Genomic DNA, 144,179 nt, shown 5'->3' with positions numbered 1-144,179 from the left:
CAGTCTGCACACATTTGTTTACAATGAACAGTTAGCCATCGTAGGATTACTTTCAAAAAGGCAGAGGGTACGTCTCCGTGTGCAAATTGCATTGCAGCTTGCATCAGTTCACCAAGGGACTAGGACACGACGAGATAAAGATGAAGTGTGAGGAATGGGACATTTTGCAGCAGTAAGGTTAATGTTTGTATGTCCTTATGGTCATCACACCTGGGAATTCCTGTTCTTCATAGGTTGGCAGGTAGGAGTGAAGACTCCAGTTGGCCTTAGTAAGCTGCAATTTGGGCTTCCGCGCAAGTGGGGTAGGATTCAGCAAATTGATAGCACATGGGAAATTGGGCTTGAGTAGGTGTCAGAAAGAATGTACCACTCAAGATGATGGGCAAACTGGGCAGTGCAGAAGAATAGGTCCAAATGGGAATAGATGTGTGAAGAGTCAGAAAGGAATATGGGTGCTCCAGTTCTAAGGCAGAGGAGGTTGACTTTATTAAGATGATCAGCCAAGAGGGCACCCCTCTGACGGGTTCCGTGAGAACCTCAAAGATGATGATGCACATTTATGTCACCAAGTAGCAGAAATGGGTGAGGTACCTGCCCAACAAGTTGAAGGAAGCCTGCCCTGATGACATTAAATGACGGAGGGACATAAATGCTAGAATGGAAAAAGTCAGGTGAGGAAGGAAAAGGTGAACTGCAACAGCTTGAAGATGGGTAATCAGTTAAATAGGTTGACTATGAACATCATCCAGCATGACCAGCATGACACCCAGGGAAACGTCAAAAGGAACTGGGAAGAAATGTGAAAGCTCAAAGCAGTCATGAGGACACAATTGTGTTTCCTGAAGGGAGAGTACAAGGGGATGCTGTGTTGCTAAGAGTAGCCACAAGTCCTCTTTGTGGGACAAAAGGTCACAAACTTTTCATTGGATGAGAGTCATGATAAAGGAGAGATGAAAGGGCATAACCTCAGCGACTACCGAGTGACAGCCTGCAAATAGTCGCTGCCACAGGGCACAAAAGCAGGAGGATCCTGCTCCATGGGGTCAGTATGCTTGTGATGTCGGTATGTAGAGTGCAACACAGGAAAGCATTTGGCAGTGCGCACCAGCAACACAAAGACCATCTGGACAAAGACATCATGTGGCAACACTGTCAAAGAGGATCTTTGAGTCTGGGAAGGATAAGGCCATTTGCCTTTGGTAGACTTCAAGCCTTTCCAATTAGCAGAAGAAGAACAGTTGTCTGGCTGGAGGGACGGAGGAAGTCTTCACGGGAGAGTACTCATCCCGTCCCTCAGAGCCTACTGGTTGTGTAGAAGGTGAGTTTGATGGCTTGATGCACAGCTGGACAGCAGATGTGGATGCTACCTTTGACCTGCGCGATTTCACAACCCGATAGGTGAACTTGACATCTCATGTCTGCATGGCCATGTCCTTCATGGATCGAGGGGTAAAAAGAAAAAACTGTAGGTACCAGATGGGAGACTGTACAGTTTCCGATTAGCCAAGAACTTACAAGCAACTGAGTAAGACACTTTTTCCTTTACCCAGATCTCCCAGATAGCCCACTCTTCAAGATACATGGGACAATCTAGAGAGAAAGTGGCATGGCCACCATTGCAGTTTATACAGTGGGGAGAAGGTGGCAGACAATTGCCCTCATGCACGTCCCTGCCACAGGTTACACATTTTGCTGGGTGATGGACAGCTATGATACCATGATCAGAGAGGTAAGATTGGATTTCAGCCTCAAGCAGGCCACAGAGCAGCCTAGTGTAAATAGCACCAATGGAAGTATTCAGTTCTATGGGACTGGACATGAACAGGATAGGTGTGGAGAAGTGAGGCAGAAGCAATTGTTGTGCTTCAAAATCAGAATTAGTCTCTAAAAGCAAAGAGCCATTCCATAAATGAGAGCAGGATTCACAGGGTTAACAACTGCATAAATACCCTTATGAATAATGAACAGATCTACCATGGCAAAGGGCTGATTGTCTTCAGTATGCGAGACCACGAGGTACCATGGTGCAGCTGGCAAGGTCATTGAATCATTAGCCTCATTCTGTCTAGGCTTTTGTTTACACTTATTGTGAAGATGACTGGCTCATTGTGACAAAATCCTGAATGACTGATAGCGTCTCCAATGGCACGCTCCTTCGTACTGGGGGGGCCACCTTCACAAGGTAGCACACCCGCCTTAGGTGATTGGTTGCACCTCAGGTCACACCTCCTGAACACCTTACAAATGGCCCAATCAGCAATTTGGGAAGGTTGCAGCGCAGGCAATCACCCCTCCCTGGGCCTGGCATGTACCAGGGTTTATGTGCGAACCCTTCCTGTCGACCTGGGAATTATGCAGTACCCAGTCACATGTCGGATGCACGTGCTAGCGATCAGGAGCACACAGAGGAGGAGGAGGAGGAGGAGAGGAAGATTAACCTCAAAAGCCAAATCAGAGGAACAAGACGGGGGAGGGAAATGAAGAAATGGAAAGGAAATGAAAAACAGTGGTGAGACGGTTCTTATGTCAGCGACAAGCAATGAGGAACATTCCCAGTAACACGAAATAAATGTTCCCCAAGGGAGAGTGTAAAGAATAACAAGACAACAGACATGCAGAACAGAAGGGAAAAAGACATTGATAATGCTGGGGCCCCGTGGTAGCGAAGCACAAACCCGCCAAAGAGTGGCGAGCCCCCTGGGCGGAAGACATGGTTATGGCAAGGGAAGTAATATTAGAGGATCGTATGAAGTTGCTCTGACATTTTCTTCAGTGAAATCCTCTTGTGAAATTTTCTTTATGTGCTTTTCTTAACCATATGTGACTGAGTGTTGCCATTACCGTATACTTCATTTGGAGAGATCTGACATTTAAAACAAGTTCAGTAGCAGTTCACATTATTAGGGAATTCTGAAACACTATATGGGACATCTGATACCCACTGGAATGCTCAGTTTGACACTGCAATACCAATTGATGCTCACTTTGGTACACTTGCCATTGCTGTTTAAACTCTCAGTAAGCTAAATTTGTCAGCTGAAACATCTTGTGGTATGGGGAGTTCTATGTGAGATCTTTCAGGTGTTTGATCATGCCATCTGTTTAGCTAAAGTTTTTGGCATCAACTGAGTGGAGAAGCTAATTACTAGAAGCTCAAAACATTACCACTGATGTTGAGGTGAGACACTCAGCTCTTATTAATTGAATTTCAGTATCTTTGTGGAAACTTGGGCACCATTCCCCCTGATCTAAAGTCGTTGCAAGTGCAATTCCTATCAATCTTGAATTACATTAGGTGTGCATTAAAGAAAGGAAATTATTTCTTGATAAAACCAGAAACTTATTTATTCAAGTTAAATATATTTTATGTCACTATTGACAATCTTCCCTGAACCCAATATGAGAGTGTAAACTTTAGATTAAACATTTCCTGAAAACTTATCACCACTACTTTTCACATACATGTATTATTATTCTTTCTGACTCCTGCTACATGAAGGTATCATGGTGCTAGTATTCTTTGTCACCATATTTAACCTTTGCACATTCCACAATTTATCCAGTGTGTGTTTTTGTCTCTCTCTCTCTCTCTCTCTCTCTCTCTCTCTCTCTCTCTCTCTCTCTCTCTGTCTGTCTGTCTGTCTGTCTGTCTGTGTGTGTGTGTGTGTGTGTGTGTGTGCTTTCCAAACCACTGGGGGAAGCTGGAGATATGGTTTATGATTTTTTTTTGTTTTACTAAATTCCAAATATTTTTGATTGTAGTAACACATTAGACAAGACATATCACAATAGCTCTTACTAGTTTTCTCAAATGATGGGGGCATAAAATTAAACATTTTGTTTAATAACACAATGTTAAATAGTAGCAACAATTTGTTCACAACTGATACGAAAGAGTTGCGTGTTTGCACCTGACCTAAGTAGTCACCAGCATCGTGTATCACCTGTTGCCAGCTATGCGGAAGCCATAGTATACTGTTGGAAGAGCCTGTTCTGTTGATGGCATGAATGGAGTGGTCTACTGCCTGTCTAATCGCTGTAACAGTTCTGAAGTGAAAGCCACAAAGTGGTTCCTTCATCTTCAGAATCAAATCAAAGTCACAAGGACTTGTGACTGGGGAGTATGGTGGATGGCACAGTAGGTCCGAGTTCCACCCACTGAACAGAGCAGCCACAACTTGCACCCTATGTGCCTGTGCAAAATTGTGGTTGGGTTCTGTGGAAAGTGTCGCTCCTTTAGCAATGCTGGTTGCAGGCTATGCTCCAAAAATGAACAGTAATACTGTTCATTGATGGTCTGCTTTGGATGAATGTAATGCATTAGTGTCTCCACAATAGTGTTGCCACTGTAAGTTCCAACCCTTGCACTTACACTGGGATGTGATGAAAGGGCCTTAAGTACTTCACTGCAAAACAAATGTGAAATTTAGAGTGTGTCCTTAGCAAGAGCTCATCACAGATATGCTAGTTTTTTGTTGTTTTTTTTCAGTGAATTAATTATAATTAAATACAAGGAAAATTGCAAATGTACTTATAAATGTTATTTAAATTTATAGATAGCACAGTGTACTCAAATTCTGACTGAAAATGTGTGTGGAGTACCACATTAACAGTTCAAAAATTCTGGGGCATCCAAGTTATTTTTCCTCTTAAGCACCAGTGTGTGAAGTTTCAGCCGAAAATATGCTCTCCGACAACAGTGTGTTCAAGCCCCCTGATCATAGAGGGTCCCGAATCTGCCCCTCCATCATCCACACAGCCTGTATATTGTGTCCACACACATCTTTTGTTTTGTCTACACTGTCTCGTATCTCTCTTTCTCCCACTGACTGTCTTCATTTACCTCTCCTCCGTGTTTACTGCCACTGTCACACTGACCACTAATATCTACTTTTCCACTTCTCTAAAGAAATTTCCATCACTTGAATGTTAATTGTTCATTTGTTTTACACAGTCATGATTTCAGCTTCATAACCTTTTTCAAGATCATGTTGAAATGTTAAAATATCTGTGACATGTCTGTGACTTATCGAAAAATATTTTTTGTCTTAAAAGATGAGTTTTATTGCAGGATGTGAGTACTGGTCTAAGATATGAGATCTGGGTGACATTGTGCACAGTTGAAAGCCACAACTGGCCTATGGAGCTAGAAATATGTTTTTTCAGTGATGACATGTCACAGCAGGACAGACATTTTTTAACATTTCAACACACACACAAGAATGGCTATAAACCCAACATCATTATTGTGCAAAATAAAAGCACACTCAGGAGTCACATGAAGGCCATTTGTTACAAAACATTTTATTATGTTTTACTTTTTCCGATATTTTGCTCATCAATTGCGATTCATTGAAAATATCTGGCTTGTGATTTGTACCATAAAAGAGTAAAACTGTTAGAAATATTTTATGGAATTTCCAGTCTTTCCAGTTTTACAAGATTTTTGCCATCTTTTTCTTTCCAGATATATTAAGATCCTAGTTACCCTACTTTTTACTGCAATACCACTTTGACCATATCTGTATAGGTATCAAGTGACCATTGTTTAGAGCGAGTGATCGTAAAGCTTCATGGTGAAAAAAGTCTGACTGAAATCATAATTTTGTGACCTGAGAAATCATTAATTGGCCCTAGAACCCTTGCCACATGCAATGGCATCAGAAAAAACTACATTTATGCATAAGACCAGTAATTACATGCATATTTTGCAGCAAAAGTAAGACAACTTTGAACCAGTGGTTCTTAGTAACAGGTCATGTTATAAATAAATGTTTTGATGTTCCCGGCTGGCAAACATTTACTTTTTTACCCTGTACTGTAGGATAGTTGCAGTATCACAATTTTTCCTACAGGTATAGGAAATGTCACTAGAGTGATGTCTGTCCAAAACACAGGACCATTAGTTCATTGATCAACATAACCTGAGATATGACCCACAAAAATTGCATTTTTTCACACAGCTTTTTTGAACATACGGGTGCAGCACACAGTCATGCATTAACCAACTACAATTTTAAAGATGTGGTTAGTGTTTAATAAGAAACTACATTTACTCTGTATTTTATCCCAATGAGCACATTTTTTTTATCTCCAATATTCTAGTTGGGGTTGTTTAGGGGAAGGAGACCAGACAGCGAGGTCATCGGTCTCATCGGATTAGGGAAGGACGGGGAAGTAATCGGCCGTGCCCTTTGAAAGGCATCATCCCAGCATTTGCCTGGAGCGATTTAGGGAAATCACGGAAAACCTAAATCAGGATGGCCGGACGTGGGGTTGAACCGTCGTCCTCCCGAATTCGAGTCCAGTGTCTAACCACTGCGCCACCTCGCTTGGTAATATTCTAGTGTTTTGGAGTGAAGTGACAAATTATTCTCTCCTCCATGGCAATCTGATGGCTGGATTCAGTTTGCGAAACCCTATGTTTACTTTACCTGCCATCATCTTAGTGCCATCAATGACATGCACAGGAGGCATGTCATACAATATGCCAGTCCTCCTTGTTAACTTGTTCCCCCCTTATTGCACTTTCAAAAATGCTAATTGCAGAAGGATAAGCATATATTTGACAGTATTGTGTACTGTCTACAGCAGAGGAAGATTGCAGGGAGAATGACCATTTGAATCAGTTCAACAATGCCACCTGTCATGAAGCGGAATTGCGAGGAAATTATTTATGGACAGAGACATTCCTGAAGTGTGCCTGTCTGCTCAAGTTCCAGCCTGAAAGCAATGGTTGATCTTAGGGATGAGATATAAAGGTGGCTCCACTCCAAATCCAATGTCCACTATTTCCATCTTCTCCAGTATCAACTATCGAGGAAGAATGGATGAAAGTTTCCCCACATGAGTTCAATCATTTAAAGGAGAAGTGTGGACACACCCCATCTTGAAGTCCATTAATAGGTGCCCATATACATTAGATTCCAGAGTAAGAGTAGTAGAGTAGAGTAGAGTAGAGTAGAGTAGAGTAGAGTAGAGTAGGAACACCAACCTCCAACTGTGGGCTCTTACTCACCTGGTGAGTCTGCAGCTGGAGACCTGGTACTGGGGCCGGCCTCCTGTTCCCGATCACGATGACTGGCCTTACCCCCAGTACCTCCAGCTGTAAATACACAGAGAGGAAAACTTCTTTTAAAAATCTTTATCTACTGCTTTAATGCTGTGTTCCTATTATAACTGCAATGACTGGCATATAAGGGTATTTTAACATACACAGAGCTGTACTGAACCCACAACAGATTTCAGCAGCCATTATTAAGAAACAGAAACTCATGTTCATTACATGTTTGTACAACAGAAAGAAAGGAAGAAAGAAAGAAAGAAAAAAAGAAAGCTTCCGGGATTGTCCTTCCGACAGAAATTTTATGAACTGTGCTTATACATGACACTCCAGAGGAGTGATGCACAGACCTATGCCCTCTTAATAATAAATTAATTTTTTTTAATATTATGAATACAGTATGAAAATAGTGACATTAAACAATATATCATACATAAATGTACATATATTGGTCATTAGATTTATTTCTATTTTGTATGTGGTGATGTATGTCAGGGAATAATGTGCACATTCTGCACTGGACAGCTATCGCAGCATTTTTGTGAGAGAAAGAGTGAGTGTGTGAGTGTGTGTGTGTGTGTGTGTGTGTGTGTGTGTGTGTGTGTGTTTTTGAGGGAAAGTATAATTTGTTAAATCAACAGTAATATAGTAAGTTATTTATAAAAATGTGGTGTAGCAAAGACATTAATTATGAATTTTAAAGTAATTATAAAAGAGTTTCAGAAAAGTATAGAAGATAAGGTATAGAAGATAATTTGTCATTTGATTAAATAGCTACACTGCAACATCTGGCTGTAGTGTTAGGAGAAAGAAAGACATGAAACAGAAGCTGTGGTTGACAGGTGTTGAAGTCTTCCACAACCCAACAAGGAAGCACAAAATGTGAGATTAAGTGACCAGAGGCTAAATTTATAGTCTCCCCACACCACTTGTCATAGCCAAGCACAGAAAATGTGACGAACCTAGAAAATTTATAGATATAGTGCCTGTTCTTTTGGTCCAACATCCACAACAACAGACACCATACCTTTATAAATACAGATGCCTAATGGCATATTTGCCTTTCAGTCCCGATGCATTATGTTGAGTGCTATTCCGCAGAAATACAGTAGTCCTGCAAGCAAAGAAGAAAACATACTGGGTACGTAATATGGAGATTTGGGCTACATAGGAAACATGCTCCCACACCAACAGCGATTAAGGTGACCACTCATGTAAAGTGAGAAATCTATATCCAAATCCCGGTACAGAAGAAATTTTCATTGCCACTATTGAATAGTATCAATGCCATATTCACATAGACGTCAAATTTCTTTTGTCAGTCCTGGATAATGGTTCATTCCGAACATGTTGAATGTATCTACAGTCCATAACCATCACCATCCCTATCTTCACATTTGTGTGCAAATAATCCTGCAGCATGAGAAAAAAATGCTGTGAAAAGGCTGGTATCAATACATACACACTGATGAATTATATTGGGAGGATCTGAACAGTGAAGTTTGGAATCCATTATGATTGGTTGTGGATGAAAGCAAAAAGTCAACTATGTGCATATACTGTTTTGCATTATTCTGTTTCCAGTCAGGACCTACTCACTCAAAGCAATGCATTTGTAAGAAAACCCAAACTGACACAGCTATTTCAGTGATACTGAACATATTAAACAACAGTATAACAACAAAGTTTGTAGCCATGTGTGCTGAAGGTACTGGCCCTTCTAATGCTGTTTCTGGTGAAGGTTTCAAAGAACTAGGCCAATGATTAATAGATCTAGGTGCATATTCAGCACTTCATATGTACTGAATACATCAGCACAACACGACAAATATCAATGGTGTCTACCATGTCTTGTGTTTGGAAACAAATCTGTTCCATTCATTAACAGTAGTATCTGTTAGCAACATAATGCATGTCTTACTCTTCATCTTTGAGCTTGCATTCAGTACTGCTCAATTCTGTCTCAGGATTGTTCTTCCACCCCTATTAGTTCTACATGAACAGTGACACACACAACTATGGATAACATAGCTCACTTAGAATTGGCCAATATGTAGTTTTGGTATGGGTTCATTGAATGCTGTGGAATGATTACACTGTGCTGAACTATTCCTGCAGCAAAGGCTGCCACACCACAGTTTCATCAATGTGTAGTGGCATTAATCTGTGTTTTGTGTTTTGATGTTTAAATATGCAAACTCTGCCATTTTTGCAAAAGTTTTTCATAGAAACCATTGTAATATGGGTAACAGACTAAATCAATTAAACTTACTGTGTGACAAGCTGCTGTAGACAGTGTGTTCCTTATACCAAAATACTTAGGGACCCCTGAACAATGTCTAGACATTTGTCTGTGGAGTTCTGGTTCACTATTTATACTTTCTTCAACCCTGCATATTTTGTGACATTGTTTTCCAGTTTTGTTAATTAGTTCATCCCAGATGTTGTTGTTGTAGTCTTCAGTCCTGAGACTGATTTGATGCAGCTCTCCATGCTACCCTATCCTGTGCCAGCTTCCTCATCTCCCAGTACTTACTGCAACCTACATCCTTCTGAATCTGCTTAGTGTATTCATCTCTTGGTCTCCCTTTACGATTTTTGCCTTCCATGCTGTCCTCCAATGCTAAATTTGTTATCCCTTGATACCTCAGAACATGCCCTACCAACCGGTCCCTTCTTATAGTCAAGTTGTGCCACAAACTCCTCTTCTCCCCAATTCTATTCGATACTTCATTAGTTATGTGACCTACCCATCTAATCTTCAGCATTCTTCTGTAGCACCACATTTCAAGAGCTTCTATTCTCTTCTGGTCCAAACTATTTATCGGCCATGTTTCACTTCCATACATGGCTACACTCCATACATATACTTTCAGAAATGACTTCCTGACGCTTAATTCTATATTTGATGTTAACAAATTACTCTTCTTCAGAAATGCTTTCCTTGCCATTGCCAGTCTACATTTTATATCCTCTCTACTTTGACCATCATCGGTTATTTTGCTCCCCAAACAGCAAAACTCCTTTACTACTTTAAGTGTTTCATTACCTAATCTAATTCCCTCAGAATCACCCCGACTTAATTCAACTACATTCCATTATCCTCATTTTCCTTTTGTTGATGTTCATCTTATATCCTCCTTTCAAGACACTGTCCATTCCATTCAACTGCTCATCCAAGTCCTTTTCTGTCTCTGACCGAATTACAGTGTCATCGGCAAACCTTGAAGTTTTTATTTCTTGTCCATGGATTTCAATACCAACTCAGAATTTTTCTTTTGTTTCCTTTACTGCTTGCTCAATATACAGATTGAATAACATCGGGGACGGGCTACAACCCTGTCTCACTCCCTTCTCAACCACTGCTTCCCTTTCATGTCCATCGACTCTTATTACTGCCATCTGGTTTCTATACAAATTGTAAATAGACTGTTGCTCCCTGGATTTTAGCCCTGCCACCTTTAGAATTTGAAAGAGAATATTCCAGTCAACATTGTCAAAAGCTTTCTCTAAGTCTACAAATGCTAGAAACGAAGGTTTGCCTTTCCTTAATCTTTCTTCTACGATAAGTCGTAAGGTCATTATTGCCTCATGTGTTCCAACATTTCTACGGAATCAAAACTGATCTTCCCCGAGGTCGATTTCTACCAATTAGTATTTTGTAGCCATGACTTACTAAACTGATAGTTTGGTTATTTTCACATCTGTCAACACCTGCTTTCTTTGGGATTAGAATTATTATACTATTCTTGAAGTCTGGGGGTATTACGCCTGTCTCATACATCTTGCTCACCAGATGGTACAGTTTTGTCAGGACTGATTCTCCCAAGGCCGCCAGTAGTTCTAATGGAATGTTGTCTACTCCTGGGGCCTTGTTTTGACTCAAGTCTTTCAGTGCTCTGTCAAACTCTTCACGCAGTATTACATCCCCCATTTCGTTTTCATCTACATCCTCTTCCATTTTCATAATATTGTCCTCAAGAACATCGCCCTGTATAGACCCTCTATATACTCCTTCCATCTTTCTGCTTCCCCTTCTTTGCTTAGAACTGCGCTCTTGATATTCATACAAGTGGCTCTCTTTTCTACAAAGGTCTCTTTAATTTTCCTGTAGGCAGTATCTATCTTACCCCTACTGAGATAACCCTCTACATCCTCACATTTGTTCTCTAGCCATCCCTGCTTAGCACTATTGCATTTCCTGTCGATCTCATTTTTGAGACATTTGTATTCCTCTTTGCCTGCTTCATTTACTGCATTTTTATATTTTCTCCTTATATCAATTAAATTCAATGTATCTTCTGATACCCAAGGATTTCTACCAGCCCTCGTCCTTTTACCTACTTGATCCTCTGCTACCTTCACTACTTCATCCCTCAAAGCTACCCATTCTTCTTCTACCGTATTTCTTTCCCCCATTCCTGTCAATTGTTCCCTTATGCTCTCCCTGAAACTCTCTACAACCTCTGGTTTAGTCCATTTATCCAGTTCCCATCTCGTTAAATTCCCACCTTTTTGCAGTTTCATCATCTAAGATACAATTTCAGTATACTGTACATTCATTAATAAGAAAAAAAAATGCACATGTCGCAATTTAAACTTATGGAACAAAAAGCTAGTCTGCTTTGTAGACCAGTTGTTCCAGACACTGAATAAGTAATTATTTATACATTATTTATGTAGTTCAAAATCATTAATTACTTAAGATAATATTTCGTGACACCACTTATTCCTGTACACTGTCAGTTTTATAAAATTCTCATAACTGACAGTCTGAAATTTTTGTACATGGTGCCATTCTTAAGTTCCCTAAATAATTTAGCTCAAAGGAATTATTGAAGATTAAAATTTTTTAGTTACTTGAAAACAGTGACTGTCGGAAAGCAGGGATATTTTGTTGAAAATCGACAAAGAAGCGCCTCGTGGTGTAAACCAAGAATACAAACCATTTGGTACATGAAAGAGTTAGTTCTCAAACTCTTCTGTTTGCCACTATAATCATCATCATCATCATCATCATCATCATCATCAACAACAACAAAGATAGCAGGAAGAATGTGTCAGAGCAACCTTCTTAGTCTTCCAAATTCAAGTTCAAAAGGAAACTCTTCACAGACACCTTGAATGTGAACTCATTATTAAAATTTGGTAAACAAGGAGAACTTTAAATTCTCTTAGACAAGTATGACATACAAATTTTAGCAGTACGAGAAAATTTTTGGAAAAAAATGATACAGAATCGAAAACAAACACTAAATTTTTTGAGGAGAAACCAGCTATAAAAATTATAAAAGGAATGCCAATACTTGCTACTGCCCTCTAAATTCATAAAATGTTTGAATATAATGTGACAATTTCAATCTCATTCCGAAGGACACACTTCTGACAGTGAAATTGCAAAAATAAACAGTATACCCTTTAATTGCCACATTCCTTTTAATGATGACGATAAGAAAAATACGAGTGCAGTAGCAGTATCTGATAACTTTTGGAAGACAAAATATCAAAAGCTACAAAAGCCAATTTTGTGATGCTACTAGAGTATTTTAAGAGAATATCCATCGCATAAAAGAATGAACAAAAATGGCTCAGGACTTACTCATCTTCATAAAACAATTCAGTTGAAGTTTATGTCAACTTCTTCCATAAAATGCCAAGGAAAGCAAAATGGTGGATATCTCCAAATGTAATACTAGATGCACTGCAATGAGATCAAGTGGCTATTTCTCAAAACAATACTAAAGATATCACGAATGTGGAAGTAACAATGAGGGAATTTGTCTCTGATCATTACATGACAAATTAAACTGTAACTTCTCCCTAATAAAAACTACAAGAGACAGCAAAAATTGATTAAATATAACACAGAGAGACTCAACATCAAAAGAGAGACAACACAACATTTTCAAGAAGAAATTAAAATAGAAAAATGAGGAAAATGGGAAGAATTATCCAATGCAATCAAGAGGGAAGTGAAGAATGTATTGGAACAACACAAATGAAGATAGTCTGATGGAATGAAGCGTGTGAAAAAGCAGTTGCAGAAAGAACAAAAGAAAGGAAAAAAGTTATTGTTCTCTGAAGACTAAGCACTTTGATGAATTTGAAGTGCAAAGGAAAGAAACTGAAAGAATAATAAAGGGTGCTAAATGGTCTTTTGGGAAATGTAAACTTCTTGACATACAAAACAACTTTGTTAGAAATCACACACAGAATTTCTGTAGGATTTTTAAAAATCACCTAAAGGGCTACCAAGCTTCAAGTATTTACACTACTGGCCATTAAAATTGCTACATCACAAAGAGGACATCTTACAGACGTGAAATTTAACCGACAGGAAACTGATGCTGTGATATGGAAATTATTAGCTTCTCAGAGCATTCACACAATGTTAGCACCGGTGGCGACACCTATAACGTGCTGACATGAGTAAAGTTTCCAACTGATTTCTCATACACAAACAGCAGTTGACCGGCATTGCCTGGTGAAATGCTGTTGTGATGCCTTGTGTAAGGAGGAGAAATGCGTACCATCATGTTTCTGACTTTGATAAAGGTCGGTTTGTTGCCTATCGTGATTGCGGTTTATCGCATTGCGACATTGCTGCTCGCGTTGGTCGAGATCAAGTGACTGTTAGGAGAATATGGAATCATTGGGTTCAGGAGGGTAATATGGAATGCCGTGCTGAATCCCAACAGACTCGTATCACTAGCAGTCGAGATGACAGGCATCTTATCCACATGGCTGTAACGGATCTTGCAGCAATGTCTCGAACCCTGAGTCAGCAAGACAACAACCATCTGCACAAACAGTTTCACAACATTTGCAGCAACATGTACTATCAGCCCGGAGACCATGGCTGAAATTACCCTTGATGCTGCATAACAGACAGGTGCACCACTGATGGAGTACTCAATGATGAACCTGGGTACACGAATGGTAAAAGTCATTTATCGGATGAGTTCAGGTTCTGTTTATAGCATCATGATGATCACATCCATGTTTGGCGACACTGCAGTGAATGCACATTGGAAGCATGTATTTATTAGCACCATACTGGCTTATCATCCGTCATGTTGGCATGGGGTGCCATTGGTTACACATCTCTGTCACCTCTTGTTCGCATTGACAGCACTTTGAACAGTGGACGTTACATTTCAGATGCGTTACGACCCACGGCTCTAACCTTCATTCGATCCCTGCAAAACCCTACATTTCAGCAGGATAATGCACGACCACATGTTGCAGGTCCTGTACGGGCCTTTCTGGATACAGAAAATGTTCGACTGCTTCCCTGGCCAGCAAATTCTCCAGATCTCTCACCAATTGAGAACATCTGGTCAATGGTGGCCGAGCAACTGGCTCATCACAATGCACCAGTCACTACTCTTGATTAACTGTGATATCGTGTTGAAGCTGCATGGACAGCTGTACCTGTACATGCCATCCAAGCTCTGTATGATTCAATGCCCAGGCATAGTTATAACGGCCACAGGTGATTGTTCTGGGTACTGATTTCTCAGGATTTATGCACCCAAATTGCGTGAAAATGTAATCACATGTCAGTTCTAGTATAATATAGTTATCCAACGAATACCCATTTATCATCTGCATTTCTTCTTGGTGTAGCAATTTTAATGGCCAGTAGTGTACTTCAGAGATGAAAATGGTAAAATAAGCAAATAACCAGACCTGTAAATTAATAAGAAAGTTTGGTACTTTCAACAACTCTGCAACTGTGGACAAATGAACTATTAGCTAGGATTTCCAGATCTTCATGGAAACACAGAAGCAAATCTATCTCCCACAGCTAAGGAAATTTTAAAAAACTTAATAAATACTGTGGAAAACAACAAAGCCAGTGGACAAAGTTATAAAATGTCCCAACCAAAAATAACAACTTCAGACTATATTTTAAGAAATATGGGAAACTGGAAAGTGACTCTTACCCATCCTGTGCACAAAAATGGCGATGAACATGATATAAACAGTTGCAGAGATATATCTCTACTGTCAGTGAGCAGGTAGAAGCAACACTTGATAGCTACTTGTGAGAATATCAGATTGGATTTAGAAAGGGCAGAACTTGCTCAGATCGGAATTTCAACATCAAGTCCATAATCTGCCACATACCTACAAACTCGGAAGACATAGTTTTAACATTTATATATTTTAAAAATGCAATCGATTCGATTGACAGGGAATCACTAGACAAAGTGACTCAAGAATTTGGCATTAAAGCTAAACTACCTTATTCATGAAACACTCACAGACAGTGAAGCAAAAGTACAGTTTTCGTGTGAAGTATTGAAGGCACTCTAAATAAAAACAGGTGTAATGCAAGGTGCAGCCTGTCTCCACTCCTCTTTAACTTCATCCTAGAGAAAATAGTAAGATAATGCAAACAAAAACTGACAGAACACAACTTATTACCAGTAAGACTAGATGCTAAGAAAACAAATAGTGAAATTCACTGTCGAACATTTGTAAATGATTATGCCATTGTACATAAAAATCCAACAAATGTAGAAATACAAATCAGACTCTCAAGAGAAACAGGCAACAAACAGGCAACATTTTGTCTTTATGCTTAATGTATGTGGAAGAATGGAAAGGACTGCTTGAGTCTGAGCAAAGGAGAAACTCCCCACACAAAAACGGGTGTGCATCCACAAAAGATAATGTTATGCATCTGGTGGAAAAGAGATAATGTTCTTTTCTACAAATTCCTTCCCTGAGGTGTAATCTTCACTGCTGATATTTATTGTTTACAACAGACCTCCTGCAGATGCAATCAAGAACAACAACAAGGAAGACTATTTGCTAGTCCACAATAACACCCACCAGCATTCCACTAGACTGACAAGAAACACTATACCAGAGTTGGGTTCAGAAGTCATTCTGTACCCACCTTTTTCACCTGATTTTTTCACCTTTTCTGCTCCATCAAATGACCTTCACCAAACTTCCTTTTTAAGTGTAAATACATAGTGAACATCATTGTATGAGTTCTCCACTACAAAACCACATTACTTCTGGAGTTGCTAATTCAGAATGTTACCCCAGTATTTATAGACTGTAGTAAACAGTGAAGCAGATTATGTTACTGATGATGACAGAAGCCTCCATTATGCATAACCTTCATGTTTATTGAACTTTAAGACAACACTATATTCTTGTGCATCAACTTAGTATGTTCCATTGGTCATGAAAGGGTTAATCTGGAAACAAGCAGTAAAAGGCTAAGCCTGGAATAACATTTGCCACTGTGTGTCCATATGCAAATCAGATATATTGTCTTAGATCTTCAGGCCAACTGGGTGAGGAGCTGTGTTGGGCAGATCAGGTGAGAAGATCAGGATGGAGCTATGTACAGGAAAGGTCAGGATAGGTGCTAGTGAGTACTGAGGCAGGGAGGATTGTGTAACTTAAGGATGAGTTAAGGGGAATTCCCATATGTTTAAATAAGGAAAGCTGGTATGGGAGTGGAGTCTCCAGGCCACAGGTTGTGAAGCTGCCAACAAGTCAGGCATCTTGTGCACAACAGCATGTTGTCACGGCGTAGTCAATTGCACGCTTGCGGTATGCAGATTGAGAGCAATTGTGGTTCCCAAATGGACTAGGCTATTTCAGACATCAGTCATGTGGAAAAATACTGGTTTGGGGGAGAGGAGAAGGATTAAAGGGACACTATTCATCATTTCAAGACATGACAATGAGGTTTCAAATCACTGGCTATGAATGTGGTTGACTTTTTCCAGTCCCCAATAATACTGGAAATTTTACTCTTCAAGAATCTCAGCTATGTTGAGTGACAGTTGTATGCTTAAATATATTTATCTCAAGATGATGAGCTGAATATGTGCCATGACTACAGAATAAAGTGTGTGGGGTCTAAACATTGCTGCTTATCGTAGTGTGCCAATTGGCAATCATTACTTACCTTCATTGTGAGCTACTTTTAAATGTCAGTTTGATACTTAACAATTTGTATTCTTTATCTTTGATCACATTTCCCTCACAGCCTACCACAGTAAACATTTTGAACACAACTATCTGTTGTAGTTATGATGACACTGCCAATTATACACTATGAATTATGCACTAGAAAATTAATATCCAGTGTCAAGTTTAAGTATAAAATTTTGAACAACTGTTTCACTCAACTAACTTAGCATACCACAAATAAAGGATTAAAGTCAAAGAAGAAGAATAAAAAGAAAGTACCACAGAAGAAAACATTTACATTCAATCATTACTGTATAATTAAGCTACTGAAGAAAGCAAAAATCTCACCTGCCAACAGCTCCTCGAGCCGTATCTTTTTAGGGAGCTGAAAAAAAAAAATAATAATAACAATAACAATAATATATATGAACTGAATTTAAGTGTAAATCAAAGGTCTTTGAACATGGCAGTAGTATGTCATGTCACTGCAATGCTCATCTCTGTATTAGTAAGATGGTAAATTAAAATAGTATTGGAGATAACAAATCAGGTGCAGATACAAGTAGATAGATGTGAAAGTTTATTGAAGTGACATTTATGAAAACTGCATAATGATCCAAGTGAATAATCACAAAATATTTGAGTTTCAAGTGAGCTCAATTATGTGAATTCACTAGAGCTGCCAGCTGCCACGTACAGCCACTGTCACAGAGCAGACAATGGTGGCCAGGAAATGCAAGTTAGCATGGTGGGAATGCAGACCTCAGCTGCCAGATGTTTGAAGGTTGGTGTAAGCATACTCCCAGTGACAAATACATATAGTTTGCAAAAATGAACACAACCTCAGCTATGACCTGGTGAAATAGTCCGAGAGATCATGAAAAGGGAAAGGAGTAACAGACAATTATCAAATTACAGGTTCTCAGTCAGGAGGTAGGAAGTAGGAGATGATATGACACATAATTGTCTCCATTGTATTCCAGGTTACTGATCACCAACAGATCCCTAACTTTTGAGGCTTGGTGGTTCTAGGCCCATTTAGCAGACATCACATGACATACACCACACAGTGTAGTAGAGTTGTGGTAGCTTAGAACTGTAACTTCATATATGAATCCCTTTCTTTTTTATTGGCAGTGTGATGCTGAGAAGAAGCACTAAAGGTCACATGATCACTGTGAATCCCAATCACAGTAATGTTATCTTTTTGCAAATAATGTAATCACTGCATACCTATGCAACTGGAGGACACTGACCTCAACTGTACATAATTATTTTATAAGATTTGTCTATTTATGGACAGACTGACCTGTCCCAGAGAATTGCATCTTAGAATAATTCATCATCACGGTTCATATGTTTGAATCTAACATGTTATTACCTGTCCAGGAGCATGTTGATGATGTCACGGATACTTAAGATAGAGGGCGATGCAACCCTTTCAGGTTGCTTCTTACTGATGCACATAGACAGTTCAAGGTACAGTGTTGGTTCGGAACCAGAAAGTTATTTTCCCGCTATGTGAAAATATGTATTTTGTGTGTGTGTGTGTGTGTGTGTGTGTGTGTGTGTGTGTGTGTGTGTGTGTGTGTGTGTGTGTGTGTGTGTGTGTGAGCACACAGTCTGTTAGTCACCATACTACAGTCCTGAATTACTGCAGTTCAAGTGGCTACAGCAGACTGCAAATGTGACAAACATAGCGCTGTGGGCATCCAAATAGCTGTTGATGGCATTCATCTGTGGCCACTGGCATCAGTGAACCAGCCTCACTGCATTGTAGCTGTACACACAGAGAAGTGAGACTTATGTGTTTCATAGCGAACACTTAATACTGTGGATGGCGTTAAGGTGCTATGCAGAAATGTATGTCTAATTTACAAAGAAGATAGTGTACATGTCTTTGAGTTGACTATGTGACAGTGGGATCGATGATATCACAATGCAAAAGTATTGTGACAGGTTAACATGTATTCATATTGACACTGCAGAGAGGAACAGTGGGAGTGAGGAAACAGCACACCAGTATGGGAGTCCCAACATCTCCAAAATTTTATATCCTGCAACGAAATGAACCACATGTCCATGTGGATACGCAGCTTATCCAGCAAATTACCATGAACAAGTGTGGTACTCAGTAGTCATGATTTAACATTAGGCAGTCCTTATATGTAGTTAGAACTATTACAAGTAGCTAATTAAACATTTATACAAAATCCAACTGCAATGTAATTTTGGATTCTGTGATGTGCAAAAGGGAAATCTTACATCACCTGGAGGAGATACAAAGTGTCAAACTGGAAGACTTTAAAATAGTCTGTAAAATCACTGTTCGATAGAGCTACAGACAATGCATCCATACTCCATTTTTGATACACTGTAGCATTTGATCAGGAAGATGCTAGAGCTGTTGATGTGGGCAATTTCGAAGCTTCTTTGTATTTTAGCCTGGTGTATCCTCTGTGATCATGACTAATACAGCTGGAAGGTGATGTGACAGCAGCAGCACAATGTGACCAATGTGAACACGTCCAATAAACACAAAACTGCAAGTAAGAAACGCTTGTTGAGTAGTGGCATGAGCAGGGGCATAATTTGACTGGGGCAGGCAAAGGGCTAGGGGTCTGAATGACATGCACAATAAATAAAATAAGAAAAATTAAAATGGGAACAAAAAGTCTAGAAATAGCAACATATCTTAATCAGGTCCATGAATGTCCACAGTTTGCCGTGGGGTTGCAGCAGTGGTAAGTTATTAATCCTCTGAATGGGAAGCATATCCATTTTGGTTGTAACAGCCTGTTTTGTTATGGTTTTAGTATGCAAAACTGCTACGGTCGTTAGTGCCCAATCTGTGGCTTAGGAAAAGGTAAAGAACCAAACTGGAAATCAGGAGCAATGAGAGTGGAAACTCAAAAAAATGGGTAAACTAAGAAACAGAAGGGAAGCTTAGGAAACCACTATACAAGGTGGGTTGTTTGTTCCCAAAAAGAGCTTCAAATGGCTGATGTCATCTCACTGATACTAATAAACTCGAGATCGCTATCAGCTGAGCTCGTGTCATCTGCTAAAATGGGAGACATATCAGGTGACAGCTGTAGACGGGTGTATAACAGAGTAAAATAGGGGCACTCAAGTAAAAGGTGTCTCACCGCCCATGGTTGAGAGCAGTGGGGACAAAGCATGGGAGAACCACCACTTAACAGATGTCGATGGCTAAAAAGACAGTGCCCTATCCAGAGTCTAGTTAAAATTACCTTCTCCTGATGATGAGGTCTGGGGGCAGAGGTCCAAGCACAAGGAAGAGCTTTCATGTACCACAATTTATTATTGGGAACTGCAGACCAATGTGAGTGCCATAAAAGAGCAACACGATGACATAAAACCTTCTGTAGATTGATTAAGAGAACCGTGCAAACAGCAGGCTGAAGAAGAGAGACTGCAGCCTTGGCTGCTATATGAGCCACCTCATTTCCATGGATACCAACGTGTCCTGTCATTCAGAGGAACACCACAGAGATGGCCCTCAAGTGGAACAAGTGAAGACAGTCCTGAAACTGGTGGACCAGAGGGTGGACAGGGTAGAGGGCTTGGAGACGGTGGAGAGAGCCAAGGGAATCTGAGCATATAATATACTGTATCTGCTGATGGCGACAGATGTATTGGACAGCCTGGAGGACAGTGTAAAATTCCGCAGTTAAAACTGAACACTGGTCAGGAAGCCGAAATTTATTAGGGGTGTCACCAACAATATTAGCACTCCCTACACCAAATGATGTTTTGGAGCTGTCAGTGTAAATAAACGTGGCATCCTTCATTTGTACACATAGAGCAGCAGATGCCTAATGATAAACAAGAGAGGGGGGGGGGGGGGGGGTACCTTCCTTGGGAAACTGACAAAGGTCACTGAGCAGGCAGGTCTGGGACGAAGCCAAGGTGGTTCCCTACCCCTAATTGTCAACAAAGTTTTAGGAAAGTGAAAAGGAAGAGAACATGGCAATTGACAGAAGCGGACTCCTGGTGGTAGTAGAGAGTAAGGGCGGCCTGCATACCCTAAATCCAAGAAGCTGCCAAAAACAAATGTCATGGACCAGATTAGCAGTCATGGAAGGCAGATGGCTAGCATAATGACTCATTGTCAGAAGGACAGCTCACCGATTGGACAGCAGAGGTTCAGCAGTCTCAGCATAAAGGCTTTCCACAGGGCTGGAGTAAAAGGCTCCAGATGCTAAACGCAATCCACAGTGGTGGACAGAGTAGAGATGCCGAAGAATAGATGTCCAAGCAGAGGAGTAAACTAAGCTTCCACAGACCAATTTCAAGTGTACTAGAGTGTACCAAGGTGCGATAGGGGCAGAGAAGGACCACTCAGTCCGCTCCCCAGGAGGTACCATTCAGGACACAGTGGATGTTGAGAGATCACAGACTGCGAGCCGTAAGATAGGATATGTGGGAGGCCCAGCTCAGTTTCCTGTCAAACGTAAGACTCAAGAATTAGCGACCTCCAAAAATGGATTTTTGACAGGACCTAGATGTAGGGAAGGCCGGAGAACCTCTGTACAACGGCAGAAATTGACAAACGGTCATACTGGGAGTAAAGCGGAAGCCAGTTTCGATGATCAAAGAGTGGAGGCGATTGAGACATCCTTGAAGACTTCGTTCAAGAAGGCTGGTCCATTGAAAGCTGTAGTAGATCGCAAAATGGTCCACAAAGAAGGAGCCTACGACATCGGGAAGTAGACAATCCATAATTGGATTTATGGCAATGGCAAACAGTACAACACTTAGCATGGAGCCCTGGGGTATCCCATTTTCTTGGGAGAAAGTACGGGAGAGCGTAGTGTTCAATCGCACTTTAAATATGCGCTCTGTCATAAATACACAAATAAAAAGGGGCAGTTGACCTCGAAAGCCCCAAGAGAACAGTGTGCGGAGGATGCCTGTCCTCAAACAGGTATCTTATGCTCTCTCCAGATCAAAAAATATTGCTAATGTTTGGATTTTCCTGAGAAAATTTTTCATGATGAAGTGGAGAGAGCAACGAGGTGGTCAACTGCATAACGATACTTTTTCAAACTGCACTTGGCAGGTGATAAAAGACTTCAGGACTACAGCCACCAGGCTGAACGGCAATCCTCTATACGCTCAGAAACCTTATTTACACTACTCGTGAGAGGAATGGGGGATAGCTAGAGGGGAGATGTTTGTCCTTTCCAGGTTTCAGAACAATAACGACAATAGCTTCCTGCCATCTTCTGGGAAAAGTACTCTCCGTCCAAATTCGATTGTAAAGGCGAAGGAGGTAGCACAGACTGTGGTATGGTAAATGCAGCAACATTAGGATGTCGATACCATTTGGTGCCGGGGTGGAAGAGAGAGAGGAAGAGAGTGCGTGCTAGAGTTACCGCATGGAGAAAACAGTATTCTAGCTTTCGCCATTTTGAGAGGAGATAGCAAGGGGTCGAACTTCTGCTGTACATTTCTTCAGGGGAAAGGCTGGCAGGTAATGTGAAGAGTTTGAAATCTCAGCAAAGTGTTGACCCAATGAGTTAGAAATAGCGACTGGGTCCACTAAGGTATCATGCATGACAGTGAGCCCAGAGATCGGGGAGAAACTAGGTTCACCAGATAACTGTCGAATTTGACTCCAAACTTCAGAGGAGGGAGTGATGGTGTCAAAAGAGCTAGTAAAGAAGTCCTAGCTTGCCTTCTTGCTATTGCGGATGATGCGACAGAATCACACACATGACTGCTTATAGTGGATACAGTTGGCCAAAGTAGGATGGTGGCGGAAAACCCAAAGGGCATGTTGCCACTCACGCCTCGTTCAACCAAGGAATTGCCAAGGGGGGGCAGATAAATCAGATGTCTGACGTCTGAGGTATTGAACATTCCATGGCTGTAAGAATAACTTCTTTAATATGAGTGACCTGATCGTCGACGCTATGAAAGTGACGGACATCGAATGTCACTAGAGTGAGCAGGTGATAATGGGGAGGTTGAACGGACGATATTTGCACTGGCCGATCTGATGACTGTGGCATCAAAGGTGAGATCACAAGTCTGCGGGGCTGCCTCCTTAGTAGGCTGAGGAGATGCAAGGACAGTGCTATATTTACCTGTGGGAGGCACAGTGGGCTTGTGACTTGTGAATAACTTACTAGCAGCAAGTGTCAACACCTTTTCCTTCCCTCTGATTTCTTGAATAAGATGTTCATCTTTGAAAATAGGGCAATCTCGAGAGGAAGCAGCATGGGCATCCTTGCCTCATGAAAAGCATTTGCCCGGATTTGAACACGACTGGCTAGTATGATTAAACCACTGACACTGTTAGCAATGCCTAGGTTTGGGATGTAAGGGTGAAATGAAATTATCTTGTAGCCCACTTTAATGTTTGATTGAAGTTTAACTCTGTCAAATATCAACAAGATAGTAGAGGTTGGTACCAAGTCCTTGTCAACGCTTTTCATGAATATGTACTGTTGCTACAAAACTACTAGTCTGACAAGGTCGTATTTCCTCATTGGACAATCCATTGAGTGAGTGTGTATAAACCACAATTCATGATGAATTAAAAGTGCATTGCACTTCCACCCAGAGAGGGAAGGTGCGTAGCAGTGAAGTTCACAGCAATTTTTGTGCCTGGATGGCACTGACTGCTTTTAACAACAAGGTGCCATTTCGTCATCGGGAACAAGACTTTACAGGAACTGCAATCATGTCGACACCTTTCTGAATAATGAAAGGGTTGACTTTCGAGGAGTCTTGAGCTTCGTCCAAATGAGAAACAACAAGGAACTGTGGCACTGATGGAAGAATTGTCTGTGGCTGTAACTCATTCAATGTTCGCTTGTGAGCAGACATAGTAGATGATGATGAAACCCTTGCAGAAGTATGTCCCATAGTTACTAGCATCTCCAATGGTGTGCTCCTTCCTTGTGGGAGCCATCTCTGTGTGCTGTGATGTGATCATACTGTGCCTCCTGCCAGATTTACATATATGATAATCAATTTAACAGTGTTTGTGGAGAGATGAGGGTATGAAGTGTCAGAGACAAGTGGCATTATGGTTACTCCCCACTCCTCATATCATTTGCGCCTATTGAAAGGTTCAGGAATGTAAGACAGATTGCCACTTAGCAAGGAAATTTAGTGCATGCTCTTGCTGTTGTTATGTAGCACTAACTAGGCAAAATGGTCAATTGTTGAGATCAGATGGCCTCTTAACAATGCTGTGCCTTGTCTGGCTATGGAGCAAGCACAATGGAAATTACATGATGCAGTGTCAATAGTTTCATTTGTTCTCCATTTACAGGAAGAACAATTTCAATGCTGTAGTCCACCCTTCAGAAAAAATTTGTCCAATGCAAACAAATATGACGTTCTTTACTATCCTATGCCCACCATAGGAAGAAGAGCACACTCCATCAACTAACTACAGCACACAGGCCAGTTTCAATATTTGAACACTATTTAGAAACTACAAGCCATTCTCATAACCAGGTTCCTGAGAGAGAGAGAGAGAGAGAGAGAGAGAGAGAGAGAGAGAGACAGAGAGAGAGAGAGAGAGAGAGAGAGAGAGAGAGAGACAGGGAGATAAAGTTAGAAGGAATGTTTTGATTATTTTTGGGCAAGTCCAGAGGATAGCAATAGAGTGGAAGGCGGGCAAATCAAAAATAACAAAAAATAGCTTTAAAACAATGCTCTCTTGATTTATATCTATTCATGTATGTCGGCACAGATTAAGTAAACAGAATGTAATAATCAAAACATAACGAAGTAGTTTATTTCAGTTACAAGAATGAAGTGAATTAGAACTAGCTCAAATTTTCTCATCTCATGTTTGATGTTTTCCCGTCACCAAGGGATTTTCCACTGGCCCTCAGACAGAAAAGTAAGCAGCAGAAGATGAAAAATCATTAGATACCTTATGTGCGAAAAATACATCTTCCCATGCTGCATTCAGACAGAAATCTGCAACTGCCAGCCAATGTAGCACATTTTCCTCACTGAGTTCTTGTTTTACAGTTGATCTTTGGGCAAGCAGTACAGCTTTCCTTAGCCTTCAGTTAACTGTGTCATTCGAACTGAAGTTGGTCACTCACTTCAACTGCTTCATATTTAGGAAACGAGAGGACAGCTCTTACACACAAGCTCCATATGGCCCTGCTTTGCACTCAGTCTCTTCCTGCTCGAGCAAGGAATTCTGCTGGTAGTGCCTGTTTCAACATAATTCTTTCAATATCTCTACAGTAGTCAGTGGCGTGCCATATCTCCCACATGCATCTGAAACCAATAACTTGTATTCTTGGATCAGAGCGTCAACTGTTTCCAACTGAATGCTACCTGTGAGCCATTGCAACTACTTGCTCACAATGTTATTTCTTCTTGTCACTTTCATGCTGATGCCTGGGGAAGAAGTAAATATGCTGCCATGAAAAGGTGTGACTGTGGTGACAGGCTGATCCCTGTCTGGGCATAACCGCTGTGGTGCCTGCCTGTGGAGGCTGTGTAGGGCAAGATAGATGCTTTCCCAGGGGTTGTAGGTCTTGATCCCACCTCTGACAGATGTGAAGCTTCCTTGAGTTTTTGCACATCTATTCGTATCTCTGTCCCTAAATAAAAATTTATGAACCAGTCCTTAAGAAACTTATCTTACCTTGAACAATTACTTGATAACTGTACTGATGAGTCTCTGAATGCCAGTGACTATAGCAGATGTGTCAGAGTCTGATGCTTCAGAAGATATATAGATAAAGGGAAAAAGTTTGTCTGGTTGACTTCTTGCAAATGGAACTAAGTTGAGAAGACATAGGCAGCTAGTTTGAATTTGATCCAAGGATGAACCATTTTAATATACATGTGTCCAATTTTGAATTCTTAAGCAAAAGGAAGAACAGAAGCAGCTACAGCAGATACACATGTAATGTAACCCATGTAATGTATGTTAGTTGCTGATGGCTTGTCCTTAATACCATCCATTTATTGGGACATGAGTCTGACATTCCAAAGATTCATCCATCACACAAGTTGATATTAATCTACAGTTCCCAATACTCCAGCAACTTCCATTCCTATTGTCATCCTTGAGATGATTGGTTGGTTTGTGGGATTGAAGGGACCAGACTACTAGGGCCATATGTCCCTTTTTCCATGAACTTGAAACCACCACAAGGAATAAAACAAAGAATGGAGATGACAAGAGACAACAAACAGGACAAGAAAGACACAGACAGATACCTGACAAAAGGAATTAGAATCACATGGAGTGTGACAGTGGTTGGCCGACCATAAAAACAAATAAAACAAAAAACAAAAAAAAAGGAAAAGGAAAGGGCAACCACCACGAAACCCACTAAAAACCCAGTCTAAAATCGTAGACCAAATGCCAGACTACACAAAAAAAAAAAAAAAAAAAAAATGACACACACTTAGATTAAGCGATAAAAACCTCCTGCATCAACTAAACTCAAAACTAAATCTGCCATCGCAACATCATCTGATAAAAGTTTAGGAAGTGTATCAGGAAGTGCAAACATCTGCCTGAGCAGCGTTAAAAGCGAGCAGTCCAACAAGATGAGGACCACAGTCAAAGGTGACCCACAGCGACAAAGGTGGGTCCTCATGCTGCAATAAATAGCTGAGAGTTATCCAGGTGTGACCAATGCTCCACCAGCAGAGGACAACAGAGTCCATGTGAGAGACCAACAAGGAGGAGTGCCACGCACCGGTAGCCTCCTTGATGGCCCGAAGTTTGTTGGGTGAAGGAAGGGCGCGCCATTCTTCACCCCACGTGTGAAGTACCTTCTGCCGCAAAACTGACCAGAGGTCACACTCCAAAAGGCCATGGTTTGTGCACCGACAGCCTCTTTGGTCACTGTGTCAACAAACTAATTTCCCAGCATGCATACAGGACCCAGGGGCCACACAATGACCACAGAGCGGCCACTACTGGCAAGAGTATGGAGGGACCCCTGGATAGCCATCACCAGACGAGAGTGAGGGAAACACTGGTCGATACCTCGTAAACCGCTCAGGGAGTCACTACAGATAATGCAGTACTCACCTGAGCAGAAGCATAAATACTCTAGAGCGTGAGAGATGGCGACCATCTTGGCAGTGAAAACACTGCAGCCAGCTGCCAGTGAGTGTTGTTCATAATGTTCCTGTAGAATAAGAGCATGACCGACATGACCAGCAACCGTTGAACCATCAGTATAGACAATGTCACAGCCTTGAACTGTGACAAGAATTGAGAGAAAGCTGCAACAGAGGGCCTCAGGAAGGACTGAGTCCTTCAGGCCCAGTGCCAAATCGAGCCAACACCATGGGCGGCACACACATCCTGGGGGTATACACTGAGGGGCCCAGAAAAGAATGGAAGACGGAAAACCTCAAGCCCAGAGAGAAGAGCTCTGACGGAAACTGTGAGCGTACAGCCTGACCTATGCTACCATTCCGGAAGGTGGACGATTGAATGAGGGAACAGAAGACGATAAGTGGGATGCCCGGGCAAGCTACAGATATCTGTAGCATAAGCGGCCAGTAATTGTTGGCGTCAGAACCACAATGGAGGGACAACTGCCTCCACAAGTACACTGTTGACAGGGCTTGTCAGGGAAGCACCAGTGGTGAGTCAGACCCCGCCGTGAAATATTGGACCCAGCAACCACTATGCGCAAGGTGTTACCGAACCATAAGCCAGGCTTCTATAATCTAGGCAGGACTGAATTAACGCCTGGTACAGCCGTAGAAGGGTAGACCGATCGGCACTTCAGTTGGTGTGACTCAAGCAATGAAGAGCATTAAGATGCCAACAGCACATTTGTTTAAGCGCCCAAATATGAGGCAGCCAAGTCAACCAGGTGTCGAAAACCGATCCCAAAAACTGATGGGTCTCTACAACACAGGAGGTTTGGTGTCAAGATAAAGCCATGGCTCATGTTGAACAGCGTGTCACTGACAAATGCATAATGCAGGTCTTGGCAGCCGAAAACTGGAAGACATGTGCTACAGCCCAAGACTGCACATTTTGGGTAGCACCCTGCAGTTGCTGTTCAGCAGCTGCAATGCCAGTGGAGCTATAGTACAGGCAGAAGTCGTCAGCCTACAAGGAAGATGAGAAAGGCATTCCACCGCCACAGCAAGCCCATTAATTGCTATCAAAAAGAGACAGCCTCATAATACAGATCCTTGTGGGACCCCATTCACCTGAACTCCGGAGGAACTAAAGGACGCCACAACTTGCACACGGAAGGAACCAAGCGACAGAAAATTTTGTATTAAAATTGGGAGGGGACCACAAAGATCGTAACCATGAAGCGTAGAGAGGATGTGATGTTGCAATGTCATATCATATGCCTTCCACATGTCAAAAGAGATGGCGACCAGGTGCTGATGGTGGGCAAAGGTTGTACAGATTGCAGACAACAGGCATACCAGATTATTGGTGGCAGAGCGGCCTTTATGGAACCCACCCTGAGATGGAGCCAGAAGCCCCTGAGACTCAACTAGCCAACTCAACCTCTGGCTCATCATGGGTTCGAGCAACTTGCAAAGAAAGTAGGTGAGGTTAATGCGGCGGTAGCTGTCCAACTCCAGTGGGTTCTTGCCAGGTTTCAACATGGGGATTACGATGCTTTCTCACCATTGTGACAGGAACTAGCCCTCAATGCAGATATGATTGAAAAGGTCTAGGAGGAATCGCTGGCAGTCCACTGAGAGGTGTTTGAGCATCTGACAGTGGATGCCATTTGGCCCGGGAGCCATATCAGGGCAAGTGGCTAAGGCACTTTGGAATTTCCTTTCACTTAACGGAGCATTGTACGATTCAGGGTGGTGTGTGTGAAATGAAAGGCTCCGACGTTCCAACGACTCCTTCAGGGAGTAAAAGGACAGTGGGTAATTCACAGAAGTGGAACTCTGAGCAAAATGCCCTGCTAAATGGTTTCCAATTGTGTCTGAGTCTGTGCAGACTGTTCCAATCAGTGGAAGTGCAGGTACACTGACGAGGGTATGATAGCCACAGAGTCTCCTAATCTTGGCCCAAACCCACAATGGAGAGGTACAGAGGCCAATGGTGGAAACATACCTTTCCCAGGACTCCTGCTTGCATCGGCGAATCAGGCAGTGAGCTTGCACACAAAGCCGTTTAAAGGCGATGAGGTGTTCCAATGAGGGATGCCACTTGTGATGCTGGAGTGCCCGCCTGAGATCTTTAATCCCCTCAGCCATCTCAGGCGACCACCAAGGCACAGTCCTCCACCAAGGGGCCCCAGAAGAACACATAATGCCACATTCTGTGGCAGTAATGATGCCGGTGGTGACCGAGTGAACCACGGCGTCAATGGCATCATTGGAATGAGTCTCAATAGTGGCAATGGAGGTGAACAGGTCCCGGTCAGCCTTATTCATAGTCCATCTGCAGGGGCGCCCAGAAGAGTGATGCTGTGGCTGTGACAGAAATATTGGAAAGTGGTCACTACTACACAAGTTGTCAAGCGCACTCCATGGGACAGATGGCAATAGGCTAGGGCTGCAGCTGGTAAGGTCGTTTGCTGACTATGTGCCATGTGCCACACTGAAATGTGTGAAGGTACCACTATTTAAAAGAGAAAGGTCGAGCTGTACCAATACTTGCTCAACGATGGTGCCTCAGCCTGTTGCCACTGATCCACCCCACAGAGGTTTATGGGCATTGAAGTCGCCGAGTAACAGAAAGATGGCAGCAATTGGACTATCAGCGCAGCCAGGACGTGCTGCAGGTCATCACCATCTGGTGGAAGAGAGGGACTGCAGATAGTAACAGCCAGAGGCATCCACACCCAAACAGTGACGACATCTAAAGGCATTTGTAGAGGGACAGACCCACTGTAAAGGGAGTGATGGAAATAGATGCAGACACCACCAGGTTCCCTCTCATAAGCTACCCTGTTCCTATAATAATCCCTGTAGCTATGGAGGGCAGGGGTACGCGCCACCAGAAATCAAGATTCCTGAAGAACAATGTAGAGGAAAGGGTCAAGGCTGAGAAGTTGACTGAGCTCAGCAAGATGGCGGAAAAAACCACTGCAGTTCCAATGGAGGCTGACATTGCCCCTGGCTGAGAAGGGTGTGAAGGGACCGAAGAGGCAGATTACGCCACTGCGTCACCTGCTGCCACCGATTGAGCACCTGTGTGAGTGACATCCATTGTGTCAGAGTCAGGCCAGATCTTGGTCCGCAGCGTACGCCGGTCTCTCTACCTCGCCCTCAGAAGCAGAGCTTGTAGGTTATGGTGGGCTAGATGCCATCACAAGTTCCTTCATCTTAGAGGTCTTCTTCTTGGATTTTTCTCTCTGCCCCTTGGGTTTCACTGGCTGGGAGGGCTTCACCAATTCAGTCTCTGGCATGGAGTAGGATCACAAAGCCCTACAACTAGCTGCTTGTGGGCACTTATGCCATTGCCGGGTGTCATCTTTCCCACTTGTGGAAACCTGCGAAGGGAGGGACCCAAGGGACCCCTTGCAAGAGAGAGCAGCTGAACAAGTTGGACATTTCTCTAGCTTAGAAGTGGGGACAGACATCCCCAATACCCAATAGGTGTGTGGGGAGGGGATGGTTGCTCCCAAAGTAGGTGGAGCAGGAGCAGCAAGGTGGGTAGTGCCCCCATGCTCATGGGGGTGTTTGGACTTGATCGACTTTGTGAGCCGACTGAAATTCTCTGAGCTGATAGGGCCATCATGGTGGTGGTTGTGGTGGCATATGAGGATGTCATTCACACAGGATGGAGTCATTCATATTTCCTCTTAGCCCCAGTATAAGTCAGTCGGTCCAGTGTCTTATGTCCATGATTTCCTGCTCCTTCTGTAAGATCCGGCAGTTAGGCGAGCAAGGTGAATCAGGCTCTCTGCAGTTGACACAGATGGGAGGTGGGGCACATGGAGTATTGGGATATGATGGGTATCCACAATCTCGACATGTGAGGCTGGAAGCACAGCAGGAAGACATATGGCCAACATTGCAGCACGTAAAGCACTTTGCCAGGGGAGGGATATAGGGCTTGATGTCACCGTGGTAGACTATCACCTTGACCTTCTCCAGTCATGTATCACCCTTGAAGGCTAAGATGAAGGCACCAGTAGCAATCTGATTATCCTTCAGACCCCAAAGTATGTGCCAGATGAAATGAACACCTTGATGTTCTTAACTGGCGCGCAGCTAGTCATTAGACTAAAAAGGTGGTCCCTACGGAAATTAATATCCTGGACCATATTTAAACTCTTATGGTGTTTTATGGTAACTGAAACATCCCCCAACTTGTCACAAGCAAGTAATCTCCAGGACTGGGCGTAGAATGCTGTTTTTGTCAATACTGACCAAGAGCGCATTTTGGACAAGCCCTCCACCTCCCCAAACATGTCCTCTAAATGCTCTATGAAGAATTTAGACTTTTTTGACATGAAAGACTTCAGCTCTTGTACAAACTAGGAACCAGAGCAAATAAGTGTCACTGCCATCCTGAGACACTCCTCCCACAGTGTGGCCAGGGAGGGGAATGATTTGGGATTGTATTTCTGAGCATTGAACTGAGCCCACGAATGCTTAGATACTGCTGGTAGATAGCCACCAGCAAGATATGATGTACCACGCTTCATTGTGGGTCATCTGCACTGATGCCACCCACTCCAACCAAGGGCCCTCCCCACGGGCACCACCCAGCCTCTACAAGGGCCACCTGGCAGGATGCCCATTGCCGGGAGTCCCGATACCCCATGGAGATAGGCCTCTACACCTTGGCATATGTGGGGAGTTGGCGCAGGCATCAGCAGAGTGATCCCTGTGTTGTAAGGGGGCTACAACCAACATGGTACATGGCAGCTCCACCACAATTGACTGGCTACTATGCTGGATATTAGGTGCAAGGAAGTCCTTGGTCATCAGTTCCGCAAAATGCAACAATGCACAGTGCATGGTGGAAATTGCACCTAGGAATGTAACCTCACCCAAGAGATGGGGAACTAACAGAATGGCAGTGCGGCGATGAGAAGGCTGGCTAGAGGTTTCTATGCACAATGGGCACAATGTACCATGTAAGGTGCCCTTCCCCAATTGGTTCGCTCTTCAGAAGAATTGGAAGTATGGAGGTCAAACCCGAGAGGGGACCATCACATATAGGTTGAAGCATTTGAGACTCCTTTTAGTCACCTCTTATGACAGGCAGCAATACTGTGGGCCTATTCTAACCCCCGTACCTGCGGGGGGACCTTGAGATGAATTTGTATAGCTTTAACATTACCTGTCCCCACCAAATAATAGTATTTGTGTGAATGGAGGATACCTAGAAATTCATTAATGTGCCAGATACATGACCTGCATTGATCAAAAATCAATTCATCTGCATACTTCAGATGTTTGCCGAATCCTTAACAGCTTACACTAGAGGTCAGGCCATTTGGGCAAGAAAATTTCTTTAATTGGTTTCAACATTATTAGCATGATGCGAGCAAAATCAAAACTTGATCAATATGCTATTTGTTGTATGTAAGTCAACCACCTTTGACAATACCTCAGTTACAATCATCCATTCACCATCAGCACCAAAAGGATATCGCAGTGAAGCAGACATCAGCAGTTTGATTTGTAGGCAAGTCATGAGTGATGACAGCCAATGGTGTATTTGTTCATCTATGTTTGTTATGTTTGTCACTAGTAATTAGGGCCTTGCAGGTGTTCAAAGCCCTCCCATGACATCTTCACTCCTCTGTGCTCCAAACTATTGTTGCTATGATGGTCCATCGCAAGACTGCTCACCTCACCATCACCTTCCTGATCTTCCCTTTCTCCTCGTTTCTTTTTGGAGCAATTAGTCTGTTGTTAATTTGCTTGTAAATAATTCCACATGCATCCACATGATATACAGTATGCTAGAACCCTCGTTCAGTACAAACCATGTGTGACCTGAATTATAATGTAAATCCTGTGAAGAAATTGGACATTTTTTGCCATAAAATTGTCTGTGGATCTGCACTTCACAATGTCTATACTGCACTGGATCATACACAAGCTTGGTAATAGAAAGTAAACTAATAGTTTGGCACTTGTGACAGATGAGACCTGTTGGAATATAATCAAGTATTTTGTTGCATCATTTTGCTTAATTAGGCCAGCAACTGAATGATACTGTGAATTATTGGTTTTAGTGTTTCTATTCTTTACCATGATGTTTGGTTTGTGTTCAACAAGTTATATTAAAGTGAAAACCCATCGTATGTCTACATCAGTAATTGCACTTCAAACCTTGGTCTTGGACTTGACTGGAAACTTGTTGCCTTGTTGGATGAGTCATCTCAAGGTGTATCAAGTGGATGAAAGTGTATGGGTATGGAGACAATCTCACGAATCCATAGACCCCACAAGACAGGAGGTGGAAGCTCTGTAATGGTGTGGGGCATGTGCAATTTGAGTGATATTGAACCCCTGATATGGAAATGCCACGTAGCTAGTGCCTCCCATCAAGTAGACAGTTAGCCTGGTGCAAGTCTTGCGAGTTGATACCACTTTGGTGACTTGTGTGCTGATGGGGATGAAATTATGAATGTAAGGACAACCCAAAATCCAGTCCCTGAGCAAAGAAAATCCCCGACGCAGCCAGGAATCGAACTTGGGCCGTTAAGTATGATATTCTGTCGAACTGACCACTCAAATACCAGGGATGGACACCTCTAATATGTCTAGATGTGTTAGACAGGTGACATGTACATAAGAATCCTGGCTGATCACTTGCATCCATTCATGTCCATTGTGCATTCCAACAGACTTCAGCAATTCCAGCAGGTAAATGTGACACTCCACATCTCCGGAATTGCTGCCGAGTGACTCTGGAAACATTCCTTTGAGTTTGAACACTTACTCTTGTCCCCTCGTGTGTGCGAATCTCATGGGTGCCCAACAACGCGGTCATCATGATAGAAAGTGTTACTGGTACCTTTTTGCGAGGACACAGTTTCCCAAAAATACAGAATATATAATGACAAAAATAAATTGGGTTTGATGGGTTAAGTCACACAGAACAGCTACACAGCAACAAGAAAAGAATGGCTGTAGTTTCTCCACGATTTCAGCTGTTCATGGTACCAGCACATCAAGTCCATATTCACAGATGTTACAAGAACAAACTTGTGTTACAGGCAGTTGCCACTACAACTACTGAAAAAGAAGCTACACCACCACCACCACCACCACCACCACCACCACCACCACCACCACCACCACATCTCTAGCTGCTCAGGCCAAACCAATACATTAAACAGAACTAACAATCCATAGTGGAGCAGAGCAGGTAGAGGGACATCCCACACAGGTTGAAGAGGAGGAAACAGTGCAACTTAGTTGAGTGTGCAGGGACTAGAGGTGGCAGATGAGGCTATCTGGTTTAGAATCGTGAGGGAGTTTGGGTGGGAGGGAGGGAGGGGGGAAGGATTGGAGGGAGGGAGGGTGGGAGGGGGGAGGGAGGGAGGAAAGGAAGGGAAAAAACTGAGCAGAAAGGAAAGGAGCACACAAAAGGAGAAGGGAATGGAAGGTGCACTTGCAGAGAGCCGTGCACAGTGGGGATGTGAATTGGGAGATGATAGAACAGTGGGGTGAGGGTGGGAGGGAACATTTTGGCAGAAGAAGGGAGACAGTAGGTTACTGTAGGTTGAGGCAGGGATGGTTTCAGGAGCAGAGTATGTGTTTTAAGGGTAACTCCAGTCTCCAGAGTTCAGAAAAGCTGGTGGTGTATGCGACAACACAGATTGCCTGGGTTGTGAAGCAGCCATTGAAATTGGGCATGTTATGTTTATCTCCATGTTGTGCAGGGTGTTCCACTTTCCTATAGTAGGTCATGTGTCACATTTACAATGAGCAGCAATCTATCCCTTCTGTAACTCTCGACATTATACAGCAATGAACTTGGAGGCCAGTACATTCTGACTCTTTAATTTAGAAATTCATGGCAATCCTCCTACGGTACTAGCCAGTCAATTTCTCTCTCTCTTTGATGGGTAGAGAAAGTGAATTATGAACTTCATAGTTGTTCCGGTATAAATAACAGAGTTATTCATCACATGGCCCTTACTTAAAGAATACTAATTTCAGTTAGAATTTACAGAGGAAAATAATTATGCAAGCAGAAAAATTAAAGTTCCAGGTTAAGTTGATAACGCAATGTGCAACTTTATTTTATAGGTCATCCTCATTATCAGGAGAAGTGAAGTTATCTGTCATCCTTTGGTAGGCCTGGGAGATTACTTGGGCCAATCACTGCTACAACCTTGTGACTCTGGCTAAAAATGGGGGTGAGATTCAAATACAAGAACGCAACAAGAGAGTTCTCTTAGCCTCTCTCATCTTAATTCTCCACAATCCTACCTACACATCATGCTCCTGTTAAGCTGAGCAACCCAGTGGATGGTTGGGTAACCAACCCCAGTGGTGAAGTGGGTCAGCAAGCTGACAGGATATGGAGGACAGTGGAAGGAAATGGGAAACCACTACTGGAATTACTTCCCTAGATGTTCATGGGCTTGATCTCTTTGTAAAATATTCCAGAGGTAAAGCTTCCCCTCAATCAGTTCTCTAGGGGGCGAATACAATGAGGAGTCCCGAGATTTGAGAAAATGGAAAAGGAACGAAGGAGAAGAAGGAAGACTTATTGAGGATTGGTAGTTGGAATGTTTTAACCCTTCTCCAGGAAGGGAAATTAGAAAACGCCAAACATGAAGTGACAAGAAACGAATTGGGTATACTCTGTATGTTTGAGGTGAGTTGGGTGGTTGTGGAAAACCAGAAAGTGATGACTTCTGATTGTACTATTCAGGTGAAGATAAAAATGGAATGAATAAGGTTGAAATTTTGACAGGTGGAGGACAAGGTAATCAAGGTTAAATATGTTGGTGGAAGAATATTGATGATGAGACAGAGAGAAAAAGAAAGACTTACTTATCATCCAGGTCTATATGCCAACAAGTAATCATTCAGATGAAGAGGTATAAGAATGTTGTGAGATGATAGAAAACTTAGCAGAGAGAGAAAAGAAATGCATGTATTGTTATAATGGGTGATTGGAATGTGGTAGTTGGTGAAGGACCAGAAGGAGAAGCTCTGGGAAAATATGGACTGGGTGAAAGAAATGAGAAAAGGCAAATGCTTTTGGAATACTGCAATGAAAATTTCATGGTAGTTGGAAATACTCTATTTGGTAACCACAAAAGATGACAGTGTACTTGGATACCTTGATTTGACAACAAAAGATATCAAATTGATTACATAATGATACAACAAAGACACCAAAATTGCCTAAAGAGTCTCAAAAGCTATCCAGGGACAGATACTTATTCAGATCATATATTAGTAATAGCTGATGTTCTAGTTTAATTGAAAGGAACCTGGGAAGGACAGAAGAGAGAGCACATTAACTTTGAGAAACAAAGACAAAGGAAATTGTGAAAAATTGGAGAATGCATATTGTGAAATCATAATGAAAAGTCAGGAAACGGAATGCACAGAAGGAAGGCAGGATCATTTTAAAAATAGGATCAAAAACGCAGCTAAGGAAACACTGAGTCAAGGAGAGGTAAATAATCAAAAAAAAGAACGGGTAACACCAGTTATGATAACCAAGATCGGTGATTGCAGGAAATGGAAAACTGTAGACACAGAAGAAGGGAAGCATAACTACATAAGTATAAATAATGAATTAAGAAGGGAGACAGAAGAAGCAAAGGACAAATGGCTGACAGGAGAGTGAGACAAGACAGTGAAATTAGAGAAAGAAGGAAAATATGATTTCATATACAAAGAAGCAATGGATTTGAGATTCAGGTGAAAAGAGAAACGACAATAGACTGAAGGAAGTAGAGGCAGCAGATGGTAAAATGGTGAGTGAACCCCAAGAAATTATGATAAGATGGGAGAATATATAAAATGGCTATATGCTGTAAACAGCCGACCAAGTGAAGAAGACATTGGGATAGAAGAAGAAGATGAAGTTGCAGATGATGACAAAGGAAATGCAACACTAACTAGTGAGATTTAAGAGTCTATAAAGTCATTGGAGAAAGAAGGGAAAACGGAGTTGATTGAATTGTGTAATCAAATATTCATGACAGGAAAATAGCCAATGGACTTTACAGAAAGAATCTTAATACCAGTAGAAAAGAAAAAGAACAGCAAAAAGTGTGAGAAACATAGAACAGTGTGCCTGATACACATGCAGTCTTGCTGAGGATGCTCAGCACAAAGCTATGTGGACAGCTGAATTGCATACTAGGAGATGAACAATTTGGTTTCAGGTGAGGAGTGGGGACTACAGGTGCCATTGGGCTACTAAAGGTGATAGGGAAAACGTACATGGAGAGGAAAAGGAAGGTGTATATTGCATTCATTGATCTTGAGAAGCCTATTGACACTGTCAGATGGGACAAACTGATGGAAATCTTAAGGAAACATGGAGCTGACTGAATGGATAGATGGCTAATTAAAATCTATATTTGAACCAGAGGGCAAGAGTAAAAGTAGGAGGTGTGATGAATGAAGGAATTGAACTCTGAAGAGGTGTAAGACTAGGTGGTTGCTTATCACAAACACTGTTCAGTATATACCTCAAGGAAATTATTAATGAAAGTTTTGATGGAAGGGGAGGAGTTTATATAGGGGGTCAGAGAGTGGAGTGTATAAGATTTGCAGATGACATGGTTGTGATGGCAGAGAGTACAAGAGAGATGGAACAAATGTTATATAATCTAAACACAAAATTAGAAGAACATCAAATGAAAATTAACAAGAAGAAAACAAGAAGCATGGTAATTGGAGAAAAGGGGACAAAACTCTGTATGAAAATAGGGGGAGAGGAAATAGAGCAAGTGAATAACTTCAATTAGTTGGAAACTGTAATAATGGATGATATGTATTGCTCAACAGAAATTAGGAAAAGAATTGCAATGGCAAAAGAAGGATTCAAGAGGAAACAAATTACTTTATGGACCACTCATCAAAAATCTGAGGAAAAGACTTGCCAAATGTCACATCTGGAGCATTGCACTATATGGTGCAAAGACCTGGACATTGAGGAAGGAAGATGAAAGAAGATTGGAGGCACTATAGATCTGGATATAGAAGAAAGGAAAAAGTGAACTGGGAAGACCGATTAAGTAATGAAGAAGTATTAAGGTGAGTTGGAGAAGAAAGAAACATGCTCAAAGTCAGCTGAAAGTGAAAACGGAACTGGATTGGACATTGTTTAAGGAGGGACTGTTTATTGAAGGAAGGAATAGAAGGAATAGTGGAGGGAACAAGGGGAAAAGGAAAAGGAAAAAGAAGATATCAAATGTTGGACAATATGAAAGGAGGAAAATATTCAGAAATGAAAAGACTGGCTATAGACAGACAAAAGTGGAAGAGGCTTAATCCATGACAAGAGCTGCTGTAAGGCAGAATACCATACTACTAAATGCTACTACTACTACTACTACTTTGGTAATATTCCCTGTGTGATTCTATTGAGTACCCCCTACATTAGATCAATAGCTTAGGGAGAACTGTCAACTGCTGAATCATCACATGGTAAGTTTGATGCATCATGGCTGAAATTTGTTTCAATAGAATGCTCAGTAAAAACTGAAGGTGCAAATCTAGACTTGTGAATCACTTACGAGATTGGAAGGAAAGATTTCTGTTTCTTCGAAACAGCAGTCAGGCTCATTTGTGTCATTTCTCTCAGCCAGGCACTTACAAGTATCACATCTATAACTCTTAACTTTTCCAGATGTCCAGGAATTAGGTCAGCAACGTCCCAGAATATTCACATGTTTTGAAAACACATTTATCAATTGGCATACATTTACATTTAATTCCTTTATACACAATAGAATATTTTGTTTTCTTAAGCAGCAGCAACAATACTAGGCTTCCTGATGTGATTTAGCTCCATTAAGAAGTAGGAAGGTTTTGCAAGGATACTGGCTGTCATTGAGCTTTTTCTGTTATTTTGAAACAGGTGTCATCACAGAACTTTTAATGCTTTTCATCTTTACACAGCATTCCTCTGAACAGAATTATAGGTGGGATACTTGCAATTACAGCATCTCCACATTCAACTATTGTTACATTCTCACCATGATCACCAGCAATAATCTGAACTCTTTTTGTCTCTGAAAAAGGGTCAAGTGGCAATCCACCATGTCCACACTAAATATATTTTAGTGTTTACCAATAAATCCTTTATTTAATTTGCAACTTGTGCCAACTTTTTGGCAATATCAGTGAAATAAATATTGTCAGCCGTGTCCTGCAAGCTAGTAATTTATCGTTTTGAATGTTATTTAAAAATTATTCATTTAGCAAAAGCTAAACAGTCTGCCAAAAGATATGTTCTGGTTCCAGGGTTTATATTGTGGATCTACCCATATGAACCTGCTAAGGAGCTGTTCACAGGTGTCAGCTGTCTCAAAAACAATAATTAATTATGGCAGAGCACAATACGAAGAAATCCTCACTAAAAGAAACATAATTCTTCTTATTACAATGAACCATCGGGGTCTTATTAGAGATCTACATTCAAACAATGAAAATCCAGGGTAGGATGTAATGGTATGAGAGTGGTCTCAGTTGCCCCAGACTGCAGTGAGTGTGTTGTGCCAATGCATGTGACAAGGTTCTGTTAGATGGTGGATCTGACTTGAGTACATCAAAAGTACCATCAAGTTGCCCATCACTTAACTGCCACCATTTAATGATGAAGTAATGCAGTTCAGGCATTTTTATGACATTTTAAAGTCTTGTGGTAAATAATGAGGAATTACAGGGCACTGCTAAGCATTATCATTTGCTTAGTTAAGTAATGTGAAGCTCACAATGCCACTGCTCATATTCTAGTGACTAGCACTTACTTTAATGTGGCCTTTAATATGGTTTGCAACAGATACAATAACACTCAGTTTCTTGCATCAACACGTGGGAAGAAACTTAGCACTCCCATCAATGACAAGGGCATGTGCAAGTGCATTTCATGCACTGCTTAACAAGGCAATTGTGCATGCACTGGTGGCATTACAACTAGATGCATCCCTGCAAGACATGATTATGTTTCAGCCCCTGAAAGAAAAAGTTGACCAGTCTGTAAGATAAAATCTGAAGCTAGTCTCAGTCCCAATAGCTCCCGGTCATCTGAAGAGAGAGTGCTTTCCTCAAAAATAAATGTGTATCATTGCAGATCACAAGACTACAGTACCACAATGGCACAGCACACCTGGGAACAAACAGCAGTCTCCCTCCAATGCCAAGCACTTAGGGCATTGGAGACAAATCTAAGTTGCTATTAGAAGGCAAGGATTGTCTCCATAGGAAGTGATCGTCCTGTGATTCAGTATATGTCACGGCAGTATCAAATGGTAGAGCACATTTCATCAAGGTGTTCAGTCATGTTATGCTTTGCAAAAACTTACACTGATGCTCAAACTTCCTTGAACAGATTCTTGGAGACAGAAGAACTAAATCATGTTGTAATGATGAGAAGAGCAGCAATACAAAAACACACAAATATAGATTCCACAGGCAGGTTCATTGTTTGTCTTCTGTTTTGGGAAGAGATGAGTTAGTACTCAATTCTTTTCACACTGCAGCAAAATGCTTCTCTCAGACTGAATAGAAACTTGTGAGACAACCAAAGTTTAAAGAGAGCTATGCCGAGTTTATGAGGGAGTACAAAGACTTAGCAACCAGTAGTCATTACAGATGCCATTTTGTGTTACATGGTGCATAGTACTGTCTCTGACGAAGGCAGATCGACTACTGACAGAGTAGTGTGATTTTTCTATCGTATTGAACATGGATTAGTAACTAAACAGTTTGCTAATGACAGGACCAATCATTCAACAGGAATTGTAATCCATAATATTGTGTTTCTGAATGCACTGCATTGCCTTCACAGCAGATATAGAGAAGACATATTGACAAGTTCTGGTAGCAGGTGAAGATCATTCTTACCAACAAATATTGTGGAATAGTGGTATGTGCAACACTTCAGGAATACCAACTGAAGACAGTCACATGACAAACGGCTTGTGCAACCTTTCTTGCAGAATGGTGTCTGTTTCAACCAGCTCACAAAGAGGGTGACCACATTGAAGCAGCAGACATCATCACTAATTGTTTCACTGTGGACAATCTTTCGTTGTGATTCAGTAGGGCCAGCAATCAAGCTCCAGCAAGATCTCACAAGGATATTTATGAAAGGTGGATTCTCTCTATAGAAATGGTGCAGCAACAGTGTGACTACTCGAAAATATCCCCTCAGTGGGGCAAGAAACACAATTACCTCTACTGCTTGACAACAATGAGGATGTTAAAACTTTAGGTTCACTCTAGCATCCAGCATCTTGTGAACTGTGTCAAACCAGCCCCTGATGTCTACAGCTTCATAAAATGCTCTGTATTGTTTGTCACTTCATCACATTTTTATTCATTTGGATTAATTAGGCCCATTGTGAGCACATGCAAGATATTTGACGTTGACTATGGCAATGTAAGTTAATGTGGAATGAGCCCTTGCCTTTAGAATTGCACTCCTTGTGGCAGACACTATACAGTGAATTTTTTATGACAGACAGCAGCTGTGTTGATCATAGAGTCATTGCTGGAGGGACACCTGTCAGCATAAAGAAGTCAGTACAAGAACTGGCGGATTGTCAAAAGAATCATCATTTGATTCTGTTTCATGCACCAGAGACCTATCTGAATACTACATAGCTACAAAGTTACTTTTACATTACACTGCACAAGCTGTGATACATGAGCTTAAAAACATGAAGTCAGTTTTATTGAATTACTAAGCAACATGTGTGTGAAACTCTTGATACCAAGAGACAATAAGACCTGTCTATGAAGTGTGTGCGATATTGATTTAAAAACCAGTGAAGTATTTTAAGAAGATTTTAGGAAGTTTGTCCGGCCACAAATGTATCAAGAGGAGTGGCTCTTCTGTCATTTTAGAAAAGTACTTGGATGTGTAATTGCAATACATATAAATATTTTTGTAAACTGTAAGTGGCAATTGGCATGTTCAATGAATACTAACTGTCGTGACATGCACAGACACACAGACACAACAGCTGGCTGCCGCAGCACAGTTAAGTGGCGCCTGCAACTTACTGCCGGCACCTACAGCCAGCCAGCACTACAGGCGTTCCCGCCAAACATTCAATCAGCCGCCAACTAAGCATGTGCACGAGCCTTTTTCCGGCACGGATGGTCACACTATGATATGACCATCTGCCAGTCAGGGATCACCAACAGTTGCCAATCATCACTCTGGAATCAGCGGAGGTAGACTGGAGATGCTGGGTTAAATAGCCGCAAGAAAGGGAAACCGGCGTCCTTTAACCAGTCGCAGACTATCACCTGGAATATACTTCAATGCAGCCAGAACATCCAGGTGCCACGTCCTTACTATGCCAGCCACCAACCCCAGACACTGCATCCCTGTACTTCCTTGTCATCTGCCAGAAAACATTGTGAGAAAACCCCAACAAAAGAATGTAAGTTCAGTTCAGTCGCTAATATTTCGATTCAATAAGGTGGCATATTCTATGGCTTGTTACAAAATTTTGGTAGGAGAAGAAACCTTTTGGTTTTGAAGGAAGTTTATCTTTCTGTAAAATTAAGTGGTGGCCTAGTTCCACCTAATAAAATTTTTTGTTCGCTCATGAGTTGTAATCTGTGTATATATAACACAAACTGTCATTTAACCTATTACTTTGGAAACGTTATGTATTTCACAATGTGTATGTTATGTATGAATGACAGTGGCTACCATAAAGTTATTTTTAAGTTCAAATAAAGGATTTACACTTTTATATGCTTTCGGAGTTCTCTCTCTCTTGTGCATTAAATCTGGTGCAGGTGAATGAAGCATTTCTGCAAGTTGGGACAATAGCTGCTTTATCGTGCTTCACTGTATCTGCTGATTTGAGTTGTTTATTCCATGCCATCTCAATCTGGTTCAGTTATGTGCCATGCCCTTAGACCTGTGAGCACTGTGCGTACTGCCATTACATCAATAGAATGAAAATGAAGTTGATTGTCATTAAGATTCCATATATTATGTACAGCCTTTAGTTATTAAGGAGAGATTCTCTTCTAGATGAAGATGCAGTATGTCAGTATTCTTTGATAAACATTTTGGATTGTTCATAGAGAATTTAGACTTTACCTAACATTTCAGTTATCAGTGCAGAAGAAGTTGCAAAGGTTCTGGGGTCAGGAAACCAACTGGAGTGCTGGACATAATGTTACTGAAGTTGTAGTAAATAGGATGAGCAGAAAGGAGTTTACTTCATTAAGTAAGTTGGAAGTGTGCTGGGCAGCACACAAAATCAGGATGTATTGTAATGGCTGAAACCTCTGGGCTGATTAAATTTGTGGAAAGAGGTCAGGAAACAATGTGATGTGAATTATATGCTACAAAATCTAACTTTCTTGCTCCTGGTGAAACTCACATGTGCTCTGCCAGGCTCAGGGGTGCTGCCTGACTGTCCCCTCTTCCCCAGTATCGGGGACAGCTCCTCTTGAAGAGGTCCTGATTGACAGAAAAAGAAATGTGCAGTTAATGCAACGAACATTTTACCTGCAAACCTAAAGCAACCAAATAAAATAAGATTGTTTCAACACAAAATGAAAGAGAATTGAATCATTTATGTCAGTCTTTTCAAATCCCTACTGATAAGTGAATGATCAGCATCTAATCTACTCAATTATGCACAAGAATCAACATTACTAACTAACTTCCAGAACGCCAGAACTTTACTCCAGTAGGAGGCTGGCTATCTGAAGACCTTCAAGGCAAACAAATGTTTACCATCAACATTTCAAAACATTACTGAACAAATTTTAAAATTTTAAATCCTGTAGTCATCTGCCTATTAAAACACACAACCTTATGTTACAGAGTTAACTCACTGTGCCAAGTTCTACAGTTACAAACAGTGAATAAGACTGTATAAGCAGCCTCACTCACTGCAGGGATATACTCACACTATATTAATCCAGTCTTTTGCAAAGAGAGAACATAGTGACTAGCAAAAAGCTTCACCCACAATTTCAAATATCATGAATTTTTCTCAGGAATACCCAACACAAAGTTATAGGAAAAATGTTTATCATTTACAACATTTTTGCTGTTCATGCAGTAAAATTGCCACACCAAACACATGCAATGTAACTCTCCTTTCTTTACTTACTGATGAGTAGATGCAGCCAGGAGAATGAGTGGCAAATGGGCGGGGTATTTCTCAGCTGGATTCTTTGTAGAAGTGGGGCAGGAAGAAAAGCAGATGGTTATGACAACATGACGCAATAGGAGACACAATAGGATTGAGGTGCAAGTGGGTGATGTACCCTCTGACTGCTGCCTTAAAATCCATCCTTACACTACACAACAGACAGCTGTCTGTTGCTGCCATGTTAAGAAGCCTGAAATCCAAACTCAATGCCTATGATCTTGCCTGTGACAGCCACGGTATAGTTCCCATCCATGAGCCATGTGACACTGGACAACTTTCAAGCATTCCTCCAATGGTCAGCCTTTATAGGTCACTGCAGAGTGGAGCACCACCCAATCCAAGTTCCAGGCACAACTCCAATTATCTACTTTGGAGTGCTGTGACTATATTCCTAGCAGTGCAGCACACAATATTGGTATTTCAAGTGCAGCCTATACTGATGGTGCCTACAGCAGTGTTTGTCAGTTGTTACAAGACAGAGTGCAGGAATGTAAGCTTCAACAATAGTTCTCATATTAGTGCCAATCTTTTAGTGGATCAGGACAATGTCTACCTTGCCTTCACTGGAAAGCTGTTTCATTTGCTGCATGTTACCGTGTACAATGTGTGTGTTGCAATGAAGCTCTATTCTTCTCGCCTATTCAGGAACATCTCTCTTCTTGTGCACTTTTCCTTACTTTTCTATCTCTGAAAATTTATTTCCATTGTCTTGTGTTCCGTCAGGTAGCATCCTGATCTGTGTTCATGTGCTTCCACACCAAGCTTGATGGTTCTGCTCCATGTTTAAAAAACATTGCTTTTGTTTCCTCTGGGTTGCAGATGACTATACACTTTTGTTTTCTCATGTTCTGTGATTCTTTGGCTCATTCTTACCTGTTTTATATTGTGCCTGTGTTTTGCCACTTCATCCCTTCATTCTGGTATCTTCCTGCCAGTGTCATTACACCACACAATCCCTCCTTCAAGATGTCCTGGCCTGATTGCTGTATTTTTCTTCCAGGTCTGCACCTCCATGATGGCACTGCCATCTCCTCCATGGGAATAACAGTTTTCATATTTTTTGCTGCTGTTACAGTGACAACTTTACCCCTGAGTACAGCACACAACATTGGAATCTAGGACATCACCAGTGCACCTTGCAGTGCCCTACTTGCAACTTCATGAATGATTCTCTTTAGTGACAACATTACAGCCTGTCAGGACTATTTACACATTGCTTTCGATAGGAAGCTGTTCCACTTGCTGAGTATTATGTTGTTCCTTCCGTGTTGCAATGATATTCTAATGTTCATGGCTATCTGAGCACATTTCTTTCTTGTGCATGGATCATCCAGAATTGGTGGTACATCGGACCATGAGTGTGGGTGGCAGGTTGGGCAAGGGAGTTCCTTGTTGAACCCCCTATAGAAGATGAGGTAGAATGACAAACACATTGGTCTGGGAACAGACTGTAGAGAAAGGCTTAGTGGGAAAAATTTTATGAGCAAAGGCAATGGCATCCCACATAAATCAAGAGGACAAGATGTGTTATTGTATGTACATTATCTTTGGATACAGTATCTGTACGTTTGTGAGGGCTAATCTAAAACTACAGTCAGGATTTTCACATGGTTTTGCATTAATAGACACACGGGTTAGTTAGCAAGGTTGGTTTTTATAGCCTATTACTGCAATGCCAGACATGTCCAGCCATTGATACTTAGTGTTAGCTGTGGTAGCTATGAGAAATGTAGAAACAGTTTTTGATGTAAAGAAATGGTCAGAATGTTAATTTTTCTGAACAATCTACTTACAAGACACAGACATAAGTTCTCTTTCATAATAAGTCATCAGTGAACATATACATCCATGACTAGAAGTGTACCAAATATTGTAGTATAATACCTTCACTGACTTTGCCACCCACAAAGAAGAGAAAGATAAGAAGCTCCTTCCACAAAACATACAGTGCTCCGTTCTGTAGAAATACAGCAGAAATATACATTTCTAACACCAACTGTCAGCCTGTGTGGTCAGATAGTACGCAAACTCAACAACACATCACATTACCACACAGAAATTGGACATTCCTACAGATGTGTGGACTCAGAAACAAACATTCAGGCAGGTCCCTTAAGTCCAATGGTTCACAGAAGAGTTAAGGGAGCCTCTGAAGATGTTGGTACCAAATACTTCATAGGGTAGTGCTGAATTTATCAACTACAGCCTGTCAAACTAGATTCACACCCCAATATATAATTTCATTTTCTCCCCTAAGAGGCTGTACAAAAATATTCTGTTTTGAAATTCAAATCATCCTCAGTGAATGAAAAATGAGTACATAGAAAATATTTTTCATCCAAGAGCAAACTTCAAATGGAATACTCCCATTTCTAAATATTTTTGATGGGAGAATCATGAAAGTGAAGGAGTGAAATGACATGGAAGAGTGCTTAATAGTGGAGACGTAATGTTTTCTGTTCATCTGTAGAATAGCCAACTTGCATTGGAGCTCTCATGTTACTTGATGTGATATTATTTCTTGGTCAAAGAGGCTTGGCAGTCAGAGGTTCCGCTCAGGAAATTGCAGATACAAACAAAGAAAATCTCTTGTGTATATTAGTACCCTTATTTCTACAATGATCCAATACATATGCAAGGTTAGATACCAACAAGTGTCTGGAAAGAGTTTACATGTGCATTATCTGATATGCGATGCTCACAATGAACACATTTCTAGTTGTCATGTCACTGGTGCCATATTGGAACAGAGAGAAAATAAAACATTTTTCTCAATTACTGTTGCTGCAACTCCAGATTCAAATCACACTGAACAAACAACATTCACCCTGCATTATATTTACTGTGATAAGGATACTGATAAATGTCAAACACTTGACTGGTTTTTGGAATTTGTAGATTGTAATCAGGAAACAAGAGTAAAACCGTTAGAAATATTTTACTGAATTTCCAGTCTTCCCCGTTTTTACAAGATTTTTACCATCTTTCTCTTCCCAGGTATATTAAGATCCTTGCTACCCTATGTTTTGTTACTGCAATACCACTCTAGCCATATCTTTATAAGTATCAAGTGCCTATTGTTTGGAGCGACTGATCATGAAGCATCACTGGTGAAAAAAGTATGACTAAAAAAAATATGACGAAAAAAATAATTTTGTGACCTGAGAAATCATTCATGACCCTACAACCCTTGCCACACGTCCACAGCATCAGACAAAACTATATTTATGCATCAGACAAGTAATTACATGCATAATTTGCAACAAAAGTATGACAACTCTGAACCACTGGCTCTTAGCAACAAGTAATGTTATAAATAAATGTTTTGATGTTGCCAGAGAATATCATCTTTAGAACCAACAGCAAAACTTTCCCTTATTTCCAATTAAAAAAAACTGCAAAAGTGGACATCCCCACAGTTTTTTTCTTTTCGTACAGAAGAAATTGGGGATTTTGCAGCTTCTCAGGAATCCCACATGGAAAAGATGGCATATTAAAGCAACGAAAGTCCTGTCTATACCACACCTAAGACAAAAGAACCAACCAATTTGATCTCCTGGTTTTGAGGAAGTGCATAACGTTTACATTTTTACCCTGTACTGTAGGATAGTTGCACTATCACAATTCTTCCTACAGGGATACAAATCGTCATGCATAAACCAATTGCAATTGTAAAGATGTGGTTAGTGTTTTAATAAGAAATTACATATACTCTTTATTTTATCCCAATGAGCACATTTTGTTGATCTTCAATATTCCTCAAACTGTCATGTTTCATGTCAAACCACCTTTAAAATAACAATAAAATTGGGTTAGTATAACAATACCACGAAAATCAATTTTTAACTTATGCAAGCTTCCAGAGCCACACCAAGCATGTTACATTGTCAATAAAATTGGGTTGCTATATTTCTAGATAGCAGCCAGCCCTGTATCATGCTCCATGGCAATCTGATGGCTGGGTTCAGTTTGAAAAACCCGATGTTTACTTTACCTGCCATTATCTTAGTGCAAACAATGACATTCACAGGAGGCATGTCTTACAATATGCCAGTCCTCCTCATTAACTTGTTCTCCCCTTATTGCACTTTCAAAAATGCTAAATGCAGAAGGATAAGCATATATTTGACAGTTCTGTGTAATGTGTACAGCAGAGGAAGATTGCAGAGACAATGACCATTTGAATCAGTTCAACAATGCCACCTGTCATGAAGCAGAATTGTGAGAAAATTATTTATGGACAGTGACATTCCTGAAGTGTACCTTTCTGCCCATGTTCCAGCATGAAAGCAATGGTTCATCTTAGGGATGAGATATGAAGGTGGCTTCACTCCAAACCCAATGTCCACTATTTCCATCTTCTCCAGTATCGACTATCGAGGAAGAATGGATGAAAGTTTCCTCAAATGAGTTCAATCATTTAAAGGATAAGTGTGGACACACCCCATCTTGAAGTCCACTAATAGGTGTCCAAACACATTTGATTCCAGAGTAGGAGTAGTAGAGTAGAGTAGAGTAGAGTAGAGTAGAGTAGAGTAGAGTAGAGTAGAGTAGAGTAGAGTAGAGTAGAGTAGAAACACCAACCTCCAACTGTGGGCTCTTATTGTTACTCACCTGGTGTGTGTGCAGCTGGAGACCTGTAACTGGGGCCAGGCTCCGGCTCCAGATGACGCTGCCTGGTCTTACCCCCAGCACCTCCAGCTGTAAACACACAGAGGAAAACTTCTTTTAAAATCTTCATCTACTGCTTTAATGATGTGTTCCTATTATACCTCCAATGATGCGTATAAGCATATTTTATCATACACAGAAGTGTAGTGAGCCTACAACTCATTTCAGCAGCCATTATTAAGAATAAGAGACCCATGGCCATTGCATGTTTGTAAAACAGAAAGAAAGAAAGAAAGAAAGAAAAAAAGCTTTTGGCATTGATCTCCGGGACACACATTTTATGAACTGTGCTTATACATGATACTCCCGAGGAATGATGCACAGAACTATGCCCTATTAACAATGTACTTAAAAAAGTAATATTATTAATACAGTATGAAAATATTTTAAAGTAATTATTAAAAGGGTTTCAGGAAAGTATAGAAGATAAGGTAAAGAAGATAGTTTGTCATTTGACTAAATAGTCACACCACAACACATCTGACTGTAGTGTTAGGAGAAAACAAGACATGAAACGGAAGCTGTGGTTGACAGAGGAGTGAGACAGGTGCTGGCGTCTTGCACAACTAAGCAAGTGAGCACAAAATGTGATATTAAGTGACCACAGGCTAAATTTATAGTAGTAGGCAAAACGCAAGGGGGGGAACAGCAATATTGATGTGCTAATGGTAAACTGCAGGAGCGTCTATAGAAAGGTCCCAGAACGGCTCTCATTAATAAATGGTCATAACGCCCACACACTCTCCTGGAAATTGAAATAAGAACACCGTGAATTCATTGTCCCAGGAGGGGAAACTTTATTGACACATTCCTGGGGTCAGATACATCACATGATCACACTGTCAGAACCACAGGCACATAGACACAGGCAACAGAGCATGCACAATGTCGGCACTAGTACAGTGTATATCCACCTTTCGCAGCAATGCAGGCTGCTATTCTCCCATGGAGACGATCGTAGAGATGCTGGATGTAGTCCTGTGGAACGGCTTGCCATGCCATTTCCACCTGGCGCCTCAGTTGGACCAGCGTTCGTGCTGGACGTGCAGACCGCGTGAGACGACGCTTCATCCAGTCCCAAACATGCTCAATGGGGGACAGATCCGGAGATCTTGCTGGCCAGGGTAGTTGACTTACACCTTCTAGAGCACGTTGGGTGGCACGGGATACATGCGGACGTGCATTGTCCTGTTGGAACAGCAAGTTCCCTTGCCGGTCTAGGAATGATAGAACGATGGGTTCGATGACGGTTTGGATGTACCGTGCACTATTCAGTGTCCCCTCGACGATCACCAGTGGTGTACGGCCAGTGTAGGAGATCGCTCCCCACACCATGATGCCGGGTGTTGGCCCTGTGTGCCTCGGTCGTATGCAGTCCTGATTGTGGCGCTCACCTGCACGGCGCCAAACACGCATACGACCATCATTGGCACCAAGGCAGAAGCGACTCTCATCGCTGAAGACGACACGTCTCCATTCGTCCCTCCATTCACGCCTGTCGCGACACCACTGGAGGCGGGGTGCACGATGTTGGGGCGTGAGTGGAAGACGGCCTAACGGTGTGCGGGACCATAGCCCAGCTTCATGGAGACGGTTGCGAATGGTTCTTGCCGATACCCCAGGAGCAACAGTGTCCCTAATTTGCTGGAAAGTGGCGGTGCGGTCCCCTACGGCACTGCGTAGGATCCTACGGTCTTGGCGTGCATCCGTGCGTCGCTGCGGTCTGGCCCCAGGTCGACGGGCACGTGCACCTTCCGCCGACCACTGGCGACAACATCGATGTACTGTGGAGACCTCATGCCCCACGTGTTGAGCAATTCGGCGGTACGTCCACCCGGCCTCCCGCATGCCCACTATACGCCCTCGCTCAAAGTCCGTCAACTGCACATACGGTTCACGTCCATGCTGTCGCGGCAAGCTACCAGTGTTAAAGACTGCGATGGAGCTCCGTATGCCATGGCAAACTGGCTGACACTGACGGCGGCGGTGCACAAATGCTGCGCAGCTAGCGCCGTTCGATGGCCAACACTGCTGTTCCTGGTGTGTCCGCTGTGCCGTGCGTGTGATCATTGCTTGTACAACCATCTCGCAGTGTCCTGAGCAAGTATGGTGGGTCTGACACACCGGTGTCAATGTGTTCTTGTTTCCATTTCCAGGAGTGTAGTACTAGGGACAGAAAGTTGGCTAAACCAGATGTAAACAGGAATGAAATTTTAAACTCAGATTGGAATGTATAATGCAGAGACAGCCTCGACAGTGATGGGGGAGGTGTGTTTATAGTGATAAAAAGTACAAAAGTATCGAAGGAAATAGATGGAGATCCGAAATGTGAAATAATTTGGGTGAAGTTCACGGTTAAAGTGGGCTCAAACATGATAATTGGATGTCTCTACAGGCCCCCTGGCTCAGCAGCTGTTGTGGCAGAGCACCTGAAGGAAAATTTGGAAAATATTTTGAGTAGATTTCCTGACCATGTAGTAGTTCTGGGTAGAGATTTTAATTTGCTGGCTATAGACTGCGAGACTCAAACGTTTGTAACGGGTGGCAGGGACAAATAATCCAGTGAAATGTTTTTACATGCATTATGTGAAAACTACCTTGAGCAGTTAAACAGAGAACGTAATCGTGGCACTAACATATTAGACCTTCTGGTGACAAACAGCCCCGAACAATTTGAAACAGTTAATACAGAACAGGGAATCAGTGATCATAAAGTGATTACTGCATCGATGATTTCAGCCATTAATAGAAATATTAAAAAAGGTAGGAGGATTTTTCTGTTTAGCAAAAGTGACAACAAGCAGATTTCAGAGTCCTTGACAGCTCAATGCAAAAGTTTTGTCTCGAGTAGCGATAGTGTTGAGGATCAGTGGACAAAGTTCAAAACCATTGTACAGTATGCATTAGATGAGTATGTGCCAAGCGAGTCATAAGAGATGGAAAAGAACCACCATGGTACAACAACCGAGTTAGAAAACTGCTGCGGAAGCAAAGGGAACTTCACAGTGAACATAAACATAGCCAAAGCCTTGCAGACAAACAAAAATTACGCGAAGCGAAATGTAGTGTGAGGAGGGCTATGCGAGAGGCATTCAATGAATTCAAAAGTAAAGTTCTGTGTACTGACTTGGCAGAAAATCCTAAGAAATTTTGGTCTTATGTCAAAGCGGTAGGTGGATCAAAACAAAATGTCCAGACACTCTGTAACCAAAATGGTACTGAAACAGAGGACGACAGACAATAGGCCAAAATACTAAATGTCTTTTTCCAAAGCAGTTTCACAGAGGAAGACTGCACTGTAGTTCCCTCTAGATTGTTGCACAGATGACAAAATGGTGGATATCAGAATAGTTGACAGAGGGATAGAGAAACAATTAAAATCACTCAAAAGAGGAAAGGCTGCTGGACCTGATGGAAAACCAGTTCGATTTTACACAAAGTATGCAAAGGAACTTGCCCCCCTTCTTGCAGCGGTGTACCGTAGGTCTCTAGAAGAGCGTAGCATTCCAAAGGAGTGGAGAAGGGCACAGATCACCCCCGTTTTCATGAAGGGACATCGAACGGATGTGCAGAACTATAGACCTATATCTCTAATGTCTGTCAGTTGTAGAAGTTTGGAACACGTACTATGTTCGAGTATAATGACTATTCTGGATACAAGAAATTTACTCTGTAGGAATCAGCATTGGTTTTGAAAAAGACCATCGTATGAAACCCAGCTCACGCTATTCATCCATGAGACTCGGAGGGCCATAGACACTGGTTCCCAGGTAGATGCCGTGTTTCTTGACTTCTGCAAGGTGTTCAACACAGTTCAACACAGTTCCCCACAGTCATTTAGTGAACAAAGAGCATATGCACTATCAGCCCAATTGTGTGATTGGATTCAAGAGTTCCTACATAACAGAATGCAGCATGTCATTCCCAATGGAGAGAGGTCTTCCGAAGAATGAGTGATTTCAGGTGTGCCACAGGGGATTGTTGTAGGAACATTGCTATTCACAATATACATAAATGACCTTGTGGATAACATTGGAAGTTCACTGATACTTTTTGCAGATGATGCTGTAGTATATTGAGAGGTTGTAACAATGGAAAATTGTACTGAAATGCAGGAGGATCTGCAATGAATCGATGCATGGTGCAGGGAGTGGCAATTGAATCTCAATGTTGACAATTGTAATGTGCTGCGAGTACATAGAAAGAAAGATCCTTTCTCATTTAGCTACAATATAGCAGGTCAGCAACTGCAAGCAGTTAATTCCATCAATTATCTGGGAGTAGGCATTAGGAGTGATTTAAAATGGAATGATCATATGAAGCTGTTCATTGGCAAAGCAGATGCCAGACAGATTCATTGGAAGAATCCTAAGGAAATGGAACCTGAAAACAAAGGAAGTAGGTTACAGTACACTTGTTCGCCCACTGCTTGAATACTGCCCACCAGTGTGGGATCCATACCACATAGGGTTGATAGAAGAGAGAGAGAAGATCCAACGGAGAGAAGTGCACTTTGTTACAGGATCATTTAGTAATCACGAAAGCGTTATCGAGATGATAGATAAACTCCAGTGGAAGACTTTGCAGGAGAGACTCTCAGTAGCTCGGTACGGGCTTTTGTTGAAGTGTGGAGAACTTACCTTCACCAAGGACTCTAGCAGTATATTGCTCCCTCCTACATATATCTCGCAAAGAGACCATGAGGATAAAATCAGAGAGATTAGAGCCCACACAGATGCATACTGATGATCTTTCTTTCCACAAACAATACGAGATTGCAATACAAGGCAGAACCGATAGAGGTACTAGAGGTACCCTCCACCACACACCGTCAGGTGGCTTGTGGAGTATGGATGTAGATGTAGATCTAATCTGCCCACACCACCTGTCATAGCCAAGCACAGAAAATGTGGCAAACCTAGATAATTTAAAGACATAGTGTCTGTTCTTTTGGTCACACATCCATAGCAACAGACACCATACCTTTATAAATACACGTGCCTAATGGCATATTTGCCTTTCAGTCCAGATGCACGATGTTGTCTTATTTCACAGAAACACAATAGACCTGCAAGCAAAGTAGAACAACATATTGGGAAAAACATGCTGTAGTGTCCATCATATGGAGATTTGGGTTAGATAGGAAACATGCTCTGACAGCCAGAGCAATTGAGGTGACCACTCATGTAAAGTGAGAAAACAGGAAGTCATCTATGTACATATACTGCTTTGCATTATTGTGTTTCCAGTCAGGAACTACTCATTTAAGGCAATGCATTTGTAAGAAATCCCACATTGACACAGCTCCTTCAGTGATACTGAACATATTAAACAATAGGTTAACAACAAAGGGTGTAGGCATGTGTGCTAAAGGTACAAGTCCTTCTAATGCTGTTTCTGGTGAAGGTTTTAGAGAACTCGGCCAATGATTAATAGATCTAGGTGCACATTCAGCACTTCATATGTACTGAATACATCAGCACAACACCACATACCAATGGTGTCTGCCATGTCTTGCATTTGGAAAGAAATCTGTTCCATTCATTAACAGTAGTTACTGTTAGCAACATAATGCATATCTTACTCTTCATCTTTGAGCTTGCATTCAGTACTGCTCAGTTCTGTCTCATGATTGTTCTTCCACCCCTATTAGTTCTACATGAACAGTGACACGCACAACTATGGATAACGTAGCTCACTTAGAATTGGCCGACATGTAGTTTTTGTATGGGTTCATTGAATGCTGTGGAATGATTACACTGTGCTGAACTATTCCCACAGCAAAGGCCACCACACCACAGTTTCATCAATGTGTAGTGGCATTAACCTGCGTTTTGTGTTTTGATGTTTAAATACGCAAACTCTTCCATTTTTGCAAAAGTTTTTCATAGAAACCATTGTAATATGGGTAACTGACACTGAAGTAGTAATTATGTATACATTACTTATGTAGTTCAAAAGTCATTAATTACATAAGATACTATTTCAAGTCACCACCTATCCCTGAACACTGTCACACTTTCCTAAAATTCTGATAACTTGCAGTCTGCAATTTTCTGCACATGGTGGCATTCTAAAGTTTCCAAAATAATTTGGCTCTGAGCTAAAATTATTAAAGCTAAAGCTAAAGATAAAGCTAAATCTTTGAGCTAAAATTATTAAAAATTTAAATTTTTTAGTTACTTAAAAATAGCAACTGTTGGAAATCAGGGATATCTTGTTGAATATCAAGAAAGAAGCGTCTTATGGTGTAAACCAAAGATATAAATCATTTAGTACATGAAAGAATAAGTCCTAAAACTCATCTGTTTACCACAACAACATCATTAACAACAACAACAACAAAAACATCAAAGACAGCATGAAGGATGAGTCAGAGCATCCTTGGTGTTCTTCCAATCTTAAGTTCAGAAGGAAATTCTTCACAGGCACCTTGAATGTGAACTCATTACTAACATTTGGTAAACAGGAATAACTTTGAATTCTCTTAGACAAGCATGACATACATATTTTAGCAGTACAAGAAACAGAATTTTTCGACAAAAATGTTACATAAAGAAAACAACAAAATTTTTTGAGGAGAAACCAGCAATAAGAATTATAAAAGGTATACCAATAATTGGTACTGCATTCTATATTCATAAAAAGTTTGAATATAATGTGGCAATTTCAGTCCCATTCAGAAAGACACACTTCTCACCGTGAAATGCAAAAATGAACAGTATAGTTTTTAATTGACACATTCCTATTAACGATGATAAGAAAAATATGAGAGAAGTAGCAGCATTTGATAACTTTTTAAAGACAAAATATCAAAATTTACATAGGCTCAAAAGAGACAATACAACATTTTAAGAAGAAATTAAAATAGGTGAATCAGGAAAATAGGAAGAATTATCCAAAGCAATCAATAGGGCATTGAAGAATCTATTGGTGCAATAAAAAAGAAGAAAGTATGGTGAAAAGTAACGTGTGAAAAAGCAGTTGCAGAAACAAAAGAAAGGAAAAAAGTAAATGTTCTTGGTAGACTAAGCACTTTGATAAATTTGAAGGACAAAGGAAGGAAACTGAAAGAATAATAAAGGGTACTAAATGGTCTTTTGGGAAGTGTAAACTTCTTGACATACAAAACAGCTTTGTTAAAAATCACACCCAGAATTTCTATAGGTTGTTTAAAAATCACCTAAAGGGCTGCCAAGTTTTAAGTATTTACTTCAGAGAATAAAATGGTAAAATAAGCAAAATAAGCAAATAACCTGTGAATTAATGAGGATGTATGGTACTTTCAACAAATCTTGAACTCTGGAGAACTGAAGTGTCAGCTATAATTTCCACATCTTCATGGAAAAACAGAAGCAAATCCACCACCTACAGCCAAGGAAAACTAAAAAAAAAGGCAATAAATACCTTGAAAAACGACAAAGCCAGCGGAGAAAATTATAGAATGGTCTCAACCAAAAAAGATGAATTCAGACCGTATTTTAAGAAATACGGGAAACTGCAAAGATGCCAAAAGGCTCTAAAGTGGCTCTTAACCATCCTGTGCACAAAAAAGGCAATAAGCATAATGTAAATAGCTCCAGAGATGTATTTCTGCTGTCAGTGAGCAGGTAGAAGCAACACCTGATAGCTACTTGTGAGAATATCAGAGTGGATTTAGAAAGGGCAGATCTTCCTCAGAACAGAATTTCAACATCAAGTCCATAATCTGCCACACACTTACAAACTCTAAGGGCATAGCTTTAACATTTATATATTTTAAAAAGGCAATCAAATTTTTGGGACAAATGGTAAATGGAGATACCATGTGGTATAACCATGATTGTTTACAACACAAGGTCTCTGTCTAACAATTTGAAAATATAGCACTACAACCCAGTTGCAGAGCCAGGTGAAGGTTTGGTGTTGAATAACAAATTACACAAATTTTAAGTGATAGATAGAAGAATCATTTGAAACATGCTCACTGTGCTAAGAAATATGGAGGTGTAGATATTGGGAAGTAACAAATAACTAAATCACAACATAGAAAACATAGTTAAAATGCTACAGAAGAGGTGATCGCTATTTTTTGGACACTTATATTGAATAAACAGCAGCAGGTTCACCAAATAGATTTTTAAATATATTTTTAACAAGAAAGCAACAACAGCATGGATTCAAGAAGTTGGCAAAGATTTGCAAAGAAGCATAAGTATAAAGATGCAACATAAAGACAGTCTTAAGAAGAAATTGTTGCAAATGAAAGGATACAAGGCAGGAGGGAGAAGAGAACAGGGTCATAATTGTCTGAGGAGATAAAAGGATACATAGTGAGAAGATGAAAGAAACCAGGAGGAAGAAGAAAGAAGAAGAACAAAGGTGGAAGCATTAAGACTGCATGTGGTCACTGGCAGACCCAAATGGAAAAAGAAAAGTGGGAGAATAATGTCTGCCAAATCATTAATATACATCCACAGCAAGGGCCACACACTTTCCTAGAGCACATCTAAAGTTACTTCTACTACGTTCTGTGAAGCTCTAGGCTGTGTCTTACCTACCAATATATCCTCAGTCTGGTCACAAATTGTATTTCCTTCGTACATATCTTAGTGGAAAAAACATCAATATTTTATGATGCTGGTACACCATTAGATTGACAAGTTTTGGAACACAGAAGAGATACATCTTTAGTGCATCCTGTTAAATCTGTTATTGGTATATATGCAGCTGATACCAACAATGGTGAGCAAATTATTCATGCCTGAAGTCAGCCTTTCCATTCTTTGTGCTTTTATTGTTAGGGGCATTACACATGATCTAACACAATATGCCTACAGTCCAAAGGTTACAGTGTGCTTTTCCACTATTTTTATAAATTACATTACCTTGTTCTCGCATAATGTGGACATACTGTCTGCAGCAAATAGTCAACCTATGGATGTTATGTTCACACAAAGCACTGCTAGCTTTTAATTTAAAATGGTTGAATGGGTAAAATGAGGGACAGTGGTGTTTATGAATAAGTGGATTTAATGCTAAGAGATAAACATGACTTTAAAATGTTAATCGCCTTTTAGTTCCAGCCACAAAAAATTAAAAATATTATGATGGTACCCAAGTTCATATAGTTTCTGTTTGGCAGGTTGGTATTCTGATTGCTATGGGTGGCAGTATTTGCCCCATCTGCTTGCTTGTTGTTGATTAGGATTTGAACAGCACTGACCATTCCTATCCCCTATCATTAATGATGACCAAAAAGTTTGTATTTATGCTTAAGTAAGAGGAAAAATGGAAAGGAATGCTTGAGTCCAAACAAAGCAGAAACTCCCCATACAGAGACATGTGTGCAACCACAAAAGATAATATTATCCAACTGGTGGAACAGAGATCATGTGGTGTTCCACAAATTTCTTCCCTGAGGTGTTATCTTCACTGCTGACGTTTATTGTCAACAACAGACCTCCTGCAGATGCAATCAAGAACAACAACCAGGAAGGCTATGTGAAGTGATGCTAGTCCACAATAACACCCACCAGCATTCTACTAGATTGACAAGAAACACTATACCAGAGTAGGGTTCAGAAGTCATTCTGCGCCCACCTTTTTCACCTGATTTTTTTCACCTTTTCTGCTCTGTCAAATGACCTTCACTAAACTTCCTCTCAGGGTGAAAATACACTGTGAACATTGTTGCACGAGTTCTTCACTACAAAACCATATTATTTCTAGAGCTGCTAATTCAGAATGTTACCCCAGTATTTACAGACTGTAGTACACAGTGAAGCAGATTATGTTACTGATGATGACTGAAGTCTCCATTATACATAACCTTCATGTTTATTACTGATCTTGAAGACAGTACTATAGTTTTATATGTCAACTTAGTATGTTCCATTGGTCATGAAAGGTTTTAACATGGCAACAAGCACTAAAAGGCAAAGCCTGGAATAACATTTGCCACTGTGTGTCAATCTGCAAATCAGATATATTGTCTTAGACCTTCAGGCCAACTGGGTGAGGACCTGTGTTGGGCAGATCAGGTGAGAAGGTCAGGATGGAGCTATGTACAGGAAAGGTCAGGATAGGTGCTAGTGAGTACTGAGGCAAGGAGGATTGTGTAACTTAAGAATGAGTTAAGGGGTATTCCCACATGTTTAAATAAGGAAAGCTGGTATGGGAGTGGAGTCTCCAGGCCACAGGTTGTGAACCTGCCTACAAGTCAGGCATCTTGTGCACAACAGCATGTTGTCACGGCGTAGTCAATTGCATGCTTGCAGTATGCGGATTGAGAGCAATTGTGGTTCCCAAATGGACCAGGCTATTTCAGACATCAGTCACGTGGAAAAATACTGGTTTGGGGGAGAGGAGAAGGATTAAAGGGACACTATTCTTCATTTCAAGACATGACAATGGGGTTTCAAATCACTGGCTATGAATGTGGTTGACTTTTTCCAGTCCCCAATAACATTGGAAATTTTACTCTTCAAGAATCTCAGCTATGTTGAGTGACAGTTGTATGCTTAAATATATTTATCTCAAGATGATGAGCTGAATATGTGCCATGACTACAGAATAAAGTGTGTGGGGTCTAAACATTGCTGCTTATCGTAGTATGCCAATTGGCAATCATTACTTACCTTCATTGTGAGCTATTTTTAAATGTCAGTTTGATACTTAACAATTTGTATTCTTTATCTTTGATCACATTTCCCTCACAGCCTACCACAGTAAACATTTTGAACACAACTATCTGTTGTAGTTATGATGACACTGCCAATTATACACTATGAATTATGTACTAGATAATTAATATCCAGTGTCAAGTTTAAGTATAAAATTTTGAACAACTGTTTCACTAAACTAATTTAGCATACCACAAATAAAGGATTAAAGTCAAAGAAGAAGACTAAAAAGAAAGTACCACAGAAGAAAACATTTACATGCAATCATTAATGTATAATTAAGCTACTGAAGAAAGCAAAAATCTCACCTGCCAACAGCTCCTCGAGCCGTATCTTTTTTGGGAGCTGAAAAAAAAAATAATAATAATAATAATAACAATAACAATAACAATAATATATATGAACTGAAGTTAAGTGTAAATCAAACGCCTTTGAACACGGCAGTAGTATGTCAGGTCACTGCAATGCTCATCTCTGTATTAGTAAGATGGTAAATTAAAATAGTATTGGAGATAACAAATCAGGTGCAGATACAAGTAGATAGATGTGAAAGTTTATTGAAGTGACATTTATGAAAACTGCATAATGATCCAAGTGAATAATCACAAAATATTTGAGTTTCAAGTGAGCTCAATTATGTGAATTCACTAGAGCTGCCAGCTGCCACGCACAGCCACTGTCACAGAGCAGACAATGGTGGCCAGGAAATGCAAGTTTGCATGGTGGGAATGCAGACCTCAGCTGCCAGATGTTTGAAGGTTGGTGTAAGCATACTCCCAGTGACAAATACGTATAGTTTGCAAAAATGAACACAACCTCAGCTATGACCTGGTGAAATAGTCCAAGAGATCATGAAAAGGGAAAGGAGTAACAGACAATTATCAAATTACAGGTTCTCAGTCAGGAGGTAGGAAGTAGGAGATGATATGGCACATAATTGTCTCCATTGTATTCCAGGTTACTGATTACCAACAGATCCCTAACTTTTGAGGCTTGGTGGTTCTAGTCCCATTTAGCAGACATCACAAGACATATGCCACACAGTGTAGTAGAATTGTGGTAGCTTAGAACTGTAACTTCATATATGAATCCCTTTCTTTTTTATTGGCAGTGTGATGCTGAGAAGAAGCACTAAAGGTCACATGATCACTGTGAATCCCGATCATAGCAATGTTATCTCTTTGCAAATAATGTAATGACTGCATACCTATGCAACTGGAGGACACTGACCTCAACTGTACATTATTATTTTATAAGATTTGTCTATTTATGGACAGACTGACCTGTCCCAGGGAATTGCATCTTAGAATAATTCCTCATCACGGTTCATTTGTTTGAATCTAACATGCTATTACCTGTCCTGGAGCATGTTGATGATGTGGTCACGGATACTTAAGATAGAGGGCCATGCAACCCTTTCAGGTTGCTTCTTACTGATGCACATAGACAGTTTAAGGTACAGTGTTGGTTCAGATCCAGAAAGTTATTTTCCCGCTATGTGAAAATATGTATTTTTGTGTGTGTGTGTGTGTGTGTGTGTGTGTGTGTGTGTGTGTGTGTGTTAGCACACCGTCTGTTAGTCACCATAGTACAGTCGTGAATTACTGCAGTTCAAGTGGCTACAGCAGACTGCAAATGTGACAAACATAGCGCTGTGGGCATCCAAATAGCTGTTGATGGCATTCATCTGTGGCCACTGGCATCAGTGAACCAGCCTCACTGCATTGTAGCTGTACACACAGAGAAGTGAGACTTATGTGTTTCATAGCGAACACTTAATACTGTGGATGGCGTTAAGGTGCTATGCAGAAATGTATGTCTAATTTACAAAGAAGATAGTGTACATGTCTTTGAGTTGACTATGTGACAGTGGGATCGATGATATCACAATGCAAAAGTATTGTGACAGGTTAACATGTATTCATATTGACACTGCAGAGAGGAACAGTGGGAGTGAGGAAACAGCACACCAGTATGGGAGTCCCAACATCTCCAAAATTTTATATCCTGCAACGAAATGAACCACATGTCCATGTGGATACACAGCTTATCCAGCAAATTACCATGAACAGGTGTGGTACTCAGTAGTCATGATTTAACATTAGGCAGTCCTTATATGTAGTTAGAACTATTACAAGTAGCTAATTAAACATTTATACAAAATCCAACTGCAATGTAATTTTGGATTCTGTGATGTGCAAAAGGGAAATCTTACATCACCTGGAGGAGATACAAAGTGTCAAAATGGAAGGCTTAAAATAGTCTGTAAGATCACTGGTCAATAGAGCTACAGACAATGAATCCATACTCCATTTTTGATACACTGTAGCATTTGATCAGGAAGATGCTAGAGCAGTTGATGTGGGCAATTTCGAAGCTTCTTTGTATTTTGGCCTGGTGTATCCTCTGTGATCATGACTAATACAGATGGAAGGTGATGTGACAGCAGCAGCACAATGTGACCAATGTGAACATGTCCAATAAACACAAAACTGCAAGTAAGAAATGCTTGTGGAGTCGTGACATGAGCAGGGGCATAATTTGACTGGGGCAGGCAAAGGGCTAGGGGTCTGAATGACATACACAATAAATAAAATAAGAAAAATTAAAATGGGAACAAAATGTGGAGAAATAGCAACATATCTTAATCAGGTCCATGAATGTCCACAGTTTGCTGTGGGGTTGCAGCAGTGGTAAGTTATTAATCCTCTGAATGGGAAGCATATCCTTTTTGGTTGTAACAGCCTGTTTTGTTATGGTTTTAGTATGCAAAACTGCTACGGTCGTTAGTGCCCAATCTATGGCTTAGGAAAAGGTAAAGAACCAAACTGGAAATCAGGAGCAATGAGAGTGGAAACTCAAAAAAATGGGTAAACTAAGAAACAGAAGGGAAGCTTAGGAAACCACAATACAAGGTGGGTTGTTTGTTCCCAAAAAGAGCTTCAAATGACTGATGTCATCTCACTGATACTAATAAACTTGAGATTGCAATCATCTGACCTCATGTCATCTGCTAAAATGGGAGACATATCAGGTGACAGCTGTAGACGGGTGTACAACAGAGTAAAATAGGGGCACTCAAGTAAAAGGTGTCTCACCGCCCATGGTTGAGAGCAGTGGGGACAAAGCATGGGAGAACCACCACTTAACAGATGTCGATGGCTAAAAAGACAGTGCCCTATCCAGAGTCTAGTTAAAATTACCTTCTCCTGATGATGAGGTCTGGGGGCAGAGGTCCAAGCACAAGGAAGAGCTTTCATGTCCCACAATTTATTATTGAGAACTGCAGACCAATGTGAGTGCCATAAAAGAGCAACACAATGACATAAAACCTTCTGTAGATCGGTTAAGAGAACCGTGCGAACAGCAGGCTGAAGAAGAGAGACTGCAGCCTTGGCTGCTATATGAGCCACCTCATTTCCATGGATACCAACGTGTCCTGTCATTCAGAGGAACACCACAGAGATGGCCCTCAAGTGGAACAAGTGAAGACAGTCCTGAAACTGGTGGACCAGAGGGTGGACAGGGTAGAGGGCTTGGAGACTGAGGAAAGAGCCGAGTGAATGTGAGCATATAATATAGTGTATCTGCCGATGGCGACAGATGTATTGGACAGCCTGGAGAACAGCGTAAAATTCCGCAGTTAAAACTGAACACTGGTCAGGAAGCCGAAATTTATTAGGGGTGTCACCAACAATATTAGCACTCCCTACACCAAATGATGTTGTGGAGCCGTCAGTGTAAATAAATGTGGCATCCCTCATTTGTACACAGAGCAGCAAATGAATGATGATAAACAAGAGAGGGAGGGGTACCTTCCTTGGGAAACTGACAAAGGTCACTGAGCAGGCAGGTCCGGGATGAAGCCAAGGTGGTGCTCTACCCCTAATTGTCAACAAAGTTTTAGGAAAGTGGAAGGGAAGAGAACATAGCAATTGACAGAAGCGGACTCCTGGTGGTAGTAGAGAGTAAGGGCGGCCTGCATACCCTAAATCCAAGAAGCTGCCAAAAACAAATGTCATGGGCCAGATTAGCAGTCATGGAAGGCAGGTGGCTAGCATAATGACTCATTGTCAGAAGGACAGCTCACCGATTGGACAGCAGAGGTTCAGCAGTCTCAGCATAAAGGCTTTCCACAGGGCTGGAGTAAAAAGCTCCAGATGCTAAACGCAATCCACAGTGGTGGACAGAGTAGAGACGCCGAAGAATAGACGTCCAAGCAGAGGTGTAAACTATGCTTCCACAGACCAATTTCAAGTGTACTAGAGTGTAATAAGGTGCGATAGGGGCAGAGAAGGACCACTCAGTCCGCTCCCCAGGAGGTACCATTCAGGACACAGTGGATGTTGAGAGACCACAGACTGCGAGCCGTAAGATAGGATATGTGGGAGGCCCAGCTCAGTTTCCTGTCAAACGTAAGACTCCAGAATTAGCGAACTCCGCAAATGGATTGTTGACAAGACGTAGATGTAGGGAAGGCCGGAGAACCTCTGTACAACGGCAGAAATTGACAAACGGTCATACTGGGAGTAAAGCGGAAGCCAGTTTCGATGCTCGAAGAGTGGAGGCGTTTGAGACATCCTTGAAGACTTCGTTCAAGAAGGCTGGTCCATTGAGAGCTGTAGTAGATCGCAAAATGGTCCACAAAGAAGGAGCCCGTGACATCGGGAAGTAGACAATCCATAATTGGATTTATGGCAATGGCAAACAGTACAACACTTAGCATGGAGCCCTGGGGTACCCCGTTTTCTTGGGAGAAAGTACGGGTGAGCGTAGTGTTCAATCGCACTTTAAATATGCGCTCTGCCATAAATACGCATATAAAAAGGGGCAGCAGACCTCGAAAGCCCCAAGAGAACAGTGTGCGGAGGATGCCTGTCCTCAAACAGGTATCTTATGCTCTCTCCAGATCAAAAAATATTGCTACTGTTTGGATTTTCCTGAGACAATTTTTTGTGATGAAGTGGAGAGAGCAACGAGGTGGTCAACTGCATAACGATGTTTTTTCGAACTGCACTGGGCAGATGTTAAAAGACTTCAGGGCTCCAGCCACCAGGCTGAACGGCAATCCACCACATGCTCTGAAACCTTATTTACGCTACTCGTGATAGGAATGGGGGATAGCTAGAGGGGAGATGTTTGTCCTTTCCAGGTTTCAGAACAATAACGACAATAGCTTCCTGCCATCTTCTGGGAAAAGTACTCTCGGTCCAAATTCGATTATAAAGGCAAAGGAGGTAGCACAGACTGTGGTATGGTAAATGCAGCAACATTTGGATGTCGATACCATTTGGTCCCGGGGTGGAAGAGAGAGAGGAAGAGAGTGCGTGCTGGAGTTCCCGCATGGAGAAAACAGTATTCTAGCTTTCGCCATTTTGAGAGGAGATAGCAAGGGGTCGAACTTCTGCTGTACATTTCTTCAGGGGAAAGGCTGGCAGGTAATTTGAAGAGCTTGAAACATCAGCAAAGTGTTGACCCAATGAGTTAGAAATAGCGACTGGGTCCACTAAGGTATCATGCATGACAGTGAGCCCAGAGATCGGGGAGAAACTAGGTTCACCAGATAACTGTCGAATTTGACTCCAAACTTCAGAGGAGGGAGTGATGGTGTCAAAAGAGCTAGTAAAGAAGTCCTAGCTTGCCTTCTTGCTATTGCGGATGATGCGACAGAATCACACACATGACTGCTTATAGTGGATACAGTTGGCCAAAGTAGGATGGTGGCGGAAAACCCAAGGAGCATGTTGTCACTCACGCCTCGTTCAACCAAGGAATTGCCAAGGGGGGGCAGATAAATCAGACGTCTGAAGTCTGAGGTATTGAACATTCCATGGCTGTAAGAATAACTTCTTTAATATGAGTGACCTGATCGTCGACGCTATGAAAGTGACGGTCATCGAATGTCACTTGAGTGAGCAGGTGATAATGGGGAGGTTGAACGGACGATATTTGCGCTGGCCGATCTGATGACTGTGGCATCAAAGGAAAGATCACAATTCTGAGGGGCTGCCTCCTTAGTAGGCTGAGGAGATGCAAGGACAGTGCTATATTTACCTGTGGAAGGCACAGTGGGCTTGTGACTTGTGAGTAACTTACGAGCAGCAAGTGTCAACACCTTTTCCTTCCCACTGATTTCCTGAATAAGATGTTCAAATTTGAAAATGGGGCAATCTCGAGAGGAAGCAGCATGGGCATCCTTGCCTCATGAAAAGCATTTGCCCGGATTTGAACACGGCTGGCTGGTATGATTAAACCACTGACACTGTTAGCAATGCCTAGATTTGGGATGTAATGGTGAAATGAAATTATCTTGTTGCCCACTTTAATGTTTGATTGAAGTTGAACTCTGTCAAATATCAAGAAGATAGTACAGGTTGGTACCAAGTCCTTGTCAATGCTTTTCATGACTATGTACAGTTGTTACAAACTACCAGTCTGACACGGTCGTATTTCCTCATTGGACAATCCATTGAGTGAGTGTGTATAAACCACCCTGCATGATGAATTTAAAGTGCATTGCACTTCCACCCAGACAGGGAAGGTGTGTAGCAGTGAAGTTCACAGAAATTTTTGTGCCTGGATGGCACTGACTGCTTCTAACAACAAGGTGGCATTTCGTCATTGGGAACAAGACTTTACTTGAACTGCAATCATGTTGACACCTTTCTGAATAATGAAAGGGTTGACCTTCATCCAAATGAGAAACAACAAGGAACTGTGGCACTGATGGAAGAATTGTCTGTGCCTGTAACTCATTCAATGTTCGCTTGTGAGCAGACATAGTAGATGATGATGAAACACTTGCAGAAGTACGTACCATGGTTACTAGCATCTCCAATGGTGTGCTCCTTCCTTGTGGGAGCCATCTCTGTGTGCTGTGATGTGATCATACTATGCCTCCTGCCAGATTTACATATATGATAATCAATTTAACAATGTTTGTGGAGAGATGAGGGTATGAAGTGTCAGAGACAAGTGGCATTATGGTTACTCCCCACTCCTCATATCATTTGCTCCTATTGAAAGGTGCATGGTTAGTGCGTGCTCTTGCTATTGTTATGTAGCACTAACTAGGCAAAATGATCAATTGTTGAGATCAGATGGCCTCTTAACAATGCTGTGCTTTATCAGGCTATGGAGCAAGCACAATGGAAATTACATAATGCAGTGTCAATAGTTCCATTTGTTCTCCATTTACAGGAAGAACAATTTCAATGCTGTAGTCCACCCTTCAGAAAAAATTTGTCCAATGCAAACAAATATGACGTTCTTTACTATCCTATGCCCACCATAGGAAGAAGGGCACACTCCATCAATTAACTACAGCACACAGGCCAGTTTCAATATTTGAACACTATTTAGAAACTACAAGCCATTCTCATAACCTGGTTCCTGAGAGAGAGAAAGAGAGAGAGAGAGAGAGAGAGAGAGAGAGAGAGAGAGAGAGAGAGAGAGACAGGGAGATAAAGTTAGAAGGAATGTTTTGATTATTTTTGGGCAAGTCCAGAGGATAGCAATAGAGTGGAAGGCGGGCAAATCAAAAATAACAAAAAATAGCTTTAAAACAATGCTCTCTTGATTTATATCTATTCATGTATGTCGGCACAGATTAAGTAAACAGAATGTAATAATCAAAACATAACGAAGTAGTTTATTTCAGTTACAAGAATGAAGTGAATTAGAACTAGCTCAAATTTTCTCATCTCATGTTTGATGTTTTCCCGTCACCAAGGGATTTTCCACTGGCCCTCAGACAGAAAAGTAAGCAGCAGAAGATGAAAAATCATTAGATACCTTATGTGTGAAAAATACATCTTCCCATGCTGCATTCAGACAGAACTCTGCAACTGCCAGCCAATGTAGCACATTTTCCTCACTGAGTTCTTGTTTTACAGTTGATCTTTGGGCAAGCAGTACAGCTTTCCTTAGCCTTCAGTTAACTGTGTCATTCGAACTGAAGTTGGTCACTCACTTCAACTGCTTCATATTTAGGAAACGAGAGGACAGCTCTTACACACAAGCTCCATATGGCCCTGCTTTGCACTCAGTCTCTTCCTGCTCGAGCAAGGAATTCTGCTGGTAGTGCCTGTTTCAACATAATTCTTTCAATATCTCTACAGTAGTCAGTGGCGTGCAATATCTCCCACATGCATCTGAAACCAAAAACTTGTATTCTAGAATCAGAGTGTCAACTGTCTCCAACGGAATGCTACCAGTGAGTCATTGCAACTACTTGCTCGCAATGTTATTTCTTCTTGTCACTTTCATGCTGATGCCTGGGGAAGAAGTAAATATGCTGCCATGAAAAGGTGTGACTGTGGTGACAGGCTGATCACTGTCTGGGCATAACCGCTGTGGTGCCTGCCTGTGGAGGCTGTGTAGGGCAAGATAGATGCTTTCCCAGGGGTTGTAGGTCTTGATCCCACCTCTGACAGATGTGAAGCTTCCTTGAGTTTTTGCACATCTATTCGTATCTCTGTCCCTAAATAAAAATTTATGAACCAGTCCTTAAGAAACTTATCTTACCTTGAACAATTACTTGATAACTGTACTGATGAGTCTCTGAATGCCAGTGACTATAGCAGATGTGTCAGAGTCTGATGCTTCAGAAGATATATAGATAAAGGGAAAAAGTTTGTCTGGTTGACTTCTTGCAAATGGAACTAAGTTGAGAAGACATAGGCAGCTAGTTTGAATTTGATCCAAGGATGAACCATTTTAATATACATGTGTCCAATTTTGAATTCTTAAGCAAAAGGAAGAACAGAAGCAGCTACAGCAGATACACATGTAATGTAACCCATGTAATGTATGTTAGTTGCTGATGGCTTGTCCTTAATACCATCCATTTATTGGGACATGAGTCTGACATTCCAAAGATTCATCCATCACACAAGTTGATATTAATCTACAGTTCCCAATACTCCAGCAACTTCCATTCCTATTGTCATCCTTGAGATGATTGGTTGGTTTGTGGGATTGAAGGGACCAGACTACTAGGGCCATATGTCCCTTTTTCCATGAACTTGAAACCACCACAAGGAATAAAACAAAGAATGGAGATGACAAGAGACAACAAACAGGACAAGAAAGACACAGACAGATACCTGACAAAAGGAATTAGAATCACATGGAGTGTGACAGTGGTTGGCCGACCATAAAAACAAATAAAACAAAAAACAAAAAAAAAGGAAAAGGAAAGGGCAACCACCACGAAACCCACTAAAAACCCAGTCTAAAATCGTAGACCAAATGCCAGACTACACAAAAAAAAAAAAAAAAAAAAAAAAAAAAATGACACACACTTAGATTAAGCGATAAAAACCTCCTGCATCAACTAAACTCAAAACTAAATCTGCCATCGCAACATCATCTGATAAAAGTTTAGGAAGTGTATCAGGAAGTGCAAACATCTGCCTGAGCAGCGTTAAAAGCGAGCAGTCCAACAAGATGAGGACCACAGTCAAAGGTGACCCACAGCGACAAAGGTGGGTCCTCATGCTGCAATAAATAGCTGAGAGTTATCCAGGTGTGACCAATGCTCCACCAGCAGAGGACAATAGAGTCCATGTGAGAGACCAACAAGGAGGAGTGCCACGCACCGGTAGCCTCCTTGATGGCCCGAAGTTTGTTGGGTGAAGGAAGGGCGCGCCATTCTTCACCCCACGTGTGAAGTACCTTCTGACGCAAAACTGACCAGAGGTCACACTCCAAAAGGCCATGGTTTGTGCACCGACAGCCTCTTTGGTCACTGTGTCAACAAACTAATTTCCCAGCATGCATACAGGACCCAGGGGCCACACAATGACCACAGAGCGGCCACTACTGGCAAGAGTATGGAGGGACCCCTGGATAGCCATCACCAGACGAGAGTGAGGGAAACACTGGTCGATACCTCGTAAACCGCTCAGGGAGTCACTACAGATAATGCAGTACTCACCTGAGCAGAAGCATAAATACTCTATAGCGTGAGAGATGGTGACCATCTTGGCAGTGAAAACACTGCAGCCAGCTGCCAGTGAGTGTTGTTCATAATGTTCCTGTAGAATAAGAGCATGACCGACATGACCAGCAACCGTTGAACCATCAGTATAGACAATGTCACAGCCTTGAACTGTGACAAGAATTGAGAGAAAGCTGCAACAGAGGGCCTCAGGAAGGACTGAGTCCTTCAGGCCCAGTGCCAAATCGAGCCAACACCATGGGCGGCACACACATCCTGGGGGTATACACTGAGGGGCCCAGAAAAGAATGGAAGACGGAAAACCTCAAGCCCAGAGAGAAGAGCTCTGACGGAAACTGTGAGCGTACAGCCTGACCTATGCTACCATTCCGGAAGGTGGACGATTGAATGAGGGAACAGAAGACGATAAGTGGGATGCCCGGGCAAGCTACAGATATCTGTAGCATAAGCGGCCAGTAATTGTTGGCGTCAGAACCACTATGGAGGGACAACTGCCTCCACAAGTACACTGTTGACAGGGCGTGTCAGGGAAGCACCAGTGGTGAGTCAGACCCCGCCGTGAAATATTGGACCCAGCAACCACTATGCGCAAGGTGTTACCGAACCATAAGCCAGGCTTCTATAATCTAGGCAGGACTGAATTAACGCCTGGTACAGCCGTAGAAGGGTAGACCGATCGGCACTTCAGTTGGTGTGACTCAAGCAATGAAGAGCATTAAGATGCCAACAGCACATTTGTTTAAGCGCCCAAATATGAGGCAGCCAAGTCAACCAGGTGTCGAAAACCGATCCCAAAAACTGATGGGTCTCTACAACACAGGAGGTTTGGTGTCAAGATAAAGCCATGGCTCATGTTGAACAGCGTGTCACTGACAAATGCATAATGCAGGTCTTGGCAGCCGAAAACTGGAAGACATGTGCTACAGGCCAAGACTGCACATTTTGGGTAGCACCCTGCAGTTGCTGTTCAGCAGCTGCAATGCCAGTGGAGCTATAGTACAGGCAGAAGTCGTCAGCCTACAAGGAAGATGAGAAAGGCATTCCACCGCCACAGCAAGCCCATTAATTGCTATCAAAAAGAGACAGCCTCATAATACAGATCCTTGTGGGACCCCATTCACCTGAACTCCGGAGGAACTAAAGGACGCCACAACTTGCACACGGAAGGAACCAAGCGACAGAAAATTTTGTATTAAAATTGGGAGGGGACCACAAAGATCGTAACCATGAAGCGTAGAGAGGATGTGATGTTGCAATGTCATATCATATGCCTTCCACATGTCAAAAGAGATGGCGACCAGGTGCTGATGGTGGGCAAAGGTTGTACAGATTGCAGACAACAGGCATACCAGATTATTGGTGGCAGAGCGGCCTTTATGGAACCCACCCTGAGATGGAGCCAGAAGCCCCTGAGACTCAACTAGCCAACTCAACCTCTGGCTCATCATGGGTTCGAGCAACTTGCAAAGAAAGTAGGTGAGGTTAATGCGGCGGTAGCTGTCCAACTCCAGTGGGTTCTTGCCAGGTTTCAACATGGGGATTACGATGCTTTCTCACCATTGTGACAGGAACTAGCCCTCAATGCAGATATGATTGAAAAGGTCTAGGAGGAATCGCTGGCAGTCCACTGAGAGGTGTTTGAGCATCTGACAGTGGATGCCATTTGGCCTGGGAGCCATATCAGGGCAAGTGGCTAAGGCACTTTGGAATTTCCTTTCACTTAACGGAGCATTGTACGATTCAGGGTGGTGTGTGTGAAATGAAAGGCTCCGACGTTCCAACGACTCCTTCAGGGAGTAAAAGGACAGTGGGTAATTCACAGAAGTGGAACTCTGAGCAAAATGCCCTGCTAAATGGTTTCCAATTGTGTCTGAGTCTGTGCAGACTGTTCCAATCAGTGGAAGTGCAGGTACACTGACGAGGGTATGATAGCCACAGAGTCTCCTAATCTTGGCCCAAACCCACAATGGAGAGGTACAGAGGCCAATGGTGGAAACATACCTTTCCCAGGACTCCTGCTTGCATCGGCGAATCAGGCAGTGAGCTTGCACACAAAGCCGTTTAAAGGCGATGAGGTGTTCCAATGAGGGATGCCACTTGTGATGCTGGAGTGCCCGCCTGAGATCTTTAATCCCCTCAGCCATCTCAGGCGACCACCAAGGCACAGTCCTCCACCAAGGGGCCCCAGAAGAACACATAATGCCACATTCTGTGGCAGTAATGATGCCGGTGGTGACCGAGTGAACCACGGCGTCAATGGCATCATTGGAATGAGTCTCAATAGTGGCAATGGAGGTGAACAGGTCCCGGTCAGCCTTATTCATAGTCCATCTGCAGGGGCACCCAGAAGAGTGATGCTGTGGCTGTGACAGAAATATTGGAAAGTGGTCACTACTACACAAGTTGTCAAGCGCACTCCATGGGACAGATGGCAATAGGCTAGGGCTGCAGCTGGTAAGGTCGTTTGCTGACTATGTGCCATGTGCCACACTGAAATGTGTGAAGGTACCACTATTTAAAAGAGAAAGGTCGAGCTGTACCAATACTTGCTCAACGATGGTGCCTCAGCCTGTTGCCACTGATCCACCCCACAGAGGTTTATGGGCATTGAAGTCGCCGAGTAACAGAAAGATGGCAGCAATTGGACTATCAGCGCAGCCAGGACGTGCTGCAGGTCATCACCATCTGGTGGAAGAGAGGGACTGCAGATAGTAACAGCCAGAGGCATCCACACCCAAACAGTGACGACATCTAAAGGCATTTGTAGAGGGACAGACCCACTGTAAAGGGAGTGATGGAAATAGATGCAGACACCACCAGGTTCCCTCTCATAAGCTACCCTGTTCCTATAATAATCCCTGTAGCTATGGAGGGCAGGGGTACGCGCCACCAGAAATCAAGATTCCTGAAGAACAATGTAGAGGAAAGGGTCAAGGCTGAGAAGTTGACTGAGCTCAGCAAGATGGCGGAAAAATTCACTGCAGTTCCAATGGAGGCTGACATTGCCCCTGGCTGAGAAGGGTGTGAAGGGACCGAAGAGGCCGATTACGCCACTGCGTCACCTGCTGCCACCGATTGAGCACCTGTGTGAGTGACATCCATTGTGTCAGAGTCAGGCCAGATCTTGGTCCGCAGCGTACGCCGGTCTCTCTACCTCGCCCTCAGAAGCAGAGCTTGTAGGTTATGGTGGGCTAGATGCCATCACAAGTTCCTTCATCTTAGAGGTCTTCTTCTTGGATTTTTCTCTCTGCCCCTTGGGTTTCACTGGCTGGGAGGGCTTCACCAATTCAGTCTCTGGCATGGAGTAGGATCACAAAGCCCTACAACTAGCTGCTTGTGGGCACTTATGCCATTGCCGGGCGTCATCTTTCCCACTTGTGGAAACCTGCGAAGGGAGGGACCCAAGGGACCCCTTGCAAGAGAGAGCAGCTGAACAAGTTGGACATTTCTCTAGCTTAGAAGTGGGGACAGACATCCCCAATACCCAATAGGTGTGTGGGGAGGGGATGGTTGCTCCCAAAGTAGGTGGAGCAGGAGCAGCAGGGTGGGTAGTGCCCCCATGCTCATGGTGGTGTTTGGACTTGATCGACTTTGTGAGCCGACTGAAATTCTCTGAGCTGATAGGGCCATCATGGTGGTGGTTGTGGTGGCATATGAGGATGTCATTCACACAGGATGGAGTCATTCATATTTCCTCTTAGCCCCAGTATAAGTCAGTTGGTCCAGTGTCTTATGTCCATGATTTCCTGCTCCTTCTGTAAGATCCGGCAGTTAGGCGAGCAAGGTGAATCAGGCTCTCTGCAGTTGACACAGATGGGAGGTGGGGCACATGGAGTATTGGGATATGATGGGTATCCACAATCTCGACATGTGAGGCTGGAAGTACAGCAGGAAGACATATGGCCAACATTGCAGCACGTAAAGCACTTTGTCAGGGGAGGGATATAGGGCTTGATGTCACAGTGGTAGACTATCACCTTGACCTTCTCCAGTCATGTATCACCCTTGAAGGCTAAGATGAAGGCACCAGTAGCAATCTGATTATCCTTCAGACCCCAAAGTATGTGCCAGATGAAATGAACACCTTGATGTTCTTAACTGGCGTGCAGCTAGTCATTAGACTAAAAAGGTGGTCCCTACGGAAAATAATATCCTGGACCATATTTAAACTCTTATGGTGTTTTATGGTAACTGAAACATCCCCCAACTTGTCACAAGCAAGTAATCTCCAGGACTGGGCATAGAATGCTGTTTTTGTCAATACTGACCAAGAGCGCATTTTGGACAAGCCCTCCACCTCCCCAAACATGTCCTCTAAATGCTCTATGAAGAATTTAGACTTTTTTGACATGAAAGACTTCAGCTCTTGTACAAACTAGGAACCAGAGCAAATAAGTGTCACTGCCATCCTGAGACACTCCTCCCACAGTGCGGCCAGGGAGGGGAATGATTTGGGATTGTATTTCTGAGCATTGAACTGAGCCCACAAATGCTTAGATACTGCTGGTAGATGGCCACCAGCAAGATATGATGTACCACGCTTCATTGTGGGTCATCTGCACTGATGCCACCAACTCCAACCAAGAGCCCTCCCCACGGGCACCACCCAGCCTCTACAAGGGCCACCTGGCAGGATGCCCATTGCCGGGAGTCCCGATACCCCATGGAGATAGGCCTCTACATCTTGGCATATGTGAGGAGTTGGCGCAGGCATCAGCAGAGTAATCCCTGTGTTGTAAGGGGGCTACAACCAACAGGGTAGATGGCAGCTCCACCACAATTGACTGGCTACTATGCTGGATATTAGGTGCAAGGAAGTCCTTGGTCATCAGTTCCGCAAAATGCAACAATGCACAGTGCATGGTGGAAATTGCACCTAGGAATGTAACCTCACCCAAGAGATGGGGAACTAACAGAATGGCAGTGTGGCGATGAGAAGGCTGGCTAGAGGTTTCTATGCACAATGGGCACAATGTACCATGTAAGGTGCCCTTCCCCAATTGGTTCGCTCTTCAGAAGAATTGGAAGTATGGAGGTCAAACCCGAGAGGGGACCATCACATATAGGTTCAAGCATTTGAGACTCCTTTTAGTCACCTCTTATGACAGGCAGGAATACTGTGGGCCTATTCTAACCCCCGTACCTGCAGGGGGACCTTGAGACTGCAACTGCTGTGTTCGGATGCAGGCTGAGTTGGCATCCCTTCGCTCCCAGCTTCAGGCAGTGTTGGCTTCGGTCACACAGCTTGAGGCTGTTGCCAATGGGCATCACTGTGGGGGTCGGGATGGGGGTTTGTCGGGGACGGCCAGCTCGTCCCACGCATCCCCTGATCGGACTACGACTGTGGTTGCCCGGGATACTGCCCGCATTGAGGCTGATCCCTCACCTGTGGTAGAGTGGGAGGTCGTTTCAAGGTGTGGCAGGGGGCGAAAGACATTCCGGAGGGCTGAACGGAAAGCCTCTCCAGTTTGTCTGACAAACCGGTTTCAGGCTCTGTCTCAGGCTGATACTGATCTTCGGCCTGACATGGCTGCTTGTCCTGTTCCAGAGGTTGCCCCTCAGTCTGCAAGATCCGGGCAGTCGCAGAGGGTGGGCTTACTGGTAGTTGGGAGCTCCAACGTCAGGCGCGTAATGGGGCCCCTTAGGGAAATGGCAGCAAGAGAGGGGAAGAAAACCAATGTGCACTCCGTGTGCATACCGGGGGGAGTCATTCCAGATGTGGAAAGTGTCCTTCCTGATGCCATGAAGGGTACAGGGTGCACCCATCTGCAGGTGGTCGCTCATGTCGGCACCAATGATGTGTGTCGCTATGGATCGGAGGAAATCCTCTCTGGCTTCCGGCGGCTGTCTGATTTGGTGAAGACTGCCAGTCTCGCTAGCGGGATGAAAGCAGAGCTCACCATCTGCAGCATCGTCGACAGGACTGACTGCGGACCTTTGGTACAGAGCCGAGTGGAGGGTCTGAATCAGAGGCTGAGACGGTTCTGCGACCGTGTGGGCTGCAGATTCCTTGACTTGCGCCATAGGGTGGTGGGGTTTCGGGTTCCGCTGGATAGGTCAGGAGTCCACTACACGCAACAAGCGGCTACACGGGTAGCAGGGGTTGTGTGGCGTGGGCTGGGCGGTTTTTTAGGTTAGATGGCCTTGGGCAAGTACAGAAACGGCAACAGCCTCAACGGGTGCGGGGCAAAGTCAGGACATGCGGGGACCAAGCAGCAATCGGTATTGTAATTGTCAACTGTTGAAGCTGCGTTGGTAAAGTACCGGAACTTCAAGCGCTGATAGAAAGCACCAAAGCTGAAATCGTTATAGGTACAGAAAGCTGGCTTAAGCCAGAGATAAATTCTGCCGAAATTTTTACAAAGGTACACACGGTGTTTAGAAAGGATAGATTGCATGCAACCGGTGGTGGAGTGTTCATCGCTGTTAGTAGTAGTTTATCCTGTAGTGAAGTAGAAGTGGATAGTTCCTGTGAATTATTATGGGTGGAGGTTACACTAAACAACCGAACTAGGTTAATAATTGGCTCCTTTTACCGACCTCCCGACTCAGCAGAATTAGTGGCAGAACAACTGAGAGAAAATTTGGAATACATTTCACATAAATTTTCTCAGCATGTTATAGTCTTAGGTGGAGATTTCAATTTACCAGATATAGACTGGGACACTCAGATGTTTAGGACGGGTGGTAGGGACAGAGCATCGAGTGACATTATACTGAGTGCACTATCCGAAAATTACCTCTAGCAATTAAACAGAGAACCGTCTCGTGGAGATAACATCTTGGACCTACTGATAACAAACAGACCCGAACTTTTCGAATCTGTATGTACAGAACAGGGAATCAGTGATCATAAGGCCGTTGCAGCATCCCTGAATATGGAAGTTAATAGGAATATAAAAAAAGGGAGGAAGGTTTATCTGTTTAGCAAGAGTAATAGAAGGCAGATTTCAGACTACCTAACAGATCAAAACGAAAATTTCTGTTCCGACACTGACAATGTTGAGTGTTTATGGAAAAAGTTCAAGGCAATCGTAAAATGCGTTTTAGACAGGTACGTGCCGAGTAAAACTGTGAGGGACGGGAAAAACCCACCGTGGTACAACAACAAAGTTAGGAAACTACTGCGAAAGCAAAGAGAGCTCCACTCCAAGTTTAAACGCAGCCAAAACCTCTCAGACAAACTGAAGCTAAACGATGTCAATGTTAGCGTAAGGAGGGCTATGCGTGAAGCGTTCATTGAATTCGAAAGTAAAATTCTATGTACCGACTTGACAGAAAATCCTAGGAAGTTCTGGTCTTACGTTAAATCAGTAAGTGGCTTGAAACAGCATATCCAGACACTACGGGATGATGATGGCATTGAAACAGAGGATGACACGCGTAAAGCTGAAATACTAAACACCTTTTTCCAAAGCTGTTTCACAGAGGAAGACCGTTGCTGCAGTTCCTTCTCTAAATCCTCGCACAAACGAAAAAATGGCTGACATCGAAATAAGTGTCCAAGGAATAGAAAAGCAACTGGAATCACTCAACAGAGGAAAGTCCACTGGACCTGACGGGATACCAATTCGATTCTACACACAGTACGCGAAAGAACTTGCCCCCCTTCTAACAGCCGTGTACCGCAAGTCTCTAGAGGAACGGAGGGTTCCAAATGATTGGAAAAGACCACAGATAGTCCCAGTCTTCAAGAAGGGTCGTCGAGCAGATGCGCAAAACTATAGACCTATATCTCTTACGTCGATCTCTTGTAGAATTTTAGAACATGTTTTTTGCTCGCGTATCATGTCATTTCTGGAAACCCAGAATCTACTATGTAGGAATCAACATGGATTCCGGAAACAGCGATCGTGTGAGACCCAACTCGCCTTATTTGTTCATGAGACCCAGAAAATATTAGATACAGGCTCCCAGGTAGATGCTATTTTTCTTGACTTCCGGAAGGCATTCGATACAGTTCCGCACTGTCACCTGATAAACAAAGTAAGAGCCTACGGAATATCAGACCAGCTGTGTGGCTGGATTGAAGAGTTTTTAGCAAACAGAACACAGCATGTTGTTATCAATGGAGAGACGTCTACAGACGTTAAAGTAACCTCTGGCGTCCCACAGGGGAGTGTTATGGGACCATTGCTTTTCACAATATATATAAATGACTTAGTAGATAGTGTCGGAAGTTCCATGCGGCTTTTCGCGGATGATGCTGTAGTATATAGAGAAGTTGCTGCATTAGAAAATTGTAGCGAAATACAGGAAGATCTGCAGCGGATAGGCACTTGGTGCAGGGAGTGGCAACTGACCCTTAACATAGACAAATGTAATGTATTGCGAATACATAGAAAGAAGGATCCTTTATTGTATGATTATATGATAGCGGAACAAACACTGGTAGCAGTTACTTCTGTAAAATATCTGGGAGTATGCGTACGGAACGATTTGAAGTGGAATGATCATATAAAACTAATTGTTGGTAAGGCGGGTACCAGGTTGAGATTCATTGGGAGAGTGCTTAGAAAATGTAGTCCATCAACAAAGGAGGTGGCTTACAAAACACTCGTTCGACCTATACTTGAGTATTGCTCATCAGTGTGGGATCCGTACCAGGTCGGGTTGACGGAGGAGATAGAGAAGATCCAAAGAAGAGCGGCGCGTTTCGTCACTGGGTTATTTGGTAACCGTGATAGCGTTACGGAGATGTTTAATAAACTCAAGTGGCAGACTCTGCAAGAGAGGCGCTCTGCATCGCGGTGTAGCTTGCTCGCCAGGTTTCGAGAGGGTGCGTTTATGGATGAGGTATCGAATATATTGCTTCCCCCTACTTACACTTCCCGAGGAGATCACGAATGTAAAATTAGAGAGATTAGAGCGCGCACGGAGGCTTTCAGACAGTCGTTCTTCCCGCGAACCATACGCGACTGGAACAGGAAAGGGAGGTAATGACAGTGGCACGTAAAGTGCCCTCCGCCACACACCGTTGGGTGGCTTGCGGAGTATCAATGTAGATGTAGATAGATGAATTTGTATAGCTTTAACATTACCTGTCCCCACCAAATAATAGTATTTGTGTGAATGGAGGATACCTAGAAATTCATTAATGTGCCAGATACATGACCTGCATTGATCAAAAATCAATTCATCTGCATACTTCAGATGTTTGCCGAATCCTTAACAGCTTACACTAGAGGTCAGGCCATTTGGGCAAGAAAATTTCTTTAATTGGTTTCAACATTATTAGCATGATGCGAGCAAAATCAAAACTTGATCAATATGCTATTTGTTGTATGTAAGTCAACCACCTTTGACAATACCTCAGTTACAATCATCCATTCACCATCAGCACCAAAAGGATATCGCAGTGAAGCAGACATCAGCAGTTTGATTTGTAGGCAAGTCATGAGTGATGACAGCCAATGGTGTATTTGTTCATCTATGTTTGTTATGTTTGTCACTAGTAATTAGGGCCTTGCAGGTGTTCAAAGCCCTCCCATGACATCTTCACTCCTCTGTGCTCCAAACTATTGTTGCTATGATGGTCCATCGCAAGACTGCTCACCTCACCATCACCTTCCTGATCTTCCCTTTCTCCTCGTTTCTTTTTGGAGCAATTAGTCTGTTGTTAATTTGCTTGTAAATAATTCCACATGCATCCACATGATATACAGTATGCTAGAACCCTCGTTCAGTAGAAACCATGTGTGACCTGAATTATAATGTAAATCCTGTGAAGAAATTTGACATTTTTTGCCATAAAATTGTCTGTGGATCTGCACTTCACAATGTCTATACTGCACTGGATCATACACAAGCTTGGTAATAGAAAGTAAACTAATAGTTTGGCACTTGTAACAGATGAGACCTGTTGGAATATAATAAAGTATTTTGTTGCATCATTTTGCTTAATTAGGCCAGCAACTGAATGATACTGTGAATTATTGGTTTTAGTGTTTCTATTCTTTACCATGATGTTTGGTTTGTGTTCAACAAGTTATATTAAAGTGAAAACCCATCGTATGTCTACATCAGTAATTGCACTTCAAACCTTGGTCTTGGACTTGACTGGAAACTTGTTGCCTTGTTGGATGAGTCATCTCAAGCTGTATCAAGTGGATGAAAGTGTATGGGTATGGAGACAATCTCACGAATCCATAGACCCCACAAGACAGGAGGTGGAAGCTCTGTAATGGTGTGGGGCATGTGCAATTTGAGTGATATTGAACCCCTGATATGGAAATGCCACGTAGCTAGTGCCTCCCATCAAGTAGACAGTTAGCCTGGTGCAAGTCTTGCGAGTTGATACCACTTTGGTGACTTGTGTGCTGATGGGGATGAAATTATGAATGTAAGGACAACCCAAAATCCAGTCCCTGAGCAAAGAAAATCCCCGACGCAGCCAGGAATCGAACTTGGGCCGTTAAGTACGATATTCTGTCGAACTGACCACTCAAATACCAGGGATGGACACCTCTAATATGTCTAGATGTGTTAGACAGGTGACATGTACATAAGAATCCTGGCTGATCACTTGCATCCATTCATGTCCATTGTGCATTCCAACAGACTTCAGCAATTCCAGCAGGTAAATGTGACACTCCACATCTCCGGAATTGCTGCCGAGTGACTCTGGAAACATTCCTTTGAGTTTAAACACTTACTCTTGTCCCCTCGTGTGTGCGAATCTCATGGGTGCCCAACAACGCGGTCATCATGATAGAAAGTGTTACTGGTACCTTTTTGCGAGGACACAGTTTCCCAAAAATACAGAATATATAATGACAAAAATAAATTGGGTTTGATGGGTTAAGTCACACAGAACAGCTACACAGCAACAAGAAAAGAATGGCTGTAGTTTCTCCACGATTTCAGCTGTTCATGGTACCAGCACATCAAGTCCATATTCACAGATGTTACAAGAACAAACTTGTGTTACAGGCAGTTGCCACTACAACTACTGAAAAAGAAGCTACACCACCACCACCACCACCACCACCACCACCACCACCACCATATCTCTAGCTGCTCAGGCCAGACCAATACATTAAACAGAACTAACAATCCATAGTGGAGCAGAGCAGGTAGAGGGACATCCCACACAGGTTGAAGAGGAGGAAACAGTGCAACTTAGTTGAGTGTGCAGGGACTAGAGGTGGCAGATGAGGCTATCTGGTTTAGAATCGTGAGGGAGTTTGGGTGGGAGGGAGGGAGGGGGGAAGGATTGGAGGGAGGGAGGGTGGGAGGGGGGAGGGAGGGAGGAAAGGAAGGGAAAAAACTGAGCAGAAAGGAAAGGAGCACACAAAAGGAGAAGGGAATGGAAGGTGCACTTGCAGAGAGCCGTGCACAGTGGGGATGTGAATTGGGAGATGATAGAACAGCGGGGTGAGGGTGGGAGGGAACATTTTGGCAGAAGAAGGGAGACAGTAGGTTACTGTAAGTTGAGGCAGGGATGGTTTCAGGAGCAGAGTATGTGTTTTAAGGGTAACTCCAGTCTCCAGAGTTCAGAAAAGCTGGTGGTGTATGCGACAACACAGATTGCCTGGGTTGTGAAGCAGCCATTGAAATTGGGCATGTTATGTTTATCTCCATGTTGTGCAGGGTGTTCCACTTTCCTATAGTAGGTCATGTGTCACATTTACAATGAGCAGCAATCTATCCCTTCTGTAACTCTCGACATTATACAGCAATGAACTTGGAGGCCAGTACATTCTGACTCTTTAATTTAGAAATTCATGGCAATCCTCCTACGGTACTAGCCAGTCAATTTCTCTCTCTCTTTGATGGGTAGAGAAGGTGAATTATGAACTTCATAGTTGTTCCGGTATAAATAACAGAGTTATTCATCACATGGCCCTTACTTAAAGAATACTAATTTCAGTTAGAATTTACAGAGGAAAATAATTATGCAAGCAGAAAAATTAAAGTTCCAGGTTAAGTTGATAACGCAATGTGCAACTTTATTTTATAGGTCATCCTCATTATCAGGAGAAGTGAAGTTATCTGTCATCCTTTGGTAGGCCTGGGAGATTACTTGGGCCAATCACTGCTACAACCTTGTGACTCTGGCTAAAAATGGGGGTGAGATTCAAATACAAGAACGCAACAAGAGAGTTCTCTTAGCCTCTCTCATCTTAATTCTCCACAATCCTACCTACACATCATGCTCCTGTTAAGCTGAGCAACCCAGTGGATGGTTGGGTAACCAACCCCAGTGGTGAAGTGGGTCAGCAAGCTGACAGGATATGGAGGACAGTGGAAGGAAATGGGAAACCACTACTGGAATTACTTCCCTAGATGTTCATGGGCTTGATCTCTTTGTAAAATATTCCAGAGGTAAAGCTTCCCCTCAATCAGTTCTCTAGGGGGCGAATACAATGAGGAGTCCCGAGATTTGGGAAAATGGAAAAGGAACGAAGGAGAAGAAGGAAGACTTATTGAGGATTGGTAGTTGGAATGTTTTAACCCTTCTCCAGGAAGGGAAATTAGAAAACGCCAAACATGAAGTGACAAGAAACGAATTGGGTATACTCTGTATGTTTGAGGTGAGTTGGGTGGTTGTGGAAAACCAGAAAGTGATGACTTCTGATTGTACTATTCAGGTGAAGATAAAAATGGAATGAATAAGGTTGAAATTTTGACAGGTGGAGGACAAGGTAATCAAGGTTAAATATGTTGGTGGAAGAATATTGATGATGAGACAGAGAGAAAAAGAAAGACTTACTTATCATCCAGGTCTATATGCCAACAAGTAATCATTCAGATGCTGGGGTTGTCAGGTTCGGTAGATGCTGCTATGGATTACCTTAGACCAGACATTTCAAGTAACTTCCATAATATGAATTTGACCCTCACTACCCCAACAGAAATAATGTCCATCATAAAATCTTTAAAATCAAAAACATCTAGTGGGTATGATGAAATATCAACAAAGTTAATTAAAGAATGTGATTCTGAGCTAAGTAACATATTAAGCTATCTGTGTAACCAGTCGTTTATCAGTGGAATATTTCCCGAATGGCTGAAATATGCTGAAGTTAAGCCACTGTTTAAGAAGGGAGATAAAGAAATAGCATCAAATTTCCGTCCAATTTCACTGTTGCCAGCATTCTCAAAAATTTTCGAAAAAGTAATGTACAGTCGTCTTTATAACCATCTTATCTCAAATAACATACTGTCAAAGTCACAGTTTGGATTTCTAAAAGGTTCTGATATTGAGAAGGCTATCTACACTTACAGTGAAAATGTACTTAATTCATTAGACAAAAAATTGCAGGCAACTGGTATATTTTGTGATCTGTCAAAGGCATTTGACTGTGTAAATCACAATATCCTTTTAAGTAAACTAGAATATTATAGTGTAACAGGAAATGCTGCAAAATGGTTCAAATCTTATATCTCTGGCAGGAAACAAAGGGTGTTATTAGGAAAGAGACATGTATCAAGCTATCAGGCATCATCCAACTGGGAACTAATTACATGTGGGGTCCCACAAGGTTCCATTTTGGGGCCCTTACTTTTTCTTGTGTATATCAATGACCTTTCATCAGTAACATTACCAGATGCCAAGTTTGTTTTGTTTGCTGATGATACAAACATTGCAATAAATAGCAAATCAAGTGTAGTCTTAGAAAGATCAGCCAATAAAATATTTGTAGACATTAATCACTGGTTCCTAGCCAATTCTTTGTCACTAAACTTTGAAAAAACACACTACATGCAGTTCAGAACTTGTAAGGGGTGTCCCAAGAGTATATGTCTAACATATGATGACAAGAAGATAGAAGAAGTGGACGGTGTTAAATTCTTGGGATTACAGCTTGATAATAAATTCAACTGGGAGGAGCACACCACAGAACTGCTGAAGCGTCTTAACAAATCTCTGTTTGCAATGCGAATTTTGTCAGACATAGGGGATATAAAAATGAAAAAGCTGGCATACTATGCTTACTTTCATTCCATAATGTCATATGGGATTATTTTCTGGGGTAATTCATCAAGCCAAGCTAAAGTTTTCCGGGCACAAAAACGTGCAGTAAGAATTATATGTGGTGTGAACTCAAGAACATCCTGCAGAAGCCTGTTTAGGGAACTAGGGATACTAACTACAGCTTCCCAATATATTTATTCCTTAATGAAATTTGTCATTAAAAATATATCACTTTTTCAAACCAACAGCTCAATTCATGGAATCAATACTAGAAATAAGAATAATCTTCACAAGGATTTAAAGTCACTTAGTCTTGTACAAAAAGGTGTGCATTATTCAGGAACACACATTTTCAATAACTTGCCAGCAGCCATAAAAAGCTTAACAACCAATGAAATTCAGTTTAAGAGAAGCCTAAAGGATTTATTGGTGGCCAACTCCTTCTACTCCATTGATGAATTTCTGAGGAAAACCAACTGATTTGTATATAAGTACAACATAACTTCTGCACAATTTCAGTGCAGTAATGTGTTCACTGAAAATTTGTGTGTGTGTGTGTGTGTGTGTGTGTGTGTAAGTATAATCTAACTTCTGCACCATTTCAGTGCAGTAATGTGTTCATTGTAAATAAGTATTACAGTAGTTGTATTACATGTTTCTTACCGTATAAATAAATATAAAACTTTTTTATTTTAAATTCAGTGCAATAGTATTTGTAAAATGACTCTTAGTGTTCATTAAAAAATGACGATCATTCCACTTGGGACCTGTGGAATGGTACATTAGCTTATTTGTTTTAGTTTAAATATTTGTCATGTATTGTTGTTTTTCTGACATGTTCCACATCCTGGAGGACCTCCTCACTACGGATCAATTGGAATGAAAGTAAATCTAATCTAATCTAAAAAGAGGTATAAGAATGTTGTGAGATGATAGAAAACTTAGCAGAGAGAGAAAAGAAATGCATGTATTGTTATAATGGGTGATTGGAATGTGGTAGTTGGTGAAGGACCAGAAGGAGAAGCTCTGGGAAAATATGGACTGGGTGAAAGAAATGAGAAAAGGCAAATGCTTTTGGAATACTGCAATGAAAATTTCATGGTAGTTGGAAATACTCTATTTGGTAACCACAAAAGATGACAGTGTACTTGGATACCTTGATTTGACAACAAAAGATATCAAATTGATTACATAATGATACAACAAAGACACCAAAATTGCCTAAAGAGTCTCAAAAGCTATCCAGGGACAGATACTTATTCAGATCATATATTAGTAATAGCTGATGTTCTAGTTTAATTGAAAGGAACCTGGGAAGGACAGAAGAGAGAGCACATTAACTTTGAGAAACAAAGACAAAGGAAATTGTGAAAAATTGGAGAATGCATATTGTGAAATCATAATGAATAGTCAGGAAACGGAATGCACAGAAGGAAGGCAGGATCATTTTAAAAATAGGATCAAAAACGCAGCTAAGGAAACACTGAGTCAAGGAGAGGTAAATAATCAAAAAAAAGAACGGGTAACACCAGTTATGATAACCAAGATCGGTGATTGCAGGAAATGGAAAACTGTAGACACAGAAGAAGGGAAGCATAACTACATAAGTATAAATAATGAATTAAGAAGGGAGACAGAAGAAGCAAAGGACAAATGGCTGACAGGAGAGTGAGACAAGACAGTGAAATTAGAGAAAGAAGGAAAATATGATTTCATATACAAAGAAGCAATGGATTTGAGATTCAGGTGAAAAGAGAAATGACAATAGACTGAAGGAAGTAGAGGCAGCAGATGGTAAAATGGTGAGTGAACCCCAAGAAATTATGATAAGATGGGAGAATATATAAAATGGCTATATGCTGTAAACAGCCGACCAAGTGAAGAAGACATTGGGATAGAAGAAGAAGATGAAGTTGCAGATGATGACAAAGGAAATGCAACACTAACTAGTGAGATTTAAGAGTCTATAAAGTCATTGGAGAAAGAAGGGAAAACGGAGTTGATTGAATTGTGTAATCAAATATTCATGACAGGAAAATAGCCAATGGACTTTACAGAAAGAATCTTAATACCAGTAGAAAAGAAAAAGAACAGCAAAAAGTGTGAGAAACATAGAACAGTGTGCCTGATACACATGCAGTCTTGCTGAGGATGCTCAGCACAAAGCTATGTGGACAGCTAAATGGTTCAAATGGCTCTGAGCACTATGGGACTCAACTGCTGTGGTCATTAGTCCCCTAGAACTTAGAACTAGTTAAACCTAACTAACCTAAGGACATCACAAACATCCATGCCCGAGGCAGGATTCGAACCTGCGACCGTAGCGGTCTTGCAGTTCCAGACTGCAGCACCTTTAACCGCACGGCCACTTCGGCCGGCTATGTGGACAGCTGAATTGCATACTAGGAGATGAACAATTTGGTTTCAGGTGAGGAGTGGGGACTACAGGTGCCATTGGGCTACTAAAGGTGATAGGGAAAACGTACATGGAGAGGAAAAGGAAGGTGTATATTGCATTCATTGATCTTGAGAAGCCTATTGACACTGTCAGATGGGACAAACTGATGGAAATCTTAAGGAAACATGGAGCTGACTGAATGGATAGATGGCTAATTAAAATCTATATTTGAACCAGAGAGCAAGAGTAAAAGTAGGAGGTGTGATGAATGAAGAAATTGAACTCTGAAGAGGTGTAAGACTAGGTGGTTGCTTATCACAAACACTGTTCAGTATATACCTCAAGGAAATTATTAATGAAAGTTTTGATCGAAGGGGAGGAGTTTATATAGGGGGTCAGAGAGTGGAGTGTATAAGATTTGCAGATGACATGGTTGTGATGGCAGACAGTACAAGAGAGATGGAACAAATGTTATATAATCTAAACACAAAATTAGAAGAACATCAAATGAAAATTAACAAGAAGAAAACAAGAAGCATGGTAATTGGAGAAAAGGGGACAAAACTCTGTATGAAAATAGGGGGAGAGGAAATAGAGCAAGTGAATAACTTCAATTAGTTGGAAACTGTAATAATGGATGATATGTATTGCTCAACAGAAATTAGGAAAAGAATTGCAATGGCAAAAGAAGGATTCAAGAGGAAACAAATTACTTTATGGACCACTCATCAAAAATCTGAGGAAAAGACTTGCCAAATGTCACATCTGGAGCATTGCACTATATGGTGCAAAGACCTGGACATTGAGGAAGGAAGATGAAAGAAGATTGGAGGCACTATAGATCTGGATATAGAAGAAAGGAAAAAGTGAACTGGGAAGACCGATTAAGTAATGAAGAAGTATTAAGGTGAGTTGGAGAAGAAAGAAACATGCTCAAAGTCAGCTGAAAGAGAAAACGGAACTGGATTGGACATTGTTTAAGGAGGGACTGTTTATTGAAGGAAGGAATAGAAGGAATAGTGGAGGGAACAAGGGGAAAAGGAAAAGGAAAAAGAAGATATCAAATGTTGGACAATATGAAAGGAGGAAAATATTCAGAAATGAAAAGACTGGCTATAGACAGACAAAAGTGGAAGAGGCTTAATCCATGACAAGAGCTGCTGTAAGGCAGAATACCATACTACTAAATGCTACTACTACTACTACTACTACTACTTTGGTAATATTCCCTGTGTGATTCTATTGAGTACCCCCTACATTAGATCAATAGCTTAGGGAGAACTGTCAACTGCTGAATCATCACATGGTAAGTTTGATGCATCATGGCTGAAATTTGTTTCAATAGAATGCTCAGTAAAAACTGAAGGTGCAAATCTAGACTTGTGAATCACTTACGAGATTGGAAGGAAAGATTTCTGTTTCTTCGAAACAGCAGTCAGGCTCATTTGTGTCGTTTCTCTCAGCCAGGCACTTACAAGTATCACATCTATAACTCTTAACTTTTCCAGATGTCCAGGAATTAGGTCAGCAACGTCCCAGAATATTCACATGTTTTGAAAACACATTTATCAATTGGCATACATTTACATTTAATTCCTTTATACACAATAGAATATTTTGTTTTCTTAAGCAGCAGCAACAATACTAGGCTTCCTGATGTGATTTAGCTCCATTAAGAAGTAGGAAGGTTTTGCAAGGATACTGGCTGTCATTGAGCTTTTTCTGTTATTTTGAAACAGGTGTCATCACAGAACTTTTAATGCTTTTCATCTTTACACAGCATTCCTCTGAACAGAATTATAGGTGGGATACTTGCAATTACAGCATCTCCACATTCAACTATTGTTACATTCTCACCATGATCACCAGCAATAATCTGAACTCTTTTTGTCTCTGAAAAAGGGTCAAGTGGCAATCCACCATGTCCACACTAAATATATTTTAGTGTTTACCAATAAATCCTTTATTTAATTTGCAACTTGTGCCAACTTTTTGGCAATATCAGTGAAATAAATATTGTCAGCCATGTCCTGCAAGCTAGTAATTTATCGTTTTGAATGTTATTTAAAAATTATTCATTTAGCAAAAGCTAAACAGTCTGCCAAAAGATATGTTCTGGTTCCAGGGTTTATATTGTGGATCTACCCATATGAACCTGCTAAGGAGCTGTTCACAGGTGTCAGCTGTCTCAAAAACAATAATTAATTATGGCAGAGCACAATACGAAGAAATCCTCACTAAAAGAAACATAATTCTTCTTATTACAATGAACCATCGGGGTCTTATTAGAGATCTACATTCAAACAATGAAAATCCAGGGTAGGATGTAATGGTATGAGAGTGGTCTCAGTTGCCCCAGACTGCAGTGAGTGTGTTGTGCCAATGCATGTGACAAGGTTCTGTTAGATGGTGGATCTGACTTGAGTACATCAAAAGTACCATCAAGTTGCCCATCACTTAACTGCCACCATTTAATGATGAAGTAATGCAGTTCAGGCATTTTTATGACATTTTAAAGTCTTGTGGTAAATAATGAGGAATTACAGGGCACTGCTAAGCATTATCATTTGCTTAGTTAAGTAATGTGAAGCTCACAATGCCACTGCTCATATTCTAGTGACTAGCACTTACTTTAATGTGGCCTTTAATATGGTTTGCAACAGATACAATAACACTCAGTTTCTTGCATCAACACGTGGGAAGAAACTTAGCACTCCCATCAATGACAAGGGCATGTGCAAGTGCATTTCATGCACTGCTTAACAAGGCAATTGTGCATGCACTGGTGGCATTACAACTAGATGCATCCCTGCAAGACATGATTATGTTTCAGCCCCTGAAAGAAAAAGTTGACCAGTCTGTAAGATAAAATCTGAAGCTAGTCTCAGTCCCAATAGCTCCCGGTCATCTGAAGAGAGAGTGCTTTCCTCAAAAATAAATGTGTATCATTGCAGATCACAAGACTACAGTACCACAATGGCACAGCACACCTGGGAACAAACAGCAGTCTCCCTCCAATGCCAAGCACTTAGGGCATTGGAGACAAATCTAAGTTGCTATTAGAAGGCAAGGATTGTCTCCATAGGAAGTGATCGTCCTGTGATTCAGTATATGTCACGGCAGTATCAAATGGTAGAGCACATTTCATCAAGGTGTTCAGTCATGTTATGCTTTGCAAAAACTTACACTGATGCTCAAACTTCCTTGAACAGATTCTTGGAGACAGAAGAACTAAATCATGTTGTAATGATGAGAAGAGCAGCAATACAAAAACACACAAATATAGATTCCACAGGCAGGTTCATTGTTTGTCTTCTGTTTTGGGAAGAGATGAGTTAGTACTCAATTCTTTTCACACTGCAGCAAAATGCTTCTCTCAGACTGAATAAAAACTTGTGAGACAACCAAAGTTTAAAGAGAGCTATGCCGAGTTTATGAGGGAGTACAAAGACTTAGCAACCAGTAGTCATTACAGATGCCATTTTGTGTTACATGGTGCATAGTACTGTCTCTGACGAAGGCAGATCGACTACTGACAGAGTAGTGTGATTTTTCTATCGTATTGAACATGGATTAGTAACTAAACAGTTTGCTAATGACAGGACCAATCATTCAACAGGAATTGTAATCCATAATATTGTGTTTCTGAATGCACTGCATTGCCTTCACAGCAGATATAGAGAAGACATATTGACAAGTTCTGGTAGCAGGTGAAGATCATTCTTACCAACAAATATTGTGGAATAGTGGTATGTGCAACACTTCAGGAATACCAACTGAAGACAGTCACATGACAAACGGCTTGTGCAACCTTTCTTGCAGAATGGTGTCTGTTTCAACCAGCTCACAAAGAGGGTGACCACATTGAAGCAGCAGACATCATCACTAATTGTTTCACTGTGGACAATCTTTCGTTGTGATTCAGTAGGGCCAGCAATCAAGCTCCAGCAAGATCTCACAAGGATATTTATGAAAGGTGGATTCTCTCTATAGAAATGGTGCAGCAACAGTGTGACTACTCGAAAATATCCCCTCAGTGGCGCAAGAAACACAATTACCTCTACTGCTTGACAACAATGAGGATGTTAAAACTTTAGGTTCACTCTAGCATCCAGCATCTTGTGAACTGTGTCAAACCAGCCCCTGATGTCTACAGCTTCATAAAATGCTCTGTATTGTTTGTCACTTCATCACATTTTTATTCATTTGGATTAATTAGGCCCATTGTGAGCACATGCAAGATATTTGACGTTGACTATGGCAATGTAAGTTAATGTGGAATGAGCCCTTGCCTTTAGAATTGCACTCCTTGTGGCAGACACTATACAGTGAATTTTTTATGACAGACCGCAGCTGTGTTGATCATAGAGTCATTGCTGGAGGGACACCTGTCAGCATAAAGAAGTCAGTACAAGAACTGGCGGATTGTCAAAAGAATCATCATTTGATTCTGTTTCATGCACCAGAGACCTATCTGAATACTACATAGCTACAAAGTTACTTTTACATTACACTGCACAAGCTGTGATACATGAGCTTAAAAACATGAAGTCAGTTTTATTGAATTACTAAGCAACATGTGTGTGAAACTCTTGATACCAAGAGACAATAAGACCTGTCTATGAAGTGTGTGCGATATTGATTTAAAAACCAGTGAAGTATTTTAAGAAGATTTTAGGAAGTTTGTCCGGCCACAAATGTATCAAGAGGAGTGGCTCTTCTGTCATTTTAGAAAAGTACTTGGATGTGTAATTGCAATACATATAAATATTTTTGTAAACTGTAAGTGGCAATTGGCATGTTCAATGAATACTAACTGTCGTGACATGCACAGACACACAGACACAACAGCTAGCTGCCGCAGCACAGTTAAGTGGTGCCTGCAACTTACTGCCGGCACCTACCGCCAGCCAGCACTACAGGCGTTCCCGCCAAACATTCAATCAGCCGCCAACTAAGCATGTGCATGAGCCTTTTTCCGGCACGGATGGTCACACTATGATATGACCATCTGCCAGTCAGGGATCACCAACAGTTGCCAATCATCACTCTGGAATCAGCGGAGGTAGACTGGAGATGCTGGGTTAAATAGCCGCAAGAAAGGGAAACCGGCGTCCTTTAACCAGTCGCAGACTATCACCTGGAATATACTTCAATGCAGCCAGAACATCCAGGTGCCACGTCCTTACTATGCCAGCCACCAACCCCAGACACTGCATCCCTGTACTTCCTTGTCATCTGCCAGAAAACATTGTGAGAAAACCCCAACAAAAGAATGTAAGTTCAGTTCAGTCGCTAATATTTCGATTCAATAAGGTGGCATATTCTATGGCTTGTTACAAAATTTTGGTAGGAGAAGAAACCTTTTGGTTTTGAAGGAAGTTTATCTTTCTGTAAAATTAAGTGGTGGCCTAGTTCCACCTAATAAAATTTTTTGTTCGCTCATGAGTTGTAATCTGTGTATATATAACACAAACTGTCATTTAACCTATTACTTTGGAAACGTTATGTATTTCACAATGTGTATGTTATGTATGAATGACAGTGGCTACCATAAAGTTATTTTTAAGTTCAAATAAAGGATTTACACTTTTATATGCTTTCGGAGTTCTCTCTCTCTTGTGCATTAAATCTGGTGCAGGTGAATGAAGCATTTCTGCAAGTTGGGACAATAGCTGCTTTATCGTGCTTCACTGTATCTGCTGATTTGAGTTGTTTATTCCATGCCATCTCAATCTGGTTCAGTTATGTGCCATGCCCTTAGACCTGTGAGCACTGTGCGTACTGCCATTACATCAATAGAATGAAAATGAAGTTGATTGTCATTAAGATTCCATATATTATGTACAGCCTTTAGTTATTAAGGAGAGATTCTCTTCTAGATGAAGATGCAGTATGTCAGTATTCTTTGATAAACATTTTGGATTGTTCATAGAGAATTTAGACTTTACCTAACATTTCAGTTATCAGTGCAGAAGAAGTTGCAAAGGTTCTGGGGTCAGGAAACCAACTGGAGTGCTGGACATAATGTTACTGAAGTTGTAGTAAATAGGATGAGCAGAAAGGAGTTTACTTCATTAAGTAAGTTGGAAGTGTGCAGGGCAGCACACAAAATCAGGATGTATTGTAATGGCTGAAACCTCTGGGCTGATTAAATTTGTGGAAAGAGGTCAGGAAACAATGTGATGTGAATTATATGCTACAAAATCTAACTTTCTTGCTCCTGGTGAAACTCACATGTGCTCTGCCAGGCTCAGGGGTGCTGCCTGACTGTCCCCTCTTCCCCAGTATCGGGGACAGCTCCTCTTGAAGAGGTCCTGATTGACAGAAAAAGAAATGTGCAGTTAATGCAACGAACATTTTACCTGCAAACCTAAAGCAACCAAATAAAATAAGATTGTTTCAACACAAAATGAAAGAGAATTGAATCATTTATGTCAGTCTTTTCAAATCCCTACTGATAAGTGAATGATCAGCATCTAATCTACTCAATTATGCACAAGAATCAACATTACTAACTAACTTCCAGAACGCCAGAACTTTACTCCAGTAGGAGGCTGGCTATCTGAAGACCTTCAAGGCAAACAAATGTTTACCATCAACATTTCAAAACATTACTGAACAAATTTTAAAATTTTAAATCCTGTAGTCATCTGCCTATTAAAACACACAACCTTATGTTACAGAGTTAACTCACTGTGCCAAGTTCTACAGTTACAAACAGTGAATAAGACTGTATAAGCAGCCTCACTCACTGCAGGGATATACTCACACTATATTAATCCAGTCTTTTGCAAAGAGAGAACATAGTGACTAGCAAAAAGCTTCACCCACAATTTCAAATATCATGAATTTTTCTCAGGAATACCCAACACAAAGTTATAGGAAAAATGTTTATCATTTACAACATTTTTGCTGTTCATGCAGTAAAATTGCCACACCAAACACATGCAATGTAACTCTCCTTTCTTTACTTACTGATGAGTAGATGCAGCCAGGAGAATGAGTGGCAAATGGGTGGGGTATTTCTCAGCTGGATTCTTTGTAGAAGTGGGGCAGGAAGAAAAGCAGATGGTTATGACAACATGACGCAATAGGAGACACAATAGGATTGAGGTGCAAGTGGGTGATGTACCCTCTGACTGCTGCCTTAAAATCCATCCTTACACTACACAACAGACAGCTGTCTGTTGCTGCCATGTTAAGAAGCCTGAAATCCAAACTCAATGCCTATGATCTTGCCTGTGACAGCCACGGTATAGTTCCCATCCATGAGCCATGTGACACTGGACAACTTTCAAGCATTCCTCCAATGGTCAGCCTTTATAGGTCACTGCAGAGTGGAGCACCACCCAATCCAAGTTCCAGGCACAACTCCAATTATCTACTTTGGAGTGCTGTGACTATATTCCTAGCAGTGCAGCACACAATATTGGTATTTCAAGTGCAGCCTATACTGATGGTGCCTACAGCAGTGTTTGTCAGTTGTTACAAGACAGAGTGCAGGAATGTAAGCTTCAACAATAGTTCTCATATTAGTGCCAATCTTTTAGTGGATCAGGACAATGTCTACCTTGCCTTCACTGGAAAGCTGTTTCATTTGCTGCATGTTACCGTGTACAATGTGTGTGTTGCAATGAAGCTCTATTCTTCTCGCCTATTCAGGAACATCTCTCTTCTTGTGCACTTTTCCTTACTTTTCTATCTCTGAAAATTTATTTCCATTGTCTTGTGTTCCATCAGGTAGCATCCTGATCTGTGTTCATGTGCTTCCACACCAAGCTTGATGGTTCTGCTCCATGTTTAAAAAACATTGCTTTTGTTTCCTCTGGGTTGCAGATGACTATACACTTTTGTTTCCTCATGTTCTGTGATTCTTTGGCTCATTCTTACCTGTTTTATATTGTGCCTGTGTTTTGCCACTTCATCCCTTCATTCTGGTATCTTCCTGCCAGTGTCATTACACCACACAATCCCTCCTTCAAGATGTCCTGGCCTGATTGCTGTATTTTTCTTCCAGGTCTGCACCTCCATGATGGCACTGCCATCTCCTCCATGGGAATAACAGTTTTCATATTTTTTGCTGCTGTTACAGTGACAACTTTACCCCTGAGTACAGCACACAACATTGGAATCTAGGACATCACCAGTGCACCTTGCAGTGCCCTACTTGCAACTTCATGAATGATTCTCTTTAGTGACAACATTACAGCCTGTCAGGACTATTTACACATTGCTTTCGATAGGAAGCTGTTCCACTTGCTGAGTATTATGTTGTTCCTTCCGTGTTGCAATGATATTCTAATGTTCATGGCTATCTGAGCACATTTCTTTCTTGTGCATGGATCATCCAGAATTGGTGGTACATCGGACCATGAGTGTGGGTGGCAGGTTGGGCAAGGGAGTTCCTTGTTGAACTCCCTAAAGAAGATGAGGCAGAATGACAAACACATTGGTCTGGGAACAGACTGTAGAGAAAGGCTTAGTGGGAAAAATTTTATGAGCAAAGGCAATGGCATCCCACATAAATCAAGAGGACAAGATGTGTTATTGTATGTACATTATCTTTGGATACAGTATCTGTACATTTGTGAGGGCTAATCTAAAACTACAGTCAGGATTTTCACATGGTTTTGCATTAATAGACACACGGGTTAGTTGGCAAGGTTGGTTTTTATAGCCTATTACTGCAATGCCAGACATGTCCAGCCATTGATACTTAGTGTTAGCTGTGGTAGCTATGAGAAATGTAGAAACAGTTTTTGATGTAAAGAAATGGTCAGAATGTTAATTTTTCTGAACAATCTACTTACAAGACACAGACATAAGTTCTCTTTCATAATAAGTCATCAGTGAACATATACATCCATGACTAGAAGTGTACCAAATATTGTAGTATAATACCTTCACTGACTTTGCCACCCACAAAGAAGAGAAAGATAAGAAGCTCCTTCCACAAAACATACAGTGCTCCGTTCTGTAGAAATACAGCAGAAATATACATTTCTAACACCAACTGTCAGCCTGTGTGGTCAGATAGTACGCAAACTCAACAACACATCACATTACCACACAGAAATTGGACATTCCTACAGATGTGTGGACTCAGAAACAAACATTCAGGCAGGTCCCTTAAGTCCAATGGTTCACAGAAGAGTTAAGGGAGCCTCTGAAGATGTTGGTACCAAATACTTCATAGGGTAGTGCTGAATTTATCAACTACAGCCTGTCAAACTAGATTCACACCCCAATATATAATTTCATTTTCTCCCCTAAGAGGCTGTACAAAAATATTCTGTTTTGAAATTCAAATCATCCTCAGTGAATGAAAAATGAGTACATAGAAAATATTTTTCATCCAAGAGCAAACTTCAAATGGAATACTCCCATTTCTAAATATTTTTGATGGGAGAATCATGAAAGTGAAGGAGTGAAATGACATGGAAGAGTGCTTAATAGTGGAGACGTAATGTTTTCTGTTCATCTGTAGAATAGCCAACTTGCATTGGAGCTCTCATGTTACTTGATGTGATATTATTTCTTGGTCAAAGAGGCTTGGCAGTCAGAGGTTCCGCTCAGGAAATTGCAGATACAAACAAAGAAAATCTCTTGTGTATATTAGTACCCTTATTTCTACAATGATCCAATACATATGCAAGGTTAGATACCAACAAGTGTCTGGAAAGAGTTTACATGTGCATTATCTGATATGCGATGCTCACAATGAACACATTTCTAGTTGTCATGTCACTGGTGCCATATTGGAACAGAGAGAAAATAAAACATTTTTCTCAATTACTGTTGCTGCAACTCCAGATTCAAATCACACTGAACAAACAACATTCACCCTGCATTATATTTACTGTGATAAGGATACTGATAAATGTCAAACACTTGACTGGTTTTTGGAATTTGTAGATTGTAATCAGGAAACAAGAGTAAAACCGTTAGAAATATTTTACTGAATTTCCAGTCTTCCCCGTTTTTACAAGATTTTTACGATCTTTCTCTTCCCAGGTATATTAAGATCCTTGCTACCCTATGTTTTGTTACTGCAATACCACTCTAGCCATATCTTTATAAGTATCAAGTGCCTATTGTTTGGAGCGACTGATCATGAAGCATCACTGGTGAAAATAAGTATGACTAAAAAAAATATGACGAAAAAAATAATTTTGTGACCTGAGAAATCATTCATGACCCTACAACCCTTGCCACACGTCCACAGCATCAGACAAAACTATATTTATGCATCAGACAAGTAATTACATGCATAATTTGCAACAAAAGTATGACAACTCTGAACCACTGGCTCTTAGCAACAAGTAATGTTATAAATAAATGTTTTGATGTTGCCAGAGAATATCATCTTTAGAACCAACAGCAAAATTTTCCCTTATTTCCAATTAAAAAAAAAACTGCAAAAGTGGACATCCCCACAGTTTTTTTCTTTTCGTACAGAAGAAATTGGGGATTTTGCAGCTTCTCAGGAATCCCACATGGAAAAGATGGCATATTAAAGCAACGAAAGTCCTGTCTATACCACACCTAAGACAAAAGAACCAACCAATTTGATCTCCTGGTTTTGAGGAAGTGCATAACGTTTACATTTTTACCCTGTACTTTAGGATAGTTGCACTATCACAATTCTTCCTACAGGGATACAAATCGTCATGCATAAACCAATTGCAATTGTAAAGATGTGGTTAGTGTTTTAATAAGAAATTACATATACTCTTTATTTTATCCCAATGAGCACATTTTGTTGATCTTCAATATTCCTCAAACTGTCATGTTTCATGTCAAACCACCTTTAAAATAACAATAAAATTGGGTTAGTATAACAATACCATGAAAATCAATTTTTAACTTATGCAAGCTTCCAGAGCCACACCAAGTATGTTACATTGTCAATAAAATTGGGTTGCTATATTTCTAGATAGCAGCCAGCCCTGTATCACGCTCCATGGCAATCTGATGGCTGGGTTCAGTTTGAAAAACCCGATGTTTACTTTACCTGCCATTATCTTAGTGCAAACAATGACATTCACAGGAGGCATGTCTTACAATATGCCAGTCCTCCTCATTAACTTGTTCTCCCCTTATTGCACTTTCAAAAATGCTAAATGCAGAAGGATAAGCATATATTTGACAGTTCTGTGTAATGTGTACAGCAGAGGAAGATTGCAGAGACAATGACCATTTGAATCAGTTCAACAATGCCACCTGTCATGAAGCAGAATTGTGAGAAAATTATTTATGGACAGTGACATTCCTGAAGTGTACCTTTCTGCCCATGTTCCAGCATGAAAGCAATGGTTCATCTTAGGGATGAGATATGAAGGTGGCTTCACTCCAAACCCAATGTCCACTATTTCCATCTTCTCCAGTATCGACTATCGAGGAAGAATGGATGAAAGTTTCCTCAAATGAGTTCAATCATTTAAAGGATAAGTGTGGACACACCCCATCTTGAAGTCCACTAATAGGTGCCCAAACACATTTGATTCCAGAGTAGGAGTAGTAGAGTAGAGTAGAGTAGAGTAGAGTAGAAACACCAACCTCCAACTGTGGGCTCTTATTGTTACTCACCTGGTGTGTGTGCAGCTGGAGACCTGGAACTGGGGCCAGGCTCCGGCTCCAGATGACGCTGCCTGGTCTTACCCCCAGCACCTCCAGCTGTAAACACACAGAGGAAAACTTCTTTTAAAATCTGGAATGAGATTTTCACTCTGCAGCGGAGTGTGCGCTGATATGAAACTTCCTGGCAGATTAAAACTGTGTGCCCGACCGAGACTCGAACTCGGGACCTTTGCCTTTCGCGGGCAAGTGCTCTACCATCTGAGCTACCGAAGCACGACTCACGCCCGGTACCCACAGCTTTACTTCTGCCAGTACCTCATCTCCTACCTTCCAAACTTTACAGAAGCTCTCCTGCGAACCTTGCAGAACTAGCACTCCTGAAAGAAAGGATATAGCGGAGACATGGCTTAGCCACAGCCTAGGGGATGTTTCCAGAATGAGATTTTCACTCTGCAGCGGAGTGTGCGCTGATATGAAACTTCCTGGCAGATTAAAACTGTGTGCCCGACCGAGACTCGAACTCGGGACCTTTGCCTTTCGCGGGCAAGTGCTCTACCATCTGAGCTACCGAAGCACGACTCATGCCCGGTACCCACAGCTTTACTTCTGCCAGTACCTCGTCTCCTACCTTCCAAACTTTACAGAAGCTCTCCTGCGAACCTTGCAGAACTAGCACTCCTGAAAGAAAGGATATTGCGGAGACATGGCTTAGCCACAGCCTAGGGGATGTTTCCAGAATGAGATTTTCACTCTGCAGCAGAGTGTGCGCTGATATGAAACTTCCTGGCAGATTAAAACTGTGTGCCCGACAGAGACTCGAACTCGGGACCTTTGCCTTTCGCGGGCAAGTGCTCTACCATCTGAGCTACCGAAGCACGACTCACGCCCGGTACCCACAGCTTTACTTCTGCCAGTACCTCGTCTCCTACCTTCCAAACTTTACAGAAGCTCTCCTGCGAACCTTGCAGAACTAGCACTCCTGAAAGAAAGGATATTGCGGAAATCTTTATCTACTGCTTTAATGATGTGTTCCTATTATACCTCCAATGATGCGTATAAGCATATTTTATCATACACAGAAGTGTAGTGAGCCTACAACTCATTTCAGCAGCCATTATTAAGAATAAGAGACCCATGGCCATTGCATGTTTGTAAAACAGAAAGAAAGAAAGAAAGAAAGAAAAAAAGCTTTTGGCATTGATCTCCGGGACACACATTTTATGAACTGTGCTTATACATGATACTCCCGAGGAATGATGCACAGAACTATGCCCTATTAACAATGTACTTAAAAAAGTAATATTATTAATACAGTATGAAAATATTTTAAAGTAATTATTAAAAGGGTTTCAGGAAAGTATAGAAGATAAGGTAAAGAAGGTAGTTTGTCATTTGACTAAATAGTCACACCACAACACATCTGACTGTAGTGTTAGGAGAAAACAAGACATGAAACGGAAGCTGTGGTTGACAGAGGAGTGAGACAGGTGCTGGCGTCTTGCACAACTAAGCAAGTGAGCACAAAATGTGATATTAAGTGACCACAGGCTAAATTTATAGTAGTAGGCAAAACGCAAGGGGGGAACAGCACTATTGATGTGCTAATGGTAAACTGCAGGAGCGTCTATAGAAAGGTCCCAGAACGGCTCTCATTAATAAATGGTCATAACGCCCACACACTCTCCTGGAAATTGAAATAAGAACACCGTGAATTCATTGTCCCAGGAGGGGAAACTTTATTGACACATTCCTGGGGTCAGATACATCACATGATCACACTGTCAGAACCACAGGCACATAGACACAGGCAACAGAGCATGCACAATGTTGGCACTAGTACAGTGTATATCCACCTTTCGCAGCAATGCAGGCTGCTATTCTCCCATGGAGACGATCGTAGAGATGCTGGATGTAGTCCTGTGGAACGGCTTGCCATGCCATTTCCACCTGGCGCCTCAGTTGGACCAGCGTTCGTGCTGGACGTGCAGACCGCGTGAGACGACGCTTCATCCAGTCCCAAACATGCTCAATGGGGGACAGATCCGGAGATCTTGCTGGCCAGGGTAGTTGACTTACACCTTCTAGAGCACGTTGGGTGGCACGGGATACATGCGGACGTGCATTGTCCTGTTGGAACAGCAAGTTCCCTTGCCGGTCTAGGAATGATAGAACGATGGGTTCGATGACGGTTTGGATGTACCGTGCACTATTCAGTGTCCCCTCGACGATCACCAGTGGTGTACGGCCAGTGTAGGAGATCGCTCCCCACACCATGATGCCGGGTGTTGGCCCTGTGTGCCTCGGTCGTATGCAGTCCTGATTGTGGCGCTCACCTGCACGGCGCCAAACACGCATACGACCATCATTGGCACCAAGGCAGAAGCGACTCTCATCGCTGAAGACGACACGTCTCCATTCGTCCCTCCATTCACGCCTGTCGCGACACCACTGGAGGCGGGGTGCACGATGTTGGGGCGTGAGTGGAAGACGGCCTAACGGTGTGCGGGACCATAGCCCAGCTTCATGGAGACGGTTGCGAATGGTTCTTGCCGATACCCCAGGAGCAACAGTGTCCCTAATTTGCTGGGAAGTGGCGGTGCGGTCCCCTACGGCACTGCGTAGGATCCTACGGTCTTGGCGTGCATCTGTGCGTCGCTGCGGTCTGGCCCCAGGTCGACGGGCACGTGCACCTTCCGCCGACCACTGGTGACAACATCGATGTACTGTGGAGACCTCATGCCCCACGTGTTGAGCAATTCGGCGGTACGTCCACCCGGCCTCCCGCATGCCCACTATACGCCCTCGCTCACAGTCCGTCAACTGCACATACGGTTCACGTCCACGCTGTCGCGGCAAGCTACCAGTGTTAAAGACTGCGATGGAGCTCCGTATGCCATGGCAAACTGGCTGACACTGACGGCGGCGGTGCACAAATGCTGCGCAGCTAGCGCCGTTCGATGGCCAACACCGCTGTTCCTGGTGTGTCCGCTGTGCCGTGCGTGTGATCATTGCTTGTACAACCATCTCGCAGTGTCCTGAGCAAGTATGGTGGGTCTGACACACCGGTGTCAATGTGTTCTTGTTTCCATTTCCAGGAGTGTAGTACTAGGGACAGAAAGTTGGCTAAACCAGATGTAAACAGGAATGAAATTTTAAACTCAGATTGGAATGTATAATGCAGAGACAGCCTCGACAGTGATGGGGGAGGTGTGTTTATAGTGATAAAAAGTACAAAAGTATCGAAGGAAATAGATGGAGATCCGAAATGTGAAATAATTTGGGTGAAGTTCACGGTTAAAGTGGGCTCAAACATGATAATTGGATGTCTCTACAGGCCCCCTGGCTCAGCAGCTGTTGTGGCAGAGCACCTGAAGGAAAATTTGGAAAATATTTTGAGTAGATTTCCTGACCATGTAGTAGTTCTGGGTAGAGATTTTAATTTGCTGGCTATAGACTGCGAGACTCAAACGTTTGTAACGGGTGGCAGGGACAAATAATCCAGTGAAATGTTTTTACATGCATTATGTGAAAACTACCTTGAGCAGTTAAACAGAGAACATAATCGTGACACTAACATATTAGACCTTCTGGTGACAAACAGCCCCGAACAATTTGAAACAGTTAATACAGAACAGGGAATCAGTGATCATAAAGTGATTACTGCATCGATGATTTCAGCCATTAATAGAAATATTAAAAAAGGTAGGAGGATTTTTCTGTTTAGCAAAAGTGACAACAAGCAGATTTCAGAGTCCTTGACAGCTCAATGCAAAAGTTTTGTCTCGAGTAGCGATAGTGTTGAGGATCAGTGGACAAAGTTCAAAACCATTGTACAGTATGCATTAGATGAGTATGTGCCAAGCGAGTCATAAGAGATGGAAAAGAACCACGATGGTACAACAACCGAGTTAGAAAACTGCTGCGGAAGCAAAGGGAAATTCACAGTGAACATAAACATAGCCAAAGCCTTGCAGACAAACAAAAATTACGCGAAGCGAAATGTAGTGTGAGGAGGGCTATGCGAGAGGCATTCAATGAATTCAAAAGTAAAGTTCTGTGTACTGACTTGGCAGAAAATCCTAAGATATTTTGGTCTTATGTCAAAGCGGTAGGTGGATCAAAACAAAATGTCCAGACACTCTGTAACCAAAATGGTACTGAAACAGAGGACGACAGACAATAGGCCAAAATACTAAATGTCTTTTTCCAAAGCAGTTTCACAGAGGAAGACTGCACTGTAGTTCCCTCTAGATTGTTGCACAGATGACAAAATGGTGGATATCAGAATAGTTGACAGAGGGATAGAGAAACAATTAAAATCACTCAAAAGAGGAAAGGCTGCTGGACCTGATGGAAAACCAGTTCGATTTTACACAAAGTATGCAAAGGAACTTGCCCCCCTTCTTGCAGCGGTGTACCGTAGGTCTCTAGAAGAGCGTAGCATTCCAAAGGAGTGGAGAAGGGCACAGTTCACCCCCGTTTTCATGAAGGGACATCGAACGGATGTGCAGAACTATAGACCTATATCTCTAATGTCTGTCAGTTGTAGAAGTTTGGAACACGTACTATGTTCGAGTATAATGACTATTCTGGATACAAGAAATTTACTCTGTAGGAATCAGCATTGGTTTTGAAAGAGACCATCGTATGAAACCCAGCTCACGCTATTCATCCATGAGACTCGGAGGGCCATAGACACTGGTTCCCAGGTAGATGCCGTGTTTCTTGACTTCTGCAAGGTGTTCAACACAGTTCCCCCCAGTCATTTAGTGAACAAAGAGCATATGCACTATCAGCCCAATTGTGTGATTGGATTCAAGAGTTCCTACATAACAGAATGCAGCATGTCATTCCCAATGGAGAGAGGTCTTCCGAAGAATGAGTGATTTCAGGTGTGCCACAGGGGATTGTTGTAGGAACATTGCTATTCACAATATACATAAATGACCTTGTGGATAACATTGGAAGTTCACTGATACTTTTTGCAGATGATGCTGTAGTATATTGAGAGGTTGTAACAATGGAAAATTGTACTGAAATGCAGGAGGATCTGCAATGAATCGATGCATGGTGCAGGGAGTGGCAATTGAATCTCAATGTTGACAATTGTAATGTGCTGCGAGTACATAGAAAGAAAGATCCTTTCTCATTTAGCTACAATATAGCAGGTCAGCAACTGCAAGCAGTTAATTCCATCAATTATCTGGGAGTAGGCATTAGGAGTGATTTAAAATGGAATGATCATATGAAGCTGTTCGTTGATAAAGCAGATGCCAGACAGATTCATTGGAAGAATCCTAAGGAAATGCAATCTGAAAACAAAGGAAGTAGGTTACAGTACACTTGTTCGCCCACTGCTTGAATACTGCTCACCAGTGTGGGATCCATACCACATAGGGTTGATAGAAGAGATAGAGAAGATCCAACGGAGAGAAGTGTACTTTGTTACAGGATCATTTAGTAATCACGAAAGCGTTATCGAGATGATAGATAAACTCCAGTGGAAGACTTTGAAGGAGAGACTCTCAGTAGCTCGGTACGGGCTTTTGTTGAAGTGTGGAGAACTTACCTTCACCGAGGACTCTAGCAGTATATTCCTCCCTCCTACATATATCTCGCAAAGAGACCATGAGGATAAAATCAGAGAGATTAGAGCCCACACAGATGCATACTGATGATCTTTCTTTCCACAAACAATACGAGATTGCAATACAAGGCAGAACCGATAGAGGTACTAGAGGTACCCTCCACCACACACCGTCAGGTGGCTTGTGGAGTATGGATGTAGATGTAGATCTAATCTGCCCACACCACCTGTCATAGCCAAGCACAGAAAATGTGGCAAACCTAGATAATTTAAAGACATAGTGTCTGTTCTTTTGGTCACACATCCATAGCAACAGACACCATACCTTTATAAATACACGTGCCTAATGGCATATTTGCCTTTCAGTCCAGATGCACGATGTTGTCTTATTTCACAGAAACACAATAGACCTGCAAGCAAAGTAGAACAACATATTGGGAAAAACATGCTGTAGTGTCCATCATATGGAGATTTGGGTTAGATAGGAAACATGCTCTGACAGCCAGAGCAATTGAGGTGACCACTCATGTAAAGTGAGAAAACAGGAAGTCATCTATGTACATATACTGCTTTGCATTATTGTGTTTCCAGTCAGGAACTACTCATTTAAGGCAATGCATTTGTAAGAAATCCCACATTGACACAGCTCCTTCAGTGATACTGAACATATTAAACAATAGGTTAACAACAAAGGGTGTAGGCATGTGTGCTAAAGGTACAAGTCCTTCTAATGCTGTTTCTGGTGAAGGTTTTAGAGAACTCGGCCAATGATTAATAGATCTAGGTGCACATTCAGCACTTCATATGTACTGAATACATCAGCACAACACCACATACCAATGGTGTCTGCCATGTCTTGCATTTGGAAAGAAATCTGTTCCATTCATTAACAGTAGTTACTGTTAGCAACATAATGCATATCTTACTCTTCATCTTTGAGCTTGCATTCAGTACTGCTCAGTTCTGTCTCATGATTGTTCTTCCACCCCTATTAGTTCTACATGAACAGTGACACGCACAACTATGGATAACGTAGCTCACTTAGAATTGGCCGACATGTAGTTTTTGTATGGGTTCATTGAATGCTGTGGAATGATTACACTGTGCTGAACTATTCCCACAGCAAAGGCCACCACACCACAGTTTCATCAATGTGTAGTGGCATTAACCTGCGTTTTGTGTTTTGATGTTTAAATACGCAAACTCTTCCATTTTTGCAAAAGTTTTTCATAGAAACCATTGTAATATGGGTAACTGACACTGAAGTAGTAATTATGTATACATTACTTATGTAGTTCAAAAGTCATTAATTACATAAGATACTATTTCAAGTCACCACCTATCCCTGAACACTGTCACACTTTCCTAAAATTCTGATAACTTGCAGTCTGCAATTTTCTGCACATGGTGGCATTCTAAAGTTTCCAAAATAATTTGGCTCTGAGCTAAAATTATTAAAGCTAAAGCTAAAGATAAAGCTAAATCTTTGAGCTAAAATTATTAAAAATTTAAATTTTTTAGTTACTTAAAAATAGCAACTGTTGGAAATCAGGGATATCTTGTTGAATATCAAGAAAGAAGTGTCTTATGGTGTAAACCAAAGATATAAATCATTTAGTACATGAAAGAATAAGTCCTAAAACTCATCTGTTTACCACAACAACATCATTAACAACAACAACAACAAAAACATCAAAGACAGCATGAAGGATGAGTCAGAGCATCCTTGATGTTCTTCCAATCTTAAGTTCAGAAGGAAATTCTTCACAGGCACCTTGAATGTGAACTCATTACTAACATTTGGTAAACAGGAATAACTTTGAATTCTCTTAGACAAGCATGACATACATATTTTAGCAGTACAAGAAACAGAATTTTTCGACAAAAATGTTACATAAAGAAAACAACAAAATTTTTTGAGGAGAAACCAGCAATAAGAATTATAAAAGGTATACCAATAATTGGTACTGCATTCTATATTCATAAAAAGTTTGAATATAATGTGGCAATTTCAGTCCCATTCAGAAAGACACACTTCTCACCGTGAAATGCAAAAATGAACAGTATAGTTTTTAATTGACACATTCCTATTAACGATGATAAGAAAAATATGAGAGAAGTAGCAGCATTTGATAACTTTTTAAAGACAAAATATCAAAATTTACATAGGCTCAAAAGAGACAATACAACATTTTAAGAAGAAATTAAAATAGGTGAATCAGGAAAATAGGAAGAATTATCCAAAGCAATCAATAGGGCATTGAAGAATCTATTGGTGCAATAAAAAAGAAGAAAGTATGGTGAAAAGTAACGTGTGAAAAAGCAGTTGCAGAAACAAAAGAAAGGAAAAAAGTAAATGTTCTTGGTAGACTAAGCACTTTGATAAATTTGAAGGACAAAGGAAGGAAACTGAAAGAATAATAAAGGGTGCTAAATGGTCTTTTGGGAAGTGTAAACTTCTTGACATACAAAACAGCTTTGTTAAAAATCACACCCAGAATTTCTATAGGTTGTTTAAAAATCACCTAAAGGGCTGCCAAGTTTTAAGTATTTACTTCAGAGAATAAAATGGTAAAATAAGCAAAATAAGCAAATAACCTGTGAATTAATGAGGAAGTATGGTACTTTCAACAAATCTTGAACTCTGGAGAACTGAACTGTCAGCTATAATTTCCACATCTTCATGGAAAAACAGAAGCAAATCCACCACCTACAGCCAAGGGAATCTAAAAAAAGGCAATAAATACCTTGAAAAACAACAAAGCCAGCGGAGAAAATTATAGAATGGTCTCAACCAAAAAAGATGAATTCAGACCGTATTTTAAGAAATACGGGAAACTGCAAAGATGCCAAAAGGCTCTAAAGTGGCTCTTAACCATCCTGTGCACAAAAAAGGCAATAAGCATAATGTAAATAGCTCCAGAGATGTATTTCTGCTGTCAGTGAGCAGGTAGAAGCAACACCTGATAGCTACTTGTGAGAATATCAGAGTGGATTTAGAAAGGGCAGATCTTCCTCAGAACAGAATTTCAACATCAAGTCCATAATCTGCCACACACTTACAAACTCTAAGGGCATAGCTTTAACATTTATATATTTTAAAAAGGCAATCAAATTTTTGGGACAAATGGTAAATGGAGATACCATGTGGTATAACCATGATTGTTTACAACACAAGGTCTCTGTCTAACAATTTGAAAATATAGCACTACAACCCAGTTGCAGAGCCAGGTGAAGGTTTGGTGTTGAATAACAAATTACACAAATTTTAAGTGATAGATAGAAGAATCATTTGAAACATGCTCACTGTGCTAAGAAATATGGAGGTGTAGATATTGGGAAGTAACAAATAACTAAATCACAACATAGAAAACATAGTTAAAATGCTACAGATGAGGTGATCGCTATTTTTTGGACACTTATATTGAATAAACAGCAGCAGGTTCACCAAATAGATTTTTAAATATATTTTTAACAAGAAAGCAACAACAGCATGGATTCAAGAAGTTGGCAAAGATTTGCAAAGAAGCATAAGTATAAAGATGCAACATAAAGACAGTCTTAAGAAGAAATTGTTGCAAATGAAAGGATACAAGGCAGGAGGGAGAAGAGAACAGGGTCATAATTGTCTGAGGAGATAAAAGGATACATAGTGAGAAGATGAAAGAAACCAGGAGGAAGAAGAAAGAAGAAGAACAAAGGTGGAAGCATTAAGACTGCATGTGGTCACTGGCAGACCCAAATGGAAAAAGAAAAGTGGGAGAATAATGTCTGCCAAATCATTAATATACATCCACAGCAAGGGCCACACACTTTCCTAGAGCACATCTAAAGTTACTTCTACTACGTTCTGTGAAGCTCTAGGCTGTGTCTTACCTACCAATATATCCTCAGTCTGGTCACAAATTGTATTTCCTTCGTACATATCTTAGTGGAAAAAACATCAATATTTTATGATGCTGGTACACCATTAGATTGACAAGTTTTGGAACACAGAAGAGATACATCTTTAGTGCATCCTGTTAAATCTGTTATTGGTATATATGCAGCTGATACCAACAATGGTGAGCAAATTATTCATGCCTGAAGTCAGCCTTTCCATTCTTTGTGCTTTTATTGTTAGGGGCATTACACATGATCTAACACAATATGCCTACAGTCCAAAGGTTACAGTGTGCTTTTCCACTATTTTTATAAATTACATTACCTTGTTCTCGCATAATGTGGACATACTGTCTGCAGCAAATAGTCAACCTATGGATGTTATGTTCACACAAAGCACTGCTAGCTTTTAATTTAAAATGGTTGAATGGGTAAAATGAAGGACAGTGGTGTTTATGAATAAGTGGATTTAATGCTAAGAGATAAACATGACTTTAAAATGTTAATCGCCTTTTAGTTCCAGCCACAAAAAATTAAAAATATTATGATGGTACCCAAGTTCATATAGTTTCTGTTTGGCAGGTTGGTATTCTGATTGCTATGGGTGGCAGTATTTGCCCCATCTGCTTGCTTGTTGTTGATTAGGATTTGAACAGCACTGACCATTCCTATCCCCTATCATTAATGATGACCAAAAAGTTTGTATTTATGCTTAAGTAAGAGGAAAAATGGAAAGGAATGCTTGAGTCCAAACAAAGCAGAAACTCCCCATACAGAGACATGTGTGCAACCACAAAAGATAATATTATCCAACTGGTGGAACAGAGATCATGTGGTGTTCCACAAATTTCTTCCCTGAGGTGTTATCTTCACTGCTGACGTTTATTGTCAACAACAGACCTCCTGCAGATGCAATCAAGAACAACAACCAGGAAGGCTATGTGAAGTGATGCTAGTCCACAATAACACCCACCAGCATTCTACTAGATTGACAAGAAACACTATACCAGAGTAGGGTTCAGAAGTCATTCTGCGCCCACCTTTTTCACCTGATTTTTTTCACCTTTTCTGCTCTGTCAAATGACCTTCACTAAACTTCCTCTCAGGGTGAAAATACACTGTGAACATTGTTGCACGAGTTCTTCACTACAAAACCATATTATTTCTAGAGCTGCTAATTCAGAATGTTACCCCAGTATTTACAGACTGTAGTACACAGTGAAGCAGATTATGTTACTGATGATGACTGAAGTCTCCATTATACATAACCTTCATGTTTATTACTGATCTTGAAGACAGTACTATAGTTTTATATGTCAACTTAGTATGTTCCATTGGTCATGAAAGGTTTTAACATGGCAACAAGCACTAAAAGGCAAAGCCTGGAATAACATTTGCCACTGTGTGTCAATCTGCAAATCAGATATATTGTCTTAGACCTTCAGGCCAACTGGGTGAGGACCTGTGTTGGGCAGATCAGGTGAGAAGGTCAGGATGGAGCTATGTACAGGAAAGGTCAGGATAGGTGCTAGTGAGTACTGAGGCAAGGAGGATTGTGTAACTTAAGAATGAGTTAAGGGGTATTCCCACATGTTTAAATAAGGAAAGCTGGTATGGGAGTGGAGTCTCCAGGCCACAGGTTGTGAACCTGCCTACAAGTCAGGCATCTTGTGCACAACAGCATGTTGTCACGGCGTAGTCAATTGCATGCTTGCAGTATGCGGATTGAGAGCAATTGTGGTTCCCAAATGGACCAGGCTATTTCAGACATCAGTCACGTGGAAAAATACTGGTTTGGGGGAGAGGAGAAGGATTAAAGGGACACTATTCTTCATTTCAAGACATGACGATGAGGTTTCAAATCACTGGCTATGAATGTGGTTGACTTTTTCCAGTCGCCTATAATATTGGAAATTTTACTCTTCAAGAATCTCAGCTATGTTGAGTGACAGTTGTATGCTTAAATATATTTATCTCAAGATGATGAGCTGAATATGTGCCATGACTACAGAATAAAGTGTGTGGGATCTAAACATTGCTGCTTATCGCAGTGTGCCAATTGGCAATCATTACTTACCTTCATTGTGAGCTATTTTTAAATGTCAGTTTGATACTTAACAATTTGTCTTCTTAATCTTTGATCACATTTCCCTCGCAGTCTACCACAGTAAACATTTTGAACACAACTATCTGTTGTAGTTATGATGACACTGCCAATTATACACTATGAATTATGTGCTAGATAATTAATATCCAGTGTCAAGTTTAAGTATAAAATTTTGAACAACTGTTTCACTAAACTAATTTAGCATACCACAAACGAAGGATTAAAGTCAAAGAAGAAGACTAAAAAGAAAGTACCACAGAAGAAAACATTTACATGCAATCATTAATGTATAATTAAGCTACTGAAGAAAGCAAAAATCTCACCTGCCAACAGCTCCTCGAGCCGTATCTTTTTTGGGAGCTGAAAAAAAAAAAAATAATAATAATAATAATAACAATAACAATAACAATAATATATATGAACTGAAGTTAAGTGTAAATCAAACGCCTTTGAACACGGCAGTAGTATGTCAGGTCACTGCAATGCTCATCTCTGTATTAGTAAGATGGTAAATTAAAATAGTATTGGAGATAACAAATCAGGTGCAGATACAAGTAGATAGATGTGAAAGTTTATTGAAGTGACATTTATGAAAACTGCACAATGATCCAAGTGAATAATCACAAAATATTTGAGTTTCAAGTGAGCTCAATTATGTGAATTCACTAGAGCTGCCAGCTGCCACGTACAGCCACTGTCACAGAGCAGACAATGGTGGCCAGGAAATGCAAGTTAGCATGGTGGGAATGCAGACCTCAGCTGCCAGATGTTTGAAGGTTGGTGTAAGCATACTCCCAGTGACAAATACAGTATAGTTTGCAAAAATGAACACTGCCTCAGCTATGACCTGGTGAAATAGTCCAAGAGATCATGAAAAGGGAAAGGAGTAACAGACCATTATAAAATTACAGTTTGTCAGTCAGGAGGTAGGAAGTAGGAGATGATATGGCACATAATTGTCTCATTGTATTCCAGGTTACTGATCACCAACAGATCCCTAACTTTTGAGGCTTGGTGGTTCTAGTCCCATTTAGCAGACATCACATGACATACACCACACAGTGTAGTAGAGTTGTGGTAGCTTAGAACTGTAACTTCATATATGAATCCCTTTCTTTTTTATTGGCAGTGTGATGCTGAGAAGAAGCACTAAAGGTCACATGATCACTGTGAATCCCGATCATAGCAATGTTATCTCTTTGCAAATAATGTAATGACTGCATACCTATGCAACTGGAGGACACTGACCTCAAATGTACATTATTATTTTATAAGATTTGTCTATTTATGGACAGACTGACCTGTCCCAGGGAATTGCATCTTAGAATAATTCCTCATCACGGTTCATTTGTTTGAATCTAACATGCTATTACCTGTCCTGGAGCATGTTGATGATGTGGTCACGGATACTTAAGATAGAGGGCCATGCAACCCTTTCAGGTTGCTTCTTACTGATGCACATAGACAGTTTAAGGTACAGTGTTGGTTCGGATCCAGAAAGTTATTTTCCCGCTATGTGAAAATATGTATTTTGTGTGTTTGTGTGTGTGTGTGTGTGTGTGTGTGTGTGTGTGTGTGTGTGTGTGTGTGTGTTAGCACACAGTCTGTTAGTCACCATAGTACAGTCGTGAATTACTGCAGTTCAAGTGGCTACAGCAGACTGCAAATGTGACAAACATAGCGCTGTGGGCATCCAAATAGCTGTTGATGGCATTCATCTGTGGCCACTGGCATCAGTGAACCAGCCTCACTGCATTGTAGCTGTACACACAGAGAAGTGAGACTTATGTGTTTCATAGCGAACACTTAATACTGTGGATGGCGTTAAGGTGCTATGCAGAAATGTATGTCTAATTTACAAAGAAGATAGTGTACATGTCTTTGAGTTGACTATGTGACAGTGGGATCGATGATATCACAATGCAAAAGTATTGTGACAGGTTAACATGTATTCATATTGACACTGCAGAGAGGAACAGTGGGAGTGAGGAAACAGCACACCAGTATGGGAGTCCCAACATCTCCAAAATTTTATATCCTGCAACGAAATGAACCACATGTCCATGTGGATACACAGCTTATCCAGCAAATTACCATGAACAGGTGTGGTACTCAGTAGTCATGATTTAACATTAGGCAGTCCTTATATGTAGTTAGAACTATTACAAGTAGCTAATTAAACATTTATACAAAATCCAACTGCAATGTAATTTTGGATTCTGTGATGTGCAAAAGGGAAATCTTACATCACCTGGAGGAGATACAAAGTGTCAAAATGGAAGGCTTAAAATAGTCTGTAAGATCACTGGTCAATAGAGCTACAGACAATGAATCCATACTCCATTTTTGATACACTGTAGCATTTGATCAGGAAGATGCTAGAGCAGTTGATGTGGGCAATTTCGAAGCTTCTTTGTATTTTGGCCTGGTGTATCCTCTGTGATCATGACTAATACAGATGGAAGGTGATGTGACAGCAGCAGCACAATGTGACCAATGTGAACATGTCCAATAAACACAAAACTGCAAGTAAGAAATGCTTGTGGAGTCGTGACACGAGCAGGGGCATAATTTGACTGGGGCAGGCAAAGGGCTATGGGTCTGAATGACATACACAGTAAATAAAATAAGAAAAATTAAAATGGGAACAAAATGTGGAGAAATAGCAACATATCTTAATCAGGTCCTTGAATGTCCACAGTTTGCCGTGGGGTTGCAGCAGTGGTAAGTTATTAATCCTCTGAATGGGAAGCATATCCATTTTGGTTGTAACAGCCTGCTTTGTTATGGTTTTAGGATGCAAAACTGCTACGGTCATTAGTGCCCAATCTGTGGCTTAGGAAAAGGTAAAGAACCAAACTGGAAATCAGGAGCAATGAGAGTGGAAACTCAAAAAAATGGGTAAACCAAGAAACAGAAGGGAAGCTTAGGAAACCACTATGCAAGGTGGGTTGTTTGTCCCCAAAAAGAGCTTCAAATGGCTTATGTCATCTCACTGATACTAATAAACTCGAGATTGCAATCAGCTGAGCTCGTGTCATCTGCTAAAATGGAAGACATATCAGGTGACAGCTGTAGACGGGTGCATAACAGAGTAAAATAGGGGCACTCAAGTAAAAGGTGTCTCACCGCCCACAGTTGAGAGCAGTGGGGACAAAGCACGGGAGAACCACCACTTAACAGATGTCTATGGCTAAAAAGACAGTGCCCTATCCAGAGTCTAGTTAAAATTACCTTCTCCTGATGATGAGGTCTGGGGGCAGAGGTCCAAGCACAAGGAAGAGCTTTCATGTCCCACAATTTATTATTGAGAACTGCAGACCAATGTGAGTGCCATAAAAGAGCAACACAATGACATAAAACCTTCTGTAGATTGATTAAGAGAACCGTGCAAACAGCAGGCTGAAGAAGAGAGACTGCAGCCTTGGCTGCTATATGAGCCACCTCATTTCCATGGATACCAACGTGTCCTGTCATTCAGAGGAACACCACAGAGATGGCCCTCAAGTGGAACAAGTGAAGACAGTCCTGAAACTGGTGGACCAGAGGGTGGACAGGGTAGAGGGCTTGGAGACGGTGGAGAGAGCCAAGGGAATCTGAGCATATAATATACTGTATCTGCTGATGGCGACAGATGCATTGGACAGCCTGGAGGACAGTGTAAAATTCCGCAGTTAAAACTGAACACTGGTCAGGAAGCCGAAATTTATTAGGGGTGTCACCAACAATATTAGCACTCCCTACACCAAATGAAGTTTTGGAGCCGTCAGTGTAAATAAATGTGGCATCCCTCATTTGTACACATAGAGCAGCAAATGCCTGATGATAAACAAGAGAGGGATGGGTACCTTCCTTGGGAAACTGACAAAGGTCACTGAGCAGGCAGGTCCGGGACGAAGCCAAGGTGGTGCTCTACCCCCAAATTGTCAACAAAGTTTTAGGAAAGTGGAAGGGAAGAGAACATAGCAATTGACAGAAGCGGACTCCTGGTGGTAGTGGAGAGTAAGGGCGGCCTGCATACCCTAAATCCAAGAAGCTGCCAAAAACAAATGTCATGGGCCAGATTAGCAGTCATGGAAGGCAGGTGGCTAGCATAATGACTCATTGTCAGAAGGACAGCTCACCGATTGGACAGCAGAGGTTCAGCAGTCTCAGCATAAAGGCTTTCCACAGGGCTGGAGTAAAAAGCTCCAGATGCTAAATGCAATCCACAGTGGTGGACAGAGTAGAGACGCCGAAGAATAGACGTCCAAGCAGAGGTGTAAACTATGCTTCCACAGACCAATTTCAAGTGTACTAGAGTGTAATAAGGTGCGATAGGGGCAGAGAAGGACCACTCAGTCCGCTCCCCAAGAGGTACCATTCAGGACACAGTGGATGTTGAGAGATCACAGACTGCGAGCCGTAAGATAGGATATGTGGGAGGCCCAGCTCAGTTTCCTGTCAAACGTAAGACTCAAGAATTAGCGAACTCCGCAAATGGATTGTTGACAAGACGTAGATGTAGGGAAGGCCGGAGAACCTCTGTACAACGGCAGAAATTGACAAACGGTCATACTGGGAGTAAAGCGGAAGCCAGTTTCGATGCTCTAAGAGTGGAGGCTACTGTTTGGATTTTCCTGAGAAAATTTTTCATGATGAAGTGGAGAGAGCAACGAGGTGGTCAACTGCATAACGATGCTTTTTGAAACTGCACTGGGCAGGTGTTAAAAGACTTCAGGGCTACAGCCACCAAACTGAACGGCAATCCACCATATGCTCTGAAACCTTATTTACACTACTCGTGAGAGGAATGGGGCATAGCTAGAGGGGAGATGTTTGTCCTTTCCAGCTTTCAGAACAATAACGACAATAGCTTCCTGCCATCTTCTGGGAAAAGTATTCTCGGTCCAAATTCGATTATAAAGGCAAAGGAGGTAGCACAGACTGTGGTATGGTAAATGCAGCAACATTTGGATGTCGATACCATTTGGTCCCGGGGTGGAAGAGAGAGAGGAAGAGAGTGCGTGCTGGAGTTCCCGCATGGAGAAAACAGTATTCTAGCTTTCGCCATTTTGAGAGGAGACAGCAAGGGGTCGAACTTCTGCTGTACATCTCTTCAGGGGAAAGGCTGGCAGGTAATTTGAAGAGCTTGAAATCTCAGCAAAGTGTTGACCCAATGAGTTAGAAATAGCAACTGGGTCCACTAAGGTACCATGCATGACAGTGAGCCCAGAGATCAGGGAGAAACTAGGTGCACCAGATAACTGTCAAATTTGACTCCAAACTTCAGAGGAGGGAGTGATGGTGTCAAAAGAGCTAGTAAAGAAGTCCTAGCTTGCCTTCTTGCTATTGCGGATGATGCGACAGAATCACACACATAATTGCTTATAGTGGATACAGTTGGCCAAAGTAGGATGGTGGTGGAAAACCCAAAGAGCATGTTGCCACTCACTCCTCATTCAACCAAGGAATTGCCAAGGGGGGGCAAATAAATCAGACGTCTGAAGTCTGAGGTATTGAACATTCCATGGCTGTAAGAATAACTTCTTTAATATGAGTGACCTGATCATCGACGCTATGAAAGTGACGGTCATCGAATGTCACTAGAGTGAGCAGGTGATAATGGGGAGGTTGAACGGACGATATTTGCGCTGGCTGATCTGATGACTGTGGCATCAAAGGTGAGATCACAAGTCTGCGGGGCTGCCTCCTTAGTAGGCTGAGGAGATGCAAGGACAGTGCTATATTTACCTGTGGGAGGCACAGTGGGCTTTTGACTTGTGAGTAACTTACGAGCAGCAAGTGTCAACACCTTTTCCTTCCCACTGATTTCCTGAATAAGATGTTCATCTTCGAAAATGGGGCAATCTCGAGAGGAAGCAGCATGGGCACCCTTGCCTCATGAAAAGCATTTGCCCGGATTTGAACACAGCTAGCTGGTATGATTAAACCACTGACACTGTTAGCAATGCCTAGGTTTGGGATGTAAGGGTGAAATGAAATTATCTTGTAGCCCACTTTAATGTCTGATTGAAGTTGAACTCTGTCAAATATCAAGAAGATAGTACAGGTTGGTACAAAGTCCTTGTCAACGCTTTTCATGACTATGTACAGTTGTTACAAACTACCAGTCTGACAAGGTCGTATTTCCTCATTGGACAACCCATTGAGTGAGTGTTTATAAACCACACTGCATGATGAATTTAAAGTGCATTGCACTTCCACCCAGACAGGGAAGGTGTGTAGCAGTGAAGTACACAGCAATTTTTGTGCCTGGATGGCACTGACTGCTTCTAACAACAAGGTGCCATTTCGTCATTGGGAACAAGACTTTGCAGGAACTGCAATCATGTCGACACCTTTCTGAATAATGAAAGGGTTGACCTTCGTCCAAATGAGAAACAACAAAGAACTGTGGCACTGATGGAAGAATTGTCTGTGCCTGTAACTCATTTAATGTTCACTTGTGGGCAGACATAGAAGATGATGATGCTGAAACCCTTGCAGAAGTATGTCCCATGGTTACTAGCATCTCCAATGGTGTGCTCCTTCCTTGTGGGAGCCATCTGTGTGTGCTGTGATGTGATCATACTATGCCTCCTGCCAGATTTACATATATGATAATCAATTTATCAATGTTTGTGGAGAGATGAGGGTATGAAGTGTCAGAGACAAGTGGCATTATGGTTACTCCCCACTCCTCAAATCATTTGCTCCTATTGAAAGGTGCATGGTTAGTGCGTGCTCTTGCTATTGTTATGTAGCACTAACTAGGCAAAATGATCAATTGTTGAGATCAGATGGCCTCTTAACAATGCTGTGCTTTATCAGGCTATGGAGCAAGCACAATGGAAATTACATGATGCAGTGTCAATAGTTCCATTTGTTCTCCATTTACAGGAAGAACAATTTCAATGCTGTAGTCCACCCTTCAGAAAAAATTTGTCCAATGCAAACAAATATGACATTCTTTATTATCCTATGACCACTATAGGAAGAAGAGCACACTCCATCAATTAACTACAGCACACAGGCCAGTTTCAATATTTGAACACTATTTAGAAACTACAAGCCATTCTCATAACCTGGTTCCTGAGAGAGAGAGAGAGAGAGAGAGAGAGAGAGAGAGAGAGAGAGAGAGAGAGAGAGAGAGAGATAAAGTTAGAAGAAATGTTTTGATTATTTTTGGGCAAGTCCAGAGGATAGCAATAGAGTGGAAGGCGGGCAAATCAAAAATAACAAAAAATAGCTTTAAAACAATGCTCTCTTGATTTATATCTATTCATGTATGTCGGCACAGATTAAGAAACCAGAATGTAATAATCAAAACGTAACTGGAAGTAGTTTATTTCAGTTACAAGAATGAAGTGAACTAGAACTAGCTCAAATTTTCTCATCTCATGTTTGATGTTTTCCCGTCACCAATGGATTTTCCACTGGCCCTCAGACAGAAAAGTAAGCAGCAGAAGATGAAAAATCATTAGATACCTTATGTGTGAAAAATACATCTTCCCATGCTGCATTCAGACAGAAATCTGCAACTGCCAGCCAATGTAGCACATTTTCCTCACTGCGTTCCTGTTTTACAGTTTATCTTTGGGCAAGCAGTACAGCTTTCCTCAGCCTTCAGTTAACTGTGTCATTCGAACTGAAGTTCGTCACTCACTTCAACTGCTTCATATTTAGGAAATGAGAGGACAGCTCTTACACACAAGCTCCATATGGCCCTGCTTTGCACTCAGTCTCTTCCTGCTCGAGCAAGGAATTCTGCTGGTAGTGCCTGTTTCAACATAATTCTTCCAATATCTCGACAGTAGTCAGTGGCGTGCCATATCTCCCACATGCATCTGAAACCAAAAACTTGTATTCTTGAATCAGAGTGTCAACTGTCTCCAACTGAATGCTACCAGTGACTCATTGCAACTACTTGCTCGCAATGTTATTTCTTCTTGTCACTTTCATGCTGATGCCTGGGGAAGAAGTAAATATGGTTCCATGAAAAGGTGTGACTGTGGTGACAGGCTGATCACAGTCTGGGCATAACCGCTGTGGTGCCTGCCTGTGGAGGCTGTGTAGGGCAAGATAGATGCTTTCCCAGGGGTTGTAGGTCTTGATCCCACCTCTGACAGAGGTGATGCTTCCTTGAGTTTTTGCACATCTATTCGTATCTCTGTCCCTAAATAAAAATTTATGAACCAGTTCTTAAGAAACTTATCTTACCTCGAACAATTACTTGATAACCGTACTGATGAGTCTCTGAATGCCAGTGACTATAGCAGATGTGTCAGCGTCTGATGCTTCAGAAGATATATAGATAAAGGGAAAAAGTTTGTCTGGTTGACTTGTTGCAAATGGAACTAAGTTGAGAAGACATAGGCAGCTAGTTTGAATTTGATCCAAAGATGAACCATTTTAATATACATGTGTCCAATTTTGAATTCTAAAGCAAAAGGAAGAACGGAAGCAGCTACAGCAGATACACATGTAATGTAACCCATGTAATGTATGTTAGTTGCTGATGGCTTGTCCTTAATACCATCCATTTATTGGGACACGAGTCTGACATTCCAAAGATTCATCCATCAAACAAGTTGATATTAATCTACAGTTCCCAATACTCCAGCAATTTCCATTCCTATTGTCATCCTTGAGATGATTGGTTGGTTTGTGGGATTGAAGGGACCAGACTACTAGGGCCATATGTCCCTTTTTCCATGAACTTGAAACCACCACAAGGAATAAAACAAAGAATGGAGATGACAAGAGACAACAAACAGGACAAGAAAGACACAGACAGATACCTGACAAAAGGAATTAGAATCACATGGAGTGTGACAGTGGTTGGCCGACCATAAAAACAAATAAAACAAAAAACAAAAAAAAAGGAAAAGGAAAGGGCAACCACCACGAAACCCACTAAAAACCCAGTCTAAATTCGTAGACCAAATGCCAGACTCTACACAAAAAAAAAAAAAAATGACACACACTTAGATTAAGCGATAAAAACCTCCTGCATCAACTAAACTCAAAACTAAATCTGCCATCGCAACATCATCTGATAAAAGTTTAGGAAGTGTATCAGGAAGTGCAAACATCTGCCTGAGCAGCGTTAAAAGCGAGCAGTCCAACAAGATGAGGACCACAGTCAAAGGTGACCCACAGCGACAAAGGTGGGTCCTCATGCTGCAATAAATAGCTATGCGTTATCCAGGTGAGACCAATGCTCCGCCAGCAGAGGTCAACAAAGTCCATGTGAGAGACCCACAAGGAGGAGTGCCACGCACCGGTAGTCTCCTTGATGGCCCGAAGTTTGTTGGGTGAAGGAAGGGCGCGCCATTCTTCACCCCAGGTGCGAAGTACCTTCTGCCGCAAAACTGACCAGAGGTCACACTCCAAAAGGCCAATCTTCATGGCTGGTGCACTGACAGCCTGTTTGGTCACTGTGTCAACACACTAATTTCCCAGCATGCATACAGGACCCTGGGTCCACACAAAGACCACAGAGCAGCCACTACTGGCAAGAGTATGGAGGGACCCCTGGATAGCCATCACCAGACGAGAGTGAGGGAAACACTGGTCGATACCTCGTAAACCGCTCAGGGAGTCACTACAGATAATGCAGTACTCACCTGAGCAGAAGCATAAATACTCTAGAGCGTGAGTGATGGTGACCATCTTGGCAGTGAAAACACCGCAGCCAGCTGCCAGTGAGTGTTGTTCATAATGTTCCTGTAGAATAAGAGCATGACCGACATGACCAGCAACCGTTGAACCATCAGTATAGACAATGTCACAGCCTTGAACTGTGACAAGAATTCAGAGAAAGCTGCAACAGAGGGCCTCAGGAAGGACTGAGTCCTTCAGGCCCAGTGCCAAATCGAGCAAACACCATGGGCGGCACACACATACTGGGGGTATACACTGAGGGGCCCAGAAAAGAATGGAAGACGGAAAACCTCAAGCCCAGAGAGAAGAGCTCTGACGGAAACTGTGAGCGTACATCCTGACCTGTGCTACCATTCCGGAAGGTGGACGATTGAATGAGGGAACAGAAGACGATAAGTGGGATGCCCGGGCAAGCTACAGATGTGTGTAGCATAAGCGGCCAGTAACTGTTGGCGTCAGAACCACATTGGAGGGACAACTGCCTCCACAAGTACACTGTTGACAGGGCTTGTCAGGGAAGCACCAGTGGTGAGTCAGACCTCGCTGTGAAATATTGGGCCCAGCAACCACTATGCGCAAGGTGTTACCGAACCATAAGCCAGGCTTCCATAATCTAGGCAGGACTGAATTAATGCCTGGTACAGCCGTAGAAGGGTAGACCGATCGGCACCTCAGTTGGTGTGACTCAAGCAATGAAGAGCATTAGGATGCCAACAGCACATTTGTTTAAGCTGCCAAATATGAGGCAGCCAAGTCAACCAGGTATCGAAAACCGATGCGTCTCCACAACACAAGAGGTTTGGTGTCAAGATAATGCCATGGCTCACGTTGAACAGCGTGTCACTGACAAATGCATAACGCAGGTCTTGGCAGCCAAAAACTGGAAGACATGTGCTACAGCCCAAGACTGCACATTTTGGGTAGCACCCTGCAGTTGCTGTTCAGCAGCTGCAATGCCAGTGGAGCTATAGTACAGGCAGAAGTCGTCAGCCTACAAGGAAGATGAGAAAGGCATTTCACCGTCACAGCAAGCCCATTAATTGCTATCAAAAAGAGGCAGCCTCTTAATACAGATCCTTGTGGGACCCCATTCTCCTGAACTCAGGAGGAACTATAGGAGGCCACAACTTGCACACGGAAGGAACCAAGCGACAGAAAATTTTGTATTAAAATTGGGAGGGGACCACAAAGATCGTAACCATGAAGCGTAGAGAGGATGTGATGTTGCAATGTCATATCATATGCCTTCCACATGTCAAAAGAGATGGCGACCAGGTGCTGATGGTGGGCAAAGGTTGTACAGATTGCAGACAACAGGCATACCAGATTATTGGTGGCAGAGCGGCCTTTATGGAACCCACCCTGAGATGGAGCCAGAAGCCCCTGAGACTCAACTAGCCAACTCAACCTCTGGCTCATCATGGGTTCGAGCAACTTGCAAAGAAAGTAGGTGAGGTTAATGCGGCGGTAGCTGTCCAACTCCAGTGGGATCTTGCCAGGTTTCAACACGGGGATTACAATGCTTTCTCACCATTGTGACAGGAACTAACCCTCAATGCAGATATGATTGAAAAGGTCTAGGAGGAATCGCTGGCAGTCCACTGAGAGGTGTTTGAGCATCTGACAGTGGATGCCATTTGGCCCAGGAGCCATATCAGGGCAAGTGGCTAAGGCACTTTGGAATTTCCTTTCACTTAACGGAGCATTGTACGATTCAGGGTGGCGCGTGTGAAATGAAAGGCTCCGACGTTCCAACGACTCCTTCAGGGAGTAAAAGGACAGTGGGTAATTCACAGAAGTGGAACTCTGAGCAAAATGCCCTGCTAAATGGTTTGCAATTGTGTCTGAGTCAGTGCAGACTGTTCCAATCAGTGGAAGTGCAGGTACACTGACGAGGATATGATAAACACAGAGTCTCCTAATCTTGGCCCAAACCCACAATGGAGAGGTACGGAGGCCAATGGTGGAGACATACCTTTCCCAGCACTCCTGCTTGCATCGGCGAATCAGGCAGTGAGCTTGCACACAAAGTCGTTTAAAGGCGATGAGGTGTTCCAATGAGGGATGCCACTTGTGATGCTGGAGTGCCCGCCTGAGATCTTTAATCCCCTCAGCCATCTTGGGCGACCACCAAGGCACAGTCCTCCACCAAGGGGCCCTAGAAGAACACATAATGCCACATTCTGCGGCAGTAATGATGCTGGTGGTGACCGAGTGAACCACGGCGTCAATGGCGTCATTGGAATGAGTCTCAATAGTGGCAATGGAGGTGAACAGGTCCCGGTCAGCCTTATTCATAGTCCATCTGCAGGGGCGCCCAGAAGAGTGATGCTGTGGCTGTGACATAAATATTGGAAAGTGGTCACTACTACACAAGTTGTCAAGCGCACTCCATGGGACAGATGGCAATAGGCTAGGGCTGCAGCTGGTAAGGTCGTTTGCTGACTATGTGCCATGTGCCACACTGAAATGTGTGAAGGTACCACTATTTAAAAGAGAAAGGTCGAGCTGTACCAATACTTGCTCAACGATGGTGCTTCAGCCTGTTGCCACTGATCCACCCCACAGAGGTTTATAGGCATTGAAGTCGCCGAGTAACAGAAAGATGGCAGCAATTGGACTATTAGCGCAGCCAGGACATGCTGCAGGTCATCACCATCTGGTGGAAGAGAGGGACTGCAGATAGTAACAGCCAGAGGCATCCACACCCAAACAGTGACGACCTCTAAAGGCATTTGTAGAGGGACAGACTCACTGTAAAGGGAGTGATGGAAATAGATGCAGACACCACCAGGTACCCTCTCATAAGCTACCCTGTTCCTATAATAATCCCTGTAGCTATGGAGGGCAGGGGTACGCGCCACCAGAAATCAAGATTCCTGAAGAACAATGTAGAGGAAAGGGTCAAGGCTGAGAAGTTGACTGAGCTCAGCAAGATGGCGAAAAAAACCACTGCAGTTCCAATGGAGGCTGACATTGCCCCTGGCTAAGAAGGGTGTGAAGGGACCGAAGAGGCAGATTATGCCACTGGGTCACCTGCTGCCACCGATTGAGCACCTGTGTGAGTGACATCCATTGTGTCAGAGTCAGGCCAGATCTTGGTCCGCAGCGTACGCCGGTCTCTCTACCTCGCCCTCAGAAGCAGAGCTTGTAGGTTATGGTGGGCTAGATGCCATCACAAGTTCCTTCATCTTAGAGGTCTTCTTCTTGGATTTTTCTCTCTGCCCCTTGGGTTTCACTGGCTGGGAGGGCTTCACCAATTCAGTCTCTGGCATGGAGTAGGATCACAAGGCCCTACAACTAGCTGCTTGTGGGCACTTATGCCATTGCCGGGCGTCATCTTTCCCACTTGTGGAAACCTGCGAAGGGAGGGACCCAAGGGACCCCTTGCAAGAGAGAGCAGCTGAACAAGTTGGACATTTCTCTAGCTTAGAAGTGGGGACAGACATCCCCAATACCCAATAGGTGTGTGGGGAGGGGATGGTTGCTCCCAAAGTAGGTGGAGCAGGAGCAGCAGGGTGGGTAGTGCCCCCATGCTCATGGGGGTGTTTGGACTTGATCGACTTTGTGAGCCGACTGAAATTCTCTGAGCTGATAGGGCCATCATGGTGGTGGTTGTGGTGGCATATGAGGATGTCATTCACACAGGATGGAGTCATTCATATTTCCTCTTAGCCCCAGTATAAGTCAGTCGGTCCAGTGTCTTATGTCCATGATTTCCTGCTCCTTCTGTAAGATCCGGCAGTTAGGCGAGCAAGGTGAATCAGGCTCTCTGCAGTTGACACAGATGGGAGGTGGGGCACATGGAGTATTGGGATATGATGGGTATCCACAATCTCGACATGTGAGGCTGGAAGCACAGCAGGAAGACATATGGCCAACATTGCAGCACGTAAAGCACTTTGCCAGGGGAGGGATATAGGGCTTGATGTCACAGTGGTAGACTATCACCTTGACCTTCTCCAGTCATGTATCACCCTTGAAGGCTAAGATGAAGGCACCAGTAGCAATCTGATTATCCTTCAGACCCCAAAGTATGTGCCAGATGAAATGAACACCTTGATGTTCTTAACTGGCGCGCAGCTAGTCATTAGACTAAAAAGGTGGTCCCTACGGAAATTAATATCCTGGACCATATTTAAACTCTTATGGTGTTTTATGGTAACTGAAACATCCCCCAACTTGTCACAAGCAAGTAATCTCCAGGACTGGGCGTAGAATGCTGTTTTTGTCAATACTGACCAAGAGCGCATTTTGGACAAGCCCTCCACCTCCCCAAACATGTCCTCTAAATGCTCTATGAAGAATTTAGACTTTTTTGACATGAAAGACTTCAGCTCTTGTACAAACTAGGAACCAGAGCAAATAAGTGTCACTGCCATCCTGAGACACTCCTCCCACAGTGTGGCCAGGGAGGGGAATGATTTGGGATTGTATTTCTGAGCATTGAACTGAGCCCACGAATGCTTAGATACTGCTGGTAGATGGCCACCAGCAAGAGATGATGTACCACGCTTCATTGTGGGTCATCTGCACTGATGCCACCCACTCCAACCAAGGGCCCTCCCCACGGGCACCACCCAGCCTCTACAAGGGCCACCTGGCAGGATGCCCATTGCCGGGAGTCCCGATACCCCATGGAGATAGGCCTCTACACCTTGGCATATGTGGGGAGTTGGCGCAGGCATCAGCAGAGTGATCCCTGTGTTGTAAGGGGGCTACAACCAACATGGTACATGGCAGCTCCACCACAATTGACTGGCTACTATGCTGGATATTAGGTGCAAGGAAGTCCTTGGTCATCAGTTCCGCAAAATGCAACAATGCACAGTGCATGGTGGAAATTGCACCTAGGAATGTAACCTCACCCAAGAGATGGGGAACTAACAGAATGGCAGTGCGGCGATGAGAAGGCTGGCTAGAGGTTTCTATGCACAATGGGCACAATGTACCATGTAAGGTGCCCTTCCCCAATTGGTTCGCTCTTCAGAAGAATTGGATGTATGGAGGTCAAACCCGAGAGGGGACCATCACATATAGGTTGAAGCATTTGAGACTCCTTTTAGTCACCTCTTATGACAGGCAGGAATACTGTGGGCCTATTCTAACCCCCGTACCTGCGGGGGGACCTTGAGATGAATTTGTATAGCTTTAACATTACCTGTCCCCACCAAATAATAGTATTTGTGTGAATGGAGGATACCTAGAAATTCATTAATGTGCCAGATACATGACCTGCATTGATCAAAAATCAATTCATCTGCATACTTCAGATGTTTGCCGAATCCTTAACAGCTTACACTAGAGATCAGGCCATTTGGGCAAGAAAATTTCTCTAATTGTTTTCAACATTATTAGCATGATGCGAGCAAAATCAAAACTTGATCAATATGCTATTTGTTGTATGTAAGTCAACCACCTTTGACAATACCTCAGTTACCATCATCCATTCACCATCAGCACCAAAAGGATATCGCAGTGAAGCAGACATCAGCAGTTTGATTTGTACCCAAGTCATGAGTGATGACAGCCAATGGTGTATTTGTTCATCTATGTTTGTTATGTTTGTCACTAGTAATTAGGGCCTTGCAGGTGTTCAAAGCCCTCCCATGACATCTTCACTCCTCTGTGCTCCAAACTATTGTTGCTATGATGGTCCATCGCAAGACTGCTCACCTCACCATCACCTTCCTGATCTTCCCTTTCTCCTTGTTTCTTTTTGGAGCAATTAGTCTGTTGTTAATTTGCTTGTAAATAATTCCACATGCATCCACATGATATTCAGTATGCTAGAACCCTCGTTCAGTACAAACCATGTGTGACCTGAATTATAATGTAAATCCTGTGAAGAAATTGGACATTTTTTGCCATAAAATTGTCTGTGGATCTGCACTTCACAATGTCTATACTGCACTGGATCATACACAAGCTTGGTAATAGAAAGTAAACTAATAGTTTGGCACTTGTGACAGATGAGACCTGTTGGAATATAATAAAGTATTTTGTTGCATCATTTTGCTTAATTAGGCCAGCAACTGAATGATACTGTGAATTATTGGTTTTAGTGTTTCTATTCTTTACCATGATGTTTGGTTTGTGTTCAACAAGTTATATTAAAGTGAAAATCCATCGTATGTCTACATCAGTAATTGCACTTCAAACCTTGGTCTTGGACTTGACTGGAAACTTGTTGCCTTGTTGGATGAGTCATCTCAAGCTGTATCAAGTGGATGAAAGTGTATGGGTATGGAGACAACCTCACGGATCCATAGATCCCACAAGACAGGAGGTGGAAGCTCTGTAATGGTGTGGGGCATGTGCAATTTGAGTGATATTGAACCCCTGATATGGAAATGCCACGTAGCTAGTGCCTCCCATCAAGTAGACTGTTAGCCTGGTGCAAGTCTTGCGAGTTGACACCACTTTGGTGACTTGTGTGCTGATGGGTATGAAATTATGAATGTAAGGACAACCCAACATCCAGTCCCTGAGCAAAGAAAATCCCCGACGCAGCCAGGAATCGAACTTGGGCCGTTAAGTATGATATTCTGTCGAACTGACCACTCAAATACCAGGGATGGACACCTCTAAAATGTCTAGATGTGTTAGACAGGTGACATGTACATAAGAATCCTGGCTGATCACTTGCATCCATTCATGTCCATTGTGCATTCCAACAGACTTCAGCAATTGCAGCAGGTAAATGCGACACTCCACATTTCCGGAATTGCTGCCGAGTAACTCCGGAAACATTCCTTTGAGTTTGAACACTTACTCTTGTCCCCTCGTGTATGCGAATCTCATGGGTGCCCAACAATGAGGTCATCATGATAGGAAGTGTTACTGGTACCTTTTTGCGAGGACACAGTTTCCCAAAAATACAGAATATATAATGACAAAAATAAATTGGGTTTGATGGGTTAAGTCACACAGAAGAGCTACACAGCAACAAGAAAAGAATGGCTGTAGTTTGTCCACGATCAGCTGTTCATGGTACCAGCACATCAAGTCCATATTCACAGATGATACAAGAACAAACTTGTGTTACAGGCAGTTGCCACTACAACTACTGAAAAAGAAGCTACACCACCACCACCACCCCCACCACCACCACCACCACCACCACCACCCCCCCCCCCACCACCACCACCACCACCACCACCACCACCACCACCACCACCACCACCACCACCACCACCTCTCTAGCTGCTCAGGCCAGACCAATACATTAAACAGAACTAACAATCCATAGTGGAGCAGAGCAGGTAGAGGGACATCCCACACAGGTTGAAGAGGAGGAAACAGTGCAACTTAGTTGAGTGTGCAGGGACTAGAGGTGGCAGATGAGGCTATCTGGTTTAGAATCGTGAGGGCGTTTGGGTGGGAGGGAGGGAGGGAGGAAGGATTGGAGGGAGGGAGGGTTGGAGCGGGGAGGGAGGGAGGAAAGGAAGGGAAAAAACTGAGCAGAAAGGAAAGGAGCACACAAAAGGAGAAGGGAATGGAAGGTGCACTTGCAGAGAGCCGTGCACAGTGGGGATGTGAATTGGGAGATGATAGAACAGTGGGGTGAGGGTGGGAGGGAACATTTTGGCAGAAGAAGGGAGACAGTAGGTTACTGTAGGTTGAGGCAGGGATGGTTTCAGGAGCAGAGTATGTGTTTTAAGGGTAACTCCAGTCTCCAGAGTTCAGAAAAGCTGGTGGTGTATGCGACAACACAGATTGCCTGGGTTGTGAAGCAGCCATTGAAATTGGGCATGTTATGTTTATCTCCATGTTGTGCAGGGTGTTCCACTTTCCTATAGTAGGTCATGTGTCACATTTACAATGAGCAGCAATCTATCCCTTCTGTAACTCTCGACATTATACAGCAATGAACTTGGAGGCCAGTACATTCTGACTCTTTAATTTAGAAATTCATGGCAATCCTCCTACGGTACTAGCCAGTCAATTTCTCTCTCTCTTTGATGGGTAGAGAAGGTGAATTATGAACTTCATAGTTGTTCCGGTATAAATAACAGAGTTATTCATCACATGGCCCTTACTTAAAGAATACTAATTTCAGTTAGAATTTACAGAGGAAAATAATTATGCAAGCAGAAAAATTAAAGTTCCAGGTTAAGTTGATAACGCAATGTGCAACTTTATTTTATAGGTCATCCTCATTATCAGGAGAAGTGAAGTTATCTGTCATCCTTTGGTAGGCCTGGGAGATTACTTGGGCCAATCACTGCTACAACCTTGTGACTCTGGCTAAAAATGGGGGTGAGATTCAAATACAACAACGCAACAAGAGAGTTCTCTTAGCCTCTCTCATCTTAATTCTCCACAATCCTATCTACACATCATGCTCCTGTTAAGCTGAGCAACCCAGTGGATGGTTGGGTAACCAACCCCAGTGGTGAACTGGGTCAGCAAGCTGACAGGATATGGAGGACAGTGGAAGGAAATGGGAAACCACTACTGGAATTACTTCCCTAGATGTTCATGGGCTTGATCTCTTTGTAAAATATTCCAGAGGTAAAGCTTCCCCTCAATCGGTTCTCCAGGGGGTGAATACAATGAGGAGTCCCGAGATTTGGGAAAATGGAAAAGGAACGGAGGAGAAGAAGGAAGACTTATTGAGGATTGGTAGTTGGAATGTTTTAACCCTTCTCCAGGAAGGGAAATTAGAAAACGCCAAACATGAAGTGACAAGAAACGAATTTGGTATACTCTGTATGTGTGAGGTGAGTTGGGTGGTTGTGGAAAATTAGAAAGTGATGACTTCTGATTGGACTATTCAGGTGAAGATAAAAATGGAATGAATAAGGTTGAAATTTTGACAGGTGGAGGACAAGGTAATCAAGGTTAAATATGTTGGTGGAAGAATATTGATGATGAGACAGAGAGAAAAAGAAAGACTTACTTATCATCCAGGTCTATATGCCAACAAGTAATCATTCAGATGAAGAGGTATAAGAATGTTGTGAGATGATAGAAAACTTAGCAGAGAGAGAAAAGAAATGCATGTATTGTTATAATGGGTGATTGGAATGTGGTAGTTGGTGAAGGACCAGAAGGAGAAGCTCTGGGAAAATATGGACTGGGTGAAAGAAATGAGAAAAGGCAAATGCTTTTGGAATACTGCAATGAAAATTTCATGGTAGTTGGAAATACTCTATTTGGTAACCACAAAAGATGACAGTGTACTTGGATACCTCGATCTGACAACAAAAGATATCAAATTGATTACATAATGATACAACAACGACACCAAAATTGCCTAAAGAGTCTCAAAAGCTATCCAGGGACAGATACTTATTCAGATCATATATTAGTAATAGCTGATGTTCTAGTCTAATTGAAAGGAACCTGGGAAGGACAGAAGAGAGAGCACATTAACTTTGAGAAACAAAGACAAAGGAAATTGTGAAAAATTGGAGAATGCATATTGTGAAATCATAATGAAAAAGTCAGGAAATGGAATGCACAGAAGGAAGGCAGGATCATTTTAAAAATAGGATCAAAAATGCAGCTAAGGAAACACTGGGTCAAGGAGAGGAAAATAATAAAAAAAAGAACGGGTAACACCAGTTATGATAACCAAGATCGGTGATTGCAGGAAATGGAAAACTGTAGACACAGAAGAAGGGAAGCATAACTACAGAAGTTTAAATAATGAATTAAGAAGGGAGACAGAAGAAGCAAAGGACAAATGGCTGACAGGAGAGAGTGACAAGACAGTGAAATTAGAGAAAGAAGGAAAATATGATTTCATGTACAAAGAAGCAACGGATTTGACATTCAGGGGAAAAGAGAAACGACAATGGACTGGAGGAAGTAGAGGCAGCAGATGGTAAAATGGTGAGTGAACCCCAAGAAATTATGATAAGATGGGAGAATATATAAAATGGCTATATGCTGTAAACAGCCGACCAAGTGAAGAAGACATTGGGATAGAAGAAGAAGATGAAGTTGCAGATGATGACAAAGGAAATGCAACACTAACTAGTGAGATTTAAGAGTCTATAAAGTCATTGGAGAAAGAAGGGAAAACGGAGTTGATTGAATTGTGTAATCAAATATTCATGACAGGAAAATAGCCAATGGACTTTACAGAAAGAATCTTAATACCAGTAGAAAAGAAAAAGAACAGCAAAAAGTGTGAGAAACATAGAACAGTGTGCCTGATACACATGCAGTCTTGCTGAGGATGCTCAGCACAAAGCTATGTGGACAGCTGAATTGCATACTAGGAGATGAACAATTTGGTTTCAGGTGAGGAGTGGGGACTACAGGTGCCATTGGGCTACTAAAGGTGATAGGGAAAACGTACATGGAGAGGAAAAGGAAGGTGTATATTGCATTCATTGATCTTGAGAAGCCTATTGACACTGTTAGATGGGACAAACTGATGGAAATCTTAAGGAAACATGGAGCTGACTGAATGGATAGATGGCTAATTAAAAATCTATATTTGAACCAGAGAGCAAGAGTAAAAGTAGGAGGTGTGATGAATGAAGAAATTGAACTCTGAAGAGGTGTAAGACTAGGTGGTTGCTTATCACAAACACTGTTCAGTATATACCTCAAGGAAATTATTAATGAAAGTTTTGATCGAAGGGGAGGAGTTTATGTAGGGGGTCAGAGAGTGGAGTGTATAAGATTTGCAGATGACATGGTTGTGATGGCAGACAGTACAAGAGAGATGGAACAAATGTTATATAATCTAAACACAAAATTAGAAGAACATCAAATGAAAATTAACAAGAAGAAAACAAGAAGCATGGTAATTGGAGAAAAGGGGACAAAACTCTGTATGAAAATAGGGGGAGAGGAAATAGAGCAAGTGAATAACTTCAATTAGTTGGAAACTGTAATAATGGATGATATGTATTGCTCAACAGAAATTAGGAAAAGAATTGCAATGGCAAAAGAAGGATTCAAGAGGAAACAAATTACTTTATGGACCACTCATCAAAAATCTGAGGAAAAGACTTGCCAAATGTCACATCTGGAGCATTGCACTATATGGTGCAAAGACCTGGACATTGAGGAAGGAAGATGAAAGAAGATTGGAGGCACTATAGATCTGGATATGGAGAAGAAAGGAAAAAGTGAACTGGGAAGACCGAGTAAGGAATGAAGAAGTATTAAGGTGAGTTGGAGAAGAAAGAAACATGCTCAAAGTCAGCTGAAAGAGAAAACGGTACTGGATTGGACATTGTTTAAGGAGGGACTGTTTATTGAAGGAAGGAATAGAAGGAGTAGTGGAGGGAACAAGGGGAAAAGGAAAAAGAAGATATCAAATGTTGGACAATATGAAAGGAGGCAAATATTCAGAAATGAAAAGACTGGCTATAGACAGACAAAAGTGGAAGAGGCTTAATCCACGACAAGAGCTGCTGTAAGGCAGAATACCATACTACTAAATGCTACTACTACTACTACTACTACTACTACTACTACTTTGGTAGTATTCCCTGTGTGATTCTATTGAGTAGCCCCTACATTAGATCAATAGCTTAGGGAGAACTGTCAACTGCTGAATCATCACATGGTAAGTTTGATGCATCATGGCTGAAATTTGTTTCAACAGAATGCTCAGTAAAAACTGAAGGTGCAAATCTAGACTTGTGAATCACTTACGAGATTGGAAGGAAAGATTTCTGTTTCTTCAAAACAGCAGTCAGGCTCATTTGTGTCATTTCTCTCAGCCAGGCACTTACAAATATCACATCTATAACTCTTAACTTTTCCAGATGTCCAGGAATTAGGTCAGCAACGTCCCAGAATATTCACATGTTTTGAAAACACATTTATCAATTGGCATACATTCACATTTAATTCCTTTATAGGCAGTAGAATATTGTGTTTTCTTAAGTGGCAGCAACAATACTAGGCATCCTGATGTGATTTAGCTCCATTAAGAAGTAGGAAGGTTTTGCAAGGATACTGGCTGTCATTGAGCTTTTTCTGATATTTTGAAACAGGTGTCATCACAGAACTTTTAATGCTTTTCATCTTTACACAGGATTCCTCTGAACAGAATTATAGGTGGGATGCTTGCAATTACAGCATCTCCACATTCAACTATTGTTACATTCTCACCATGATCACCAGCAATAATCTGAACTCTTTTTGTCTCTGAAAAAGGATCAAGTGGCAATCCACCTTGTCCACACTAAATATATTTTAGTGTTTACCAATAAATCCTTTATTTAATTTGCAACTTGTGCCAACTTTTTGGCAGTATCAGTGAAATAAATATTGTCAGCCATGTCCTGCAAGCTAGTAATTTATCGTTTTGAATGTTATTTAAAAATTATTCATTTAGCAAAAGCTAAACAATCTGCCAAAAGATATGTTCTGGTTCCAGGATTTATATTGTGGATCTACCCATATGAACCTGCTAATGAGCTGTTCACAGGTGTCAGCTGTCTCAAAAACAATAATTAATTATGACAGAGCACAATATGAAGAAATCCTCACTAAAAGAAACATAATTCTTCTTATTACAATGAACCATCGGGGTCTTATTAGAGATCTACATTTAAACAATGAAAATCCAGGGTAGGATTTAATGGTATGAGAGTGGTCTCAGTTGCCCAAGACTGCAGTGAGTGTGTTGTGCCAATGCATGTGACAAGGTTCTGTTAGATGGTGGATCTGACTTGAGTACATCAAAAGTACCCTCAAGTTGCCCATCACTTAACTGCCACCATTTAATGATGATGTAATGCAGTTCAGGCATTTTTATGACAGTTTTGAGTCTTGTGGTAAATAATGAGGAATTACAGGGCACTGCTAAGCATTATCATTTGCTTAGTTAAGTAATGTGAAGCTCACAATGCCACTGCTCATATTCTAGTGACTAGCACTTACTTTAATGTGGCCTTTAATATGGTTTGCAACAGATACAATAACACTCAGTTTCTTGCATCAACACGTGGGAAGAAACTTAGCACTCCCATCAATGACAAGGGCATGGGAAAGTGCATTTCATGCACTGCTTAACAAGGCAATTGTGCATGCACTGGCGGCATTACAACTAGATGCATCCCTGCAAGACATGATTATGTTTCAGCCCCTGAAAGAAAAAGTTGACCAGTCTGTAAGATAAAATCTGAAGCTAGTCTCAGTCCCAATAGCTCCCGGTCATCTGAAGAGAGTGCTTTCCTCAAAAATAAATGTGAATCATTGCAGATCACAAGGCTACAGTACCACAATGGCACAGCACACCTGGGAACAAACAGCAGTCTCCCTCCAATGCCAAGCACTTAGGGCATTGGAGACAAATCTAAGTTGCTATTAGAAGGCAAGGATTGTCTCCATAGGAAGTGATCGTCCTGTGATTCAGTATATGTCACGGCAGTATCAAATGGTAGAGCACATTTCATCAAGGTGTTCAGTCATGTTATGCTTTGCAAAAACTTACACTGATGCTCAAACTTCCTTGAACAGATTCTTGGAGACAGAAGAACTAAATCATGTTGTAATGATGAGAAGAGCAGCAATGCAAAAACACACAAATATAGATTCCACTGGCAGGTTCATTGCTTGTCTTCTGCTTTGGGAAGAGATGAGTCAGTACTCAATTCTTTTCACACTGCAGCAAAATGCTTCTCTCAGACTGAATAGAAATTTGTGAGACAACCGAAGTTTAAAGAAAGCAATGCCGAGTTTATGAGGGAGTACAAAGACTTAGCAACTAGTAGTCATTACAGATGCCATTTTGTGTTACATGGTGCATAGTACTGTCTCTGACGAAGGCATATCGACTACTGACTGAGAGTAGTGTTTGATTTTCTACCATATTGAACATGGATTAGTAACTAAACAGTTTGCTAGTGACAGGACCAATCATTCAATGGGAATTTTAATCCATAATATTGTGTTTCTGAATGCACTGCATTGCCTTCACAGCATATATAGAGAAGACATATTGACAAGTTCTGGTAGCAGGTTAAGATCATGCTTACCAACAAATATTGTGGAATAGTGGTATGTGCAACACTTCAGGAATACCAACTGAAGACAGTCACATGACAAACAGCTTGTGCAACCTTTCTTGCAGAATGGTGTCCGTTACAACCAGCTCACAAAGAGAGTGACCACATTGAAGCAGCAAACATCATCACTATTTGTTTCTCTGTGGACAATCTTTCGTTGGGATTCAGTAGGGCCAGCAATCAAGCTCGAGCAAGATCTCACAAGGATATTTATGAAAGGTGGATCCTCACTATAGAAATGGTGCAGCAACAGTGTGACTACTCGCAAATATCCCCTCAGTGGTGCAAGAAACACAATTACCTCTACTGCTTGACAACAATGAGGATGTTAAAACTTTAGGTTCACTCTAGCATCCAGCATCTTGTGAACTGTGTCAAACCAGCCCCTGATGTCTACAGCTTCATAAAATGCTCTGTATTGTTTGTCACTTCATCACATTTTTATTCATTTGGATTAATTAGGCCCATTGTGAGCACATGCAAGATATTTGACATTGACTACGGCAATGTAAGTTAATGTGGAATGAGCCCTTGCCTTTAGAATTGCACTCCTTGTGGCAGACACTATACAGTGTAATTTTTATGACAGACAGCAGCTGTGTTGATCATAGAGTCATTGCTGGAGGGACACCTGTCAGCATAAAGAAGTCAGTACAAGAACTGGCAGATTGTCAAAAGAATCATCATTTGATTCTATTTCATGTACCAGAGACCTATTCTAATATTACATAGCTACAAAGTTACTTTTACATTACACTGCACAAGCTGTGATACATGAGCTTAAAAACATGAAGTCAGTTTTATTGAATTACTAAACAACATGTGTGTGAAACTCTTGATACCCAGAGACAATAAGACCTGTCTATGAAGTGTGTGCGATATTGATTTAAAAACCAGTGAAGTATTTTAAGAAGATTTTAGGAAGTTTGTCCAGCCACAAATGTATCAAGAGGAGTGGCTCTTCTGCCATATTAGAAAAGTACTTGGATGTGTAATTGCAATACATATAAATATTTTTGTAAACTGTAAGTGGCAATTGGCATGTTTAATGAATACTAACTGTCGTGACGTGCGCAGGCACACAAACACAACAGTTGGCTACCGCAGCACAGTTAAGTGGCGTCTGCAACTTACTGCTGGCACCTTCCGCCAGCCAGCACTACAGGCGTTCCCACCAAACATTCAATCAGCCACCAACTAAGCATATGCATGAGCCTTTTTCCGGCGTGGATGGTCACACTATGATATGACCATCTGCCAGTCAGGGATCACCAACGGCTGCCAATCATCACTCTGGAATCAGCGGAGGAAGACTGGAGCTGCTGGGTTAAATAGCCGCAAGAAAGGGAAACCGGCGTCCTTCAACTTGCCGCAGACTGCCACCTGGAATATACTTCAATGCAGCCAGAACAACCAGGTGCCACGTCTTTACTATGCCAGCCACCAACCCCAGACACTGCATTCCTGTACTTCCTTGTCATCTGCCAGAAAACATTGTGAGAAAACCCCAACAAAAGAATGTAAATTCAGATCAGTTGCTAATATTTCGATTCAATAAGGTGGCATATTCTTTGGCTTGTCATAAAATTTTGGTAGGAGAAAAAACCTTTTGGTTTTGAAGAAAGTTTATCTTTCTGTAAAATTAAGTGGTGGCCTAGTTCCACCTAATAAAATTTTTTGTTCGCTCATGGGTTGTAATCTGTGTATATATAACACAAACTGTCATATAACCTATTACTTTGGTAACGTTATGTATTTCACAATGTGTATAGTATGTATGAATGACAGTGGCTACCATAAAGTTATTTTTAAGTTCAAATAAAGGATTTACACTTTTATATGCTTTCGGAGTTCTCTCTCTCTTGTGCATTAAATCTGGTGCAGGTGAATGAAGCATTTCTGCAAGTTGGGACAATAGCTGCTTTATCGTGCTTCACTGTATCTGCTGATTTGAGTTGTTTATTCCAAGCCGTCTCAATCTGGTTCAGTTATGTGCCATGCCCTTAGACCTGTGAGCACTGTGCGTACTGCCATTACATCAATAGAATGAAAATGAAGTTGATTGTCATTAAGATTCCATATATTATGTACAGCCTTTAGTTATTAAGGAGAGATTCTCTTCTAGATGAAGATGCAGTATGTCAGTATTCTTTGATAAACATTTTGGATTGTTCATAGAGAATTTAGACTTTAGCTAACATTTCAGTTACCAGTGCAGAAGAAGTTGCAAAGGTTCTGGGGTCAGGAAACCAACTGGAGTGCTGGACATAATGTTACTGAAGTTGTAGTAAATAGGATGAGCAGAAAGGAGTTTACTTCATTAAGTAAGTTGGAAGTGTGCAGGGCAGCACACAAAATCAGGATGTATTGTAATGGCTGAAACCTCTGGGCTGATTAAATTTGTGGAAAGAGGTCAGGAAGCAATGTGATGTGAATTATATGCTACAAAATCTAACTTTCTTGCTCCTGGTGAAACTCACATGTGCTCTGCCAGGCTCAGGGGTGCTGCCTGACTGTCCCCTCTTCCCCAGTATCGGGGACAGCTCCTCTTGAAGAGGTCCTGATTGACAGAAAAAGAAATGTGCAGTTAATGCAACGAACATTTTACCTGCAAACCTAAAGCAACCAAATAAAATAAGATTGTTTCAACACAAAATGAAAGAGAATTGAATCATTTATGTCAGTCTTTTCAAATCCCTACTGATAAGTGAATGATCAGCATCTAATCAACTCAATTATGCACAAGAATCAACATTACTAACTAACTTCAAGAACGCCAGAACTTTACTCCAGTAGGAGGCTGGCTATCTGAAGACCTTCAAGGCAAACAAATGTTTACCATCAACATTTCAAAACATTACTGAACAAATTTTAAAATTTTAAATCCTGTAGTCATCTGCCTATTAAAACACACAACCTTATGTTACAGAGTTAACTCACTGTGCCAAGTTCTACAGTTACAAACAGTGAATAAGACTGTATAAGCAGCCTCACTCACTGCAGGCATATACTCACACTATATTAATCCAGTCTTTTGCAAAGAGAGAACATAGTGACTAGCAAAAAGCTTCACCCACAATTTCAAACTATCATGAATTTTTCTCAGGTATAAGCAACACATAGTTATGGGAAAAATGTTTATCGCTTACAAGATTTTTGCTGTTCACACAGTAAAATTGCCAAACCAAACACATGCAATGTAACTCTCCTTTCTTTACTTACTGATGAGTAGATGCAGCCAGGAGAATGAGTGGCAAATGGGTGGGGTATTTCTCAGCTGGATTCTTTGTAGAAGTGGGGCAGGAAGAAAAGCAGATGGTTATGACAACATGACGCAATAGGAGACACAATAGGATTGAGGTGCAAGTGGGTGATGTACCCTCTGACTGCTGCCTTAAAATCCATCCTTACACTACACAACAGACAGCTGTCTGTTGCTGCCATGTTAAGAAGCCTGAAATTCAAACTCAATGCCTATGATCTTGCCTGTGACAGCCACGGTATAGTTCCCATCCATGAGCCATGTGCCACTGGACAACTTTCAAGCATTAATCCAATGGTCAGCCTTTATAGGTCACTGCAGAGTGGAGCACCACCCAATCCAAGTTCCAGGCACAACTCCAATTATCTACTTTGGAGTGCTGTGACTATATTCCCAGCAGTGCAGCACACAATATTGGTATTTCAAGTGCAGCCTATACTGATGGTGCCTACAGCAGTGTTTGTCAGTTGTTACAAGACAGAGTGCAGGAATGTAAGCTTCAACAATAGTTCTCATATTAGTGCCAATCTTTTAGTGGATCAGGACAATGTCTACCTTGCCTTCACTGGAAAGCTGTTTCATTTGCTGCATGTTACCGTGTACAATGTGTGTGTTGCAATGAAGCTCTATTCTTCTCGCCTATTCAGGAACATCTCTCTTCTTGTGCACTTTTCCTTACTTTTCTGTCTCTGAAAATTTATTTCCATTGTCTTGTGTTCCATCAGGTAGCATTCCAATCTGTGTTCATGTGCTTCCACACCAAGCTTGATGGTTCTGCTCCATGTTTAAAAAACATTGCTTTTGTTTCCTCTGGGTTGCAGATGACTATACACTTTTGTTTTCTCATGTTCTGTGATTCTTTGGCTCATTCTTACCTGTTTTATCTTGTGCCTGTCTTGTGCCACTTCATCCCTTCATTCTGGTATCTTCCTGCCAGTGTCATTACACCACACAATTCCTCCTTCAAGAAGTCCTGGCCTGATTGCTGTATTTTTCTTCCAGATCTGCACCTCCTTGATGGCACTGCCATCTCCTCCATGGGAATAACAGTTTTCATAATTTTTGCTGCTGTTACAGTGACAACTTTACCCCTGAGTACAGCACACAACATTGGAATCTAGGACATCACCAGTGCACCTTGCAGTGCCCTATTTGCACCTTCATGAATGATTCTCTTTAGTGACAACATTACAGCCTGTCAGGACTATTTACACATTGCTTTCGCTAGGAAGCTGTTCCACTTGCTGAGTATTATGTTGTTCCTTCCGTGTTGCAATGATATTCTAATGTTCATGGCTATCTGAGCACATTTCTTTCTTGTGCATGGATCATCCAGAATTGGTGGTACATCGGACCATGAGTGTGGGTGGCAGGTTGGGCAAGGGAGTTCCTTGTTGAACTCCCTAAAGAAGATGAGGCAGAATGACAAACACATTGGTCTGGGAACAGACTGTAGAGAAAGGCTTAGTGGGAAAAATTTTATGAGCAAAGGCAATGGCATCCCACATAAATCAAGAGGACAAGATGTGTTATTGTATGTACATTATCTTTGGATACAGTATCTGTACATTTGTGAGGGCTAATCTAAAACTACAGTCAGGATTTTCACATGGTTTTGCATTAATAGACACACGGGTTAGTTGGCAAGGTTGGTTTTTATAGCCTATTACTGCAATGCCAGACATGTCCAGCCATTGATACTTAGTGTTAGCTGTGGTAGCTATGAGAAATGTAGAAACAGTTTTTGATGTAAAGAAATGGTCAGAATGTTAATTTTTCTGAACAATCTACTTACAAGACACAGACATAAGTTCTCTTTCATAATAAGTCATCAGTGAACATATACATCCATGACTAGAAGTGTACCAAATATTGTAGTATAATACCTTCACTGACTTTGCCACCCACAAAGAAGAGAAAGATAAGAAGCTCCTTCCTCAAAACATACAGTGCTCAGTTCTACAGAAAAACAGCAGAAATATACATTTCTAACACCAACTGACAGCCTGTGTGGTCAGATAGTACGCAAACTCAACAACACATCACAGTACCACACAGAAATTGGACATTCCTACAGATGTGTGGACTCAGAAACAAACATTCTGGCAGGTCCCTTAAGTCCAATGGTTCACAGAAGAGTTAAGGGAGCCTTTGAAAATGTTGGTACCAAATACTTCATAGGGTAGTGCTGAATTTATCAACTACAGGCTGTCAAACTAGATTCACAACCCAATATTTAATTTCATTTTCTCCCCTAAGAGGCTGTACAAAAATATTCTGTTTTGAAAGTCAAATCATCCTCAGTGAATGAAAAATGAGTACATAGAAAATATTTTTCATCCAAGAGCAGACTTCAAATGGAATACTCCCATTTCTAAATATTTTTGATGGGAGAATCATGAAAGTGAAGGAGTGAAATGACATGGAAGAGTGCTTAATAGTGGAGACGTAATGTTTTCTGTTCATCTGTAGAATAGCCAACTTGCATTGGAGCTCTCATGTTACTTGATGTGATAATATTTCTTGGTCAAAGAGGCTTGGCAGTCAGAGGTTTTGCTCAGGAAATTGCAGATACAAACAAAGAAAATCTCTTGTGAATATTAGTACCCTTATTTCTACAATGATCCAATACATAAGCAAGGTCAGATACCAACAAGTGTCTGGAAAGAGTTTACATGTGCATTATCTGATATGCGATGCTCACAATGAACACATTTCTAGTTGTCATGTCACTGGTGCCATATTGGAACAGAGAGAAAATAAAACATTTTTCTCAATTACTGTTGCTGCAACTCCAGATTCAAATCACACTGAACAAACAACATTCACCCTGCATTATATTTACTGTGATAAGGATACTGATAAATGTCAAACACTTGACTGGTTTTTGGAATTTGTAGATTGTAATCAGGAAACAAGAGTAAAACCGTTAGAAATATTTTACTGAATTTCCAGTCTTCCCCATTTTTACAAGATTTTTACCATCTTTCTCTTCCCAGGTATATTAGGATCCTTGTTACCCTTTGTTTTGTTACTGCAATACCACTCTAGCCATATCTTTATAAGTATCAAGTGCCTATTGTTTAGAGCGACTGATCATGAAGCATCACTGGTGAAAAAGTATGACTAAAAATATATGACTAAAAAAATAATTTTGTGACCTGAGAAATCATTCATGACCCTACAACCCTTGCCACACGTCCACAGCATCAGACAAAACTATATTTATGCATCAGACAAGTAATTACATGCATAATTTGCAACAAAAGTATGACAACTCTGAACCACTGGTTCTTAGCAACAAGTAATGTTATAAATAAATGTTTTGATGTTGCCAGAGAATATCATCTTTAGAACCAACAGCAAGATTTTCCCTTATTTCCAATCAAAAGAAACTGCAAAAGTGGACATCCCCACAGTTTTTTTCTTTTCGTACAGAAGAAATTGGGGATTTTGCAGCTTCTCAGGAATCCCACATGGAAAAGATGGCATATTAAAGCAACGAAAGTCCTGTCTATACCACACCTAAGACAAAAGAACCAACCAATTTGATCTCCTGGTTTTGAGGAAGTGCATAACGTTTACATTTTTACCCTGTACTGTAGGATAGTTGCACTATCACAATTCTTCCTACAGGGATACAAATCGTCATGCATAATCCAATTGCAATTGTAAAGATGTGGTTAGTGTTTTAATAAGAAATTACATATACTCTTTATTTTATCCCAATGAGCACATTTTGTTGATCTTCAATATTCCTCAAACTGTCATGTTTCACGCCAAACCACCTTTAAAATAACAATGAAATTGGGTTAGTATAACAATACCATGAAAATCAATTTTTAACTTATGCAAGCTTCCAGAGCCACACCAAGTATGTTACATTGTCAATAAAATTGGGTTGCTATATTTCTAGATAGCGGCCAGCCCTGTATCATGCTCCATGGCAATCTGATGACTGGGTTCAGTTTGAAAAACCCGATGTTTGCTTTACCTGCCCTTATCTTAGTGCAAACACTGACATTCACAGGAGGCATGTCTTACAATATGCCAGTCCTCCTCATTAACTTGTTCTCCCCTTATTGCACTTTCAAAAATGCTAAATGCAGAAGGATAAGCATATATTTGACAGTTCTGTGTAATGTGTACAGCAGAGGGAGATTGCAGAGACAATGACCATTTGAATCAGTTCAACAATGCCACCTGTCATGAAGCAGAATTGTGAGAAAATTATTTATGGACAGTGACATTCCTGAAGTGAACCTTTCTGCCCATGTTCCAGCATGAAAGCAATGGTTCATCTTAGGGATGAGATATGAAGGTGGCTTCACTCCAAACCCAATGTCCACTATTTCCATCTTCTCCAGTATCGACTATCAAGGAAGAATGGATGAAAGTTTCCCCAAATGAGTTCAATCACTTAAAGGAGAAGTGTGGACACACCCCATCTTGAAGTCCACTAATAGGTGCCCAAACACATTTGATTCCAGAGTAGGAGTAGTAGAGTAGAGTAGAGTAGAAACACCAACCTCCAACTGTGGGCTCTTATTGTTACTCACCTGGTGTGTGTGCAGCTGGAGACCTGTAACTGGGGCCAGGCTCCGGCTCCAGATGACGCTGCCTGGTCTTACCCCCAGCACCTCCAGCTGTAAACACACAGAGGAAAACTTCTTTTAAAATCTTTATCTACTGCTTTAATGATGTGTTCCTATTATACCTCCAATGATGCGTATAAGCATATTTTATCATACACAGAAGTGTAGTGAGCCTACAACTCATTTCAGCAGCCATTATTAAGAATAAGAGACCCATGGCCATTGCATGTTTGTAAAACAGAAAGAAAGAAAGAAAGAAAGAAAAAAAGCTTTTGGCATTGATCTCCGGGACACACATTTTATGAACTGTGCTTATACATGATACTCCCGAGGAATGATGCACAGAACTATGCCCTATTAACAATGTACTTAAAAAAGTAATATTATTAATACAGTATGAAAATAGTGACCTTAAACAACATATCATACATAAATGTACAGATATTGTTCATTAGATTTATTTGTATTTTGTATGTGGTGACATATGTCGGGGGACAATATGCACATTCAGCAGTGGACGCCTATTGCAGCGGCTTCGAGTGAGAAAGAGAGAGAGAGAGAGAGAGAGAGAGAGAGAGAGAGAGAGAGAGAGAGAGAGTGTGTGTGTGTGTGTGTGTGTGTGTGTGTGTGTGTGTGTGTGTGTTTTTGAGGGAAAGTATAATTAGTTAAATCAAAAGTAATACAGTAAGTTATTTATAAAAATGTGACGTAGCAAAGACATTAATTATTTATTTTAAAGTAATTATTAAAAGGGTTTCAGGAAAGTATAGAAGATAAGGTAAAGAAGATAGTTTGTCATTTGACTAAATGATTACACCACAACACATCTGACTGTAGTGTTATTAGAAAAAAGACATGAAACGGAAGCTGTGGTTGACAGAGGAGTGAGACAGGTGCTGGCGCCTTGCACAACTAAGCAAGTGAGCACAAAATGTGATATTAAGTGACCACAAACTAAATTTATAGTAGTAGGCAAAACACAAGGGGGGAACAGCACTACTAATGTGCTAATGGTAAACTGCAGGAGCGTCTATAGAAAGGTCCCAGAACGGCTCTCAATAATAAATGGTCATAACGCCCACATAGTGCTAAGCACAGAAAGTTGGCTAAACCAGATGTAAACAGGAATGAAATTTTAAACTCAGATTGGAATGTATAATGCAGAGACAGGCTCGACAGTGATGGGGGAGGTGTGTTTATAGTGATAAAAAGTACAAAATTATCGAAGGAAATAGATGGAGATCCGAAATGTGAAATAATTTGGGTGAAGTTCACGGTTAAAGTGGGCTCAAACATGATAATTGGATGTCTCTACAGGCCCCCTGGCTCAGCAGCTGTTGTGGTAGAGCACCTGAAGGAAAATTTGGAAAATATTTTGAGTAGATTTCCTGACCATGTTGTAGTTCTGGGTAGAGATTTTAATTTGCTGGCTATAGACTGTGAGACTCAAACGTTTGTAACGGGTGGCAGGGACAAATAATCCAGTGAAATGTTTTTACATGCATTATGTGAAAACTACCTTGAGCAGTTAAACAGAGAACGTAATCGTGGCACTAACATATTAGACCTTCTGGTGACAAACAGCCCCGAACAATTTGAAACAGTTAATACAGAACAGGGAATCAGTGATCATAAAGTGATTACTGCATCGATGATTTCAGCCATTAATAGAAATATTAAAAAAGGTAGGAGGATTTTTCTGTTTAGCAAATGTGACAAAAAGCAGATTTCAGAGTCCTTGACAGCTCAATGCAAAAGTTTTGTCTCGAGTAGCGATAGTGTTTAGGATCAGTGGACAAAGTTCAAAACCATTGTACAGTATGCATTAGATGAGTATGTGCCAAGCGAGTCATAAGAGATGGAAAAGAACCACGATGGTACAACAACCGAGTTAGAAAACTGCTGCGGAAGCAAAGGGAACTTCACAGTGAACATAAACATAGCCAAAGCCTTGCAGACAAACAAAAATTACGCGAAGCGAAATGTAGTGTGAGGAGGGCTATGCGAGAGGCATTCAATGAATTCAAAAGTAAAGTTCTGTGTACTGACTTGGCAGAAAATCCTAAGATATTTTGGTCTTATGTCAAAGCGGTAGGTGGATCGAAACAAAATGTCCAGACACTCTGTAACCAAAATGGTACTGAAACAGAGGACGACAGACAATAGGCCGAAATACTAAATGTCTTTTTCCAAAGCAGTTTCACAGAGGAAGACTGCACTGTAGTTCCCTCTAGATTGTTGCACAGATGACAAAATGGTGGATATCAGAATAGTTGACAGAGGGATAGAGAAACAATTAAAATCACTCAAAAGAGGAAAGGCTGCTGGACCTGATGGAAAACCAGTTCGATTTTACACAAAGTATGCAAAGGAACTTGCCCCCCTTCTTGCAGCGGTGTACCGTAGGTCTCTAGAAGAGCGTAGCATTCCAAAGGAGTGGAGAAGGGCACAGATCACCCCCGTTTTCATGAAGGGACATCGAACGAATGTGCAGAACTATAGACCTATATCTCTAATGTCTGTCAGTTGTAGAAGTTTGGAACACGTACTATGTTCGAGTATAATGACTATTCTGGATACAAGAAATTTACTCTGTAGGAATCAGCATTGGTTTTGAAAAAGACCATCGTATGAAACCCAGCTCACGCTATTCATCCATGAGACTCGGAGGTCCATAGACACTGGTTCCCAGGTAGATGCCGTGTTTCTTGACTTCTGCAAGGTGTTCAACACAGTTCCCCACAGTCATTTAGTGAACAAAGAGCATATGCACTATCAGCCCAATTGTGTGATTGGATTCAAGAGTTCCTACATAACAGAATGCAGCATGTCATTCCCAATGGAGAGAGGTCTTCCGAAGAATGAGTGATTTCAGGTGTGCCACAGGGGATTGTTGTAGGAACATTGCTATTCACAATATACGTAAATGACCTTGTGGATAACATTGGAAGTTCACTGATACTTTTTGCAGATGATGCTGTAGTATATTGAGAGGTTGCAACAATGGAAAATTGTACTGAAATGCAGGAGGATCTGCAATGAATCGATGCATGGTGCAGGGAGTGGCAATTGAATCTCAATGTTGACAAGTGTAATGTGTTGCGAGTACATAGAAAGAAAGATCCTTTCTCATTTAGCTAAAATATAGCAGGTCAGCAACTGCAAGCAGTTAATTCCATCAACTATCTGGGAGCAGGCATTAGGAGTGATTTAAAATGGAATGATCATATGAAGCTGTTCGTTGGTAAAGCAGATGCCAGACAGATTCATTGGAAGAATCCTAAGGAAATGCAATCTGAAAACAAAGGAAGTAGGTTACAGTACACTTGTTCGCCCACTGCTTGAATACTGCTCACCAGTGTGGGATCCATACCACATAGGGTTGATAGAAGAGATAGAGAAGATCGAACGGAGAGAAGTGCACTTTGTTACAGGATCATTTAGTAATCACAAAAGCGTTATCAAGACGATAGATAAACTCCAGTGGAAGACTTTGCAGGAGAGGCTCTCAGTAGCTCGGTACGGGCTTTTGTTGAAGTTTGGAGAACTTACCTTCACTGAGGACTCTAGCAGTATATTGCTCCCTCCTACATATATCTCGC

The sequence above is a fragment of the Schistocerca americana genome, chromosome 1 (genome assembly GCF_021461395.2).
Source record: "Schistocerca americana isolate TAMUIC-IGC-003095 chromosome 1, iqSchAmer2.1, whole genome shotgun sequence".
Taxonomy (NCBI): Eukaryota; Metazoa; Arthropoda; class Insecta; order Orthoptera; family Acrididae; genus Schistocerca; species Schistocerca americana.
Note: the sequence above shows the minus strand (reverse complement) of the source record.